Raw genomic sequence first — 144,179 nt, 5'->3', positions numbered from 1 at the left:
GTTCCAGTTGAAAATTATATTGGTTACAGTTGTGAGCAGTTAGACTGGTTTCAGGATCAACTCGTTCCATTTGAGACCAGAGAATTAACTTGTGAAATGTGTTCCTATAAGTGCCACTAACAAGTGAAAATTGCTTTTGTGGTGTGTGCTTTGGTTATGCAGTGAAGCTAAAAATACTCTTGACTGTGCTGTTCATTTCAAATGTTATTGTTATGCAGAAAAACGCAAAACAGTTAAATAGCAAAAGCCAAATTAAACACAGTGCAAAAATCAATAAATAAGTGAACACAGCAGTTAAAGTGCAAAAATGTTAAATTATAACTGTAATCAAAATACAAAAGTTAAACATTAACTACATTTAGACGTTTGATGGTTTGTCGGATTTTGGTCTTCTATTGAGGTCCAGTATTTTCTCAGATGTAATTGTTCATCTTACTGAGCTCTTTCTTGACAGATTCCTCACTCAGTCCCTGGGTTTGGAGATGATGTGTGAAGCATGCTGTAAATAAGAGAAAAAGATAAAGTCGTAGACTTCCAATACAGGTGACTGAGCTCCTGTTGAGAGAGATATGCAATGTTCTGAACTCTAAACAGACCATCCAGGAGCAAGGAAGCAGCAAATGTAGACAGTATGCTACAAAAAGAAATCACTGATAAAGTCATTTCCCATGACAGAAATTGCTACTGAACCTTTCCACACAGCTCAAGATAAAAAAATCTTTATTTCCAACTGTTTAAATGCTAATTTTTATTTACGTTAAAGTTGTTAGAACCTCATTAAAACAAGGTTAATCAAAGTTCACGGATTTAGTACATCACAAATTGATTGCATGAATTAAAATGCCTCATATTTTGGAGTATTGGGAAGGATAATGAAGTAGATTTACACCTATAAGATAAATAAGGGAATAGTTTTATCACAATAACCAAGTGGGGATATTACACCCCACCTTAAGCACATATTTAATAAAAACAGAAAATATTGCTGATTTATTCTAATGAGATCCACATCTTCATATTTAATGCATGTTTTAGGCAATACGAGATATTTTGTTTTGGCTAGGTTTAATGAACAAATATTAACACTAATTACCACATGGAACACATTAGCACGAATGACAAAAGCCCACATTATGTCATCAGTTACCACATATAGTACAGTTCAGACTTTCATTTCAGTGTGAGATTTGTAAGCCTTATTCTTCCCCCTCATACTGAACTATTTACTGCAATTACTTCTTGGAAATGAAACTTCCCCTGATTTATTGGCATACAGAATCATAAGACTCACGTCAGGACTCAGTTAAGTATCCATGCCTCAGGCAGATTTCATACCATTTTGTGCTTGAAATTAAGAAACATGTTGTACATCCGGCTTGTATTAGGAATTTCTTTTTAACAATATAGCTGACAGGAAACCACAAATGTGAACTGTTAAGTCCTACCACTCATGCAGTGCACTCATCAGAGTAAGTGGGTTTAAATTGCACCTCAGAGAGGAGCACTGCCTTCACCTTCAATGTAAAGTGCTGCCATCATTGGCAGAGGCAGCCAAAACATGGACAGGAGCACTTAAACTATCCAACTGCACAGCAGCACTGACCTTCCCTAACCAGGCAAGGGCAATTATTTTATGGTTGATGCAGCTGCTATTGAACCCAAATCAGCTTTCTGATCGTTACTTTATTTTCAAAACCAAACAGCTGCTTACAACATAATACAATAGAAAGGAGCAGTTTGCATGTCAGCCAAACCAGAACAGCAATTTCCGGAAGCAGTTGACCAAGAGCCCATTAGCTTTGTAGTTTATTACATCAATAATTCTAGCATTTTCTGTAAAAGTCATATGGAGTTCAGTTTGAACAATATGATAGGTAAAGGATTATTATTTAACATTTTATGAACCTTCGGGTAAATCTCAGGAGATCCCATCATCCTGATTCAAGCTCGGTTTGATCTCTACCAAACGGTAACCCAGTAAAAATATAGCTTCTTTGGCAACAGCCTTGAATGCTGTAGCTACTATAAATACTAAACTTAACAAGTTATTTGTACCATTTGCATTTTCTAACTGATAGCAGATTTCTTTATCAGACTCTGACATGCTTTTTCTAAGTGATTATTTCATAATCCTGAATGTTTTTATCCTTGGCGATCATTATATGCAGACTTTTAAAATAGGCAAGCATTTTACCACCTGAATTTTCAATGTAGGTGGAAACACTGACAGATTAGATTTCTGAATAGTTTCTGTCTATAGTCATCACTACTATTAATTTTTAACACCACAACCATAACATATTTGTCTGAACATACCGGCCAGAATTTAACCATTAGGGTGGGGTTGTTGAAGCAGGTGGTGAAGGCCCTCCCAGTCCAACCTCCCCTCCCATTGCGATTGCGCACTGGCCGGCCAATTAGCAGCCAGCAAGCAGGGTTGCCGACAAATTCACAACCGGGGGTGGGAAGTAAGGTGACGGCCGCGTCATCCCATGACCCGGAAGAAGGTGCTGGGGCATGTTTAAAGGGCCACCAGTACACAATGCCTGTATGCAGATGTCTCAAGGAGGACGCCTGGGGTCTCACAGAAGCCCTCATCTGCATGGAGCTCTCATCAGTCACTGAAGAACACCTCTTATCTGCCTGCTGCCACCCTTCATCTGCCTGTGACCACCCCCTCATCTGCCTGTGACCACCTCCTCATCTGCCTGGTACCACCCTGCATCTGCCTGTGACCACCCCTCATCTGTCTGTGACCACATCCTGATCTCCCTGTTACCACCCATCATCTGCCTACTGCCACCCTTCATCTGTCTACTGCCACTCTTCATCTGCCTGTGACCACCTCTTCATCTGCCTGGTACCACCCTGCATCTGCCTGTGACCACCCCTCATCTATCTGTGACCACATCCTCATCTGCCTGTTATCACCCATCATCTGCCTGCGGCCACCCTTCATCTGCCTGCGGCTGTCCACTCTTCTGCCTGGTGCCACCTTTCATCTGCCTTGTGACCACCCCCTCATCTGCTTGCTGCCACCCTTCACCTGTCTCACCACAAGGACGGCCCTTGACAGCACCTTCCAAACCGGTGACCTCTTCCACCTAGAAGGATAAGGGCAGCAAACGGATGAGAACACCACCATCTGCAAGCTCCCCTCCAAGCCACACACCATTCTGACTTGTAAATATATTGCCTTTCCTTCACTGTCACTGGGTAAGTTCCTGGAACTCCCTTCCTAATAGAACAGTGCATGTACCTGCATCAGATGGACTGCAGTAGTTCAAGAAGGGAGCTCACCATCACCTTCTCAAGGCCAGTTAGGGATGGGAAAATTATATTGGCCTAGCCAGTGACGCCCACATCCCATGAAACAAATAAAAAAATGCCAGTATGCGCACAGCAAACTCCCACAAACAGCCATCATAAGTTTATGCAAATATATATGTCATTCACAAGAAGAGATGTAATATCACGTGTTTCAGCCATATTGCTCAGTCAGTAGCACATGTAAGCAGAAGCAAGAAGAAGCCTCCCAATAAAGCTCTGTGTTCAATCCCCATGCTAGCCTTTGACTGTGTTTGTATTAGTCTAAAGTCCCAGATAATACAATAGCCAGCTGTTATTCACTGAGATACTGGGATAACTGTATGCTATAATTTCACTTCCAGTAAGTGGTTCTGGGCTTTCAAGAACAACAAACAAAGAACAAAGAACAGTACAGCACAGGAACAGGCCCACAAGAGTGGGCTACAATCTCATAGTATTTGCTTTACGGTCTCAAAGTATTGCTGTCTTTTGCATTTCTGTATTTTTTTTTTTTTTAGTTTAGAGATACAGCACTGAAACAGGCCCTTCGGCCCACCGAGTCTGTGCCGAACATCAACCACCCATTTATACTAATCCTACACTAATCCCATATTCCTACCAAACATCCCCACCTGTCCCTATATTTCCCTACCACCTACCTATACTAGTGACAATTTATAATGGCCAATTTACCTATCAACCTGCAAGTCTTTTGGCTTGTGGGAGGAAACCGGAGCACCCGGAGAAAACCCACGCAGACACAGGGAGAACTTGCAAACTCCACACAGGCAGTACCCGGAATCGAACCCGGGTCCCTGGAGCTGTGAGGCTGCGGTGCTAACCACTGCGCCACTGTACCACTTGTGGCACATTGATTTGCTACAGATTTGTGGGCTTCGTATGAATGCAATTTTTTGCTTCATAACTACATCCTGCAGTGTGGGATTATGCAAATTGTACTGAGATATGAGATTGTGTAACACTTGTGTACTTCAAAAAATGATTATCCTACTGTTATTTTATGCTACGTTATTCTTCTCTCATCCTTTTAGTGAGCAGTGGGTGATAGGCTTTTATTTACTGATTCTGCTGCTCTTAACTTATGGCGCATCGTGTTAGACCACAACTTATTTCAGAATGTGGTGTGGGTTCATTTCCATCTGTTTTCAAATTCAGATATGGCAACAGAAGCTGCAATGCTCTGCAACAGATTTTTAATAATGTGATGGGAACACAAACACATCATTCACACCATTTACACAGAATTAAAATACGCCAGTTTGCTCAATACTGGATTTTAAAGAGAAAACTAAAAAAGTTGCTGAGAATAGTAACAATTCTAATTAGTACATCCAGAAAAAAAGTAAGAACTTCCTGATTCTGTTCTATTTTTGATTATGGTGCAGAAATACTACAAAACAGAATCCTATGCTGTTAAAATTTATATATGGCTCTCATAAGTAAAATCCACTGTGAAATATTCTCAACGATGTGCTGCAACATTGTTTTCACTGTGGAGAAAGCCATTGGTGGCTTCTTCACAAAATGAATTCTGGGAAAGGTGATATCATCAAAACCAGTTTGTGCTCTGTCGCTGGAGTATAGAAGTATTTGCCTTGTTCAAACTGGAAGACACTTAGTTCTTAGATGAATTATATGATAAATGAGTTGGGTTACACTGTGTGTATATATTCATGGATGTTGCAATGCTGCAGCAATACTGTGGCTCAAATGTATTTGGCTTTAAATCAATCTCAAGTGCTAAATAATGAAATCAAGTAAATAAACACTGCACTCTGATTATTTTAGGATTCTACAGCGTACATAATCAGTCTGAATTATGGGGTCCCTAGAGCAGGAATGGCTAAACTATGGTTCTTGACCCACTTGCAACCTGTGAGCCCAGGCAATTTGACCCATGAAACCCACACAAATCTGTTTGATTTGAAGTAACCTTTTTTTTTAATGCTTCCTGTGTGCAGTGCCAAGCCCAACGGAAATATACTCTGCCAGAAGGATAACTATTGTGCTTAATTTCCTGTTGAGGCTTATTAGCATAGTGGGGGCCTGCACTGAGTCTTGGTGCACGATTGGGCCCACACCCAAAAGGTGGAGGAAATTCAGGTACTTCTGGGGCCTTAACAAAAATAGCTCAGTTAATGGGGCAGGTACATTAAGAGCCTCATGAGAGAACTGGTTGCTGACATTGCAGGGTGACAATTTTCTTGGAAGCAGATGGAATATTATTTCAGCCATGTTTGCATGTTAAAGATAGGTTTTCAGAAACATATCCCCATATTTATGGTGTTTCAGTACTTTGTGCTTAATTAAAGCATAGGTAAAATACACCTATCTGCACAAAGAGTACATTGAGTAAGTCCAGTGCCTTTACTTACTTTGGATGTGGGCTCAGCACAGTGATAATCAAACATGTTAATGAATTTTGAATAATCATTAGGGGTGGCGATCCCATGAATTTTAGTTAGTTTTCTGTTGTCTTCTGATAACGTAAAGTCCATGCATCACCATCATGCTAAGTCAAACTGAACCAAGTTTTATGACTGCAGTTGGACCAATTGCAGTGTTGTTAGGCACTCAGAAAATGTCAGTCCCAGTTGGAGGACTGTTCTATCTGGACTGCAACAGGAAGAATGAAAGATAAAAACACCATGAGGATCAGATTAAGAAAACCATATGCTTGTAAAATGCCACATAGGTAAGGCTGAATTATTTGGCTTTGTCAAGAGGTTTAGACTAACTAGAGAAATGCAAGGGATGTGTTGACTTCCTCACATACTCCAACTACTCTCCCTGTTGCTGTGAAAGTAATGGGAGGATGTTTTTTTATTGTTGTTTTGATACTGGAGGCACAAAATTCAATAAGGCCTGAAAATGACAATGCACAATCAGCACGTTCCCGTTGCTTCCAATGCAGGCAATGTCACATTTCAGGCTGAAAGATCACAGTTGGAGTCACAGATTTAACTTTAACAAAGATTTAACAAGCTTTTAATGGACACTCATTCTCACTGCTGCAACCTGTGCTATCTGAGCTTACAACAACACCCCCCCAGGTCAGGTGACTCCCCATAGTACAGAGAGTTTCTTTCAGTTTTTCTTCCAAGTATTGTATAGTCTCTAATACTCAAGCTCACACATACTATCAGCCATAATGACATCCCTCCCTTATCAGACCAAAACATGTCCATGATTTTCCTGCTTGGTGTATGTAGCTTAGACTCCAGCCCTTACCAAACGTACTGTAATAAATTTTGCAAACAAACTTAACAAATCATTATTTTCCTAATTCACCGAATAAATTAATTTCTTGAATTATAAGCGCTTTCAAGGGCAGCATTCAGCATACAACCTTTTTGTTTTGAACATAATCACAACACAAAATCTTCGTATCACTTAGGTGATCTCATCTCATGTCGTGGTCTTCCTGTTGTCTCAGGAACTCTGGTCATCACATCAGGATTAGGAAATGTTGTCGGCCCCTCTGGAACTGATGTTTCTCTCTCTGGATAGCAAGCTGCCTGCCTGCCATCAGCATCACTGGCTTGCACTTCTGGACTGCTGGATGTCAGCTTCACCTTAGCTCCTACATCTGGTTCATCTGCTTTTGTGTCTTTGTCACCTTGATACTTTTTAAAGCATGAAGAATTTCTGTCATACAGTACTCCTGGTGACTGCACAGTCTCACTGTTCCTTCTTGGCAATAACAGTGTACGGTTTGGGGTAATATGGTATATCCATATTACTCGGACTCTCCCGTTTCAGCAATGCTTCATCACCTGGCATCACATCAGACTGTGGTCTTCTGTGGTCTGCATAAACTTTGAAGCATCCTTTTCCTCAGCATCATGATCTTGAACCTCCTGATCAACTCTAATGTCCCTCAGCTCAGGTATCGTGGTGTGTATTTTGCGTCCAAATAACAACTCAGCTGTGCTCTTTCCCGTCGTAGTGTGTTCTGTACTCTAGTTGCTCTATACATGGCCACATATGACAACAATACCTCCTTGCAGCCTTTACCCTCAACCTGAGCAATCCTCTTCCATTTCTCTAAGGATTTGTTTTGTCTTTCCACTTCCCCATTTGCTTGTGGCCATTTGTGTGGTACTCTGTGATGGTGAATGCCTGTGACTTGCATGTAATCTGCAAAGGTCTGTGAAATGAATTGTGGCCCATTGTCTGAATACAAAGTGACTGGTAGACTGTGCCTTGCAAACATTTCTCTGCCATTGTAGACTTCATTACCACATACTCATAATAACAGCTGTAATAGTCAATCACCACTAGTATGGACTCTCCTGATGAAAGTGGGCCGAAGAAGTTAACTGCTACATCCTCCGATGGTCCAGCTGGTAACAGTGTACTGGTTCTGGTAGATTGGCTGATAAGTTGAAGTCCATGACATGTTTTGACAAATTGCTCCACATCTTTCTCCATCCCTGGCCACCAAACTTTGGTTCATAAGATTTGCTTAGTACCAACCACTCCTAAGTGACCCTCATGAGCTACCGTCACCAGTCTAGGCCTAAGTTTTGTGGCACTACAAGTCTGTTGCCTCTGAGAACACACTTCACAATTGTGCACAGTTCACCTTGTATAACACTGTATGCCTTGACTGGGCAGTTCTCCCAATTTTCAGCTTGGATTCTCTGTCTGACGTCATCTAATTCTGGATATTTCTGACTCTCTTTCCTTTACATTGTTTGCCAGGCTTCCCACTCTGTTCAGTTTTGCTTCTGCACTTCTTGGCAAAATGATCTTTGCCCCCACATTTTCCACATATCTTTCCCTTGGCAGAGCAGCAGGAATCTCTTTGATAGTGCCCCAAGTTACCACATCTGAAACACTCTCTCTCAGACTTTTGCTGTTTACATTTACATGTACCTGTATTCCGTTGTGCCGCTCAATTAACCTCAGATTTTGTCATACCAATGGCTGAAGTGGGACCAAGTTTCATGCTATGAACCTCTCCATCCACTGCTTCCAATGCAGCTGCTATTTTCAAAATGTCATCCAACGTTAAGTCACCTCCTCTTTCCAGCAGCCTTTGCCTCAAGTTATCTGATTTGCAACACTGGACCACCTGATCCATTACCTGGTTATTCAGATCTGTCACAACATAATTGCATCCATCTGATGCCTACCTCAAATGAGTCACAAATTGGCTACTTTTTCCCCCTCTTTCTGTCTCATCTCATGGAAAACATGCCTTTGGAATGTGGCATTTGGTGTCACCACATAATGGTCCCTCAAAGCTTTCACTGAATGTTTATAATCAGCCTTTTCTCCAGTATTAGGCAACGTTTCGAAAGTCTCCCTTACCGAAGCACCTGCATTGAACAGCAATAAGGCCCATCGCTGTGCTTTCTGCACCTCGTTCAAAACAAATGGCGGCTATCAGCATACGTTTCAAACTACTCCAACCATGCTTTCTATTTCACACTGACGGTACTGGCATTATCCATTGGATCAAACAGCTCAACTCCCCAGACTGCAGACATATAAGCTCCATCAAATGCCAGAATACAATCCTAAATATCCCCAATATGACCTCTGTATTTTTTTCTTTACCCTCATTGCCAATGCCACATCTCAGGCTGAAAGAATCACACTTGAAGTCACAGATTTAACTTTAACAAATATTGAACAAGCTTTTAATGGAGACTCCTTCTCACTGCTGCTACCTGTGCTATCTGACCTTACAACAACCTCCAGGTCAGGTGACTTCCCATAGTACAGAGAGTTCCTTTCAGTTTCTCTTCCAAGTACCGTACAGTTTCTAATACTCAAGCCCACACATACAATCAGCCAACATGATAGGCAGCATGCAAACTTTGTATTTCCTGCATTTTTACATGATTGAAACATGCATCCAGCATTAAGTGTGTTGTTGAGTGCCTGCACACCTGAGCAAGAGGTTCAAAATCGTGATAGGCCAGCATGGGCTCAAGCCAGCCTGCACCTTTTAAAGGGGAGGTGCATTTTGACTGGAGCAACTGAAATCATTCTAGAACAGAGTTTGACATGGGAAAAACACAGGAATGACACAACATGGCAGAGTTCAGTCTCCAAGGTTCTCTAGCACAGCACTGGAGGCCTTGGTGCAGGAGGTGGAAAGGAGGAGAGATGTTCTCTATCTATAGGGAACCAGGAGGCCCTCCAGGCAGACACTGCAAAGTTAGTGAGAGCAGAAAGCTGTTGCAGACAATGCCAGTAATCTAGCTCCTAGGACCTGGATGCAGCACCGCAAGAAGTTCAATGACCTCACTTGAGGTGTCGAGGTCAGAAAATACATCTTCAAATGTAATATCTCACTAACTGCACCACTAGCCTCACACACTGCTCAATGCAGCAGATCCCTCATCACTCAGCTACCAACAATCTTTATCATTCACAACTCATATCTCACATACATAGCTTCACCTCACCCTCACACTCAGCACTGCTGCAAGCCTCACATCTACATCTCGCATGTGCACATGCTGTCAGCGATTCAAACATGACAGCCAGCCACATCACCCAAACACATTGCACCACACTCACTGACACACTTCCCTCACTCTTGCAGGACAAGGTGGCGCAAAACTGTAGGTAGCAGCGGCTAACTGCCAAGGGACAGGCTTACCTGCATGACCTTATCCCCCAGGAAGAGACAGTACTCGCCATCATTGGAGTTGAAAGAATTGAAGATGATGGTATGCTTGTACCCAATTCTTGTTCTCACATCAAACTTACTCCTCATCCAAAAATCTTTTCCGATTTATATGCTGTAGATGGTGTAATCATGTACCTTTTTCTTTCACCCCTCTCCTCACGAGAATCCTATCCTCACACCTTTCTCCTTTCAGATACCCAAGAACTGGCCAGGCAGTTGTGTGGAAGCAATATGCAGAAGTGGAAGAAGCATAGAAAGTTAGAACATTTGCAGCTCAGAAGAAGCCATTCAGCCCATTGTGTCTGTGCCAACCGAAAAAGAACGAAAGAGAAAAAGATCCAGTATAATCACACTTTCCAGCTCTTGGTCCATAGTCTTTTAGGCTACGGCACTTAAAGTGCGTATCCAAGTATTTTTTAAATGCAATGAGGGTTTCTGCCTCTATCACCCTATCAGACAATGAGTTCCAGGCCCCCACCACAATCTGGTGAAAAAGCCTCTTCTCATCCTAATCCTCTGCAAATTTCTTTAAACCTATGCACCTAGTTATTGATCGTTCTGCTAACGGAAATAGGTCTTTTCTATCTGCACTATCCAGGTCCCTCATAATTTTATACACCTCAATTAAATCTCCCCTCAGCCTCCTCTGCGCCAAAGAAAACAACCCCAGCCTATCCAATCTTTCCTCATAGGTAAAATTCTCTGTTCCTAGCAACATCCTGGTAAATCTCCTCATACCCTAGCTAGTGCAATTATATCCTTCCTGTAATGTGGTGACCAGAACTGTATGCAGCACTCTAGCTGTGTCCTAACTGGTGTTTTATACAGTTCTAGCATATTCTTATATTCTATGCCTTGGCTAATAAAATAAAATGTCCCTTCTTAGCCTTCTTAACTACCTTATCAACCTGTCCTGCTACCTTCAGGGATCTGTGGACATGCACTCCAAGGTCCCTCAGTTCCTCTACACTTCCCTTGCCTGTTTGTCTTCCCCAAATGCATTGCTTCACACTTCTCTGGGTTGAATTCCATTTGTCACTTTTCTGCTCACCTGACCAGTCCTGTGAAACCTTCCTGCAGTCTACAGCTTTCTTCCTTACTATCAACTGCACACCCAATTTTAGTATCATCTGCAAACTTCTTAATCATGACCTCTACATTTATGTCTAAATCATTGATATATATCATGAAATACAGGGGACCTTGTACTGAGCCCTGTGGAACCCCACTGGAAACAGCCTTCCAGTCACAAAAACAACCAGCAACCATTACCCTTTGCTTCCTGCCACTGAGCCAATTTGGATTCAACTTGCCCTTGGATCCCATATGTTTTTAGTTTACTGACCAATTTGCCATGTCAAAAACCTTGCTTAAATCTCACACTCGCGGCCACCAGCTCAGATACTGGCACTGTGCGAACTTTAGAAGCTAGCTTATAGGTGGGATCTGCAGTTGGTGAGATACCAGGCATGAATGGCCTGCGACCAAGTCAGAGGAGAGGATAACGCAGGTGCCAGCTTACCAGAGGATGAGATTACACACAAGTTCTGCTCCAGAGGACTCCGATGAGGATTTTGATGGGATGGTGTACAGAAAAGGGCTGATGCGTACATACATTATCCTCCCAGAACTGCCACTCTTCCAATGCCCTTCCTGGTGCCTCTTAGCCAGTCATCTCAGACTGCTGCGACACTCATGCTGAGGCTGTGCGGTCCAATATTGGGCATTCTAAGGACAGAGCTGCGCGAATTGGTCCTGCAAAGCCATCTGCAATCTCCCCCATTGTACGTTTGCGGCCTTTTACCAGCCATTCTACAGCCACTGAGGTAGCACTGCATAGGAGCACTAGGACAGGAAAAGATACATGGAATACAGGCACCAAGGGAATGCACAAGGGTGATTAGTTGAATTTTATATGGAATGTTGAATGGTTTGATCGATAAAGTTGGTTTGGAAAATTTGTTTTGTGGTGGTCTTTATTTTTGCATTATGGCCACGACGGTGCTGTGATGGTCAGTGACAGAGGGAAGGCAAGGTCTGGGACCATATGACCATATGAATTGGGAACAGAAGTAGGCAATTCAGCCCGACGCGCCTGCTCTGCCATTTAATAAGATCATGGCTGATCTGTTACTGTCTTGAATTCCACACTCCCATCTACCCCCTATAGTCTTTGATTCCCTTGCCTAACAAGAATGTATCTACCTCTGTCTTAAAAATATAAAAATATTCAATGATCCCGCCTCCACCACCCTCTGAGGCAGAGAATTTCAAAGTCTCCCACTCACTCAACCTATCTATATCGGTCTGCAACCTCCTTATGTCCTCTTTACGACATACTTTACAACCTATCTTTGTGTCATCTGCAAATTTAGCTACCATGCCATCACTCCTCTCATCTAAGTCATTGATATAAATTGTAAAAAGTCATTGCTGAATTGGGAATTAGGGTTGCGCTCACTGGTACGACAGTCGGATAAGCTGATCATGAACAGCATAGCTAGAAATGGGATATGTTTGTTGCCTGCTTCCTTTCTCCTCCTCCTGAGCTGCTTGCCGAATCCCTGGTGGCAGGGGATGTTGTCATACAAACATACGAATTGGGAGCAGAAGTAGACCATTCGGCCCCTTGAGTCTGCTCTGCCATTCAATAAATTATGGCTGATCTGTGTGTCTCAAATTCCACACTCCCATCTACCTCCAATAAGCCATACATGGTGAAGTTGATGGCGAGGTTGTATAGTTTACAGTGGACCACGATAAATTGTGATACATGCTGTTGAGAGTACCACAGTGCTCCTCCAGAGTGGTCCAGCCAGTGGAAGCATTGCTTGAGCACCCCAATAGGTATGCTGCCTATATATGTGTGGATTGTGCATGGGAGTCATGAGCCAAGCAGTGGCTAGCCCTTGTCACCCAGGTAGCCACCCTCTGGTTTCTCATGGTGGCTCAGATACTGAGGGAACAGCAGACTGTCACAGAATAAAGGCATCATGAGTACTGCCAGGATAGTGAGCATTAACTTGCATGATGCACTGAGTATGGGTGCACACCAACTAGACATTGAGGGAGCAGAAGCATTTTCGTTTGTGATGCATCTCTGAATTTAAATGCGGTGCCCACAAAACGAGATGTATGGAGTCAATGGCACCCTGCACCATGGGGTTGCCTGCTGTCCTAGCAAATCCCTGTGCTCACTCCGCCTGCTTTTCCCTGGAAACAAAGAATGCAATGTATTCCTCTTTCTTTGCATACAAAAAATCAGTGCCCTCCCTTAACAGTGGCTGGTGAACTGCAGAATGTTCAAGATGTTGCCTGCTCCAGCCTGGAAGTCACCAGACATGAAGTTCAAGACCACAGTTAACAATAAAGCCAATGGCAATGCTTTCCTTGCCCTGTTCTTAGGCTGTAGGCCTGCCTGCAACAGGTGACAGACTTCTCCTTAGTGAAGCTCATTGTCGAGGTTGAGGTAGGACAATTGCACCCTGAACAACTTGGACAGATATGGTGTCCTGCTTACAGCCCTTCTCCCCTTTCTCCTCCTCCCTCTTTGAGCAGTTTATCCTCCTCGGTCTCGCCTCTGCTCATTCTCCCAGCCATGCAGCAGGCCAAAGGGAATGGAAAGTACAGCACCCATAACTGGGCGCAAGTGGTCTGAGCTGAATCCTTGAAGTAAGAACCAAGGCCTTCATCATGTGCCACACTACTCCCTATAGATTTCAGCAACTTTAAATAGCAGTACAAAAACTTCTACGAACCCAGCAACCGCCAGTAGCAATTAATCAGCAACTAACCTTGAAATAGCATAGGTGGAGGATCCTTCCTGCTGCTGAGCACAGGTTCAACTGTGCGAGGTTAAGAGAGGGCGTTAGCTGGAATGTTCAATTTGGAAATGATAACCTTGGTGTCAAATCAGCGTTACACGCTGACTGACTACAATTTGCTGATTCTGCATACTTCCGCCACACACTCCCAGCTAATAACATACCCAAAATGGGGTCTGCGCAGCTTGCACCAGAAGTGTGTGTGTGCAGTGCAGATACCATTTTGGACCCGAAATGATACCCGTAGCATCGAAAATATAGGCGTCACACAACTAATTTTTGCAGCCTGGATCTTTATAAAAGCCAGCAGTAGATTATTGTTATTAGTTAAGATATCATGTCGACCTGCATATAAAAGCTGGCAGACACACCATGCTTGAAAGCTGACAGATTCATTCATTTCTTTAAAGTTAGAGAAATAATTACCACACAACAAACTTTTATACCTTTTTAGACTTTCCTGAATTGCAGGGTGTGAATCACAGATCGCACTGGCAAGCTGATGATGTAAATCTACTGTGAGCAATTCCATTCTTCTCAACAGGTGGCATGCAATACCGAGAAAATAATCCTGTAATGGCTGCAAAATAACCAGGGAATCACGTAGCACAATTTCAGCAACCTCCATTTAAATTCATTCCAGTAGCAGATTTGCCAGCTCCTGCACATCACCTGTATTGGGCCTCCTCCCAGCCAACAATGGTTCATAGTGATCAAACTCCAATTGAGTATGTTTAACTGCTCATCCTTCTGAATTGGTTAAACTATTTACAGAGAATCCATACATATTAACAGTGAAGGAGCAGATTGATCAGACAGTCAACAAATTCTGAGCTCTCTCTCCTAGCAACTAGTCTTCTTTATATTGCTTTTATTCTGAATCCTATTGTGTTTTAACATTACCTGATATTCCTTTTATGTCCCATGTCAATGGCTTTCCTTTTACGCATCCTGATTGATCTGTCAATCAAATCCTTAAACTGAAGACAGTTACAGAAATTCATGAACAATCAAAGACTAGGATTCGGAGTGCCCTTCCTGATAGGGTGGTGGATTCAGATTCAATAGCAGTCTTCAAAGGTGAATCTGACAAATATTTGAAGGAGATCTGCAGGGATATGAAGAAATAGCAGGGGAGTGGGACTAACTAGAATGCTCTTTGAAAGAGATGGTGCAGACTTGATGGGCTGAGTGGCTCCTTCTGTGCTGTACTATTCTATGATTCTATGATCTTAGAATATAGAGAGAAAGCAGAAATGTGCAAGTTATGCTTACCACACTGTAGAAACATTTGTCTCTGAACACTGTTATTACCTTTAGCAATGTGTATGAGGATCAGCAAAGTACCCAGGCAAACAAAGGTGTTTCTAAATGAGGCTGACCTTTGTGGGTTGACCTCTCTCAAGTCTTCAGGCAATGCATTCTTAAGTTCTCAGGATCAAAGACATAGAAGAGAAAATGATCATTGACATTAAGATAGAATTAAAGTAAGTTAAATGGTAATGATGGTTCTTGTCAGACTTATATTTGGAACATTGAATTTGCAAAGTTAATTCACAAATAAAAATGAACTATGATGGGGCATTAATAGTGAATTGTGTGGGCAATTCTTTTGGAAAGAATGATTATGGAGAAAATAGCCTAATTTGTTTGACTTGGGTGGAAGGGAGAAATTTGTTTGTGTAGATTATGTTGATTCCCTGGGGGCTGGCAATGGCATGGGATGCTACTTGCACAGCTTGCGCGGTGTTCTTCAACTATATCAATGGTGAATGACACGTGGGTCATGCAGGTAGTGGCCTGTGGCAGTGCTTGACCCTGGGGAATCACTGTAGTCTGCGTAGCATCACTAGAAGTGGCACCTCATGGAGTCATAGAGTCATAGAGTTATACAGTACAGAAACAATCCATTTGGACCATCGTGTCTGTGCTGGTCATCAAGCACCTAACTATTCTAATCCCATTTTCCAGCACTTGGCCCGCAACCTTGTATGCTATGGTGTTTCAAGTGCTCATCTAAATACTTATTAAATGTCGTGAGGGTTCCTGCGTCAACCACCTCTTCAGGCAGTGCGTGCCAGATTCCAACCACCGTCTGGGTGAAAATTTCTTTCCTCAAATCCCCTCTAAACCTCCTGCCCCTTACCTTAAATCTATGCCCCCTGGTTAAGGGAAAAAGTTTCTTCCTACCTAACCTATCAATACCCCTCATAATCTTGTATACCTCAATCATGTCTCCCCCTCAGCCTTCACTGCTCTAAGGAAAACAACCCTAGCCTTTTCAGTCTCTCTTCATAGCTGAAATGCTCCAGCCCAGGCAACAACCTGGTGAATCTCCTCTGCACCCTCTCTAGTGCAATCACATCCTTCCTATAGTGTGGCAACCAGAACTGTACACAGTACTCCAGCTGTGGCCGAACTAGCGTTTTATACAGCTCCATCATAACCTCCCTGCTCTTGTATTCTATGCCTTGGCTACTAAAGGCAAGTATCCCATATGCCTTCCTAATGACCTTATCTACCTGTGTTGCTGCCTTCAGTGATCTATGGACAAGTACACTGAGGTCGCTCTGACCTTCTGTACTTCCTAGGGTCCTACCATCCTTTGTCTATTCCCTTGCCTTGTTAGTCCTCCCAAAATGCATCACCTCACACTTCTCAGGATTAAATTCCATTTGCCACTGCACCGCCCATCTTACCAACCCATCTATCTCGTCCTGTAATCTTAGGCTTTCCTCCTCACTATTTACGACACCATCAATTTTTGTGTCATCTGCGAACTTACTAATCATACCTCCTATATTCACATCTAAATCATTAATGTACACTACAAACAGCAAGGGTTCCAGCACCGATCCCTGCGGTACACCACTGGTCACAGGCTTCCACTCGCAAAAACAGCCCTCAACCATCACCCTCTGCCTCCTGCCACTAAGCCAATTTTGGATCCAATTTGCCAAATTGCCCTGGATCCCATGGGCTCTTATTTATGTGAACAGATTTTTCCCCAGGGTGTTTTTTAAAAAATTGAGCAGCAAATCGTTATGGTGTACTGGAAAATATCACCAAAGTCTAGAAAAGTATGATAGAAATGTATTTTTCAAAATTTATTGTCTATCAGTTACTATAAAACTGAAAGTAAGATACTATTTGCTTTGACTGTAAAATGTTCAAATACATCATAATGAAACTAAAACCAGCCTATTCTTTCATCTCAACATTTAATGCTCAATTCGTGTCTATGTCCCGGGGTAAATGGACAGAAAAGCAGTATGCTGATATGAGAATAAACGATCTTTCCAAACTCATTAGAATCCTTCACCTCTTTGTATATTATGTATTATGCTCTTTCTTACCAAAACAGTATCTCAATATCATTTTCCACTCCTCAATACAGATTGTTAATAGTATTATTGCAACATTTTATGACCAGTTCCTTAATTGAAGAGAAATTTATATACCACATACAGGCACTATACCAAAATAATATCACAAATGACTACAATGTAGCAATTGAGACAGTAAGTGTCAGGCAACATTATTGGATTTGTATTCAGACTGGTTTGTTTAATCAAATGGGCCTATCCTCTTTTTTTTGTATGAACTAAGTTTTGTAGGTTTGTTGACAAAAATTGACTTTTGTGGGGCTATGACTAAGAGTTCAAACTGTTCAGTGACAGCGATATGCCAGATATCCACAGAGTGCACACAACTGGCACATAATTTCTCTATTTGTGCTGTATTTAATTTATGCTTTTGCAATTTTTTCAGTAATTCAGGAGATCCCCAAGGTCTATCCTCTTAGTAACTCTGTTCCTTCTTTATATCAGTGACCTCCTTCTCTCATCATTCTACCCTACTCACTCTTATGCTTATGATTCCAATCTACATTTATCAACTTCCTTCAGATTGCACACCTTCAATTCTTACTAACTCCACTCCTTTTATATTGCAGCAATTGAATCTCTATATCATGATCTTCTCCATACAATTTACTTGGGAGATAATCATCCTATTTCCTTATCCAAAGACAAGGAATGACATATTTTTTTGCAGAAAATTACTCTGAACTTAAACTCTCTTCAATCAAACTATTTGATAATTTTGTCACACTATGTTCTCACTTGTGTTATTTACATTGCTCAAGTTGAAGTATTGAATGGTTCATTTTCTTAGCACAGAATGACTCAGAAATAGATTGTGTTTGTAAAACTGTGTGAAGATACTAAAATCCCAATTTTGTACAACAGGCAAAACAGTGTAGCTTAAACTGAGACAATGATTGGGGAGGGAAATTGAATCTATGATAAAGGTAAGGAGTTTGTGGTGGGCTGAAAATGATGGCTTTGGTCATTCTGTTCAACTGGATGTCTGACAGAGACATAGGAGGGCCTGAGAGAAGTGGTGGAGATGCAGAGTTGGGTCTCATTAATTCATATGTTGCCAAAGGGCAGGCTGTGACTAGTGGGGTACCTCAGGGATCAGTGCTTGGGCCCCACCTGTTCACAATACAATTCAGTGATTTGGATGTGGCGACCAAATGTAGTACTTCCAAGTTCGCAGATGACACAAAACTAGGTGGGAATGTATGTTGCGAGGAAGATGCAAAGCGGCTTCAAGGGGATTTGGACAGACTTAGTGAATGGGCAAGAACGTGGCAGATGGAATATAATGTGGAAAAATGTGAGGTTATCCACTTTGATAGGAGGAACGGATGTGCAGAGTATTTCTTAAATGGTAAGAAATTAGAAAGTGTAGATGTACAAAGGGACCTGGGTGTACTTGTCAATAAGTCACTGAAAGCTAACATGCAGGTGCAGTAAGCAATTAATAAAGCTAATGGCATGTTAGTCTTTATCACAAGAGAATTTGAGTACAGGAGTAGTGAAGTCTTGCTTCAATTGTCTAGAACCTTGATTAGACTTCACTTTGAGTACTGTGTGCAGTTTTGGTCCCCTTACCTTAAGAAGGATATTATTACCATAGAGGGAGTGCAATGAACTTTCAACAGACTTGTTCCCAGGATGGTGGGACTGTCCTATGAAGAGAGATTGGGGAAACTGGGCTTGTATTCTCTAGAGTTTCGAAGAATGAGAGGTGATCTCATTGAAATCTACAAAATACTTAAAGGCATAGACAGGGTAGATACAGGTAAGATGTTTCCCCTGGTTGGGGAGTCTAGAATCAGGGGACACAATTTCAAAATAAGGGGGAAGCCACTTCGGACAGAGATGAGGAGGAATTTCTTTACTCAGAGGGTTATGAATCTTTGGAATTCTCTACCCCAGAGGGCTGTGGAAGCTCAGTCATTGAGTATGTTTAAAGCAGAGATTGACCGATTTCGAAATACAAATGACGTAAGGGGATATGAGGATAGTGTGGGCAAAAGACATTGAAGTGGAAGATCAGCCATGATCATATTGAATGGCGGGACTGGCTCAATGGGCTGAATGGCTTACTCCTGTTCCTATGTTCCTATGCTAGCATATTGATGAGGAAGAGGACAAGGGCTCTTGGGGATCTCTGGAGGTATCAGTGAAGTGTTGGGAAGAGAAGCCATTGCTGGAAATGGCCTGGCTATGATTGGATAGTTAAGAGTGGAACCAAGCAAAGAGGTTGCATTAAGCTGGGCCACAAAGGAGAGATATTGGAAGAATCAGAGAAACATAGAAAGATACTGCACAGAAAGAGGCTCTTTGGCCCATTCTGCCTATGTCGGCGCTTTTAAACAACTATTCAATTAGTACCATTCCTCTGTTCTTTCCCCTTGGCCATAGAATTTATTTTCTTTCAATTATTTGTCCAATTCCCTTTTGAAAGTTTATATTGAATCTGCTTTTTTTAAATTCATTCATGGGATGTGGGCGTCACTGGCCAGGCCAGCATTTATTGCCCATCCCTAATTGCCCGAACTGAGTGGCTTGCTAGACCATTTCAGAGGGCAGTTAAGAGTCAACCACATTGCTGTGGGTCTGGAGTCACGTGTAGGCCAGACCAGGTAAGGACAGCAGATTTCCTTCCCTAAAGGACATTAGTGAACCAGATGGGTTTTTACAACAATCGACAATGGTTTCATGGCCATCATTAGACTAGCTTTTTAATTCCAGATTTATTAATTGAATTCAAATTCCACCTTCTGCTGTGGTGGGATTTGAACCCATGTCCGCAGAGCAATACCCTGAGTCTCTGGGTTACTAGTCCAGTGACAATACCACTACACCACCGCCTTCCCCTTTCATCACAGTTTCAGCCAGTGCATTCCAGATCATAATAATGTGATGTGTAAATCTTTTCTTCATGTTGTCTCTGGTTGTTTTTACAATTACCTTTAATCTATGTTCTCTGATTACTGACCCTTCTGCCCGTGGAAAGAATTTCTCCTCATTTACTCTAAAAAAATCCTTCAAGTTTTTGTACACTTCTATTAAATCTCTCCTTAAGCTTCTCTGCTCCAAGGAGAAAAAACCCAGTTTCTCTAATATCTCCATGTAACTGAAGTCTCTCATTCCTGATATCATTCTAGTAAACCTCTTCTGCACCCTCTCTAAGGATTTGACATCCTTCTGAAAGTGTGTTGTCCAGAATTGCCCACAATTCTAGTCTTGTATAACTTCCTTGTTTTTGTACTCTATGCCCAAATTTATAAAGTCAAAAGGATCCAACATACCTTTTTAACAGCCTTCTCACTTTATCTTCAAACACATGTGTGCATATACTGCCAGGTGTCTGCACGCACTTGTTATGAAGGTGTTCCCATTTTTTAATATTTCTTGAGGACTTCTGTGTACAAGTTTGTGGAAATCTGAGGTGCTGCTGGACTTTGTTTTTTAAAGGTCTCTAGAAGGAATTTAGGACTTGAGCTTTCTGTTTAAAAACAACCCTTACTGGATGTCACATGTCTTAAGCTAAATAAACCACAAGAGCCTTGGTGACTAGGGGGAGTTATTTACAGAGAAGTGACATGTCAAGATTTATGCTGGTGAAGAGTTGCTTTCATTTTGGATTGTTTTGAGTCAGTTTGAACTGCAGCCTGCTGGGAGAAGCACTAAGCTCATCCTTTCTCCACCTCTCTGAGAAACCCTGAGAATCCAGTGTGTGATAGCTGAAACCCCTGATGCCTCATTTCTCCTGGAAAGCCAGCCAGATTAATCCTTAACATTGCCTGAAGAGCACTGCTCCAAAAAGATCCCTGTGACAGCCATCTACACATAGCTGGGATGCCAGAATAAAGGGTCAACTGATATCATTCCATATCATCTCCTTTTCCTTCAAGAATTAACAAATATTGGATCAAAGCATCTTTTGTCTTTTTTTTGTAAAGAGATCTCTGCAGAGAAAACCTCCTTATTTTTCTTTAACCGATGTGTTTGTGTGTGTGTGTGTTGGGCTAAGTTAGAAGGGAACTTTCATATTTCAATCTGTGTGTTAATGCTTTGCATCTTTACTGAATATGTCTTGTTTTATAATAAATTGATAATTTTGTTGCTTATTAAAGAAAATTGGTTGGTGGATTTTATTCTGAAATGAAAAGAGTATATAATTGGCTGTATCGGTAACTGGATAAACATTTAAATATATGTTGTGACCTGTCTCGAAGTGAAACTAGAAAAAGACAGTGAACTCCTCCCGCCTTGGTCATAACATATAATTGGGGGCTGGTCTGGATAACCCAAAGCCGACGACATTCAGTTGTAAGTAGGGTAATAATAACTGAAAAGGGGAAAAGGAAAACACCAGGTTTCTTGAGCATTAAAGTACAGCTTACACTACTGGAATAGCTTCTTTTGATGCAAGTGGATTTGTGCAGATTATGGTTCTTTAAAGGCATTGTCCATTGACGAGCTGTTAAGTGTGGCAGATAAAAACCTAGGAGACCTGACATTCAGGGACTATTGCCAGACAGTTGAAGATTGAGTGAAAGAGCCAGAGAGATGAGTGGAATCAGAAGAGGACTCAGTAACTGGCACAGATTCAGTTAGACATGAAGAGGTTCGAGCTAGAATTTCAGGAGAGAGAAAGGGAGTGAGAAGAAGAAAGGAAAAAGGGAGAACGGGAGAAAAGGAAAAAGAAAAAGCATTTCGGAAGCTGGAACTAGAATGGCAAAGGGAAAGAAAAAAGGTAAAAGGAGAGAGAAAGGGAATTCCAATTAAAAAAGCCAGAACTGAAAAAAAAAGGTGGCCTTGACCTCGATGAAAATTCTGGTGAGGAAAGATCTGACTTCAACCCTGAATCCGTGGAGAGTTGTTTAAATTTGTGCCAGCCCTCCTGAGGTTTGAGGAAAGGGACATAGAGGCATTTTTCATTTCTTTTGAAAGGTTGCTAAACAGATGAGGTGGCCGAAGAAAGCTGGACACTGCTCATGCAAAGCAGGTTGATGAACAGAGCTCATGAAGTTTATGCCATGCTTTCTGAGGAGGCTGCTGCAGATTATGTGATGAAAAAAAGACTATTCTTGCTGCTTATGAGTTATCCCTGAAGCTTGCAGGCAGAAATTTTGCAAACTCTGGAAACAGCCTGGGCAGACATATAGAATTTGAGAGGGTAAAGCAAATTAATTTTGATCGTTGGATACAGGCACTAAAGGTAGAGGCCATGTGTGAGACCCTTAGGGAAATAATTCTCCTGGAAGAATTTAAAAATTCACTCCCTCCATTAATAAGAACTCATGGAGAGAACCAGAAGTTTTCAACAGCCGGACAGGCAGCTGAGATTGCTGATGATTACGAGCTTGTTTGTAAGCCCAAACCCTTTGTCTGTCACCCCACAAACCTGAGAAGGATGGAAGGTGGGAGGGTGAAAGAAAGGCAAGTAGCTGGGGACAAGAAGGGATAGTTGGGAATGCCCCAGGATCTCCTCCTCAGGCCAGAAAGGAAGATGCTGAGGGTGGAAATGAGGTACGAAAGCCTAAATGTTACCTTTGCCACAAGGTGGGACACCTTACTGCAGAATGCCGGAAGTTGTGGAGGTAAACCCAATGGGACTTATTGGGGTACACAAAGCCAATGCAGAGAAAGGAGCCCTGATCGAGAGTACAACAGAGCAAGCTCTAGCTCTGACTGGAGCTGTAAGGTCAAGTACAAAAACTGTTGTGAGTGCAGGGGACATAAACAAGATACCTGAGAGTTATAGGGAATTCTTGTTAGAAGGAAAAGTAACTCCATATCCCTCAAGTGAGGCAGGTAAACCTATTGTTATACTTAGGAATACAGGAGCCACCCAAACTCCGTGGCTGGGAAAAGGCATCACTTTTCCACCAGAAACTGCACTGAATGCCAAGGTTTTAGTGAATGGTATTGGTGGGGAGTATATACCTGTACCTTTGTAGCGGGTACACCTGGAGTGTGATCTAATGTCTGGAAAGGTAACTGTAGGAGTTGTCCACAGTTTGCCTTTTAATGGAGTTGACCTACTCTGGGCAATGATTTGGCCGGAGTGAAGGTAGTAGCTTCTCCAGTAGTCATGGAAAGACCAAGTGAAGTTAAAGGGACAGAGCAGTTGCAGGAAAAGATTCTATGAATTTTTCGTTCTTGTCTATCGACCTGAGCAATGGCTAAACACGTTCCATTGTTAGAGGTCAAATTGGCATCACAGACAGATAGCCAAATATCTGAAACTTTCTTTGGGGATTTGGGTAATCTGAAGGAAATATTCAACAAGTCTTCTCTGATCAAGACTCAGCAGGCTGATCCAGAGTTAAGTAAAGTGGCACAATCGGCTCTAACTGAAGCAGAGGCAATGGAAGTTCCAGAAGGCTACTATATTAAAAATGGGATCCTGATGAGGAAGTGGAGACCTCCTCACAGACCTGTGGATGAAGAATGGATAGAAGTTCACCAGTGGTGCAGTGGTTAGTACCACAGCCTCACAGCTGCAGTGACCTGGGTTCAGTTCTGGGTACTGCCTGTGTGGAGTTTGCAAGCTCTCCCTGTGATCATGTGCGTTTCTGCTGGGTGCGCTGGTTTCCTCCTAAAGACTTGCAGGTTGATAGGTAAATTGGTCATTGCAAATTGCCCCTAGTGTAGGTAGGTGGTAGGAGAATTGTGGGGATGTGGTAGGGAATATGGGATTAATGTAGGATTAGTATAAATGGGTGGTTGATGGTCGGCACAGACTTGGTGGGCCGAAGGGCCTGTTGCAGTGCTGTATCTCACTATGACTCTATAATGGCACTGCCCAAGTATTGCTGGGAATATTAAGGATAGCCCATGAAATACCTATGATGGGACATGTGAGGATCTGGAAGACTCAATCATGTATATTTTTACTGGCCAGGTCTTTACCAGGACATGGTGCAGTTTTGTAAAACATGCCATACGTGCCAGATTGTGGGTAAACCGCATCCTGCCATAAAACCAGCACCTCTAATTCCCATACCAGTTTTTGGGGAACCATTTAGTAGGGTGTTGTTAGACTGTGTGGGACCTTTACCAAAAAAAAAGTGGGACATCAATATATACTCACTATTATGGATATGGCTACTCAGTTCCCAGAGACTATTCTCTCAAGAACAATTTCTGCTAAGATTGTGATAAGAAAGTTAACTCAGTTTTTCACTCGATAGAGAGTACCGATTGAGTATCAGTTGGATCAAGGTTCCAATTTTATGTCTAAAATTTTTCAGGGAGTTATGAATAATTTGGGTATAACACAGTTAAAGTCTTCGGCATACCACCCACAGACACAAAGGGCTTTAGCACGGTACCATTAAACCCTCAAAATGATGATCAGGGCATACTGACATGAATATCCTCATGATTGGGATAAAGGGCTAGAATTTCTTTTGTTTGCCACTAGGGATTCACTTAGAGTCTACTGGTTTTGTCCTTTTGGATTAGTTTATGGACATGAGATAAGAGGTCCTCTAAAACTAATTAAAATGAAGTTTTCAGAACATAGGGACGAATCTTCCATCTTAGATTATGTACCTGTGTTCCAGGATCGGCTCATGAGGGCCTGCAAAGTGGCTCATTAACACCTGAAAGCTTTCTGAACAACCATGAAGAAATGGGCAGACAAGCATACCAAGACCCGAACATTTCAACCAAGGGATGATGTGTTAGTATTACTGCCTTTACAGGGTGAACCGCTGAAAGCATGGTTCAGTGGACCATACATGGTAGTCAAAAGGATTGGTAAAGTAAATTATTGAATTGACACCCCAAGTCACCGGAAAAAAAATCAGATGTGTCATAGCAATATGTTGAAATAATATCATCACTTCTTCTTTGGCCTCCTTGTCTTGAGAGACAATGGGTAAGCGCCTGGAGGTGGTCAGTGGTTTGTGAAGCAGCGCCTGGAGTGGCTATAAAGGCCAATTCTAGAGTGACAGACTCTTCCACAGGTGCTGCAGATAAAATTGGTTGTCAGGGCTGTTACACGGTTGGCTCTCCCCTTGCACTTCTGTCTTTTTTCCTGCCAACTGCTAAGTCTCTTCGACTTGCCACACTTTAGCCCCATCTTTATGGCTGCCCGCCAGCTCTGGCGATCACTGGCAACTGACTCCCACGACTTGTGATCAATGTCACAGGACTTCATGTCGCGTTTGCAGACATCTTTAAAGCGGAGACATGGACGGCCGGTGGGTCTGATATCAGTGATGAGCTCACTGTACAATGTGTCCTTGGGGATCCTGCCATCTGCCATCACTGGGAGGAGGATAAGCAAGCACAGGTATGTCAGGTAATAGGGACAGTGAAGGATGAGGCAGAAGGAGGCCTGGACAATGCTCAAATTGAACCTCCTTTTATCTGGTTAGCTAATACTGAATTGTTAGGGAGATTAGACACTATGGGCTGGATTTTACCAAGCCCTCGACGTCAGTCTCCGTGGTGGGGTGGGTGGGGAGGAGGCCGAAAGATGGGACTGACAGCAGTTCGCCACGGAGCCCGATGTCGAGAGGGCTCAGCCCAATCCTCCCGGCAGCAGCGAAGCTCCATGGCAGCAACCCCCACCCCCCAACTCCCCCCACCACCTACTGGTAGCGGGACCTGGATTTCAATACTTAAATTAGTTTCATACATAAATTTAAATGGACTTACCTTCAATCTTCCGTGCCCACCATCACCTTCTGCACGACAGCCGGCACTCCCGCGCCTTCAATTCCCTGTCTGGGGAAAACCGGCATAACACTGGTGGGGTGGGGGGAGGAGTTAAGAATTTCAGTAGGGGAAGGGGGGGAACTGGGTCAAATAAACGTAATGGGTGGAGGGGATGGTGGGAAGGGGTGAACTTCAAAACTTTTGCAGTCTATGTGAAGGGATGGTCAGATTTGAAAGGTAAGTGTTTTGTCGGGGCTGGGGAAGGGCAAATAGTTAATGTAAATGTTATTGGGGGTGGGAGAGGGGCGTTAGAAATTTATTTAAAAATTCAAATTGACCGGTAGGGCTGACTGCCCTTTAAAAATGGTGTCAGTGCCTGTGCACAGGTAGCTGTCGTCATTGCTGGGGATGGACAGCCTGCCCCGTCCACGTGATTGTGGGTGGGGGTGAGCCGCCCTGGTTATTTAAATGAGCTGCCATGTGTGAAATCGTGACGGCTCTTGGCCACCATTTTTTGAGCTCCCTGCCGAGATTGACCATGGGCTCTTAAAATCTAGCCCTATGTTTTCATATTTAGATGCAGAACAACGAGAAGACCTAACAAGACTAGGGCTTTAATGAGTCTGTAGGGATAAACCAGGATGTACAATCTTAGCCATATATGATGTGGCTGCAGGAGAATCCTCTCCGATAAATCAGCATCCTTACTGCTTAGGTCCAGAGAAACAGGCCCAGGTGAAAGCAGAAATCCAATACATGTTGGAAAACCATCTAATTGAACCCAGTCAAAGCAGCTGGAGTTCCCCAGTCATATTATTGCCTAAACCCTATGGTGCAACTTGATTTTGCGTAGATGACAGAAAAGTTAATGTAGCAACAAAGGCGGACTCCTATGAAATTCCTCACTTGGAAGACTGTATTGCTAGAGTGGGCAGTGCCACGTTTCTTACCAAAATAGATTTATTAAAGGGCTGGCAGGTTTCTTTAACACCCGAGCAAAAGAAATATCGGCCTTTGTCACACCAGACAGTCTTTTCCAATGCCGAGTGATGCCATTTGGGCGAAAAAAAATTCCCCAGCAACTTTCCAGAGATTAATGAGCCAAATGGTAGCCAGTATTCCTAACTGTGTGATTTACCTTGATGATGTGCTGATAAACAGTGACACTTGGAAGGACCACTTGGAACAACTAGAAGCTTTATTTAGAAAACTCTCTTCTTTTGCCTCCTTATCTCGAGAGACAATGGATACGCGCCTGGAGGTGGTCAGTGGTTTGTGAAGCAGCGCCTGGAGTGGCTATAAAGGCCAATTCGAGAGTGACAGGCTCTTCCACAGGTGCTGCAGAGAAATTTGTTTGTTGGGGCTGTTACACAGTTGGCTCTCCCCTTGCGCTTCTGACTTTTTTCCTGCCAACTGCTAAGTCTCTTCGACTCGCCACGCTTTAGCCCAGCCTTTATGGTTGCCCGCCAGCTCTGGCGATCGCTGGCAACTGACTCCCATGACTTGTGATCAATGTCACAGGATTTCATGTCGCGTTTGCAGACGTCTTTAAAGCGGAGACATGGACAGCCGGTGGGTCTGATACCAGTGGGGAGCTCGCTGTACAATGTGTCTTTGGGGATCCTGCCATCTTCCATGCGGCTCACATGGCCAAGCCATCTCAAGCGCCGCTGACTCAGTAGTGTGTACAAGCTGGGGATGTTGGCCGCCTCGAGGACTTCTGTGTTGGAGATACGGTCCTGCCACCTGATGCCAAGTATTCTCCGGAGGCAGCGAAGATGGAATGAATTGAGACGTCGCTCTTGGCTGACATACGTTGTCCAGGCCTCGCTGCCATAGAGCAAGGTACTGAGGACACAGGCCTGATACACTCGGACTTTTGTGTTCCGTGCCAGTTCGCCATTTTCCCACACTCTCTTGGCCAGTCTGGACATATCAGTGGAAGCCTTTCCCATGCGCTTGTTGATTTCTGCATCTAGAGACAGGTTACTGGTGATAGTTGAGCCTAGGTAGGTGAACTCTTGAACCACTTCAAGAGTGTGGTCGCCAATATTGATGGATGGAGCATTTCTGACGTCCTGCCCCATGATGTTCGTTTTCTTGAGGCTGATGGTTAGGCCAAATTCATTGCAGGCGGCCGCAAACCTGTCGATGAGATTCGGCAGGCACTCTTCAGTGTGAGATGTTAAAGCAGCATCGTCAACAAAGAGAAGTTCCCTGATGAGGACTTTCCGTACTTTGGACTTAGCTCTTAGATGGGCAAGGTTGAACAACCTGCCCCCTGATCTTGTGTGGAGGAAAATTCCTTCTTCAGAGGACTTGAACGCATGTGAAAGCAGCAGGGAGAAGAAAATCCCAAAAAGAGTGGGTGCGAGAACACAGCCCTGTTTCACGCCACTCAGGATAGGAAAGGGCTCTGATGAGGAGCCACCATGTTGAATTGTGCCTTTCATATTGTCATGGAATGAGGTGATGATACTTAGTAGCTTTGGTGGGCATCCAATCTTTTCTAGTAGTCTGAAGAGACCACGACTGCTGACGAGGTCAAAGGCTTTGGTGAGATCAATGAAAGCAATGTAGAGGGGCATCTGTTGTTCACGGCATTTCTCCTGTATCTGATGAAGGGAGAACAGCATGTCAACGGTCAATCTCTCTGCTCGAAAGCCACACTGTGCCTCAGGGTAGATGCGCTCGGCCAGCTTCTGGAGCCTGTTCAGAGCGACTCGAGCAAAGACTTTCCCCACTATGCTGAGCAGGGAGATTCCACGGTAGTTGTTGCAGTCACCGCGGTCACCTTTGTTTTTATAGAGGGTGATGATATTGGCATCGCGCATGTCCTGGGGTACTGCTCCCTCGTCCCAGCACAGGCCTAGCAGTTCACGTAGTGCTGAGAGTAAAGCAGGCTTGGCACTCTTGATTATTTCAGGGGTAATGCTGTCCTTCCCAGGGGCTTTTCCACTGGCTAGAGAATCAATGGCATCACTGAGTTCCGATTTGGTTGGCTGTATGTCCAGCTCATCCATGACTGGTAGAGGCTGGGCTGCATTGAGGGCAGTCTCAGTGACAGCATTCTCCCTGGAGTACAGTTCTAAGTAGTGCTCCACCCAGTGGTCCATTTGTTTGTGTTGGTCAGTGATTATGTCCCCTGATTTAGATTTGAGGGGGGCGATCTTCTTGATGGTTGGCCCAAGAGCTCTCTTCATGCCATCATACATTCCTCTGATGTTTCTGGTGTCTGAGGCCAGCTGAATATGACTGCATAGGTGTTGCCAGTAGTCGTTTGCGCAGCGCCTGGCTGTTCTTTGTGCAGTGCTTCTGGCTGCTTTAAGTGCTGCGGATGTTAAATCGCTGGGGGCTTTCTTGTAGTTCAACAGTGCAATGCGCTTAGCGGCTATGACAGGTTCCAGCTCTTCATTATGAGATTGAAACCAGTCTGCATTTCTCTTCGCACTTTTGCCGTAGGTGGTCAAAGCTGACTCATAGATGGCATCTCTGATGTGGACCCACTTGGTCTCTGCATCCCCTGTGGGAGTGTTTTGAAGGGCTGTTACAAGTGAATTTAGAAATTTTTGTAACAGCTGTGGGTGAGAAATTCTGCTTGTGTTGATGCGCGGGTGGCCCTTCTGCTTGGAATGATGCAACTTCTTTGGTCTGAGTCTAACCTTGCTGCACACCAGGGAGTGGTCGGTGTCGCAGTCCACACTGTGGAAGCTGCGTGTGATTTGAACACTGTTTAAGGCGGCTCGCCTTGTGACGATGAGATCTTGCTGGTGCCAACGACGCGATCTTGGGTGCCTCCATGAAACCTGGTGACAGGGTTTAGTGTGAAAGAACGAGTTGGTGATGCAGAGGTTATGATAGGTACACAACTCAAGCAGTCTTTGCCCGTTCTCATTCATCCTTCCAACGCCATAGCGCCCAAGGCAGGAGGGCCATGAGTCATGGTCGGCCCCAACCCTGGCATTAAAGTCCCCCAGCAGGAATAGGTGTTCGGTGTTGGGGATGCTGCTAATGATGTTATGGAGTTCCTCGTAGAACTGATCTTTAGCTTCAGGTGGGGAGCAGAGTGTTGGAGCATAGATGCTGAGTAGGTGTACTGGACCAGAGGTGGTGAGCAGTCGGATGGACAGTATGCGTTCCGAGCCATTTGAGGGAGGCTCTATCATGCTGAGCAAGGAGGTTCTGATGGTGAAGCCCACTCCATGCTGTCTTGGTTCTTCAGGATCCCTGCCCTGCCAGAAGAAGGTGTAGTCTTGCTCTGCTAGAGATCCACTCGCGGGGACGCAAGTCTCCTGAAGTGCTGCAATGTCTACATTGAGTCTACTGAGCTCGTTGTTAATGATGGCGGTCTTCCGAGAATCGTTGATTTGTGTAAGGTCTTCCGACAGGCCAGGGCACATAGTTCTGACGTTCCAGCATGCAAAGCGAAGGGCTGGTACCTTCTTTCCTTTTTTCGTGTTGTTTGGTGCGGTGTATCAGTCCACCTTTCGGGCAATGACCCTGAGTTCCAAGCACCCATTGAAGCAGGTAGACTGTGGCGGGACAGAACCTTATTGACCGAGGGCTGCCCGGTTTGAGGCGGGCGGTAGCTGTCCAGTGAGGTGCAATGACCTCTCCCACCGAAAAAGGCAACCCGTGGCGCCCAGTTTCTACGCCAATTTATCTGGACTTATAACCCGTAACTGCTGCCTTCCGTGTTGTTTTAGTCGCTGTGAGGCAACTATGGAGTGACCTCTCCATGGCGCATGCCTGGGCAAATTTATGGAGGTTGAGAGTTGCCCAGTCGTCAAAACCCCCCTCTTGGCCTTTCTGGTGGGGTCCAAAGGAGTGCAGGGAACGACGTTTGGCACCAGTATGGCTGCAGGAACTGCCGGAAACATGCCAAAGGTGACACATGACCACCTACGGGGTTCCGCTCCGGATTATCTGTTAGGGTTTACTCCCTTAGCCTTGGTCTCTCCCGAGACGCCCACAAGGCAGTGGGGTTGTTAGGGCCCCTACACAGGTGTAGGATGGTGCCGGTGGGAGGAGGGGATGCGAGGGGGAGGGGTGGAGGGAGGGAGGTGCGAGGGGGAACTGGGAAGGGGTGCAGGGGAAGGGAGTGCGGGGGGAAGATGGTGCCGGGGGGTGGCTGGGATGGGGTTATGAGGGGGTGAGCTGAGAGGGTGGAGCAGGGAAGAGGACGGGGGGCGGGGTGGTGGTGGAAGGGGGGAATGGGGGGGGGAAGCGGGTGCAGGTAATAAGCCATTTCCTCAGTGCCCACCATCGACGTCCGGAAAGCTCATTCATGTCCTTCGGGAGGTGAAGCATCTTTTGGCAGACTTACAGAGGTGATTACATTCGCTATGGGTTTTTTTTGCAGTGGTTTAAATAAAGGCATGGAGCATTGCTGACAGTGCGCTGCAGATGCTCTCCGAGCCATCTCCCGCGGGCGCTTTGAAGTTGCGGCCGGGGGGCCGTTCGTGGATTTTTGGGTGTTCGGGGCACCTTTTCTCAAGACTTCCCTAGGGTCCCGCTGCTCCTTCTTCACCTCAAAGGACTTACCGCACGCCGTGGCCGCAGACACTCTGGGCAGTGAAGACAGCAGGATCGGAGATTAAAGTATCGACAGCTGTGCTCGTCAGTTTCGTCCGGATCAATTTCGTTGAGAAAACAAAGAGCAGGTGTGGCTGGGGGAGGGCAGTGGGCCCAGGTAAAATACACTATACTAACTGTTAGCTTTTAGTTAGGGCTAAAATGAACTGATTTAAAGAGCCAGAGGAGTTTAAACAGTTTAAGAGGGTAGATTGGGGGAGAAAACACTTGGAATGGGAGCAGATGGCCATGGATATCGTTGAACAGCAAGGGAGCTTCCTAGGGAGCTTAAAGCCCAGGAGCTATCTTGCTAGCATCGATGGTTTACTACAGTAGGTTGATTTAGTGGTAAACCTTGCCAAAAGTGAATTTGCAAAAGCACAAGTAACCTACCTAGGGGATATAGTAGGGCAAGGACAAGTGTTGCCAAGAACAGCAAAAGTACAAGCATTGGTGGAGTTCCCTGCCCCTAAGACTAAATGAGAAATCATGAGGTTTTTGAGGATGTATGGTTTCTACCACAAGTTTGTACCAAATTTCAGCACAATAGCTGCTCCACTGACAGATATGCTACCAAAAAAAAAAGCAAAGACAGTGTGGTCAGGAGAATGCCAAGCATCTTTTGAGAGGCTGAAAGCTATTTTGATTAATGAACCAGTGTTGGCTGCTCCAAATTTCACTAAGCCCTTCAAGCAATTGATGCTAATGACCTGGGGGTCGGTGCAGTCATGTTACAAGACGAGGAATCGGGCATAGAAAGGCCAGTGGGATACTTTTCCAAAAAGCTAAAACAACACTAAAAGAGAAACTCAACGATGGAAAAAGAAACCTGGGCTTAATACTAGCTCTTAAACATTTTGAAGCACATGTCCACCACGACTACAGAGAAACACTGTTATATACTGATCATAACCCACTAGCCTTTGTGGAAAAATTCAAAAACCAGAATGCCAGACTATTTCGATGGAGTTTACTACTGCAGCCCTATCACTTAAAGATTATCCACATTGTGGGGTAAAATAATGTCATTGCTGATGCTTTGTCTAGAATTTAACTTTGCTTTGAGTTATCTGAGTACAAAGATGGTACAGAGCAGAACTGTATTAGTTACAGGTAAAGAGTGAATGAGAATGAGTGTGTAAATGTGTTTTAATTTTTTTCCATCTTCTGTTTTTTTCCACTCTTTGTAATGAACTGCATTTACAAATGATGTTTCATTCCTCCAAGGATGAAGGTGTTATGAAGGTTCCATGTTTTAATTTTTCCTGAGGACTTGTGTATAAAGGTCTGTGGAAATGTAAGGAGCTGATGGATTTTGTTTTTTTTTAAATTACTGGAAGGACTTTAGAACTTGAGCTTTCTGTTTAAAAACAACCTTTACTGGATATCACATGTCTTCAGATAAATAGACAACAATACCCTTGGCGACTTGGGGGAGTTGTTTACAGAGAAGTGACATGCCAGATTTATGGTGGTCAAGAGTTGGTTTCATTTTGGATTGTTTTGAGTCAGTTGGGATTGCAGCCTGCTGAGAGAAGCACCCAACTCATCCTTTCTCCACCTCTCTGAGAAACCCTGAGAATCTAGTGTGTGATAGCTGAAACCCCTGATGCCACATTTCTCTTGGAAATCCTGCCAGACTGATCCTTAATGTTGCCTGAAGAGAACTGCTCGAGAAAGATATCCGTGACAGCCGGCTACATGTATTTGGAATGCCAGAATAAAGGAACGACTGATATTCCATATCTTCTCCTTTTCCTTCAAGAATTAACAAGTAATTGGCCAAAGTATTTTTCTGTCTTTTTTTTGTAGAGATCTCTGCAGATAAAAGCTCTATTTTTTCTTTAACTGGTGTGTGTGTGTGTATTTGTGTGTTTGTGTGTGTGTGTGTATGTGTGTGTGTGTATGTGCGTGCATGCGTGCGTGCGTGCTGGGCTAAGTTAGGAGGGAACTTTCATATTTCAATCTGTGTGTTAATGCTTTGCGTCTTTACTGAATATGTCTTGTTTTATAATAAGTTGATAATTTTGTTGTTTATTAAAGAAACCTGGTTGGTGGATTTTATTCTGAAATAGAAATAGAGTATATAATTGGCTGTATCGGTAACTGGGTAAACATTTAAATATATGTTTTGACCTGTTCAGAAGTGAAACTAGAGAAAGACAGTGCACTCCTCCTGCCTCAGTCGTAACACACTTTGAAATAGTCCATTTGCTTTATATTGCCTCACTTCATTCTTCCGACCAAAATGATTCACGTCACACTTCTCTGCATTAAGTTTCATCTGCCACGTGTCTGCCCTTTCACCAGTCTATCTATGTCCTCCTGAAGTATGTTACTATTTCCCTCACTGTTTACTTCATTTCCAAGTTTTGTCTCATCTGCAAACTTTGAGATTATGCCCTAGATACCCAAGTCCACATCATTAATATATATCAAAAAGGGCAGTAGACTTAACATCGGCCCTTGGGCAACACCTCCAGTGTTTAAAAAACAACCAGTTACCATTACTCTTTGCTTGCTGTTCCTTAACCAATTCACAGTGGCGCAGTGGTTAACACTGCAACCTCACAATTCCAGGAACCCGGGTTCAATTCTGGGTACTGCCTGTGTGGAGTTTACAAGTTCTCCCTATGACCGTGTGGGTTTTCGCCGGGTGCTCCGGTTTCCTCCCACTGCCAAAGACTTGCAGGTGATAGGTAAATTGGCCATTATGAATTGCCCCTAGTGTCGGTAGGAAATATGGGATTAATGTAGGGTTAGTATAAATGGTTGATGCTTGGTCGGCACAGACTCGGTGGGCCGAAGGGCCTGTTTCATTGCTGTATTTCTAAATAAATGTCAATGCAACTACCGTCCTTTCATCCCATGGGCTTTAATTTTGTTAACAAACCCATTATGTGATACCTTATGAAATGCCTTTTGAAAGTCCATATACACATCAATCGCACTATCCTCATCCACCCTCTCTGCTACTTCATCAAAAAACTCAATTCAGTTAGTCGAACACGATTTGCCATGCATACATTTGTACCGACATTCATTTATTAACTCATATTTTTCCAAGTGCCAGGGCTCGAAAGTTGCAGCTATGAGGAAAGATTGGATCGGCTAGGGTTGCTTTCCTTGGGACAGAGGAGGCTGAGGGGTGACTTAATAGAAGTGTACCAAATTGTGAGGGGCCTAGATCGAGTAGACAGGAAGGACCTGTTTCCCCTAGCGGAGAGGTCAATTACCGGGGGCACAGATTTTTAAAAATTCATTCATGGGATGTAGGCATCGCTGGCTAGGCCAGCATTTATTGCCCATCCCTAATTGCCCTTGAGAAGGTGGTGGTGAGCTGCCTTCTTGAACCGCTACAGTCATGTGAGGTAGGTACACACACAGTGCTGTTAGGAAGGGAGTTCCAGGATTTTGACCCAGCAACAGTGAAGGAACAGCGATACAGTTCCAAGTCATGATGGTGTGTGACTTGGAGGGGAACTTGCAGGTGGTGGTGTTCCCATGCCTCTGCTGCCCTTGTCCTTCTAGTTGGTAGAGGTCGCGGGGTGATGGGTAGAAGGATGAGAGGGGACATGAGGAAAAACTTTTTCACTCAGAGGGTGGTGGATGTCTGGAATTCACTGCCAGGAATGGTGTTGGAGGCAGAAACCTTCAATTCTTTAAAAAGGTACCTGGACATGTACCTGAAGTGCTGTAACCAGCAAGGCTATGGACCAGGTGCTGGGGGGTGGGATTAGATTGGGCAGCTAGTTGTTTTGGCCAGCACGGACATGACAGGATGAATGGTCTCCTTCTGTGCTGTAATTTTTCTATGGTTCTCTATGGTTCTAATTCACTTTGTCCCAGTTTATTGTCTGTAAAATTTTCCCCACCACTGACTTTAGGCTGAGTGGCCTGCTGTTGCAGGGTTTATCTCCACTCCTTTTTTGAACAAGGATGTAATGTTTGCAATTCTCCAGTCCTCTGGCACCGTTCCCATATATAAGGAGGATTGGAAAATGGTGGCCAGAGCCTCTGCAATTTTCATTCTTACTTCCCTCAGTAATCTGGGATGCATCCCATTTGGGCCGCGTGACTTTTCTACTTTGAGTGCTGCAAACCTTTTTAATAACAACTCCTTACCTATTTTTATCCTATCAAATTTCTCTCTTATCTTCTCTTTTACTGAGACATTGGCAGCATCCCCTTTTTTTTAGTGAAGTCGGATGCAAAGTAGCACTTAATACCTCAGCCATGGCCTCTGCCTCCGCAAGAAGATCTTTCTTGTACCTAATTGGCCTTACCTTATTCTGACCACCCTTTTAATATTTATTTATTCATAAAAGACTTTTGGATTTCCTTTTATGTTGCCCACTTATCTATGCTTATGTACTCTCTTTATTCCTCTTATTTCCGTTTTTGGTTCTCCCCTATACCTTCTGTATTCAACTTGGTTCATTACTGAGTTATGAACCTGATATTTGTTGTAAGCCTGCTTTTTCATTTTAACCTCTATAAATGATAGTTTCCACTTCGGCTAACTGGCTGCAAATTGCACTTGAAATTGCGCTGTTTTTCCAAAGTGAAACTTATTTGCACAATCGCAAACATACTATCTTCCATGAACCAGTGCAATGGGCAGCAAAAATGATTGAATTTTTTTCTTTGCATTAAAAAATATTTATTGATGCATTTAAGAGTGGTATCCTGGTGCATTTTTATTATAACAGCTGAAAATGAGTTTATCACAAAAAAATACGAATTTTTTCGTCAGTGTTTTGCCCGCCACCTGTGAGTAGCCTGATTTTAAATCACTGAAATGACTTTAAAAAACAAACTGAACCATTTACTGGCTTATTTGGTGTATGCTGGCCAGTTTCTACTAAATTAAATATTTTTTAATATTTAAAATCTTTCAAAATGTGCCTCCCATTCCTCTATGCCTAAATAACTGACTGAAGAGCCTTGAGTGGCCGCAAACGCGCAATTGGCGGAAACTAGGCTTCGTCATTATTTTGATCGGGAGCATGGTCAGTTTTCTGGGCACTGCCAGCTTCCAGTATGACGTTTTTAAACCAACATTAAAGATCACGGAAACTGCATTTATGCAGAATGTAAATTGTGTTTAAAATTCCATAATCTTTTGTGCTGGTTTGGCCGATTTCAGCCTATCTGTGCAAACTAGTGGAAACTTCAGACCTATATTTTAGTCCTCCAGTAAGTTCTAGCTTTGGATGACCTTCCTTTCCCCCTTGTGAGAAGGTATTTAGCTTGTACCAAAATGTTTTCCTCTTTAAAGGCCTCCTGTTGAAAATGTACTGTATTATCTGTCAACCTTTGTTTTCAACTCACTGAAATTAGCCCTCCTCCCATTGCATCATTTCTTAATTAAATTTTTCATTTAATTTTTCCATAAGCTTTCCTATTCCTATTCTAAACCTAATGATGTTGTGATTACTACTTCCTTAACATTTTTCCACTTCATTCCCCAGCATTTGATCTAGAACTGCCTCCTTCCTCGTTGGGCTGGAAACATACTAATCAAGAAAGTTCCCTTACACACTTTTCAAAAATTCTTCTTTCACTATGCCCTTTACATTCGTATTTTCTAAGTCTAGTTTAAGATAATTGAAGTGTTCAATTCTCACAACTCTAATGTTTGTGCATCTTCCTGAAATGTTCCTGCAAATTTGTTCCTCGATCCCCCTCTCACTATTTGGTGGTCTATAGTATGCAACCAGCAGCATAATCGTTCCTCGATTGTTCCTTAATTCGAACCAACTGGATTCTGTCTATGAACCCTCAAGTACATCATCACTTTCTAATGCTTGACAATATCTTTGATCAATACTGCCACCCACTTTTTTCTACCATATCTATCCTGAATGCATTGTAGCCAGGAATATTAAGTTCCTTTTCCTCCCCTTGTCTGAACCACAGCTTGGAGACAGAAACAGAAGTGGGGGGGGGGGGGGGGGGGGGTATGCGGTGGTGGGGGGTAAAAAGAAATAGCGAGTTGCCGTTCCCAACATTGCCCAGGCCCCCAGTCATTTTTTTCTGGGATGTGGAAGGCTGAGGACAGCCTTCCTGCCTCAGGCTACTTACGGGCCTCTTCCACCTCCAGTCCAATTTTATGGAGGACGGAGGCGCCTGCTGCCATGTGGAGATGCCGCCAGGTGAGATCTGGTGGCCTCTTAGCAGGGTCGGGGGTCCCTGTTTTGGGGGCAATCCATGGCCCCAGGACGGCCCCGGAAGCAATGGCCGCCTCCCGGGAAGATCCTCCAACCCTCACTAATTGCCCCCTCCCTCCTGCAAACTGTTGGCGGAGCTTGCCTGACTGGTCTGACAACCCTGACCCCATTTACTTGTCCCGGGGTCTCCATTGTCTTTGGTATGGCAGGGCCCACTGAGTGGCTGGTAGCTTTGGAGGTGCGAGCTCATCCCTCAAAGGGATAATGTCTTTAATGTTTGGCCCTTCAAGAAATAGCATTGGGGATCCTACAGAGGTCCGAGGCAGGTTCTATCCCACCTTCCGGCCCACTGCCGAGACCCTCGCTGCCAGAATAAAATCCAACCCAAAGTCTCTGTTGCTGTCACATTATCGTAATCCCATGCAACTAGTTGTGCCTGCAGCTCATCAATCTTATTTACCATGCTCTGTGCATTTACGCACAAGCATTCTAAATTCATATTAGGCTGCCTTGAATTTTCCCCTTTCTGATCCCTCCTATTTCTGAAATGTTTTTTACTCTAGTGTTATTTGCCCCTCCTGGACCTCTGTGTACTTTATGAGCTGGATTTTGTGGGTCCCCTGAGGTGAGTTTGGAGGCAGGGGGCCCCATAAAATTTTGACATGTGGTGGGGGTGGGGGGAACGGAGGGGCCCCCATTAATGGCCACTTAGGGGCTTCTTCCCGCTGCCGCTGGGATCCAACCACTGGCATGGGGTGCCTCTGCCAAACAAGGCACCCTTCCTGCAGGGGGGTCCATTCTCCATGGGCAATCTGTAGTCAAACAATTCACCTCCCAAGACCCCCCTCCCTTTGGGCTTTACGACCACTGCCCCCCACCAAACCCCCTCGATGGGGTCTTCCGGACTGACCCTGGCGGCCCCGCCTCTCTTATCTGAGGTGCAGGGTTCCAGCGCTGGTTCTGGGGCCTTTGCAATACCGGTAGTGGCCACTGTTTTCAGTGGCGCTGCTAATACCGCTGAGCTGCTGGCCCTGTGACTGGGGATCCAGATTTGATTTTTGATTTAGAGATACAGCACTGAAACAGGCCCTTCGGCCCACCGAGTCTGTGCCGACCATCAACCACCCATTTTATACTAATCCTACACTAATCCCATATTCCTACCACATCCTCACCTGTCCCTATATTCCCCTACCACCTACCTATACTAGGGGCAATTTACAATGGGCAATTTACCTATCAACCTGCAAGTTTTTTGGCTGTGGGAGGAAACCGGAGCACCCGGAGGAAATCCACGCAGACACAGGGAGAACTTACAAACTCCACACAGGCAGTACCCAGAATTGAACCCGGGTCTCTGGAGCTGTGAGGCTGCAGTGCTAACCACTGCGCCACTGTGATGTGAGATACTTAGATGCAAAACACTGGAAGATCGCTCTGGGAGGCACGAAAAAGCCGAGGCAGGGCTCCCCCCACTGTTTTGGCCTGGCGCCAGGAGCCCTGTCTCCTGCACAAAATCCAGCCTTATATCTCCTCTCTAATGCTTCATCTTGATGCCTCCCAAGTTAGTTTAAACCTTTCCCAAAGCAGTAGTTAACCTCCCTGCACAGTTGAGGCACACTCCATCCATCTTGTCCTAGAACTGGTTCCAATGCTCCAGGAATCTGGACCCCTTCCTCCTGCACCATTTCTCTAGCCATGCATGAACTTACATTATCTTAAGGCTTCTATTTTTACAAGCACGCGGCAAGTAATCCAGAGATTACCACGTTTGGATGGTGTGGTCAATCATGTCAAAGTCTGCAGAGAGTTTGAGAAGGACAAGGTGACGTATGCACCACAGTCACATTCAGGTGGGGGTGGGTGGTGGTGGTGAGGGTATATAAGACAAATATACATATTGCAGTGATTGGGTAGGGTAAGGCTATGGATCAATTTATAAGTGAGGACAAGGACTTTAAGTTATCATGCATCGGGGATTGGGAAGCAATTTATGAAAACATGCTGAGCAATATATAGTAGGGTAAGACAAATGTATAAAAAGTGGCAGTCTGTATGAAGGATTTGAATTTGTAGGATGTGATCAACCTGACAATAAACTCAGAACTGTAGTACGTTTGAATCCCCAACCATCCGCTTTGGTTATATTTATTATATTTTAAGTAGATACTCAAGTACTATTGTATTTACTGCATGCTTCATAAAACTACATTTGAAGAACCTTATTGAATTTGAGTAAAGGGCATTTTATCATAAATTAAAACATCCTCCAACAGGGTGGATATGAACAGGTAAGTTATAATTGTTTTTAACATTTTGTGGAGCCAGGAGAAGCAGGAATGCTTCTCTCGACTTCACAGAATTTCTGTCAGCTGCGATCTGCCCCGCTCCCATTGTTTCCACACCTGGAACTTAACTGAGGCCTGCTGCCTGAACTTTGAATCGTCAGTTGGTGAGCTGCCTGTGGAAGGGGGTCAAGGTCCAGTAGCATTGCCCATATTATTTAGATGATTATTTTGGCCTCCCAGATCAACATTGTCATGTGGTCAAATCATCATACTTATGCCCAAAACTGGGCATCCTTGATGTGGAGCTGACCTTTGAGGTCGATAGCTGTCACTTCCTGTTCTTCCTCTCTGCAGGAATTACCTGTGGGCCACTGCCGGTGATGAGTATGGGGTGAAATTAATCATTAGGCAATGAGTGAGCTGTCTCTGGAAGCAGCTCATTCAAATTATTGAAATAACATTCGAGGCCCAATTTCAGGTGAGCCTTGGGCCTCCAACTTATGTGCTATTTATTGACATTTTGCGATGACACCCAAGTGAATTTCACGACTTCATCTTTTACCTAGCTTGTACTATCATGTTGCCATGTTCTTTTTCAAAAAATGTTCCTATCCTTCTTAATGAAACTGATGGATTTTCCTTCGGTCATTTGTTGCAAGAAAAGGAAGTTTGGCATGTTCTGTTAGAACAATGCAATCCTCCTTAGCAACTGTTCCTTTCTGCACTCTGCTCATATGATGCTTGACACCTAAGTGTTAAAAGATGAAAATCTACCACACTGGCCATCATATTTTGTTGTATGTTTGGGTAGTATAGCTGGGAGAGATTACTGAGTCTTCGATAAGTCTTAACAAGTATCAGTTTATTACATATTAAAGAACTATATAAAGCTTTACAGAAGTATGTCTAACTCCACTGATGCCATGCTCCTTCTTCTCTTCAAGTCTCTCTCTCATGTGATCTCTTACATCATCATAGTGGGAGGTGTTACTCACACTGCCCCAGCCATTAATCCTTTCAAATCCTTATATTACATCTCCCCCCAAGTCTTTGCCCATATTTTTTTATACATTCATTTTGACATTTACAGATCACCCCAACTCCCTCTATGTTTCTGACATCACAGATTCAATCTGTCAGGAGGCTTCACAACTCTCCCGAATCGTCTTGTTGTCAGACTTGGAAGATCAGTAGTGTTTCTCTGAACTCTTGTTTGTTGACTTGTACAGTTTTCATTGAAGTTTGTAGGATCTGGTGCTTTCTGAATTTCAGATTCAACATCTGATTCATCCAAGTGTATAACTGATTGATGTCTTTGATGAATAGAAATAAGATTTCTCCTGTTCCTTCTTATAGTACCTTCTGAAGTATGTACTAAATAAGATCTCTGTTGATTCTCATCTCTCTGGGTGATTACTCCTTCTCTGCCTTGGTCTTGTAGCCATACCTTTTGCCCTTCCATCAACTTGGGTAGGTTATAGTTATAAGCTTCTTGCTTTTGGTGAGGCTTTTCTCTGTCTTGAACTTTCTGATAATCCTGGACTTTTAGCCCTGGAAGTAATTTTTGGGTAGGATGAGAAGTTGTGTTTTGAGCTTCCTCCCCATCAACAGTTCTGATGCTGCTAATCCACAAAAAGGCAAATGGTATGTTGGCCTTCATAGCTAGAGGATTTGAGTACAGGAGCAAGGATGTCTTGCTACAATTATACAGGGCCTTGGTGAGGCCACACCTGGAATATTGTGTGCTGTTTTGGTCTCCTTATCTGAGGAAGGATGTTATTGCTATAGAGGGAGTGCAGCGAAGGTTTACCAGACTGATTCCTGGGATGGTGGGACTGATGTATGAGGAGAGATTGAGTCTGTTAGGATTATATTCGCTGGAGTTCAGAAGAGTGAGGGGGGATCTCATAGAAACCTATAAAATTCTAACAGGACTTGACAGGGTAGATGCAGGAAGGATGTTCCCGATGGTGGGGGAGTCCAGAACCAGGGGTCATAGTCTAAGGATATGGGGTAAACCTTTCAGGACTGAGATGAGGAGAAATTTCTTCACCCAGAGAGTAGTGATGGAATTTGCCACCACAGAAAGCAGTTGAGGCCAAAACATTGTATGTTTTCAAGAAGGAGTTAGATATAGCTCTTGGGTCTAAAGGGATCAAAGGATATGGGGCGAAAGCAGGAACAGGCTTCTGAGTTGGATGATCAGCCATGATCATAATGAATGGCGGAGCAGGCTCGAAAGGCCGAATGGTCTACTCCTGCTCTTATTTTCTATGTTTCTATGTTTCCATAGCAATGGATTAGATCTGTAGTTTAGGAGTGCTGTTTGAAAATCTTCATTCTTCTTTAACAGTGCTTTCATAGTTCTGACTCTTCTTTCAGCTTCACCATTTGATTGAGGATATCGAGGGGAACGTAACATGTACAAATCCACAGTTTTTCGCAAAGTGTGTGGAGTAATCATTTGCAAATTGTGGACCATTATCGGAATCAACCTGGTCAGATGTACCATGTGTTGCAAAGATCTCGGTTAAAGCTTGAATGACTATCTCAGTTGTTGTTGTGTACAAATGTTTGACTTCGATCCATCTGGAAAAATAATCAATGTCAATCAGGTAGGATTTTGCATTACACATGAATAGATTGCAGAGCTCTGAGAATCAGAGGGATCTGGGTGTCCTAGTGCATGAATCGCAAAAAGTTAGCATGCAGGTACAGCAAGTAATTAGGAAAGCTAATAGAATGTTATCATTTATTGCAAGGGGAATTGAATACAAAAGTAGGAAGGTTATGCTTTAGTTATACAGGACATTGCTGAGACCACACTGGAGTATTGTGTACAGTATTGGTCTCCTTATTTAAGGAAGGATGTAAATGCATTGGAAGCAGTTCAGAGAAGGTTTACTAGACTAATACCTGGAATGGGCAGGTTGTCTTATAAGGAAAGGTTGGACAGACTAGGTTTGTATCTGCTGGAGTTTAGAAGGGTAAGAGGCGACTTGATTGAAACATATAAGATCCTGAGGGGTCTTGACAGGGTCTCTTGTGGAAGAATCTAGAACTAGGGGTCACTGTTTAAAAATAAGGGGTCGCCCATTTAAGACAGAGATGAGGAGAAATGTTTTCTCTCAGAGGGTCGTGACTCTTCAGATGTCTCTTCCTCAAAAGGCAGTGGAAGCAGAGTCTTTGAATATTTTTAAGGCAGAGGTAGACAGATTCTTGATGAGCAAGGGGGTGAAAGGTTATTGGGGGTAGGTGGGAATGTGGAGTTGAGGTTACAATCAGATCAACCATGATCTTATTGAATGGCGGAGCAGGCTCGAGGAGCGAGGTGGCCTACTCCTGTTCCTAAGTCGTATGTTCATATGTTCTTTTGCAGTGAAAGCATTTTTCTTTATTTGCAGGACACTGTTCGCACCTGTGGGTCTTTTTGGTGCCACAGCGCTAGCAGAGTGTCATGGCAACTTTCACTTTGCCTCCCAAGTATACCTTCTTTTCTAGTGCTTCTTTTACAATCCTGTGCTTAAGGGACTGCATGGTCATTGAGGTTTCCTGATCCAAGGTTTTTCTTCACCTCTCAGGGTTGCTGTGTTCTGCTTAAGGACATCTGCTTGTCTCACCAGCTGTGTAGTTTTTTCTAGGGTGAGGTCTGCAATAAATCTGATAGTGATTCATCAGTAATACTTACTACAATGCGGTCTTGTATGAAATCTGCTTTTAGCTCTCCATATTCACATCCTTCAACTAGCCTGTAAAGGTCATTAATAAAAGCATCTACCGGTTTACCTGGTTTCTGGAGTCTTCTGTTGAATGTTTCCCTTGCTAGAATCTTTTTGCTTCTCAGGTTGAAATAATTATTAAAGGTTTTTAAGACTTCTTCAAGTTTATCTGAAGTCTCATTAATGCTTTTTTTTTGCAATGACATCGTCTCCTATTGCTCTTGTGGAATAAAGTAATGTGTTGACTTGTTCTGCTTCAGACTTACTGTCTAATTTTGAAACAATTCTGTACTGAAAAATGTTTTTCTCCAAAATGACCAGTTTTGAGTTTGACTTGGTCCTTCCATGTGTCCAAATCTCTCTGGTAGTATAAATTTAAGATCCATGGCTTTTCTAAACTTTCTAGGTAATTTACTTACTGTTTTAAATTTGCCTTCCAGTATTGGAGGTTTTCCTGCACTGCTCAGCCTCGCACTGACTCGTGCTGTGGTCACTGTCTTTCCTTGGGAAATGTCTCTGCTCAACTAGGTATTTGTTTCTTGAATGCAGATTTACAGTGTTATTTACAGTGCCATCAAGCACCTAACTACTCTAACCCCAGTTTCCAGCACTTGGCCCGTAGCCTTGTATGCTGTGGCATTTCAAGTGCTCATCTAAATACTTCTTAAATGTTGTGAGCATTCCTGCCTCTACCACCTCTTCAGGCAGTGTGTTCCAGATTCCAACCACCCTCTGAGTGAAAAATGTTTTCCTCAAATCCCCTCTAAACCTCCTGCCCTTATCTTTATTCTATGCCCTCGGTTATTGACACCTCTGCTAAGGGAAAAAGTTTCTTCCTATCTAACCTATTAATGCCCCTCATAATTTTGTATACCTCAACCATGTTCCCCCTCAGCCTTCTCTGCTCTAAGGAAAACAACACTAGCCTATCCAGTCTCTCTTCATAGCTGAAATGCTCCAGCCCAGACAACATCCTGGTGAATCTCCTCTGCACCCTCTCCTGTACAATAACATCCTTCCTATAGTGTGACCAGAACTGTACACAGTACTCAGCTGTGGCCTAACTAGTGTTTTATACAGCTCCATCATAACCTCCCTGTTCTTATATTCTATGCCTCGGCTAATAAAGGCAAGTATCCCATATGCCTTCCTAACCACCTTATCTACCTGTGCTGCTGCCTTCAGCGATCTATGGTCAAGTACACCAAGGTCCCTCTGACCCTCAGTATTCCCTAGGGTCCTACCATCCATTGTATATTCCCTTGCCTTGTTAGTCCTCCCAAAATGCATTACCTCACACTTCTTTCTCATGTGATCTCATACTTCATCACAGGGAAGGTATTACTCACACTGTCCCAGACATTAACCCTTTCAAACCTTTGTACTGCATATTTGCGATGAGAGGGGTTCGATATGAATTGGTAGAGCATGTTCTATTGGAACTAAATCTTTTTAGTGCCTTCCTGTATTTGGATCTCACACAGAGACTACACAATGGTGATTTAAATATTTAATCATTTATATCACTTTACCTACTGCTGGTATAAAGGTGACCATGATGTAATCTTATGCATTATTGAGGTTAGAAAGTATGAGGATCTGTGCTAACTTGTTGTCCGTCACACTGTTATGTTTTGCTATATATATGAAACATCTACCTACATCATAGAGAAGTCTATTTATAGATTTTGAACAGGCTGCCAGAGGAGTTTTGTTGGAAAGACAATGTGAAGTTTACTCTTCAATGGAAAAAGCTGGATTCGTTGGCAAAATGAAGACAGAAGGAGAGCGGCAGAAGAAAAAAGTCAGGTTTCGAGTATCTTCTGCAAATAGTGGAAGAGTGCTGAAAGAAGTGTACACTGATGGAGACCCGGTGGACTCACAAGTGCCAGAATGTGCCAGCAATTCTGAGACTGAGCAGTGCAGTAGTGACATTGAAGTGAACGGCCATAATGAGCAGCATTTCATCTTGGAAACTGTTGGCAGTGAAAGTGAATGGGATGACATGCTTCTGTTAGCGAGCGCCACAAAAGACAGAGGCATCTTTAGAAAGAGAATTAATATCTTGAGTAAAAATGGCACAGTAAGAGGTGTCAAACACAAAGTCAGTGCTGGGCAAGCACTTTTCAGTAACTTGTCAAATGGTGCTGTTCAGGTACGTTGTTAAGAATATAAAGATTGTCCGAATAAGTTTTCTACCTCCTGTAATGATAATTAACACTACTGTTAGCTTCTGATTTGTGCTTAAATTTGTAGTATTAAACTATTCACTATCATACAACCTTATAGACGTATTTCAAGAGTCTGAAAACCATCATGAAAGGTGAGGTGATACTAACATCTCATACAGTCCAGAAATTAGATTGAAGTGCAATTACCCTGTAATGTTACTATTGTAAATAAGTCAATTGGCTTCGTTTGCAATTTTCTTCTCCTGAGAATACTATATCCCGTAGTATCAGGAATACAACTTTATCCACAGCAGAATGCAATAAGAGATTACTCTCACCACAGCTGGGATGCCTTTGTGTTTTCTGTTGCAGCAAATGCATGATGCAACAATGTCAAAGGTCATCTACTGCCAGAACACGGTATTGACAATTTAGATATTAGGGAAATTAATGTTGGCAACTGATGCACTTGTGGATTTCCAGTTAATAAATTATGGAAAGGTTGACATTTATATCCCTTTCTTTGTAAGGAGAGTGTATGCTTTCAGTTGCAAAAGCTTCTTTTAGTATGGTGTGAAAGGACTCATTATACTAAAATGGCAATTGTCCAGTTCTGCCTATGATTGTGACTGATCACATTGGTAATATCTCATTCACGTGGATAAGCTTTTGTAAATTGTTGAATTTATTTAAGTCAGGTCAGTTTAAGATGAAACGTACTTCCCAATGTTAAATTTAATTAGTGGCTTTTTTTTACATATTTCTAGATACAGCACTAAAACAGGCCCTTCAGCCCACCGAGTCTGAGCCAACCATCAACCACCCATTCATACTAATCCTACATTAATCCCATTACCCTCTCACATCCCCACCTTCCCTCAATTCCCCTACCACCTATCTATACTAGTGGCAATTTATAATGGCCAATTTACCTATCAACCTGCAAGTCTTTGGCTGTGGGAGGAAACCAGAGCACCCGGAGGAAACCCACGCAGACACAGGGAGAACTTGCAAACTCCACACAGGCAGTACCCAGAATTGAACCCAGGTCGCTGGAGCTGTGAGGCTGCAGTTCTAACCACTGCGCCACTGTGCCACCCATGCCAAAAACATAATCTGATTCTCCTGTCCTGAATTTGCATGAATAACTCTGTAAACCTACCTGATAAACCTGGATCATGTCTCCCGTAATTATTTTTCAGTTTGTTTAGCTTTCTGATTCATTTGTCAAAATTCAATCATCCAAAACCTGTTGTCCTCTTTTGAATCATTTCCAGTATCTATAACCTTGTTATATTAGCATAATATATTCACTTTGTTTCATTGTTTGCTATTTTAATCTAAGTATTAACTTTGTTAATTTAAAAAGTTAACGCTTCTGTTAAAATAGCAGACCAGGGATATTATATGAAAGTGTTAAATATTTATAAAGCTGCAAAGAGTCATTTCCATGTTTATAACTCTTGTAAATATAGCATGGAGACACTCAGGCACTGTAAAATGTGCCATGGGAGTGGATTTTACCAGCCCTCTGGAGACAGGCTGGGAGCTGGAAGGCCTGGTAAAATGGCAGCGGAAGGTGTTGGGAAGGGAGCCTGATGTCTTCCCGCCACCTTGGGTTATTACCAGTGGCGCGAACCTCAGCAGCCCATCTGGGGGCCAATTAAGTCAGTGTCCAATTAAGGGCCAATTCCCACCCCAGCTCCCATTTAACTGGCATCAGGCAGTGCCACCGCCACATGAGGAGACTCTGGCAGCCTCCCAGTAGGTTCTTGGGATGGTGGGGAGCTCCTTTGTGGCCATGTCTTGGTTCATGAAGGGGCACCCTGGTGGCAATGGCTGCCTCCGTGGCTATAGTACTGCTGATGGAGCTCACCCTGATCGCTGGGACCTGCTTCCCTGGCCCCTAAACAGTACAGGAAAAAACTTACCAGGCCTTTGAGGGTGCCTCAGCATGAAGCCACCCTCTCCTTTTTCATGCAGCCTCAATAGCAGCCCCGCTATCTGTGGCACAGCCAAAGCTTCTGAGCTGCCAACCCTCTGATTGGGTCTGCAGCTCTGGGAGGCAGCCACTGTCCTTAATTGGGCAGAGCCTCCTGCAGCAGCCTCTCAATTGTCTGTCGCCTGTAAAATGCCGCCCAGGGCTCATCACCTGCTGGCGGAGGGTTGGATCCCTCTTTTGGTTTTGGCGACAGGACTATTTTCCTGGTGAGAAAATACCAGCCATAGAATTGCAGGGTTTACAGCACAGAAACAGGCCGTTCAACCTAATTGGTCCATGCCAGTGTTTATGCTCCACACGAGTCTTATCCTATCCCTCTTCATCACATTCTATCAGCAAATCCTTCCATTCCTTTCTCCCTTATATATTCATCTAAGGGGGAATTTTATGCTCTCCCCCACGGTGGGTTTGGAAGTGGGGAGAGCAGATAATCAGGTGGGATGGTGGCTTCTTTTACTTATAACCTTGTCCTCTGATTCGCCTGTCCTGACTTTATAAACCTATAAATAGCAAACAATGAAACAAAGTGAATATATTATGCTAATATAACAAGGTTATAGATAATGGAAAGGATTGAAAAGAGGACAACAGGTTTTGGATGATTGAATTTTGACAGATGAGTCAGGAAACTAAACAAACTGGAAAATAATTACGGGGGACCTTCTCGCCTCCACCAAAATAAAGTCTGGGGCAGGTACCCCACTGCCAATTGAGGCCCTTAACTGGGCATTTAATGCCCAATTAAGAGCATCATCCCACTGCCTCCCGTTGGAATTCTATGAGCCCTCCTGCCTCCGAGCCATCTCGGGGTGGTGGGGGTGGTGGTGGTGGTGGGGAGCCTATAAAATTCATTCCATGATTTCAAACAAAATATTTGGTAAAAACATAATTAAACTTTCCCATTGAATTGTCTTTTGTGTGTTTTTTAGTACTTTTGTTAACGTTTTTACTTCGACGTCTCAAGTTCAAAGCTTGGGCTTTAGCTGAACATATATAGCTCACAGCACTGGGATAGAGCTTTCAACCACATGTGCATTTTGAATGTGTGCAGCCTGGGGACTGAATGGAGGTGTTCTATAAAGTGGTCACCCTGTCTGTGTTTAGTCTTCCCAGAGACCACATTGCGAGCAGCGAATACTGTATACTAAATTGAAAGAAGTACAAGTAGATTGCTACTTTGCTTGGAAGGAGTTTTTGGGACACTGGATGGTTAGAAGGGAGGAGGTAATAGGACAGGTGCTGCATCTCCTGTGCTTGCTTGGAAAGGTGCCATAGAAAAGTGGGAAGGGGTTGGGGTGACTGAGGAGTGGACCAAGGTGTTGCAGAGGGAATGGTCCCTGCGGAATGCTGAAAGGGGAGGAGAGTATGTGTTTGATGATGGCATCACATTAGAGGTGGCAGAAATGGCGAAGGATGATCACTTGAATATGAAGGCTGGTGGGGTGGAAGGTGAGGACAAGGGGAAGCCTATCATGGTTCTGAGAGGGAGGGGAAGGGGTGTGAGTAGAAGACCGTGAAATAGATCGGACACGGTCAAGGGCCCTGTCAACCATGGTGGTGGGGTGGAGGGGACTCCTTGGTGAGGAAAAAGGAAGACATATTGGAAGCGCAAGGATGGAAGGTTGTGTTGTCTGAAGAGATATGATGGAGACAGAGAAACTGGGAGAAAGGAATCGAGTCCTTGCAGCAAGTGGGCTGTGAGGAAGTGTAGTCCAGGTAGCTGTTGGAGTCTGTGGGCTTATAGTGAATATTGGTTGCTAGCCTCTCCCCAGAAATGGAGACCGAAAAGTCTAAGAAGGGAAGGGAAGTATTGGAGATGGACCATGTGAAGGTGAGAAAAGGGTGGAAATTTGAAGAAAAGTGAATGAAATCTTCCATTCAGGGTGCGAGCCGGAAAGAGCACTGATACAGTCATCAATGTACCGGAAGAAGAGGCGGGGTAGGGGGCCTGAATATGACTGGAACAAGGAATGTTCCACAGATCCCACTAAAAGGTAGGGCCAATGTGGGTACCACAGCAACACCTTTTATTTGAATTGGCTGATGCTAGGGAAAGTGAAGCAGATGGTGGGTGGTAGCTGAGAGGGTACGGGGGCTGTGAATGGGATGGGGATGAAAGTGCAAGTGGAAATCTGGTCAGAATTGGGACTTGATTTGAAAGAAGGCAATAGCACTTATGGTTGCATTCTCCTTTCCCATAAGGCTGTTAGACCTGGCTCTTTGATCTCGCCGTACTGCCAGATATGAGGTAGTGAACCACCAACTCAGGAATTGTGAGTTCAAATCCCAACAACTGAATTCAATAAATCTGGTAATTTGTGGGTTAGCACCAGAAAATTAATGATGGAATATTTTTGTAGAAACCCAACTGGAACACTAATTTCCTTCAGGGAAGGGAGCCTGCCACCCACTATCTGATCTCGCCTATATGTGACTCCAGTCCTCCAGTATGTGGTTGACCGTTAATGCCCTCTGGAGTAGCCTAATATGCCACCCAGTTGTACGAAAAATCACCACAAAGGTAAAAAAAATCAGATGGGCCTATTGGCAATGACCCAGGTGCCACCCCAGGCAATCTCAGTCCAGACAAACCGGCAAAGTCCTTCTCATTGGTATCTAAGCTGTTCCACTTGCGAGTTAAGCAACAGCCTAAGACAGCTGTACTCACAGAATCACAAGTATCAGTCAACATCATGGATTCCAACATCACCATCCTTTGATATGTCCTGTGCCACTCACAGGGCAGTATCTCCAGAGATAAGAGTACAGTAGTATACAGTCAGGTGGGGGTGACCCTGGGCATCCTCAACATCAACTCCAGACCCCATGATGTCTCATGGCTTCAGGTCAAAAGGGCCAAGGAAACTTCCTGCTGATCATTACCTACGACCCTACAACAACTGCTGAATTACTGCTCCTCTATATTGAACACCACTTGGAAGCAACACTGAGTGAACCAAGGGAATAGAATATTTTTTTGGGTAGGAGACTTAAGTTTCCACCAGCAGCAGTGACTTGGTAAAACCACCACTGACCAAGTTGCATTAGTCCTGAAGGCCATAGCTGTAACCCTGGTTCAATGTGAAATGTAGAAAGGCACTAGTGAAACTACAACACAGTACAACATAGAATAGAATCATAGAAAGTAGAAGGCACAGAAAGAGGCCACTTGGCCTCTGCCGAAAAACTATCCACCTATTCTAATCCAACTTTCCAGCATTTGGTCCATAGCCCTGCAGATTACGGCACTTGAGATGCATATCCAGACTCCTTTTAAATGAGTTGAGGGTTTCTGCCTCAACTACCCTTTCAGGCAGTGAGTTTCCAGGCACCCACTACCGTCTCGGTGAAAAAGTCTTTCCTCATCTCCTCTCTAATTTTTCTACCAATCACTTTAAATCTATGCCCTCTCATCACTGATCTCTCTGCTATTTGCCCACTATTGAGGTTAGACTGACCGGTCTGTAATTATTCGGTCTATCCCTCGCTCCCTTTTTAAACAGAGGTACAACATTAGCAGTTCTCCAATTCTCTGGCATCACACCTGTGAGGACTGGATAATGATGGTCACACCTTCTGCTATTTCCTCTCTTGCTTCTTTTAACAGCATAGGGTACATTTCATCTGGCCCTGGTGATTTATCAACTTTCAAGGATGCTAATCCCATTAATACTTCCTCTCTCCCTATGTTTATCACATCCAATACTTCACACTGCTCCTCCTTAACTACAAGATCTGCATCATCCCTCTCTTTTGTGAAGACAGACGCAAAGTATTCATTAAGAACCATACCAACATCTTCCGCCCCTACACATAGGTTACCTTTTTGGTCTTTTATGGGCCCTACTCTCTCCTTAGTTATCCTCTTGCTCTTAATGTATTGATAAAACATATTTGGGTTCACCTTGATTTTGCTTGCTAATATTCTTTTATGCCCTCCTCTTCGCTTTCTGCAGTATTGAGTTCTCGGTGTCGGACATAAGCTTTCCTTATCTTACCCTATAGGCTCCTTGACATCCATGGGACTCTGTTTGACCATCTCACCCTTTTTCTTTGTGGAAACATGTTTACTTTGAACCCCTTGAATCTCCCATTTGAATGCCTCCCATTGCTCTGACACTGATTTACCTTCAATTAGCTGTTTTCAGTCCACTCCACTTTTGGTAAATCACTCCTCAGTTTAGTAATATTGACCTTGCACCAATTGGGAACTCACACTCCTGTTCTATCTCTGTCCTTTTCCATAATTATGTTAAAACTGACTGAATTATGATCACTACCACCAAAATGCTCTCCCACTGCTACTCCTTCCACCTGTCCATATTCATTTCCTAAAACTAAGTCTAAAACTGCACCTTCTCTTGTTGGACTTGCTACATACTGGGCAAAAAAGTTCTCCTGAATACACCTCAAGAATTCTGCTCCCTCAATTCCTTTCATGGCGGCACAGTGGCGCAGTGGTTAGCACCGCAGCCTCACAGCTCCAGCGACCCGGGTTCAATTCTGGGTACTGCCTGTGTGGAGTTTGTAAGTTCTCCCTGTGACCACGTGGGTTTTCGTCGCATGCTCCGGTTTCCTCCCACAGCCAAAGACTTGCAGGTTGATAGGTAAATTGGCCATTATAAATTGCCCCTAGTATAGGTAGGTAGTGTGGGGATGTGGTAGAAATATAGGATTGATGTAGGATTAGTATAAATGGGTGGTTGATGGTCAGCACAGACTTGGTGGGCCGAAGGGCCTGTTTCAGTGCTGTATCTCTAAATAAATAAACCCAGTTAATATTGGGGTAATTAAAATCCCCTACTATTACTGTCCTATTGTTCTTGCACTTCTCAGAGATTTGCAAACATATCTGCTCTTTTATCTCCCTCTGACTGTTTGGGGGTCTATAGTGCACTCCCAGCAGTGTGATTGCCCCTTTTTTGTTCCTTAGCTCAATCCATATGGCCTCATTTGATGAACCTTCCAACATACCCTCCATCCTCACAGCTGTAATAGTTTCCTTGACAAAAATTGCCACTCCCCCTCCTTTCTTACTTCCCTTCCTATCGTGTCTGAAAACCCTGTAACCAGGAACATTGAGCTGCCATTCCTGTCCCTCCTTAAGTCTTGTTTCTGTAATAGCTATGATATCATGCTGTTACATGTCTATCTGTGCCTTCAGCTCATGTGCTTTATTTGCTCTACTCCTTGCATTGAAACAGATACCCTTGAGCACTACCAAACTCTTTAAAAAAAATTTCTAACCTTTGTTTCCTCTGTCTTCCAGACTCATCCGTTAACTTTCTGCCTTCCATTTTCATTTCTGATTTTGTCCCAACTGAGTCTACCCTCAAGTCCCCATCCCCCTGCCAAACTAGTTTAAACCGTCCCCAACAGCACTAGCAAAATATCCCGCAAGGAACACAGTCCTGGCTCCGTTCAGGTGCAACCCATCTGGCCTGTACAGGTCCCATCTCCCCCAGAGCCAGTCCCAATATCCCAGGAATCTAAAACCCTTCCTCCTGCACCATCTTTCCAGCCATGTATTTTTCTGTCTTATCCTTCTATTTCTACAATCACTTGCGCGTGGCACTGGGAGTAATCCAGAGATTAATACTTTTGAGGTCCTATTTGCTAATTTCTTACCTGGCTCCCTAAATTCTGACTGCAGGACCACATCCGTCTGCATACCTATGTCATTGGTTATGGACCACGACTGCTGATTGTTCACCCTCCCCCTTCAGGATGCTCTGCAGCCGCTCAGTGACATCCTTGACCCCGGCACTAGGGAGGCAACATACCATCTTGAATTCATGTCTGTGGCCACAGAAACACCTGTCTGTTCCCCTGACTAGTGAATCACCAATCACTATGGCTCTTCCAGTCTTCTCTGTACCCCACCTGTGCAGCTGAGCCACCCGTGGTGCCATGGACTTGGCTTTGGCTGCACTCCCCAGGTGAAGCATCACTTTCCTCAGTATTCAGAACTGAATACCTGTTTGAGCGTGAGATGCACTCAGGGGTCTCCTGCACTACCTGCCTGATTCTGTTTGACTGCCTGGTGGTCACCCATTTCCTCTCTCCCTGCATACTCTTAAGCTGTGGGGTGACCACATCTATTAGCGTGTTATCAACATAGATATCATCCTCATGAATGCATCGTAGTGTCGCCAGCTGCCACTCACGTTCCAAAATCTGGAGCTCAAGCTGCTGCAATTGATGACGCTTCTTGCACAAATGGTTCTCCAGGAAACGGGAAGTATCCTGGAGCTCCCACATAGCATAAGAGGTGCACTCTCGAGGTTGAAGCACCCCTGCCATTCCTTTATTTATTAGTTGACCCTTTGTTACTGTTAAAATAAACCTTACCAATATCACAACACCTTAGAATTATTAATAAAAGCTTACTCATACTGATAAATCCTACTAAAAATCAATACAGCTCACTAGTTAAAATAAACCTTACTCAAAAAAATACTCACCAGCTAATCACATGTTCCTTATTATTAATTCTTAATTTTTACTCTTTTTTAGTCTGCCAGTTGTTTGGCAGCTATTAACACATGCACGCTAATAGTAGTGTACTAACCCAGCTATTTACTGATACTTCCAGACAGCAGCTACTCACCAATCAATCACCTTACAGCTTTCCTATGATGTCACTGTTCACTTTTTTTTCAAACTCAGTCATGCCTGGACTCATCTCCGCTGCTTTCCTGGAAGGTAAGTGCTGTAGGCCGCGATCCTTGGGCTGTATTTATCAGCTCCCTGCTCCATGCTCTTCCTGCAGGTCCGCTACTCTCCCGGAAGGTAAGTGCTCAATGCTAAACCCCAGTGTGGCAGGCTAAGGACAGAGTTAAGTGGCCTCACAAAAAAGGATGGCAGCAATGTTCTGTAGCCCACCACATCCAGTTGAGAATAGTGGTGAACATCCAGGCAACAGGAACAAGAGGTTCCATGAATTTCCACATCCTCAATTATGGCGCAGCTTGCACATGAGTGCAAGAGACAAGGCTGAAGTGTTTACCAGTGTCTTCATGCAAAAGTGCCAAATTGAAGATCTGATTCAGCTTTCTCCCAAAGTCTCTATCATTGTACATACCAGTATCCAGCCAATCTGGTTCACTTCATATGATATTAAGAAGTGGTTGATTGCACTGGATGCAGCAAATACTATGGACTATTACAACATCACAGCTGTAGGGATGAAGACTTGTGCATCAAAGATAGCCATTCCCCTCATCAAGCTGTTCTGGTACAGCTATGTGTCATGTGTATAACAAGTGCAACAATGAAAAAAAAGACTCAAACTAAAGAGTTATAAAATTGATTTTACCTTTAAAAAAATGGGTAATGCTGCAAAAGATGGCTGCATGTGTTCAAACATGGCCACACCATCTGTTTAGAACAAAGGGATGCCTAATTAGGTTGAGAGGTGTCAATTGAACTCATCAATAGATACTTTTGAAATGAATGGGTTCTTGTGAAACAAAGAAGGTGTGAAGTAGCCATATCCTAGGCCATTATTGGTGACCACAGGGAGGGAGATCCATGTCTCCCATCAGAGACAAAGGTGTGAAACCATTTTGACTTTAAAGGTAGCAACCCTCGAAGAGAGAGACAGAGAGAGACACCCAGAAAAAAGAATCACCAAACAGTTTTTCCAGCCAAGGGGCTGGGAAAATCCAGAAAGCCAGAAAGCCAGAAGGGAAGTGCCCTGCTGTAGAATTCTACATCCAGTGAAATAGAAGTGATCCACTGTCTTCAACTGAACTTTCAACCAAGAGAGAAACCTCCAAGCACCTCAAGACTGCAACGAACAAGAACTTGACTTTCGAGAGAATTCAATAAGTTTACTGTGACCCCCAAAACCTACCCCCACTTACAACCATTTACCCCTTTCCCTCTCTAGCTATCTGTTGTGTGTGTGTGTGTGTATGTGTGTGCGCCCGTGTGTGTGTGCGCGCGTGTGTGTGAGCAACAGCTTGAGTAGATGCAGTTGCAATAATTTCCGGTTAAGGCGTAGTGATCAATAAATAATTAATTTCCTATTTTAAACTTACAAGAAAACCTGTTGCTGTCTGTTTATTTGACAAATAAAACACAAAGGGGTAAACCCTAATAACAAAAAACACCTGCTGTGGTCAGGTGGGAGTTGAACAGTGGGAACCACCCACACCCCTCACCACATCGCTGTAACATATGGAACTGACCTCTAGCTGATAATGTGGAACATTGCTTAGCTATATCTATCCACAAAGTTTGGACAAATCTCACCCCGCCAATAATTGCCCAAACAACCTCCTTCCAATTGTCAGTAAGGTGATGGACAAAGTCATCAATAGTGACATCAAGCAACAGCCACTCACCAATAACCTGCTCAACAATGCTCAGCTCAATTCAGCTCCTAACTCCATTTCGGTCTGGATCCAGGCATGGATGCAAGAGCTGAATGCAATAACAAGGCAGTATTTGACCAAGTAAGGCCTGGTTTCCACAACCGAGGAAACCTCCCACTGTAGTTGACAGTGCATTTACCGTGTCTGACCCATTTCCCACACTTCTGCCCTCACCCCTTCCCCTCCCTCCCAGAACTGCGACAGGGTTCCCCTTGTCCTCACTTTCCACCCACCAGCCTTCACATCCAAAGGATCATCCTCCGCCATTTCTGCCACCTCCAGCATGATGCCTCCACTAACCACCTCTTCCTCTCCCCTCCCCTGCCGGCATTCCGAAGGGATCGTTCCCTCCGCGACACCCTGGTCTACTCCTCCATTACACCCAACATCTTGTTCCCCCTCTCACGGCACCTTGCCATGCGATACCTGCCCTTTTTCCTCGTCTCTCCTCACCCCAAACACTTCTTCCAGGTGAAGTAGCCATTTACTTGTACTTCTTTCAATTTAGTATACTGTATTCGTTGCTCACAATGTGGACGCCTCCACACTGGGGAGATCAAACACAGACTGGGTGACTGCTTTGCAGAACACGTCCGCTCAGTCCGAGAGAATGACCCTAGGCTTCCAGTTGCTTGTCATTTCAATTCACCACCCTGCTCTCATGCCCACATTTATGTCCTTGGCATGCTGCAATGTTCCAGTGAACATCAACGCAAACTTGAGGAATAGCACCTCATCTTCTGATTAGGCACTCTGCAGCCTTGTGGACTCAACATTGAGTTCAACAATTTCAGAGCATGACTGACCTTTTTTATTATTATTTTATTTTATTGTATTTTATTTTCTTATTTTTTAGCCATGTTCTGCCTTAAACTTGGTTTTTCATGTTCGTGCTTTTGGACAGAGGAGTTCATTATTTTTTTTAATTCATTCATGGGATGTGGGCGACACTGGCTAGGCCAGCATTTATTGCCCATCCCTAATTATCCTTGAGAAGGTGGTGGTGAGCTGCCTTCTTGAACCGCTGCAGTCCATGTGAGGTAGGTACACCCACAGTGCTGTTAGGAAGGGAGTTCCAGGATTTTGACCGGACAGTGAAGGAATGGTGATATAGTTCCAAGAGAGGATGGTGTGTGACTTGGACGGGAACTTGCAGGTGATGGTGTTCCCATGCAAGTATTTGCTGCCCTTGTACTTCTAGTTGGTAGAGGTCGTGGGTTTGGAAGGTACTATCGAAGGAGCCTTGGTGCATTGCTGCAGTGCATCTTGCAGATGGTACACACTGCTGCCACTGTGCATCAGTGGTGGAGGGAGTGAATGTTTTTGGATGGGGTGCCAATCAAGCGGGCTGCTTTGTCCTGGATAGTGTTGAGCTTCTTGAGTGTTGTTGGAGCTGCACCCATTCAGGCAAGTGGAGAGTATTCCATCACACTCCTGACTTGTGCCTTGTAGATGATGGACAGGCTTTGGGGACTCAGGAGGTGAGTTACTCGCTGCAGGATTCCTCGCCTCTGACCTGCTCTTGTAGCCATGGTAAATATATGGCTACTCCAGTTCAGTTTCTGGTCAATGGTCACCCCTCGAGTCACAGAGTTGTACAGCATAGAAACAGGCCCTTCGGCCTACCGCATCCATGCCGACCATAATGCCTATCTATATTAATCCCACCTGTCTGCATTAATTCCATATCCCTCTATGCCTTGCTCATTCAAGTGCCTGTCCAGATGCCTCTTAAATGTCGCTACTGTTCCTGCCTCCACCACCTCCTCAGGCAGCTCATTCCAGATACCCACTATTCTTTGTGTGCAAACTTTACCCCTTTGATCTCCTTTAAACCTCCTCCCTCTCACCTTAAATCTATGCCCTCTAGTTTTAGTCACCCCTACCATGGGAAACAGACTCTGGCTATCTACCCTATCTATGCCTCTTATAATTTTATATACCTCTATCATGTCCCCTCTCAGCCTCCTTCGCTCCAGGGTAAAAAGACCCAGCCAATCCAATCTCTCTTTATAACTCAAGCCCTCCAAACCAGGCAACATCCTTGTGAATCTTTTCTGCACCCTCTCTAGCTTAATCACATCTTTCCTGGAGTGCGGCAACCAGAACTGCACACAGTACTCCAAATGCAGCCTAACCAACGTTATGTACAACTGTGACATGACGTCCCAACTCTTGTACTCAATGCCTCTGCCGATGAAGGCAAGCACGCCATACGCTTTCTTCACCACCCTGTCTACCTGTGTTGCCACTTTCAGGGAACTATGTACTTGCACCCCAAGGTCTCTCTGCTCATCAACACAATCCCCAAGGCCCTGCCATTCACTGTATATGTCTGCCCTGGTTTAACTTCCCAAAATGCATCACTTCACCCTTGTCTGCGTTAAATTCCATTTGCCACTCCCTTGCCCACTTTCCCAGTTGATCTATATCCTGTTGTAACCTTAGACAACCTTCTTCACTGTCCACTATACCACCAATTTTGGTGTCATCTGCAAACTTACTAATCATGCCCCTTACATTCACATCCAAGTCATTAATATGTATGACAAACAACAGAGGGCCCAGCACTGATCCCTGTGGCACACCACTCATCACTGGCCTCCAATCTGAAAAACAACCCTCCACTTCCACCCTCTGCCTCCTATCACCAAGCCAATTTTGTATCCAATTTGCAAGCTCACCCTGGATCCCATGTGTTCAAACCTTCTGGACCAGCCTACCATGTGGGACCTTGTCAAAGGCCTTGCTAAAGTCCATGTAGATAACGTCCATCGCCCTGCCCTCGTCAATCCTCTTGGTCACCTCCTCGAAAAACTCAATCAAATTCGTGAGACATGATTTCCCACGCACAAAGCCATGCTGACTATCCCTAATCTGATCATGCCTTTCCAGATGCATATAAATCCTGTCTCTAAGAATCCCTTCCAATAACTTTCCCACCACTGATGTAAGGCTCACCAGCCTGTAGTTCCCTGGCTTATCCCTGCTGCCCTTCTTAAATAAAGGCACAGCATTAGCTGTCCTCAAGTCTTCCGGTACCTCATCCCTAGATGTTGATAGTGGGGGATTCAGCGATGGTAATGCCATTGAATGTCAAGGGGAGATGGTTAGATTCTCCATTGTTGGAGATGGTCGTTGCCTGGCATTTGTGTGGTGTGAATATTACTTGCCACTTATCAGCCCAAGCCTGGATATTGTCCAGGTCTTGCTGCATTTCTACACGGACTGCTTCAGTATCTGAGGAGTCACGAATGGTGCTGAACATTGTGCAATTATCAACGAATATCCCCACTCCTGCCCTTATGATTGAAGGAAGGTCATTGATGAAGCAGCTGAAGATGGTTGGGCCCAGGACACTACCCTGAGGTAGTGTTCATTATTCTGCCATTAACACTGTCTCTGGACTAATGCTTTGTCTTTCACCACACCATTAGCACTCCCTTTGCCTTAGTCCCATGACATCTTTGTCATTTAATCTCTCCTGCCCTCTGCTCTATCACACACCTTCCCTTTTGTTCTATTCAACCCCCATCTTCACTTGCTTAAAATCCATTACATTTCTAACCTTTGCCAGTTCTGATGAAAGGTCACAGACCTGAAAAGTTAACTCTGCTTCTCTCTCCACAGATGCTGCCTGACTTGCTGACTATTTCCAGCACTTTCTGTTTTTGTTTCATATTTCCAGCACCTGCAGTATTTTGATTTTATATTACTGGAGGAAATCAGATTCAGCACGCTGGAGATACAAGCTCCAACTGGGGCAGTGCACTAGTGAGAACTGGTTAACTGGAAACCATGAATTGAGGCAACCTGGGTTGTGCAGCCACAGACGTAGGTCCACTCACCTGCATTTTAAATCAACTCACCATGCTCAGTTTTGAGGGTGCTCACACAGTTTCCCTTGCACCACAAAACCCTGGAAAAACTGAGGTCAATAGGGATCAAATAGAAAATGCTCCAGGGGCTGGAAACATTACTGACAGAAATGAGGATGGTCACAGCTGCAGGACATCTTTGCAGGAGTTTCTCAGGAAGTGCCCTTGGCCCAACCATCTTCAGCTGCTTCATTAAAGACACTCCCTTGATCATAAGCTTAGGAGTGGGCTTTTCATTGATGATTCCATGAGGTTCTGCTCTATTCACAATTCCTTTAATAACGAATCAGCCAATTTCAGCTTACAACAGGACCTGAATAACAACCAGACTTTTGCTGGGCGACATTTGTACCATATAGCTGCCAGGTTATGATCATCTCAAACTGTAAAAAGCTCAGTTACCTCCCCTTGACCTTTAATGTTACCACCATCACCAAGTATCCTACCATCAACATTTATTGACTATAGGTTTAACTGGACCAACTATATGAACACTGTAGCTACATGAGTAGGACAAAGACTGGGTAGTTTGCAATGAATGGCTAACCTCCTAGCTCCTCAAAAAGCCTACAAGGACAAAGCAGTTTTCTTGATCGGCGTCCCAGTCAATGAACTCAATAGCCACCCTTTCCACCCTTCATCAAGGTTATCTCAACTGCACCTGTATCCTTTATGGTTTCCACCACTAAGAAGAACAAGAGCAGCAATGTTGTGAGAACACCATCATCTCCAAGTTTCCCTTCTAATCACACACCATCCTGACCTGGACATATATCACTGTTTATCCATAGTCATCGGTCAGAATCCTGGAAATTCTAAACTAATATTATTGTAGGAACACCTTCACTACATGGACTGCAGTATTTCAAGAAGAACGACCACCACCATCTTCTCAGGGCAACTAAGGGTCGGCAGCAAATAGGAACATAGGAAGTAGGACTGGGAGTAGGCCATTCGGCCCCTTGAGGTCTTCTCCGCCATTCAACTAGATCATGGCTGAACTTTTACCTCAACACCATTTTCCTGCACTATCCCCATATCTCTTGATATCTTTAATATCTAGAAAGCTATTGATCTTTGTTTTGAACATACTCAAAGAAATGTGGCCTTTCCTGTGTCATCCACATTCTAAAAAACAAATTAAAAAAATCATACTGCCAGATTCTGACTCCCCATTTCCCTATTCTCCATTATACATTCTCCTGTCTCCACCCACATTTGTCCTTGCTAATCTTTCCCTTTTCACATATCTAAAGAAGCTTTTACACTCCGCCTTTATGTTTCTCGCTAGCTTGCATTCATATTCTCATTTCCTTTTCTTTATCAGTTTCTTGTTCATCCTTTGCTGGATTCTAAATTGCTCCCAATCCTCAGACTTACCACTTTTTCTGGCAACCTTATAAGTCACTTCCTTTGATCTAATGCAATCTTTAATTGCTTTTGTTAGCCGTGGTTGATTCATCTTTGCGCTTTTTTTTTAGAGATACAGCACTGAAACAGGCCCTTCGGCCCACCGAGTCTGTGCCGACCATCAACCACCCATTTATACTAATCCTACACTAATCCCCTATTCCTATCACATCCCCACCTGCCCCTATATATTTCCCTACCACCTACCTATACTAGGGGCAATTTATAATGGCCAATTAACCTATCAACCTGCAAGTCTTTGGCTTGTGGGAGGAAACCGGAGCACCCGGAGGAAACCCACGCAGACACAGGGAGAACTTGCAAACTCCGCACAGGCAGTACCCAGAATCGAACCCGGGTCCCTGGAGCTGTGAGGCTGCGGTGCTAACCACTGCGCCACTGTGCCGCCCCACTGTTGGGTTTTTGTTTCTTAGAGGAATGTATATTTGTTGTAGACCATGTAATACTTCTTTAAATATTAACCATTGCCTGTCTACTGTCAAATCTTCTCCCTCAGTCCTACCCCAACATCTGTGGCCTTGTTTGGGGTGGATGGAGGTTCCAGGCAGAGTCTTCTAAACTCTGCTTGGTCGAATGACAGCAATCGACCAGAATGACTGAGTAAATTCTAGGCCTATGCTTATAAGTAAAGATCATTAACCTAGCATTGCATGTGAACCTCACCAGAAAGTGACATTAGTCCAACTTGTTAAAAATGATTAAATATGAATTTATATTTTTCATGTTATAAGTATTATAAAAAAAACTCATTTGATTAGCACATTTTCCATAGCTCATGCCCCCTGAGCTTTAAAGTATCTGGTAAAAACATCATGAAAATGATACATTAACTGGATTTGAGACAAAGAAAGTATCCTCTACAAGGATGGGCACAAGCGACTCTGGATGAACCACAACACATTCATGTTATTTTTTTTCAGTTTGCACCATTAATGTTGGAACCACGCAATTAATTAATTTTCACAACCATTTCTCATTTGCGTAGGTCATTCCCTGCTGTTGAATATGATTAATTCTCACCTCCACTCAGTCCACAGAATACTCTTGTCATGTTCTGAATATAAGACATATTGTAATATATGCTGCAGCAATAAGCTAAATTTCTATCTTCATGTCTCATTGGCTCTTTAAAGTTAAAAGGATTTTAAAAGAGGCAGACAGAAAAGCACTGAAGAAGGGATTGTGTCAGAAAGGCCAGTTAATGGTAAGGCTACGTGCCAGCAACATAATATTTATTTATATTCTTGTATATACTTAGACTGCGAAAAAGTTCGGGAACTATAAATAGCTACAAGTTTCACTCAAAGTTGTTAATATGCCTGATTAAAATAAAAAAATCTGCCCATTGAGATCCCCTTTCCTGAATTTCTAATCCAAGTGCTCAGTAATGGGAGTTACAAGACGGTGAACACGCAAGCTTGAATGACTCAAAGGTGATTTCACAGAAAGACACAGATGCTCTGAAAACTCATTGGGGGAAGAGAGCTGGTGGGATCTACCTGCCTGTGACCTCCACTGCTGATTCTACCAAGCTTTGTAGGGTTGTGGAGGTCCTTGCTTCGTATGACAATAATGGCTGTCTGCACCACTGAAGTGCACTAAGTGTACCTGCCATGATATGGAGTCTGGAAAGTGTAACCAAGAAATGCCACTTCCGACAGTGCAGGGGTAGTAGAGGGATCCTGGTCCCCCAGAAGAACATCCAAAAGCTGCTCTAACTATCTTCTTGTGAAGGGTAGCTGGAGGATCTATTTTTTTACAAGGCCAAATGCAAATTCCCCTGCTCAAGACCTGGCCTAGGTCCCAGTTCTTCTGGTGTACCTTTCTATTGAGTTTGTTGGGACTGCCTCAGAAAGGCTTCAAGTATTCCCTGAAATTAGCTTAGTTTAGAATAAAATAAACCTGACTTAGAAAAGAAAAAGTAAAATGAAGCTTCTTTTGTTTAATTGATATTACACTTGGGTATAAAGAAAGTATATATAAAGATCAGAAGAGAGTCAGCCCATTTTATTTAATCTTTCCAGAATATTAACTCCACGGTCATCCCATTAAAACATCTAATTAATTCTTATATAAATTCATTGTCCTGCCCACGACCTTTCTAATCTACCACCTGTGAGTCACCTGATTTTCAATAGCTGAAAATGACTTGAAAAAAAAACTTTACAGAACCATTTGCTAGTTATATTCGTATACAGTGTCCCATTTCTTAGTAAATTAAAAAAAGATTGTATTCCAAAGCTTTCAGAATATGCCTATTCATGTCCTTGTGTCTACAGAAAACCTCAATTTTTAGAGGGTCCTCGAAGGCCTGCAACAAGTGCGATTAGCAGAAACTCACAATGGTAATTAATTTGATATGGGGGCTTGGCCAGTTTGTGGATGGGGCTGGATTCTCGCACAATCTTTTGAAAATAGCAGAAAATATCATGGAAACTCAATTTGTGCAACATCTGCTTAAAATTTAGCGATAGTCAGGTGTGTTGTCTCCCTGGTGCCAGGGTAAAGGACACCACGGAAAGGGTGCGTAATATTCTCGAGGGGAGAAGGGAGTGAGCCAGAAGTTGTGGTACATGTTGGTATCAACAACATGCAGAGGGCAGGTATTGAGGTCATATGGTCAGACATTCAGAGAGGAAGTTAAAAAGTAGGATCTTGAAGGTGGTAATCTCTGGATTACTCCCAGTGTCATGACAGTAGAAATAGGAAGATAATGAGGATCAATACATGGCTTGATGCATGAAGCAGGAGGGAGGGTTTCAGGTTCTTGGGACCAGTTCTGGGGCAGGAGGCACTTATTCTCAAGGGACATGTTGCACCTCAGACTAGGAAGGACTTGGAGGAATACAATGACAGGTTTAGAATGCATGTATGTAAACACACAAAGTGTGGTGAATAAGGTTGATGAGCGACAAGCACAATTGGCCATGTGGGAATATGATGTAGTGGCAATAACAGAAACATAGCTTAAAAAAGGCGAGGACTGGATGTTTAATATTCAAGGATACAAAGTGTTCAAAAACATAGGGAAGGAGAAAAGGGAGGTGGTGTGGAGGTACTGATTAGGGAAGACATTGTAGTGTTGGAAAGAGAAGATGTCCTTGAGGGGGCAAGGACAGAATCCATTTGGTTGGAGTTGAGAAACAAAAAGGGTATGATCACATTACTAGGGTATTCTATCAGCCTCCAAATAGTGAGAGAGAGACAGGGATAGATGAACAAATCTGAGGGGAAATCACAGAGATATGCAAGAACTATAGAGTGGTGATATTGGGGGAATATAATTACCCAAATATTGATAGGTATAATGTTAGAGTAAAGGAAATGTGTTTAGGAAAACTTCCTTGACCAGTATGTTTTCAGTCCAACTAGAAAAGACGCATTGCTGGATCTGGCTCTGCGGAATGAAATGGGCCAAATGGACCAAGTACCTGTGGGGGAGCACTTGGGTAAGAGTGATCATCATATCATAAGGTTTAGGTTAGTATTGGAGAAGAGCAAGCAACAATCTGAAGTGGAACTTTTAAATTGGAAGAGGATTAACTTCAATGGGATGAGAGGAGATCTGGCCAGGGTAAAATGAAACCAAAGACTGACAGGAAAATCTGTAACAGAACAATGGGTGATCTTTAAAGAGGAGATGTTTTAAGCACAGGCTAGGTACATCCCAACAAGGGCAAAAGTTAAGGGAACCAAAACCAAGGCTCCTCAAATGACAAGGGATGAAACCAAAAAAGGTGTACGATGCATGTCAGGTGAATTCTTCAAGTGAGAACCAGGTCATGTACAAGAAGTTGAGAGGGGAGGTGTAGAGGAAAATAAGACTGACAAAGAGAGAACATGAGAATAGAATAGCAGTTAACATAAAAGGAAATTCAAAAATCTTCTACCGGCATGTATATAGTAAGCAGGTAGTAAGAGGTGAAGTGGGTCCTATTAGAGACAAAGAAGGTGATGTATGCTTAGAGGCACAGGGTAAGGCTAGAATACTTAATGTGTACTTTGTATCAGCGTTTACTAAGGAAGAGGATGCTGACAAAATCTCGGTAGAAGCAGAGATGGTAGAGGTAATGGATGGGGTAAAAATTGATAGGAAGGATGTACTGGGAAGGATGACTACGCTTAGAGTGGATAAGTCACATGATCTGGATGGCTTGCATCCCAGGTTGCTAAAGGAAGTGGGAGTGGAGATAGCGTAAGGGCTTTCCATAACCTTCCAATCTTCTCTAGATAAGGGGGAGGTGCCAGAGGATTGGAGAGTGGCAAATATGACACCCTTATTCAAGAAAGGGTGTAAAGACATTTCTAGTATCCACAGGCCAGTTAGTTTAACATCAGTGGTGGATAAAGTTTTAGAAACAGTAATCAGGGAAAAAAATCAACAGGCACTTAGAGATGGTTGAAGTAATTAAGGATAGCCAGCATGAATTTGTAAAAGGCATATCGTACTTGACTAATTGAACTTTTCGATGAAGTAACAAGAGAAGGTTGTGAAAGGAAAGTGAAGGATGTTGTCTCTCTGAATTTTAAGAAAACGTTTGACAAAGTGCCGTAAAAAAGGTTGGCTAAGAAAATTGAGGTTCATAGAATAGGACGGTTAGTGTCTGCTTGGATAAAATATTCTCTTAATGACAGAAAACAGGGAGTTGTGGTAAATAATTGTTTTCCAGACAGGAGGAGGGAAGACAGTGGTTCCCCAAAGTTCAGTGCTAGGACCACTACTTTTTTTTGCTATATATAAATAACTTAGATATTGGAATACAGAGTAAAATGTCAAAATTTGCTGATGATACCAAACCTGGAGGTATTGCAGACAGTGAGAATGATACAAATCGACTGCAACAAGATATAAATAGGTTAGCAGAATGGGCAGACAAGTGGCAGATGGAATTTAATACAAAGAAGTGTGAGGTGATGTATTTTGGCAGAAGTGATAGGGTCAGGCAATATAGACATAATGTCACAGTTCTAAAGAGTTTACAGGGACAGAGGGATCCAAGGGTTCATGTGCATAGATCTTTGAAGGTGGCAGGAGAGATTGAGAAAGTAGTGAGCAAAGCATATGGGATCTTGAGCTTTATAAATGGAGGTATGGAATACAAAAGCAGGGAAGTTATGCTGAACCTTTATAAAGCTCTGGTTAGGCCCCAACTGGAGTATTGTGTCCGGATCTGGTCATCACACTTCAGGAAGGATGTGAGGGTCCTTGAGATGATGCAGAGGAGATTTACCAGAATGGTTCCAGGGATGGGGGATTTTAGTGACAAGGTTAGGTTGGAGAAGATGGGTTATCCTCCTTAGAGCAAAGGAGATTGAGGGGAGATTTGATTGAAGTGTACAAGATTATGACAGGTTTAGATAAGGTCGACAAAGAAAAGCTGTTTCCATTAGCTGATGGTACAAGGGCTAGGGGATGCTTTGGGCAAGAGATACGGGGGAACGCGAGGAAGAACTTCTTTACGCAGTGAGTGGTAATGACTGAGACTAAAGGGCTGCAAAGGAAATCCAGCCCGAGCCCAACTGCTGGACCCGGAAGCCCGACCCGACTCGAACCCGACACGTCGTCAGGTCCCGTCGAGTCGGGTCGGGTAGCAGGCCTTTACATCAGTACATGGGTAAAGGCCGGCTACCCGACAAGACCCGATGAGATGTGTCGGGTTCGGGTCAGGTCGTGTCGGGCTTCCAGGTCCAGCATTCGGGCTCGGGCTGGGTTTCCCTTGCAGACCTTTAACTGGGACCTTACTGCCTACGAGGGTGATGGAAGCAGAGATGCTCAATAATTTCAAAAGGAAATTGGATGGGCACGTGAGAGAAATAAATTTGCAGGGCTACGGTGATAGAGCTGAGGAATGGGACTGATTTGATTGCTCTGCAGAGAGCTGGCATGAAGTTGATGTACAGAATGGCCTCCCTCTGTGCTGTAATAACTCAATGACTTTGATTTGTGTTAGCTTTGCTGATTTTGGGCAAATTTTAATGAATAGGCTAGTGCAACCTAGTGGAATTTCCAGGTCATAATTTTAACTTCAGAGCTGTATCGTGGTAGTGGTTGGAAGGGGGTTCTTTTAGTTGAGATATTAAACTGCCTCCTCAGATCCCATGACACTATTTGAAGTATAACATGGGAGTGCTGATGCTGTCCTGGCCAATCAATCAATACCTAGAACTGTTTGCCTGGGCTTTTATCTTTTTGCTGTTTGTGGGACCTGTGCTCAAGTTGGCTGTCACATTTCCTTACTTTACAATACTTACTACTCTACAAAGAAATATAATATTAATTTAAATTCACATATGTATTTAGACTGCTGAAAAATCAGGGAATTATAAATATGTACAAATTCCATCTAAAGTTATTAAGACATTTGATTAAATGAAAATCTGCCCATGAGACATCCTAAAGATGTGAAAAGTGCTCTAATTCTTTCTTTTAAATTTTCCTTTCATAATCCTAAAGCTGTGCCCTGTTGTCCTCTTGCCAAGTTGTATGTGAAGTTATTCAGTTCCTTCACTTTCACTGGGTCAATATCCTGGAACTCCCTTCCAAACAGTACTGTGCATGTACCTGCACCAGATGGACTGCAGCAGTTCAAGAAAGCTGGCCTAGTTAACGACGCCCACATCCTGTGAAAGAATGAAAAAAATATTTTGTGTTTGCTTTCACTGTTCTGTTAAATATTTCAGAGACTTACCAGCCACTCAGAGGCAACTTCTGAGACAGGAGGGTGGGGAATTTAGGAAAATCTGAGTGATCTTGGTAGAGGCAAGGTCTGAACAGCACCGGTTGCCTGCCCAGCAGTGGGGAGTAGCCAATTAGTGCCAATTAAGTGGTCACTTGGGATAAATTGGTGACACCGCCGGGATCTTCCCGACTGCGGATGAGCCCCCTCCCCCACTGAGGTTGAAGACTGGCAGGTGTCTGGAGGCATCCTCCCGGCGGCAGACCAGGGAACCATGGAGGCCTCCTTTAGTTCCCCCCAAGACCCCCAGAGCTGCAAGTGCCAGAGGGCCACAGCTGTGGCCTCAACTATCTTCTAGAGGGTCTCCCCCTCCACAGTGATGGCCTGGCATTTCTGGCCACAGTTTATTTTTAAGCATTCAAAGTCCTCATGGTCCCCCGATGGGGCTGCTGGCCACCCGCAGCCTCCCATTAGACCTCCCACTTTGCAGACACCAGCTGTTCTTAATTGGTCGGGTCTCCTGGAGGCAGCCGAAATAGTGCATGTCTCTGGGAAGATTGTGCAGGTGGGTGGGACTTGGACACCATTGTGGTCAGGACCTGGAAATGTTCCCGACCAGTGTTTAAATCTAAAGCGCTAAGATTCCGCCCTATGTGTGGGCTGATTAGGGGACAGTGCAGCTTCAGCAGGACCTCTGGGGCTTAATCGCAATTGATTTGCCAATTTAACCTCACATCCTATTTGCTTGGTTTATTGTTGTCCCACAATGTCCCGATCTGATGAATGACGAGTCAACTAACACCACAGGCCACTTTCAACTTCTGTCCTATCCATGAAATAAACATAACTCTTTTTTTACTTCCAATATACAATACCTTGCGTTTGTCCAAATAGAACATCATTTGCTACTGATTAGCTCAGATGTAAACCCTGCTGAGCTCTTCTTGTAAGATCTAGGCTGGTTGTTTTGAGTCCACTGTTCACTTTAACTTGATGTCCTCTCTAACTCTGGTTACTGCCTATGATTCTATGCCAGTTTGAATATTGGGCCCAGTACGGGGCCCTGGAGCACTCCACTTAGCATCTCCCTCATTGAGAGATGACACAATCATAAGCCTTTGCACATAAAATTCATCACAGTCGAGAGTAAATCCAAAATAATTCACTTCCACCTATGGTTAACCTGAATTATTTACTCCCATTCTTTGTGGAATTAATTACTCACCAGGTGCTATAAAATGAGCTTTTTATATATTTATGTCAACTCTTCAGCTAAAAATCTAAGGAACAGATATATGGGCTGGATTTTATGCAGGAGGCAGGGCTCCTGGTGCCATTCAGAGGGCCAGCAGCTCAGCAGTATTGGCAGCACCCCGGGGAGCAGTGGCCACTGCCGGTAGCGCAGAGGCCTCGGACTCAGGCCCAGCACTGAAACACCGGACCTCATGTAAGTGAGGTGGGGCCGCCGGGGCCTGTTTGGAAAGCCCTGGTGAGGGGGGTGGGTGCTTGAGGGGTGGACGTTCAGTCCAGGGGGAAGGGGTTTGGAGGGGGTCCATTTGTTCCTGGTGGAGGTCCTCCATGGGCCACAAATTGCCCATGAAGGAGGGCCCACATCCCCAAGCCTGCAGGGAGGGTCCCTCATTTTCCAAGGCATTCTCCCTGCATGGCAGAGGACCCCCTCCCGCTGCTGGTAAGATCACAGCGGCAGCGGGAAGAGGCCCTTATTTGTCCTCTGGGCAGAAGGCCATCGTCGGCCTATCCTGCCCCCGGGAGAATCGGAACTGGCAATATAGGTGTCGGGTTCTGTGGCAGCCGCTGCCACTCGGAATTTCTGCCCACCCTCATCCCCCTTCGCCATGAAATCCACATTCGGGAGGAGAACAAGATAGAGTGCAAAGTTAGTTTTGTTTCCCTGTGATGTCACCAGTTGACTCTGGCAAAAGCTATGAGCTGGTGAACTAAAGGCCCAAAGTGGTGGAGTGGCTGCAACATTTTCTGTTCTCACACTGTGAGAAATGGTTTTTAAATGGACACTGACTGTCTATAATTTAAATTGTTTTAAATTGCTGAAAATAGTTGGCAGACATTTGTTCATCTGTCTCAGCTGTTTTGGGTGCAGATCACTGTTTTTCATGCATGTAATGGCTGGTCAACTTTTAAGAAGCTTAATGACATACTGGATGGGGGACTTAAATGTCCATCACCAAGAGTGGCTTGGTAGCATCAACACTGACTGAGCTGGCCGAGTCTTAAAACACATAGCTGCTAAATTGGGTCTGCGGCAAGTGGTGAGGGAACTAAAAGAGGAAAAAACATATTTGACCTGTCTTCACTAATCTGCCTCCCGCAGATGCATTTGTCCATGACAGCATTGGTAGGAGTGACCACCGCACAGTCCTGTAGAGACGAGGTCCCGCTTTCAGATTGAGGACACCCTCCATCGTGTAGTGCGGCTCTACCACCGTGCTAAATGGGATGGATTTCGAACAGATCTAGCAATGCAAAACTGGGCGTCCATGAGGCGCTGTAGGCCATCAGCAGCAGCAGAATTGTACTCAACCACAATCTATAACTTCATGGCCCGGCATGTTCCCCACACGACCATTACCATCGATCTGGGAGGGCATGCCAGGAGCAGCACCAGGCATACCTCAAAATGAGGTGTCAACCTGGTGAAGTTACAACACAGGAATATTTGCATGCGATAGACAGAGCTAAGCGATCCCATAACCAATGGATCAGATCTAACCTCTGCAGTTCTGCCACATCCAGCCATGAATGGTGGTGGACAATTAAGCAACTAACTGGAGGAGGTGGCTCTACAAATATTCCCATCCTGTATGATAGCACACTGGTGCGAAAGATAAGGCTGAAGCATTTGCAACAATCTTCAGTTAGAAGTGCAGAGTTGATGATCCGTCTTGGCCTCCTCCTGAAGTCCCCAGCATCACAGATGCCAGACGGCAGACAATTCGATTCACTCCACGTGATATCAAGAAACGACTGAAGGCACTGCATATTGCAAAGGCTATGGGCCCTGACAATATTCGGGCAATAGTACTGAAGACCTGTGCTCCAGAACTTGCCGCGCCCCGAGCCAAGCTGTTCCAGTACAGTTACAACACTGGCATCTACCTGGCAATTGCCCAGGTATGTCCTGTACACAAAATGCAGGACAAGTCCAACCTGGCCAATTACCACCCCATCAGTCTACTCTCAATCATCAGTAAAGTGATGAAAGGTGTCATCAACAGTACTATCAGGCGGCACTTGCTTAGCAATAACCTGCTCAGTGACGCTCAGTTTGGGTTCCACCAGTGCCACTCAGCTCCTGACCTCATTGCAGCCTTGGTTCAAAAGAGTTGAACTCAAGAGGTGAGGTGAGAGTGACTGCCCTTGACATCAAGGCAGCATTTGACTGCGTATGGCATCAAGGAGCCCAACAAAAACTGAAGTCAATGAGAATCAGGGGAAAACTCTCTGCTGGTTGGAATCAAACCTAGTGCAAAGGAAGATGGTTGTGGTTGTTGGAGGTCAATCATCTGAGCTGCAGGACATCACTGCAGGAGTTCCTCAGGGTAGTGTCTTAGGCTCAACCATCTTCAGCTACTTCATCAATGACCTTCCTTCAATCATAAGGTCAGAAGTGGGGATGTTCGCTGATGATTGCATAATGTTCAGCATCATTCGCGACTCCTCAGATACTGAAGCAGATGTGTAGAAATGCAGCAAGACCTGGACAATATCCAGGCTTGGGCTGATAAGTGGCAAGTAACATTCATGCCACACAAGTGCCAGGCAATGACCATCTCCAACAAGAACATACGAACATATGAATTGATAGTAGGAGTAGGCCACTCGGCCCTTCGAGCCTGTTCCACCATTCAATAAGTTCCTGGCCGAACTGATTACTCCACATTTCCACCTACCCCCGATAACCTTCCACCCCCTTGCTTGACAGAAACTAACCATCTCTCCTTGACATTCAATGGCATTACCATCGCTGAATGCCCCACTATCAACATCCTAGGGGTTACCATTGACCAGAAACTGAACTGGAGTAGCCATATAAATACCGTGGCTACAAGAGCAGGTCAGAGGCTAGGAATCCTGTGGCAAGCAGCTCACCTCCTGACTCCCCAAAGCCTGTCCACCATATACAAGGCACAAGTCAGGAATGTGATGGAATACTGTCCACTTGCCTGGACGGGTGCAGCTCCAACAACACTCAAGAAGCTCGACACCATCCAGGACAAAACAGCCCACTTGATTGGCACTGCATCTACAAACATTCACTCCCTCCACCATCGATGCACAGTGGCAGCAGTGTGAACCATCTTCAAGATGCACTGCAGCAATGCACCAAGGCTCCTTAGACAGCACCTTCCAAACCCGCGACCTCTACCAACTAGAAGGACAAGGGCAGCAAATGCATGGGAACATCACCACCTGCAAGTTCCCCTCCAAGTCACACACCATCCTGACTTGGAATTATATTGCTGTTCCTTCACTGTTGCTGGGTCAAAATCCTGGAACTCCCTTCCTAACAGCACTGTGGGTATACCTACCTCACATGGCCTGCAGCAGTTCAAGAAGGCAGCTCACCACCACCTTCTCAATGGCAATCATGGATGGGCAATAAATGCTGGCCTGGCCAGCAACGCCCACATGCCATGAATTAATAAAAAAAAGTACTGGCAGTATTCTTTTTCTGAAAATGGGAATTCCATTCCGACTGGAAGAGAAGCAGCAGCAACAGATGGAAGGACCAGAGGGAACTGCAGTTACAGGGAGACCATAAAGGAAGGGAGAGCTCTCAGACATCTTTAACCACATATGGAAGCATAGGCCTAGAGTTACAAACCTGCCTTTCTCAGAAGAGCAGTGCAGAAGGAAACTGTGCTGCTCCAGGTAGGCTGTCGCCGTCCTATCTTGTCTCTTGCAATGTGGCTGCATTTCCCTGGTTCTTCCACATTTACTTTTGTTGTATGCAAGCTTGTCCTGCAAGAAGAGTGGGTTGGTGTGTGCCTTTGAAGGGTTGTGGAGGTGTTTTAGGCAGTTTAGCATAGTGTGCACACTGAGCAGAGGAAACAAGAAGAAACAGAGGAAGAAGGGTCACTGACCCGAAACGTTAACTCTACTTCTCTTTCCACAGATGCTGCCAGACCTGCTGAGTGAATCCAGCATTTCTTGTTTTTGTTGGAGCAGAGGAAACAAGTTTGCTTAAGACGTATAAGTTGTTGGCTAGAAGTGTATATAGCGTGGAGTATGAAAGAAATGCACAAGTTGATGCAAAACAAAAGCAGAATGCTGTTTGCACTGGTTTTGTGGCAGTAGTAGGTGTGTGAGTGTAAGCAAAGGGAGGTGTAGTGAAGTGTCCTGTTATGGTTGGAAGAATGACTTGTGCAGTGTGGGGGGAAAGGATTGGTAGTGTTGTGGGAGGTGGTTGGGGAGGGGGTGTTGCAAGTTGTTCTTTATAAGGGAGATGTAAAGAGGAGCTAAAATTCCCAATTCTGGCAAGGTCATTGAACCATTTATGACACCGCTGCCAGATCCTGAGAATGATGCTGCTACCACTCACCTGCTCTATCATCTCCTCCATGCTGACCTATTTGACAGGCCACTCATCTATAGTTTTAAGGAAACAGGACTTCCTTCCTGGCTCTCATATCTTCAATATGCACTTCCATTGCACTATTAAAAAATTGGGATGGTCTAGCCTGCGACATCATTTCTGCTGCTTTGCTATAATTTAAACGCTCCTTTAAGAGGTGGAGGCTAGCTTTAAGAAGTGGAAGGTCCCCAACAGTTAAGATATAAAGAAATGAGATGCTATACTAGACAAACAAGTCAAATTTAATGCAGACTAAATCTCAGGTCCAGATGAATTGCACCCACCAATACTTAAAGAAACTTAAGGAGATAGCAGAGGCCAGTATCTGTTAGTATCCATGTATAAAACATTGTTAGGAAAAGGAATAGTGCCAGAGGACTGGTGAACAGCAAATATAATTCTTGTCTTCTAAAAGAGAGATAGAACTAACCCAGGGAACTATAGATCAGTTAGTTTAACATCAATGGTAGGGACAATACTAGAATATTTGCTAAAAGATCAGATAACAAAGCATCTAGAAACAGGGAATATTAAAAAAAGCATACGTTTCTAAAAGGAAGATCATATTTTACCAACCTTATTGAACGATTTGAAGAAGTAACAGAAAGTAGACAATGGCAATGTTGTGGATGTAGTATATATGGACTTTCAAGAGACCTTTATAAAAGTGCAACATAAGAGACTCATGACAAAGGTAGGAGTCTGGGGCCAGGTAGCAGATTCGATTGTAAGATGGCTACAAAAGAGACAACAGAGAATAGGAGTTAAGGGAAATTTCTCAGACTGACTTAAAGTGGAAGTGGTGTCCTTCAGGGATCCATGTTAGGACCACTGCTGTTTACCAGATATATAAACTATTTGGACTCAGAAATTGGAGGTATGGGTCTAAAAATTCATTCATTAATACCACTTCAAAGCGGTGCTACCATTCCCCAGGGGCAGACAACACCACTGGCAATTACCTGCGTGGGTTTCCTCATTGATATAATTGAAGAAACTCGTGCGGGCTGCCCAAGTAATGTTTGGTGGTGGAGTCTGCCTCTAGAGAATCGGTATAGTCTTTGTAGTACCACTTTGAAACGGCACTAAGTGAACAAGTATTTAGCCCATGGTGTCAAAATTTGAGATAATATTAAATTGACGGATAGAGCTAATAATGTGAAATCCTGCCCCAAAATGCAGGAAGACATAAACAGACTTGTGGAGTAGGCCAATAAATGGCAAATAACATTCAATATAGAGAAGTGTGAGTGGTTCATTTTGATAGGCGGGATTAGGAGGCCACTTATTACTTGGAAGATAAGAAGGAAAATGGGGTAATGGAGCAAAGAGATCTTGGAATAAAAGTACTAAATTACTAAAAGTCATAATATAAGTTGATGAGACCATATAGACTACCAAGAAAGTACTTGGTTTATTTCTGAAAGAATCATTTATAAAAGCAAGGCGGTAATGTTAAATTTATGCAGAACCTTGGTAAGCCACACTTGGAGTACAGTATGCAGTTCTGCTCTCGATACCACAAAGAGGTTCTTGAAGCACTGGGGAAAGTACATTCAAGGTTTGCCAAGGTTGTTACCAGAATTGAGAGGTTACAACTATCAGGAAAGACTGAGCATGCTCAGGGACTTTTCTCTTGAAAAGTGGAAAGTAAGAGGCAATCTGAAAAAGGACTTTGTAATTATGAAGTATTTTGATAGAGGGATGTACAAAAACTGTTTCCACTTATGCGAGAGTCCAGAACAAAAGAGCATAAGTACAAGTAAGGTACTAACAAATCAATAAATAATTTAGAAGGAATTTTTTTGTACAGAATAGTTGTTATTGTTGTTTTGTATCTTCACACTCTCCCCTAGGAAATTTGTGTGGAGTAGTAGAAGGATTCACAGACTGATTAACAGTCTGGCAGGTGTTAAGCCCCCAATCAAAATATATGATTCTGATTGTGGTGGGCCCAACGCACTGTTAATTCAATCTCATCACTCCACAGATCGCCTAACATATCATTTAAAACTTTCCAAATTAAAGAAAGACCCAACCATATTGTACCATCTAGTAACCCCTGAATGAGGCTAACCAAACCACGTGCCTTTAAACCAATAAATTAACTCTTTAATTAGAAGAACTAAATTCTTAAACACTATGAAGATACAAACAAAATTTAAAATAGAAAAAATTAGAGTCCTTGCAAATTTACAGTCCAATGTTGCTTGAAGTCCTCACAGGACGATGCTCAAAGTCCTCACAGGATGGTGCGTTCCTTCTCCAACGAATTTCAACAGTTAACGACTTATAAACACTTTCAACAGAATCAATCTGACTTTAGAGTTTTTGAGGGACAATAGATTGTCACAGTCTAACTTCCCTTCCTTCAATTTAAATTACCAGAGATCTCTGTTTTGGCTTGACTTTTTTTTTAGAATTTTGAGAGATAATAGTTAAACAGACTAAATTCCTACTCCTTCAGTTTAAATGGTTGAGAGCTCTTTTTCCAGGTGCTGTTATCACAGCTGTGTCTTCTGTCTGTGAGTTCGAACAAACTGTCGTCCACTAAAACCCAGTTCAAAACTAAATTGTAACAAATGTATCGCAAGAAACTCACTCCCAGTGGCTATATCTATGATAATGAGAATACACCCTTAGAATCGCAGTCTCCAAATGGCTGTTTCTAAGGCAACGAAAATGCACCTTCTTATAAGTCCTGAGGCTTGCTGATTCTTAAAGCAATACTGATCCCTTGCAAGCCTTAAAGGCAAACCGCATATTCCAAAAAAACTACAGGACCATGACACAGGCCATGGCGTGAATGCTCCTTCAATGGCCGTAACCATCATCATACCAGAAAATAGCCTGCTTAGTCCAATGTGGTGAGCTTTATGGGCGTCCACAACCGATCCAATGAGGAGGTGGGATGATGGGGGTCACCCACAACCACAGGACATGAGTATCCCACTGGATGTCAAGCCAGAATTCAAAGTCAGGGCTCTGGTCTCCTCTTGCCCAGGATGACTGGAGAGCGGTTTTAACCCTGCACCTTCTGCCACAGGGGCGGCTCCTCCATAGAAAGTGGTGAGAATATGGAACTTACTGCCACATGGAGAAGTTGAAGATAGATGGAAGCTTGATGCATGCATAAGGAAGAAGGGGATAGAGGGGTATGGGCGCAGGGTGGCCAGAGGTAGTTAGAGTGAGAGGTGGCTTGAGTGGTTAGGCCAGTTAGAACAGTTCCTGTGCTGCAGATTCTATGTGATGTAAATCTATTGTTACGACCCAGGCGGGAGTAATGCACTGTCAATTCAGTCCCACTACTCCACAGGTCACAGCATATTATTAAAGTTTCCCACCTACCGGCAATTAACCAAATTAAACACTTTATTAACCCCCAGAATCAAACACATCAAACCAGATTTATTTAAACAACAAAAAATTAACTATTTATTAATAAACTAAATCTTAAACAATATTGAGACAAATCTATGTCTGAAAAGACTTTATAACTTCTTATTCCTCCTAACCCTCATGCATACCCACATACATTCAAAAACCAATGGTTAACTGGTTTTAAAAATGATGTTTTAAATTAGAGCTGTTTCTTGGGAATAAATAAATAGCTGGGTTATCAGTCCTGGTGTATTACGTTCCTGGTTCGGTGGGGTGTTTCAGAGTCGAATATTCAGACGCCACGCAAAGTCTCCAGGCGAATTTGATGAACAGTCTGTAATGGATAGGCGTTCAAGGCACTTTGGCTGCAACAGATCTTTCAACAAAGAGTACAACAACAGGTCTATTTGGATTTTGAATTAGCAGTCTAACAGTGGAAACTTTACTGAGAATTCCAGAACTCCCAGAAACACAAAAGGCAACAGAAGTTTACTCCTGAGGCAGAGACTTCTTAGAGACTGGAAGTAAAAAGGAATTTGCTACCTCCAACAATGCAAAGATTCCTTTCCAGGGGTCTTTACCTCTTTAGGCGAAACACAGCCTGTAGGCCACTGTAGATTTTCTGCTGAGAGAGACAAATCGTTCCTTCAGGGAGAGCAGGCTTCTCTGGTCTGCCAGATCAAACTGGTTCTAGCCAGTTCTTACACACTGTCAAACGGATACAATAGGGCATATGACCTCTTCTCTCTTTCTGTTGCCTAGGAACAGGCTTACAGCTCGCACACTCTGTTCCCAGAGAAAATAAAAACTTCACTCAGCCTTAAAGGCACAGAAACACCCCATCTTAGTTTTTAAGAACAAAGGGGGAAAAAAATCATTCCCATGACACTATGCAATGAAGAATAGCCACATGACAATCTGCTAGTGTCTTTTGGGACCGTAGCTGAACAAAAATCAACACCATCAGAAGAGTGGAGAAGAAAAATGGAATAAAAGGAATGAACTTCTTTAATTATGAAAATAATACTAAAGAAGGGTGTTTTAATGATTAATTTTATTTACAAAACTGAAGAAAACAAGAGAAATGTCACGCATGTGATGCTGGTCATCAGTGACATTGCAAGAGTGGCTCTTAATTCTCAAAGTATCAATCCATAGGCTTCTTTACATTCTCTCAGACGAATGTGATGAGAGGCTCCTGTCTCTCTTCAAGTTGTACGGGACGTAGAACATTAAGGCGCGGCGCAGTGGTTAGCACCGCAGCCTCACAGCTCCAGGGACCCAGGTTCAATTCTGGGTACCGCCTGTGCGGAGTTTGCAAGTTCTCCCTGTGACGGTGTGGGTTTTCGCTGGGTGCTCTGGTTTCCCCCCACCGCCAGAAGACTTGCAGGTTGATAGGTAAATTGGCCATTGTAAATTGCCCCTAGTGTAGGTAGGTGGTAGGGAATATGGGATTACTGTAGGGTTAGTATAAATGGGTGGTTCTTGGTTGGCACAGACTCGAAGGGCCTGTTTCAATGCTGTATCTCTAAATAAAAATAAGTAAAAAAAAATGTGCCTAGTCCCTAGTTGAGAGATGATAGGGATGCTTCCCCCTTTTTCACCTCTCGACTGACCGAAGACAGTGTTTTGTTTTGAAAAAGGTTTTATTTTAACTCCTGAGCACTTTAATTGTCAAGAACAGACAAATGACTTATTTTGTAAGTTTAAAAGAAATATAAATGTTTATTATACAACACCTGAAATATACGCAACATCCACTCTTACACTCATGCAGATACACAGGCACTGAAGAAAAGATAGAGATTATAAAGATAACATGCGTTGGTCTGATGATTTTTAAAGAGTTCTCTTTTAAACTTGTTTTTTACTGGGGTGCAGGCCTGTGATCTTTACCCTTGTCCATTGAAGAAAGACTTGGGAGGTGCAGAAAGATGGATGCACTGTTGCAGACTGCTCTTGTTATATTCTAGCCAATGGTCAATGGCGAAATCCTGGCACAATTTCTCAGGTAGGGAGTTCAAAGCCAAACTTCAGTCACTGCCTACATGTTTGGGGCAGCACAGTGGCGCAGTGGTTAGCACCGCAGCCTCACAGCTCCAGCGACCTGGGTTCGATTCTGGGTTTGCAAGTTCTCCCTGTGACTGTGTGGGTTTTCACCGGGCATTCCGGTTTCCTCCCACAGCCAAAGACTTGCAGGTTGATAGGTAAATTGGCCATTATAAATTGCCCCTAGTATAGGTAGGAATGTGGGATTAATGTAGATTAGTATAAATGGGTGGTTGATGGCCGGCACAGACTCGGTGGGCCGAAGGGCCTGTTTCAGTGCTGTATCTCTAAATAAATGTAGTTCAAAGCTGGTAGTTGTAGGCAGGGTCATGTCTTTTTGATGGCGTAGATGGATCTCCTTTGTTTGCCCAGAATATACCTTTATTAAAGCTCTTATCAGAAACCTAGTTTCTGCCATGTGATCATATTGTCCTCTTTTCATTGTCCTCATAAATGGCTTCCGATGGTGAGACAATTGTTAGACAATGGAGTCTGGGTGTCATTCATCCTCATCTCACCTTTTCACACCCATTCTTTAGAATTTGAGTTTGGAATCAAAATGTTTGCAACAGTCTTGTTAACCCAATTGCATTTTGATGATTTCTCAGGGATGTGTCCAGAAAGGTCATTTGTATCTGTATTTGTATGTTGGCCTTCATAGCAGGAGGATTTGAGTACAGGAGCAGGGATGTCTTGCTGCAATTATACAGGGCCTTGGTGAGGCCACACCTGGAATATTTGGTCTCCTTATCTGAGGAAGGATGTTCTTGCTATAGAGGGAGTGCAGCGAAGGTTTACCAGACTGATTCCTGGGATGGCAGGACTGACGTATGAGGAGAGATTTAGTCGGTTAGGTTTATATTCGCTGGAGTTCAGAAGAGTGAGGGGGGATCTGATAGAAACCGAGAAAATTCTAACAGGGCTTTACAGGGTAGATGCAGGAAGGACGTTCCCGATGGTGGGGGAGTCCAGAACCAGGGGTCATAGTCTAAGGATATGGGGTAAACCTTTCGGGACTGAGATGAGGAGAGATCTCTTCACCCAGAGAGTGGTGAGCCTGTGGAATTTGCTACCACAGAAAGCAGTTGAGGCCAAAACATTGTATGTTTTCAAGAAGGAGTTAGATATAGCTCTTGGGTCTAAAGGGATCAAAGGATATGGGGCGAAAGCAGGAACAGGTTACTGAGTTGGATGATCAGCCATAATCATAGTGAATGGCGGAGCAGGCTTGAAGGGCCGAATGGCCTACTCCTGCTCCTATTTTCTATGTTTCTATGTTTCTAGGACTTCTCCAAGACTTGTCCAGACATGGAAATTAGCTCAAGGTTCTTGTATTGGCAGGAAAGGAAGGGTCACCTGACCTCTTACTCCATTTTGTTTACAAGTGAATTGTCCATTTCGGGTTTACTTCGCAAGTTAATTTTATAGTTCAATAGTTTGAATTACATGGGCGTGACACAACCCACAATTTAGGAAGGAGCATTTACAGCACAAAACTAGCCAGGATTGTAATTCAGATTAAATTGGTGATCTCATTCAGCATGCCCATAAAGACAGCTCATGCAGGAAATGGATAAATTCTGGTAAAGCAGAGCTGTTCTTCTGAACCTGGGCATGTAGGTAGAGTTGTATAGAGCTGCAGGCCTAGAAAATAATTTAGGCCTGTTATCAGGCTGTTGGCACCTGTCATTTCTCCAGAGGCAGCTCACATGTGTACTAGCCTCCAAAAAGTCCTCTTTGGCAACGGTATAGGAGAACAAGAGGGGAATGGGGAGCTAGTGCTGATTGGCAATAACCCACAGTGGTGCTGCAGATCTAGGAGGAGCACTCCGTGCGAAGGTGGGTATATTTAAAAAAAACACCATTTTGTTAGTGGTAAGGAAACGTGTACCTTAAATGGTAAGATTCTTAGCAATGTAGTGAAAAGGAGAGATCTAGAGGTAAAGATAGATCGATTGTAAAAGGTGAGAGTGCAGTTAGAAAGAACATAATCAAAGCAAATCAGATCTGTGTTTCATACTTGGGAGAATTGAAGGAAAGAAGCAATACTGAATTTGTACAAGACTATCATTAGGCCGTATGCTCTGGGTACCTCATTGTAGGAAGGATAGTAGAGCCATGGAAAGGGTACGAAAATGATACTATAATAGTAATGGCAAAAAGGCTAGAAAAATTGAATAACTTTTCCACTGGAACAGAGAAGGTTAAGGGAATTGTCTCTCCTGTCAGAATTGTGAAAGGTTTTGGGGAAGTGAATAGTGATAGGTTGTTTTCACCTGTTGATAACTCAGTAACAACTAGATTTACATTCAGAATTATCAGCAGAGAATTAAGTGGGAGGTTTCTGGAATTTGTTCACATGCAGGATTATGAGAACATGGGTGCTTTACTACAAGCAGCTATTGAAGTAGAAACAATAATGAAATGTAAAAGGGAAATTGATAAGTATTTGAAAAAGAAGCTTAAAAAAGTACAGGGTAGGTGCAGGAAAATGGGATTATAGTAGACAGCTTCAGTGGAAAAGCTTGCATTAACACGGCACATTGAACCAAATGGTCTCCCTTTGTTCTGTAATTTCTATGCTTCTGTAAGTGTTCAATATCTACATAACCCTCAGAGCCTAGTCCAAGATACCATTGTAACCAACCCTGATATGACATCCCTTAAAATGGTCTAATAAATTTAAACTGTGAAGGAAAAAAAATCTAAAGTTAATCAGAATGTACCACTTTTAATATAAAGATATCCAAAATTGTCTGGCACATACCAGTGAATCACCCTAGAAATGTAGGAGAACGACAGCATTTGGAATAAATTTGCTGTCTGTATACATTTATTTATCTTTCACTTAAATTCTAACTCAAGTGAAGGAGATAATTACAGGCATATTTGTGTCGACAGGCAACTGGGGGGAAGAACTAGTCTCCTGACAGATTGATCCATTGAGTTTTAAATGTTGAGGAAAAGGTCACCTGATTGAAAGCAAACAGAAATATCCTTCGGGCATAGACATGTAACATGTAGGCCCCAATATTTACTCAGGGCTGGTGAAGAAAACAGGTGTGGGGTGGGTGTACAATTTCTGGATGGTAAACCTGGAAGTCAGGGTTTCCCGGACGTCCTGCTGAAAGTAACCACAGGATGCCTTTTAAATTTTTTTAGCAGGTTGCCTGTCCAGAAACCAGGCTGATTGGCAATCTGTTGGGCAGGAAAACAGCCGGGGAGCAGGGTGGGGTAAGTAGGAGATTGTGGGTGTGGGGTTGGGGGCAGTCAGAGATTGGGGCGTGAGTGCAAATTTGGGGTGGGGGGGGTATGTGGAGGGTTGGAGATCATGAGGTGTGTAAAGAGGTTAGCTTGTTGGACCCAAAGGAAACACTGCTGTCCCCCGTGGTCTATAAGCAATGCTGTTAAGGCACTTGCCTCATGAATCTGGCACTTCTCACTCCGTTTTACCCATTGAGATTCCGTCGCCTTGGGAAACACAGCTCCCATGGGTTAAAAAATAAAAATCCTGTCAAAATGGAGGCACTCAGCCTCCTTAAAGGTTTTAACTGACTGACCTGCCCCCTAAACTGGAAGTGGGTGCAGTTAATTAGAGAGTTAACATAATAAAGGAAAGGATAACACTGTGTTTGAGACCTCTCTTTATTTGTTACAGCCACCACTAACACTAGAATTTGGAAGAATAGTAATCTACACCACTAGCCTTCGTGTTGTGAGGACAACATTTGACCGCTGTGAGATAGTAAGGAAAATTTTCCAAAATCACAGAATAAAATTGGAAGAGAAAAATATTGCTTTGAACAGTGATTATGGAAAGGAGCTAGAAGAGCGGTGCAAGAGAGCTAATGAATCTCCTTCCTTACCTGTGGTGTTCATCGATGGTCATTATCTGGGGGTAAGTTGAGAAGTTCTGGCCAATTGCCAAACCATATATTTATCATTTTATTTAAGGTAATTTATGGGGAAATAGCAACTAAAACAATACATTCTTCAGCATTTCATTGAATCCAATTGTTACCTTTAGTCCTTAATATGTTAAAGTTGCAGTTACATGATAAAACTTGAGTGATGAGAGACCAGTGAATGGCCAGAAAGGTATGGAGCTTAGATTCAGTGGGAGTGATTGTGGAAAAAAGAGTTTTTTCAGTGTATCTTGACTTTATTTTCGATTCACTGTATGAAGATCTGTTCAGATATCTGTGGATTGATTTGAACATGTGTTGCTAATTCATTGGTTACATAATTGGTGGGATGAGTAGTTCTTTGATTGGCTGTCTTTTCCTGTGACAGTTGGGCTACTTATTCAAAGAACTCTATCCTTTGATGCATGCCCTCATTTTGTCTTATATCTATTTTGTACTCCATTCATCCTATAAAGATTCTACACTGCTGGTCCAGAAAGTCAGCCCATAATAGCATGAAACTGTTGGCATGGCCTGGGACTTAGTGTTTCCAGGGCCCACCCAATTTTGTGCTCTGTACTCTCTCTCCTGGCTAATTTGTGCCAGGAATATGCCTAAGGGTCTGTTTTTAGCCAGCTAGCCCCTTTCTCCAGTAGTTCCATCAGTCTTCCACGAGAAGACTTCCACCAAATTTCCAGACAGGCATGTTTAGAACAAATACTTTAACATTAGTCATTGACAGACTCTTAGGGGGAAGCTCTCACTGGGTGGTAGTGCCCTGAAAATAGCTCCTGTTATGCCTCACGCCATCCTTAATGCAGTCTACTGTTTTAGGCAACAGTCACTTTTAATAAGCAAATTCGGGTCCTATGATACACATAAGACTGATCGCCATCTTGGGAGACAGCGCAGTGGAGCTAGGCCCAGTTGTACAGCTAAAGAAAACCAAAAATGGGAGTGAAAATTTACTTTTTAGGTCCCAAGAGGTACAGTGGCTTGTCCACAAAACTGCTGTGGGCTGCTGCCACCACAGGCTGCTATCTCCCCCATCCTCCCACATGATTGCCCATCTCTCCTACCTACCTTGTTGCCAGCCAGAGTGGCCTCCAACCTGGCTAATGTTGCGTGGCCTGGATCAGGGCAGCAGCAGGGAGCCCACTTTGTACCCGCAGCCATCTGGTGGTGCGACCCAGCCCTCAAAATGGACTGTGCTCTGCTGGGAAGCTGCCCTACAGTTAACAATCTACACCCTTGAGTGCAAATTTCAATTTAAGATTAGTGAGCATTTAGGGATCCATGGGATAATTGTGAATTACGAACATGCACTTGCTGAAGGAATGTTGTGTTTGACAAATTTAGCAGAATATGTTGAAGAAGTGGTCAATTGTATAAATAAGAGGAATGCAGCAGATGGAGGATATATGGATTTTCAGCAAAAGACCTAGAAATTCCAGGGGAGGCCTGCCCATGGATGTCCTAAGACCTCATCCCATGTACTGGGGTCATGGGTCTTTACATATCATGGGTGACTGTCACTGCCATTTACAGTGCCAATGTGAAAACATAGCTGGTTCATATTACTGACTTGATATTACTTCACAAATTCAAAATGTTGCTGCTTTAATTCTTGGAAGATTTCCAGGGAAAATAGTCTTTTAAATCCTTAACAAGACCCTTAACTACACTGGATTCTAAGGCTGCACAAATGACCCATCACCCAGTGTTTCTGGAAGGCAGAAAATCGTTCAAAAGGGTGGCATGTTTTCATACCTGGGCACACATTCACTGGAATTCCTGCTGGACAGAAAAAGAGGTTTAGCATAAGCCTTGAGTTTCTCCCTGCCCCCAACACAGATAGTGTTCCTTTTGCAATCCCAGCACCATGAAATTTTGGGACAAAGAGGTTTTGCATAAGCTTGATAAAATCATTCAGATGTGTGATATTAAAGGGAAGGGCGCAGCATGGACAGAAGGCTGGTTATTGGACAAGAAATGGTTGCTGTATGTTGGTTGGATTGGGCAAGGGATGGAATTGGTGTATCTTGGAATCAGTGCTAGGCTCATTTATAAATATAAATATAACATTTTATATTGTATTTATGCACGGTTTGCCCATTCATGCACTGTACCAATTTAAAATTAGCACTAGGAGGGAGGTTGGGAGAAATTTATTTATGCAAAGTTTTGTTGGATGCTTTGCCACTAGGAGTGATTGAGACATAGACTATTGTATCTTATAAAGGAGAAGTGGATAAATATTTGAAGCATATGCAAGGCTCTGGGGAGAAAAAGGGCTGGTGTAATTAGTGTTGGAATGTTCCAGCAAAGAGCCAGCACAGCAATAATGGACTGAATGCTTGTAAATTTACATGGTACTAAAATCTGAGTAATGAGAATTAGAATATTAGGGAAGGTTTCCTTTGTCTGCTATTTGTAGCAAAACTCTAAATACGTCCTTGATAACAGCAATTACATTTTGTTACACAAAAGGAGATCTTTCATCGTTAGCAAAATATTTTTGGTTTTACCTTTTGCACCGCCTCCCATATCTTCACCCTTTCATGTTTCCCACTACAGCATCACAGCCTATTTTCTTCTTCAACTGGTCCAGATTTCTCCAGTCATTCTGGTGCTGTTACTATAGCTTTTGTTTGGATTCTGCTTTCTGCTAAACATTGTAATTTAATTGCACTTATCATATTACGCTTTGGACTTTTAAAACTAGATACTTTCCTTGGGTTCTGTGTCACTGGCCAATGCCTCCATTCCCTATGAACAAGAGTTTGCCCTTACCTTCCCAATATCAAGGTAAGTATAGGAAGAGCTAATTTTAATCCCCAAAAATGGGTGGGTTCAGGTTGGGTGGGAAGTCAAAATGTAGAAAATCTGAAACAGGAACCCAACCCATCTTGAACTCGCTTGTTTCTGGTTTTAATGGAGGAGGGATGAGGGGGTGGCAGTGGGCACAGGCAACCAATCCATTCCCAGGGGGTGGTCACTCATTTAAATATTTTATAGGCTGTGTACCTCAGATTTTGTCTCTGTTCCAGCTTTAACACTGGCTGATGGGTTTCCTGGGCCTTGCAAAACCCAACAACTAAAGGGAGACGAGGACTAACTGTAAGGACCAGGAAAGCACTTCTCCAGCACTGTTAGTGGGTCAGGTGGAGCAAACATGTTTTCCACTCCATGCGAATGGAACCCCATCCCGATCACTGACTCCCCCCGTGATCACCTACTCACCCCTGCGATTGACAACTTCCCTGATCACCGACTTTTCCAATCACTAACCTGCCCCTCCCAACCCACCATCTCTGTGCCTGATTTCTCCCTGATCCCCTGAGATCATCCTGCGACCCTCCAAACCTCGTTGTACCTAGACTCCCACACACCCCTGTCTGTGATTTCTACTCTGAGCTGCAGGACACCTACCCATTCCTGTGCTGCAGCCTCTTCTGAAGTAGGCCTCCCAACAAGGGGCCAAGCCTGGCTTCCGGGTGGAGAACCTGTTAAAAAAAAAACATGCAATGGGTGAGTTAAAACCAGAATTCCCACCTCCTGAATGGAAATCCCGACCCAGTAAATATCAAGCCTCAGTGGTTAAACAGAGAATCCATGTTGCTGTACAGAACAGGAATATATCACATCCTACCGCGTGAACCCCTTGCCTTCATTAACCAGAAGAATATACGCATGATCAGACTGTGGCTCCAATAATAAACCACTTGACAAACTTATTGATCATTGGATAGTTAAATGAATAGACTCAGCACAAACAGTAGTAATTGCAAACTTTGTTAAACTTCTCAGGGTCAGAAATAACAAAGGTACTTTTCCCACACTAAGGCTTTTATCATCCCCAGTAAAGACATATCATTTTCCTACTTTTAAGATACAAACTTTATTCAATGCGGAATCTTTGAAATTGACTTTTCCTTTAAAAAGTGTGCTGCAAGATGGCTGCCAAAGGTCAGCTGGCTTGGCCTGTATATTTAAACTGTCTCACTGTCTCGAAAGGACAAAAGGATACATTTCAGACTAAGAGGTGTCAATTACACCCATCCTGAAACCATCAAGCAACATTCATGAATTGAATGGGTTCTTCTGAAACAAAGAAGGAGTGAAGTAGCCACATCATAACAGGATTTTACTCATCCAGAAATTAATGGATGGTCATGGATTCCACATCCTGGTCCATTGTGTAGCCACACCAGGGGAGAGGGGAGAGGGCCATGTGTCAACTAACAAAGACGCTAGTTTGATGGATTTTGACCTTAAAAGGTAACCTTCTGGAGAGAGATTGGGAGATTACAAGAATATCACAGAAAAGCAGTCTAGGGAGGTAAGGAAGGAGCCCTGCTGCTAATTCTACACTTCAACTTGCTGCAGCAGGGAACTGAATGTGACCCACCACATCCAATCTGAAATCTTAACCAACAGAAATCTTCAATGCCTCAACAAGTCAAGACTACAAACAACCCAGGCCTGCATCTTTAAAGACACTGTTCAACAGGTTTACTGTAAACCACAAACGCCTACCACACCTTGAATCCTTATCCATTGCTTTCTATCTATCTTCTCTTGAGAGTGCATGTGAGAGTGAATGCGTGTGTGAGTGGTTTATGAACATTTCAGGGAATGAATATTGCTCAATAAATAGTTCTGTTTTAAACCTACAAGAAAACCTGTCACTGTCTGTTTATTTGATGATAAAGACACTCAGGGGCGAAAGCATCATTTTTACAAAACACAATTGTGATCAGTTGTAAGGTGAACAGTGGGACCCACCCACTTCCCTTACTACCTTTCCATAACACAGTATATAAAACTGCTACTTGAAATATGGTTTCTTTCCCTATGTGGCTGTACACTATCATAGAGTTTCTGACCTGCCTATATCTCCGTTGGCTTCAGGCTAACTACTGCCTTTGTGCAATCTGCACAAGAGATAGCTCTAAGCTCCTTTGAAGATATTCCAGAACAAAGGACATTGAAAACTGTATTTCTCATTGATCAACCAATCACAGGATCCTTGCATTTGAACAAAGTGTTTTTACTCCTTACTGGGGAGCTCATTGATTTATCCTAATCACTCGGAATAGCTTGTGATTGCCATGAATTAGCATTTATCCAGAAGCTGTCAGGACAGTGCTGAGCAGAATAGTGCTAAGACTCTGCAGTTAGCAGATATTAAAATATTAAAACACCTTTTATTATACAGGGACAACTTGTAGACAAATATTAAATCCCATAAAATGGGACATTGCCCATCAGGTGGACTTGTGTATTCTTTTCGGCAGAAATATCTTGTAGTATTTTGACTTTGTGCAACAGTTTAAAACAAGTGATTGTGAATTAGCAGCCCAATTCCATCCCTCCCGATATTTATTTCAATAGTTAACGTGGCTTTCAAAAGGGAATTGAATAAGCACCTGAAGAGAAAATATTTGCAGGGCTATGGGGAAAGGGAAGGGGAGAGGGACTAGCTGAGTTGTTTTTGCAGAGAGTCGGCATGAACACAATGGGCTGAATGACCTCCTTCTGTGCTGTAAACATTCAATAATTTTATGATTCTATGAACTCAACCTAGCATAAAAATGAATAGGATGTTAGCTAGGGCATGCCAACATCCACCACTGAATTCCCAGTTTGTATTCCTATTGCATCAAGTATTGTGATGGGAGAACTGCTTTGTAAAATCTATTGTATGGTGAGGTCGGAATCCATTGGTGCTGCAGCAGGTCCAGTTACTTGGCTTGATCTATGGAATTCTTGAAACTCCACTGCAAAAGGAGGCCATTCAGCTCATGGAACCCGTGCTGGTGCAAACTCATCAACTCGCGCCCTGTCCTTGTTTTTTTAATATTCTTTCTTAACAAATAATGTTTGAATTTCCTTTTAAACTATGTATAGTTTGCTCTCCCTTCCTGCATCTGCATAGACTGTACTCTGGAGAAAACTATTCAGAAATTCCACCTCCTTTATGTTTCAGAGTCTCTGTAACTCACACTCCAGCTCGTGAACTCTGAGCTAGAGTAACTCAAGGCAGAGACAGTTCCTGCAGATGTGGTAATCTGGGACAGTCTCTCTATTCACAAACCTCCATATATCACAGTCCCAACAGACAGCCTGCACTGCCATCGCTGGCTTTATTTATTTATTTAAGCATGTGTTGGTAGTAATTTATTTTCTGATATAATAGAATTACTTAAGATTTAGATTATGTTTAGTGGATGCATTTAGCTTGATTTCAGATTAGTCTTGTTTTTGTTTATTAACTTCTTTACTGTTGTATCACCTTACCTCCTATTTATTACTTATGCATACCAGATTTTAATTTAATGCATTTTAGATCCCTTTAACATTGCTATCCTTGATTTGCTTAATTTTAATTTTATCCCGAGATCTAATTAATTACTCTGATTATTTATTTATCGATTGTATTTACTTATTTACTGTTGACCCTTGGTTTAAATTACTTAACACCCTCTCCCCCTTCTGCACTGAATTCCCACTCTCACCAAATTCCTGTTGCCACTCTGTTTAGCAGATTCTCCCAACTCTGTGGTCACAGCTCTTCAGGCCAAATAAATATCTTGCAGTATTTAGAAATAAAAGTTTATAATGGGGCAATAACAATCAAATTAAATCTCACACAATTAATCCTATACACAGTGTGTATGTTGTGTTAAAGATGTTAGGATGATAGTGGCAATAGTAGGATGTGCAGAATATGTGAGTGGGAGGAGAAGCAGCTGGAGTGAAGTGCGGTATAGTGATTGTAGAAGGGAAGCTGGTGAGGGAAATATAAAAAATACTTGCATTGCACTGCTACAGGATATCCCAAAGCGCTTTACAGCTAATGAAGTTCTTGTAAAGTGTATTTACTGTTGTACTGGGATCTTTTATGTCCATCTGAGAGGGCAGACAGGGTCTCAACTGAAAGACAGCACAGCACTCCCCCAGTTCTGTACTGGATAGTCAGTCTTGATTTTTTAGTTTAGTTTAGTTTAGAGATACAGCACTGAAACAGGCCCTTCGGCCCACCGAGTCTGTGCCGACCATCAACCACCCATTTATACTAATCCTACACTAATTCCATATCCCTACCACATCCCCACCTGTCCCTATACTTCCCTACCACCTACCTATACTAGGGGCAATTGCTAATGGCCAATTTATCTATCAACCTGCAAGTCTTTGGCATTTGGGAGGAAACCAGAGCATCCGGAGGAAACCCACGCAGACACAGGGAGAACTTGCAAACTCCACACAGGCAGTACCCAGGATTGAACCCGGGTCGCTGGAGCTGTGAGGCTGCGGTGCTAACCACTGCGCCACTGTGCCGCCCAGTTTCTGAAGTGAGACTTGAACCCACAAGCTTCTAACTCAGATGCATAAGTGCTACAACTGAGCCATGGATGACTTTTGAATAATGAAGCTGGAGGTGATGGAGGTGTGAGTAGAGAGTAATTGAGAAGCGAGGTAGGATTTTTCTCTTAGCAACTTTGCCAATGTCATTGAAGTTTTTCCTACATTGTAGTTAAGCTGCTGGTATTAACCTCCCCTAAAACCTCTTCCCAATGGTAGCGGAGATATTGCCTGTATGGCTTTCTGCTTACCCCAGCCCTACCCCCTGCCAGGAGAACAGGATCTCCCTCAACCAGTTAACTGTCTGAGTGGCCTCAGTGTATCTCTTCCTACATTACACTTCAAAAGTACTTCATCAATTGTAAAATGCTTTAGGACATCCTGAGGACATGAAAGGAGCTATAGAAATGCTAGTGTTCCTTCACCAGGATGTTGCCTGGTATGAAGGGCTCTAGCTATGAAGAGAGGTTGAGTAGATTAGGATTAGAAAGACGGAGGTTGAGGGGGGACCTGATTGAGGTGTAAAAAATCATGAGAGGTATAGACAGGGTGGATAGCAAGAAGCTTTTTCCCAGAGTGGGGGATTCAATTACTAGGGGTCACGAGTTCAAAGTGAGAGGGGAAAAGTTTAGGGGGGACTCGACAGCTTTTGTCAGCTCGTCCAGAGTTAGCGGCTTGTCCATTCTCTCCCTCCTGCTGTCATCTAAGACCTCTGTGATAGATGACAGGAAGGACTGGGAGGCTCTGCTGTCTGTGGGCTTCGTGTCATACAGCCCAGCATTAAAGGATTTGCTGATCCTTAGTATGTCGGACTGCGAAGACGTTACCGAGCCATCCTCTTCCTTCAGGCTGCTGATAACAGAGCTCTCTCTGTGTACCTTTTGGAAGAAGTAACGCGAGCACGTCTCATCCTGCTCGATGGAGCGGACTCTGGACCGGAAGATGATCTTGGAGGCCTCCGTGGCAAAGAGCGAGGCCTGCTGGCTCTTCACCTCTTGGAGGTCCTCCTTGACCTCGACCTCCATTGACTGCAACCGGAGCAGATTTTGCATACTTTTCTGGAGTCAGGACATTTCCCTCTGTCTCTCTCTCACCCTCTGAACACCTTTGTGGATGAAGAACCTCTTGATGTTCTCCTTGATCGCTTCCCACCAGTGAACTGGAGACTCAAAGAGGGGTTTCACGGTCCTCCAACCTTTGTAATCCCTTTTGAGTTCTCTGGGGTCAGCAGTGTGGCATTGAGCTTCCACGTCCCTCTGCCAACCTGCTGGTCATCCTGTAAGTGACAGTCGGCCAGTAAGAGGCAGTGGTCGGAGAAGAACACCGGCTTGACGTCGGTGGATCCAACCGTGACCGCACGGGACACAAGCAGGAAGTCAATCCTGGAACGGGCAGACCCGTCCGATCTTGACCATGTGTATCTGCGCTGCGCTCCGTCCGCAGGTTTGCTGAAGACATCGTGCAGTTTGGCATCTTTAACTGTTTCTATTAGGAATCTGGACATAGCGTCCAGTTTGCTGTCGTCACTGCCGGATCGTCCAGCCGCATCGATGATGCAATTTAAGTCACCGCCTAGGATGACCGGCCTTGACGTCGCAAGCAGCAGTGGGAGCTGCTGGAAGACGGTCAGCCGCTCGCTGCATTGTACCGGGGTGTACACGTTGATCAACCGGAGCGGAACGTTGTTGTACATTACGTCTGCTTCGAGGAGGCGACCGCTCACCACCTCCTTAACTTCGGAGATGGTGAAGTTACCTCCCCGCAGCAGAATACCCAGGCCAGAGGAACGGCAATCATTACCCCCCGACCAGATCGATGGCCCGTGGGACCCCCATCGCGACCACTGCCTGTAGGTGCTGAGGTGTGGTATTCCACACTCCTGCAGAAACAGTAGGTCGGCTTTGACCTTGACGAGGTAATCCAAGGTTGAAACACATCGCGTAGTAGATTTAATGCTACGCACATTAATGGAAGCAATCCTTACACCCATTTTTTAAAAGTTAGTTGTTGCTTCCCATACCATTTGTCCTTGCTAGTCCCAGTCCTTCGGAATGTTCCTGCATACCCATCGTGTGCGCAAGCTGTTTCACATTAGTTGGGCTCAGAAACCCCTCCTGGTTTTTCATGCAGGGTTTGTTCCGCTGGGGTGACATCGGGGGGGTCTTGTAGGCAGAGAGGATTGGGTTGTCCTCTGCTGCTTCCCTCTGTTCCTCCTCGAAAACATCACTGCCCCCGGCTTCTCGGAGCTGAGGTGCGCCAGACGTGTCTTTGCTCTCGGTGTCCCGGAGCTGGGATGCGTTGGCCACGTCGTTACGTGTGGCGCTTTGGGGTTGGGGCACGCCGGGTCCATCACAGCTTCCCGTGCACGGGGGCTGGGGGGCTTTATCTTCCATCTCCTTGGAGTTCTGCCGCCTCTTTTGAAGGGGCTGTCGTTCCAGCATTCCCCCATCCAGTGAAGAGGAGCTGTTGTAGTCTGTCTCAGAAGGTAGCCTCCTCTTGCCACTGGTTTGGGTGGTGGCCTGTTACGCTTTTGGATGTTTTTTCTTTGTGGTTTTCCTTTGTACCACTTGCCACTGACCTGTTTGTCCATCTGCTGCCTCCTCCTCCATTGATTCTGTCTGTGGAGGAGGGGTTTCTGGGTGCAGGGTAGGTGCAGGGTCGCTGGTTTCAGCTGCCTCCCCTTTCTTCTCCTTCTCAGGTTGAAGGTTGCTCGTCTCCTTTCGAACACCGGACGCCTTCGTCGAACCTTCTCCCGGCCTTTCCTTGGACCTTGCCGCCTGAGCATAACTAAGGCAGCATTTGGGGCAGGTTTTGTAGAGATGGCCTGCCGCACCGCACAAGTTGCAACACTTCATCTGCTTACAGTCCTTGGTCTGATGGCCTTCCTCCTTGCAGTTCTTGCAAACAACCGTGCTGCAGTTTGCCTCCACATGACCAGATTTGCCACAGGTGCGGCAAACTCTGGGCTGCCCTGCATAGACCAAGAAGCCTCGACTTCCCCCAGTAGCAAAGCTGGAGGGAGGGTGGATGATGGCTCCACTGGCATCGACCTTCAAGGTCACCTTGACCTGCCGCTTGCTGGTCCAAATCCCAAAGGGGTCCTTGACATCAGTGCTGCTGCCGGCCACCTCGACGTACCTGGCGAGAAAGGTGAGTACATCCACCACCGGAACATGGGGGTTGGTAGAGGTGAATCGTCACCACCCGGTCCCGTTGTGACAGAAGAGTGAAGAGCGGCTCCGCTGTGAGGATTGACAGTGGCGCCCGGTCCCCTTTCTCCTTGAACGCCTTCAGGAACTTGATGCATCCCGCCACATTCTGGAACGTCACGTCGAAGTATCGACTGCTGGGGAAATCCTGCAGGCAGAAGACGTCCGTCGCTTGAAATCCACAGCAATCGAAGAGAATTTTCTTGATGAAGAAAGTGCGATCGATTGGTGCATCTCCTTCCTTGTCCTTCACGACCACCCGAACGGTGTTGCGCACTCCCTGGCCTGAAGCTCGAAGATTGGTTAAAGCCTACCCAGGATCAAAAGGCAATGATCATGGTCCCTTCTCTGCCAAGTTAGTATTGATAAGAACAGATACTGCACTTATTCTTAGCCAAAAGGCCGAGAAGCGATCTTTTTTGAATGCCTCTCACTGTTCATCTGCAATTTTACCTGATGACAGTTTCAACCAGTTTGCTGTCATCAGTTTCTGTCTCATCCCATTAAAGTTAGCCTTACCAAAATCTAAAATAATTTTGTTAAAATAACATGCATAGGGATTTTACATGATGATCTTAACCAATGTGCTACAAATTGTCACTGTTTTTCTGGTTGTATTCAGAGAATTTATGATGCAGGTTGGGCAATGTTGGAGGAAAAGGAAAATGAAAAGAAACTTGCGAGGAATATCAAGATTAACAAAAAGTTTTGTAATTATAGTAGAACAGAAAAGTTAGTCAAAGTTAATGTGGGTTCTTTAGAAACAGATGCAATTAATACTCCAAATTAAAATAAGGAAATTAGAGGTTCAATGTGCTGTGCTATGGAATGTAGGATGTGGACCAGCCTTCTGATAGCTCCCTTCACCCAGAAAGTTTCCAAGCCATTTTGGGCTTTGTGAGGAGGTGCTAAACAGCAGCCAGGCACTCTCATACAGGGAGGGAAATTCAGAGGAAAATAATTCAGGACCATTTGCACTTAATTTGCAAAAGCTATTTACAGCATAGTTAGCAGCCAGCTATAATACTGCAAGGTAGCAGGAAATAGCGAACTCGAATACTGATCGAGTAGATTCTATGATGGGGAAAATTGTGGAGGGAATGGGCTTGACCTGTGTAAATAGCACAATTTTGTGCTTTCATTTGTTCTTAAAATGTTCTTACAAAAATTGCAAGTAAAATAATTGCCCAATTTAAAATTCTCAAGCAAATAAAATGGCCTTTTGCAGTATTGATAACTACAGCTTGTAGTATTGATAGATAATGCTTAACTGTAAAATATAATTGGCACAGAAATATTTGCACCCAGTATATCTGAAGATAACTCTATGTAACCAGCTGTATTAATAATTCATTTGAGGTATTGCTATTTATGAGACTGCATGACTCTGTGGCCAGGATTTCATGAGTCCCGCAGCATTCCCGATGGCGGAACTGGAAGTCACTGTAACTTCCACCAGGTTTCCCATTTCCCACGGGATTTCATATGTAAATGAAGCATGCGGCGATGTTCACGGGGGACAAGTGGGATTCGGCAGTGAGGACGGCCTTTCACTGGTGGAACCCACTGTTACTGGGCCAAGCGTCATGATCGCCACAGCGATAAAGCATCCTGTGCTTGCAGCCTCAAGCATCAGAGGCATTCCTGTCATGTAAGTCTCTGAATAGAAGCCTGTAAGCAAACTTGAAATCAAACCAAAATGTTTTTGCCTCCTTTAAATTTTGTAAACCAGCAGCAACTTCATAGCATAGACTTCATCTCTGCAGCCCCACTGAAGAAGATGTCAGCCAGCAGACAGTGTCCCACCCCATGGTTCAGTGATGTCTCCCAGCCGGCTCTCTTCCAGGCCGTCAGAGAAAGGCAATAGGTCTGTTTCCCTGCAGATGAAGTGTGAAGACCCCCCTGCCTCACTAAGGTGGCCTGGATGGAGGTCGCAGAGGAGGTTTCAAACAGTGGGGTGACGCGCAGAACCTGGGTACATCGTCGCAAATGCATCAATGATTTGCACAGATCGGCAAGGGTAACTGGTCTTGGCAAAGCTGCTCCACTGTTTGTCACGCTGGCTCTGTCTCTTTAAGAAAGAGGGCGAACAAGGCTTGCACTGGATTGCATGAGCAGCCTTGGTACCATGCACCAAATGATTTTGCGCAAAGTTCTTGATTGGCATTGTTGTTGCGCTTGGATGTGTCATGCGAAACCCAGTCCTGAATGAATGATGGCGATGCATGTTTACAATGGTTGTGATTCTTAACAAAAGAATTCTCATCCCATCTGTACTGTCTCCTGCAGGACAATCACACACAAATCATCGTGAGCGAGTCAGGACAGGAGGAGGTGTACCAGACATAAGAGTGTTGACACCGGCTGAAGAGAAGGCTGCCCAAATAGTGAGAGAGGAGGGAGACAGGGCAATATCAAATGACGAGGCAGCAGCCTCAAGGCGTAAGGATGAAGTTTTATCTTCAGTCTTGCGGACATGTGTGCACATCCACTGAAAGTGTCTGAACTCATGTTCAGCTGATGCTTAATGTGCCTCTGTTTGTGTCTCCATTGCAGGAGCCCGCACTCAAGTCCTGGAATGCTGCGAGGCCCAAGACGACTCCTCTGGGCAGGAAGAGGAAGCCAATGCCCCAGAGAGTGCACCGTCACCTGCCTCTTCTTCCACTTCCGCCAGCACAGATACATCCACATGGTCCACGGAGGATTAGGATTAGAATCTGGGCCACAATCTGGTGTGCACAACACAGACAAGTCCCAGCAGCTGAGGGAGCATGTGCCAGTTGGGTCCTCTGACAATTGGATGACAGCTGGGCACCAGGCCCCTGCTCAGCCCATGCTCATGATGATCCTCTGTTTGTTGCTACGAGAAGTCTGCTGGATGTGCAGCAAAGCCATGCCGAACATATGTCAGAGATGTCTGAGGTCATGCGTGGCTTTGCACATGCCGTGGAGGAGTCCATGCAAGCCATGATGTCAGCCCTGTCCCAGGCATTTGAGCATAGGACTTCCTCAGTTGGGAGTTTGTCGAGCTCCGTGGCGAGTCTGGTTTAGCACTCGAGCCATATGTGATCTGACCTGCACTCCATCACTGTTGCCCTGGGCTCTATGCAGCAGAGTCAAAGTGAGAGGGGGACGAGGATGCTGGATCTCCCTACAGGTGTTCCTTCCCCTCAAGGAGACAGGCAGGTTCCATCATGCACCCAGATGAAGGAGGAGCATGTGCCAGCTTCCCCGCGGCCCTCCTCCCAGGACATCCCCAGGGTAAGCAGCGTCTCATCCTCCCCCGCCCGACATTGACTCCCTTACCTCTAGCAGTCGAGCACGCGGGGGAATCTCAAGCAGCATTGCTACAGACCCACAGTAGGATGGAGCCATCAAGGCCTCATTCCTCCAGAGGATGCCCGCCATGGTCATCCACAGCAATGGGACAATGCACTGAGCAGATTGTCTCCACCTCAGCTGCTAATGTCAGGGTAGCACCTAGACGTAGTGGCAGAAAGAGAAAAATGAAACATTTTTGAGCACAAAAGTGGCACAGGTGATGTCCATATTATTTATTTTATTTAGAGATACAGCACTGAAACAGGCCCTTCGGCCCACCGAGTCTGTGCCGACCAACAACCACCCATTTATACCAACCCTACAGTAATCCCATATTCCCTATCACCTACCTACACTAGGGGCAATTTACAACAGCCAATTTACCTATCACCTGCAAGTCTTTTGGATGTGGGAGGAAACCGGAGCACCCGGCGAAAACCCACACAGACACAGGGAGAACTTGCAAACTCCACACAGGCAGTACCCAGAATCGAACCCGGGTCCCTGGAGCTGTGAGGCTGCGGTGCTAACCACTGCACCACTGTGCCGCCCATTGTGCAACTACTAAATAATTTTCAATACATCTTTATTTAATTTAACATTTGATCCGCTCGAAAATATTTTGCTTGGTTTCAGCTGAAAACAAAGATGTTCATTGGATGCTTATGGCAGAAACACATTGATGCTTGCAAAGCCTCTCAGAAAATGTCCAGTTTCGGTTTCTCATTGATCTCTGCGCCTTCAATCTTCAATGATGGCTGTTTTTCTATTGATGATTACTCACTTTTTCCACTACTGTCATGCTTTACTTTTGTGTTTCTGTGGTCATAACTTAACGCTGCTTGCAGTATAGTTATAGTGTATAGTGGTGTATATGGTGTATAGTTGCATCCATCATAACCAATAGAAGATTTCAACTGCCAATCACATGAAAGTACAGCAATGCTTCGTTAAGATTGCAGCAATGAATAAGACCTGAGGCGTATGTGAATTTCTGTGGGGAATTGTTATATTTCTCCTCCGAACTTTCCTTGATGATGTGGCTTATTGTTGGCTGAAACGTGCAAATACGTGGTTCTCCCTGATGTTCCTTGCACGTCTCTCCATGGTCCTCATACTGATGATGGCATCATTGTCATTGTTGTCCTCCTCCTCACCCTCTTCATAGTCATTCTCATCTGAGGAGGACTGGTGTTCCTCCTGTTCTTCCACCTGCAGAATGTTGCCGTGTTTAAGTACAAGGTTGTACAAAGCACAGCAGACAATGATTTTTTGTGACACCCTCTGTGGTGCGTACTGAAGAGCCTCTCCAGACCGGTCAAGGCATTGGAAGGGCATTTTCACCATGCCAATGGTGTTTTCAATGATGGCTCTGGTGGATGCATGAGCGACAATGCACCTCTCTTCAGCAACATTTTGGGGGTGACGCACTAGTATCATCAACCATGTACAATAGGGGTAATGCTTGCCACCCAGGATCCATCCGTCCACTTCGGCTGGTTCCTTAAAAACTGCTGGCAGCTGGGAGTTCCTCAAAATGTATGAGTCATGACAGCTCCCTGGGAAACATGCGTAGACATGCATGATTCCTCTCCTGTGGTTGCAAACCTGTTGTATGTTTAAAGAGTGGAAGCCTTTGCAATTCACGAAGACAGCAGGCTGGTCCCTGAGAACTTTAACGGCCACATGAGTAGAGTTGATCACCCTTTGCACTCTAGGGAACCCAACGATGGTGCGGAAGCAAGGGGGTGAAAGGTTATCGGGGGTAGGCAGGAATGTGGAGTTGAGGTTGCAATTAGTTCAGCCTGTCATGTGTTCTTTGTGTTATCATAGGCAACACAATGAGGTGCGTGGATTGCAGTTTCTTAAAGATCTCTAACAGGTTTATAAACAGCTGAATTAGTATATACAATAGAGAGCAAACTATACACAGAACCTTTGTCTAGGGTGTTACAGTTGCAGAGTGACTATGGCTCCTAGTCACATGACTATGTGCTGGTACTTACCTCATTCACATACTGAGTTCTTAAAGGGACATCACTCTTGAAGCGATCATACAACATAGCCATGATCTTGTTGAATGGCGGAATAGGCTCATGGGGCCGAGTGGCCTATTCCTGCTCCTAATTCATATGTTCATATGTTCATAAGCTCATATGTTCATAAGGCTGCAGACCTTGCTGCCTGGCTGTCCTCATCTACAGGTAAGTAGATTAAATCATTGGCACATCGAAAAAGGGTATTGGTTACCTCTTTGATGCACCTGTGGGTTGCAGACTGTGATATGCCACATCTGTCACCCATTGATCCCTGGAAGGACGTGCTAGCAAAAAAATTGAGTGCAGCAGTCACCTTGAGGACAAATGGCATGGGATTCCCACCGAAGCCAAGCAGCTGCAGGTCATGCCGCAGGATCCTACAAATTTCTCTGACCATTTCATGTGACATCCTTAGGCATCTCTGGCATTGCCTCTCTGGCATTTGTAGGTAATTTTCCCTTGACCTGAGGATGCGATGACGTGCCAGTGCCCGTCTTCGATAAGGCTGTTCCCAGTTGTTATCATTTGGAGCATCCTCACCTTCCTGTTTTGCCTGTTGCTGGCGCTCAGGCATCATGAGTTGAGGGAAAAAAGCTAGTCTCTTTCTTTTTCTTCTTCCCATGATACTAGACAAATTGGGTGTATGAGACCCCTGTCCCTGTGCCTGTTCTGAACAATAAATAAGCAGAGCATGGCAATTCCGCCCTCTGTTGCCAATGAGCTGAAACATCGAGGCAATGAGCAGTTCCCTTATATCTGCCTTCAAATTTCAGCCAGGTAGAAGACACATCCACGTCATTTGTCTCCTCCCACTCTCCTTGCAATCATTGGAGAATATGGTGCCCCTGGAAATCAGAGTAAGTCTCCCCACCTTCCAGTGTCCTCCTGCAACATTGCAGCTTGAGCCCATGACCCTTGACCCACCCAATGATACTGTTACCCTTCCCTCCATAACCATTGAGTCTCCCCCCATCACTGTGCACAATGTAATCATCAATGTATTCATGCCATCCCTCCCCTGCTCCTACTCCCATTTTTATCGTCATGCCGATTCTTACCCTTGATCCTTCTCACATTGACCTGACCGTTGTTGCTGAGTCTCGTTCCCCTCCATATGAAGCTGTCGAATACCCATCCATTAGTCTTGACATTCCACCCTACAGAATCCATTTGCCTGACTGTGACCGTTCCCTCTGCTAGACACTACCCTCAATTTAACCCACAGTTCACCAATGTTGACAGCACTGATCCCTTACTTTAGGCCCATGCCCAATATTTTCACACTGTAATGCTATAATCCACCCGCCACCCCTCGCAGCCGACAACAGGCAGCTTCACCATCAACAGCAACCATTCCATACCCTGGATGCTCCACTCCACCCTGCCCAATTCCTCCATGCCCCGATCAACCCCTCCCTTCCCTTTGCCAAATACCCTCCCCTGCTCCTCCATGTAGACCCACACCACCATCCCCCTCTCATGCCATTGCCACCAATCCCCTGAGAAGATTCATCCTTTCTGGTGCTGATCCTGGAGGCAAACATCCATTCCAATGCTGGCATTAGTTTTGCGGATGAGTTCAAGAGAGAACAGCACAGACCTGAGACTCAATTGCACAACTCCGACTTCTGCACGCCACAGTGAAACAATTGTGAACCGGGTGGCACAAGAATATCGCTCGCTGTTCACTTAATCAAATATCCCGCCGTCAGGAATCCAAAAAAATATCTTCTGCCTAATTAAATCACCCTGCCCGCCACCAAATCTGCTCTTGCACAGCCCATAAAATTCCACACAGCGTGCCAAATGTGCACATAATGCCTGGACTGCTGTCCTGCAATGCAACTGTCATCAGCGTAAAGGAGGTACCTCATAAACCTAACAAACTGAAGAAGCCTCACAGAACCTAGCAAGATATCTGAATAAATATAATACAGGAATTCTGAGTATTATGATCTTCATCTTGATCCCTGACCCTTGCTGCATTCGTTGAGCGCAGGTAGGACAGCGGTTGGAATGTGACACTAATATAGAAAATGCTGGACTCAGTAGGTTAGGCAGCATCTGTGGAGTATTTTGTTTTTGTATTCGAGTTGGAATGTGACAACTGGCCTCAACATCCCAGAGTTAGAAAGGGAACAAAATGTTGGATTCACAATCCACTGACTGCTGCTATAAACTGCCAAGCAAAGACAACAGCAGGCTTGACTGTGATATCCTCAAAGTCAAGCAATGTGCTGACAATTTCTGCCTTGGCTTGTACCAATAGAGTGAGGTAAAGTACAGCAAAATTATATCTCAGCAAGAATCATTGCCTTCAAGGGAGGAAGGGAAGAATTTTGGTGGAAAATGTACACTAAGAATATTTTAATTGTCTTGCCAATAATCTAAAACACTAATTTACCATAACTATTAGTGACTTGATGTATACCATAAAAAAAACTATGCTAGTTTAATTTTAAAATAAATGTTCAATGCTCCTTAATTTGGGGATTTGATGTGAAGCTTCTCTTAGTGCTATTGTGCGTTTATTTGCTAACAGGGTGCAGAGAAAATTTTGTCAATGAATGAATCAGGGGAGCTGCAAGATCTCTTAACAAAGATTGAGGTAAATATATATTTAAAACAAAAGTGGCATGCTTTAGGTTCAAAAGAAAGTTCAGATTTGTTTAAGTTAGTACATTGCTTCCTATAGTAACAGGTCCAGTGAGTTATTTGCCTCAGATAATTTATTACTGATTTTCTGTAGATTGCTGTTCCTTGAGTTTGGATGATCATAAAACTCACTCTAACATCAGTTGAACTTTTAGATTTTTTTGGGCCACATTTATGATATAGAAATTGTTATTTAACCCTTTCAGAATTGAGTGCTTACTATCTATTTTGTAGTTGCTATAGATTTCTTCAGCTTCTAGAACAAATCACTATAAAATATCTGTTACTCATTTGTTTTTCCTTTAACTATTACACAATTTCAAATATGTTGCAAGCTATAAAAATATTTAAAGGTTTAATTTATGTGTTATTATACGTGGGTATAATTATCCACTAATTTTAGGAAATATAGGCCCTGATATTTACAGGGGGGTGCGAGGGTACAGAGGAGGGTGAAAACAGCCGGGCAATGCGTTGATGCTGGGGATGTGGAGGTCCTATCAAATTTAATGGCAGTATCTCATGATTAATTTCTTCCATTTCCCACCTGGTAACAAGCCCAAATTGAAAGGCTGTCAGATAGAAAAACTAGCAGCAGAAGGCTACAGTTGGGGACGACCCAGGCAGTTGGGTTGTGTGTGGGGGGGGGGGGGGGTGGTGAGGGGGCGGTGGTGGAAAAGCTGGAGATCAGAGATAGGGGGTGAGAGAGAGAGGCCATTAAGGGAGGTGGAAGGCCAGACACTGGGGCTTTTGGGGGGGATTGTGGGAAGAGAGAGGCCATTGTGGGAGGGGGACAGCCAGATCGGGGCTTAGTGGGGAGAGAAGCCATTCCGAGAGGGATAAGGCTCTAGGTCATGGCAGGGGGGAGCCGAGAGATGTCATCACGGGACGGTTGGAGACTGGAGCTGGATGGGGAGAGAGAGGCTGTCATGGGGGTGGCAGGGTAAGGCTGGATATCAGGCCTTGGGGGGAGTCCTGCAATTGTGACTGGGGAGAACATTGATGCTTGGGGGTGAGGGGAAGGCTAGCCGCCATCATGGTAGGAGGGATAGGGAGGCTGTCATCAACAGACGGGAGGCCGAGTGTTTCTTGAGGAACAGGGTGAAGCATGCTTGCTCCTCCTGCAGAAAGAATGCTATAAAAGGCCTTGTGGAGCTGACAACTCACCTCCCTTTCACTGCAGAATTTCCTGAGCTCTGGGAAACCTGGCAACTGTTAAATTGTGCTGTGGGATCTTGATTTTAATAGATTAATGTATTGTCCTGCTTCCTCACAGGATATGTGCTTGCCATGAAGCCTGCAATGGCAGCAGGTGTGTATTTGGGTTGGGTTGCATTCTCCGCTTTTTTATTTTTTACTTCCCCCTAACCCTATCCCATCCCTCATGGCGGGGAGGGAGGGCAGGGGTTAATATTAAGGCTATAGTGTTTTGTGCAGAGTTAATATGTACATATCACTGAGATTTTATGAAATGAGCAAAAATAATGCTTTCATTATTGCACAGCAAATCTTATAATATGCCCTAATCTCAGAACTATTTCGCAAAAAAAAAACACATTTTGTTTTGCCAGTTTGAGGAAGTTAAGACTGAAGAACAATGCATTTTTTGCCAAACAAAAGGACTTCAATAATACACACAGGAGCACAGAAAGACTGTGCTTTAGTGGTGACTATGCCTTCTGCATAATCCTGGTACATACTTCAGAGAGAAGGGATATTGTTATGCATTTAATGCCATGCTACTAAAAGGACATAACATGGGGGGTCCGGTGTTGCCCAAATTGATGCATTCTCCCTCAGACTAGCAGGTTATGGGCCGATATTCATGATTCTAAATGTAACAGACTTCCAATATTGCCTGGAAAAGAACCAAGGAAAAGCTATGTACTGTCATAAAAGGAGAAAAGAAAAAGGTGACAGGAGGTCATCTCTATCCACCATCTTATTGGGAAGGATCCAATTAGACAGGGAAAGTATTGGGTTATTCTGTGGCCAGATTTACCAGAAACATGCTTGGTTTGATCTTGAATCTGTGCTGAATTGACTGATCTCAGCTGGGGCAGAAGTGGGGGTACTACCATTAACCTCAGTGTCCTCAAGATTGTGCGGGGGTGAAATTAGCATTCCTACCCTTGATCACTGTCCATTAAATCCTGCCAGAAGATGTACTTGCATAGATCTTGGAGGATCAACCCTGCAGGCTTAGTTGAATAGCCTGCTGGTGCTCACTGACTAAGCTCACACCTGTAGACAGACCACATTGGAGGTGTATGTGGGAGACTGCTGGTACCTTTTAGAAGTACCTTTGGGAGAGAAGGTGAGAAAACTGAAAAGGTATTAAAGAATAAAATTAAATGTTATGATTATAACATTCTATCCAATGCTTTCTAGAGTGGCTCAGTTGTTAACATGCTGATCTCTAAATCAGAAAGCAGTGGTTTCACATCCTACTTCTGAATTTAAACACTTGAGGCTCAAGTGTAGTAAGAGGGAGTAGTGAACTGTTGGAAGTGCTGACTTTTGGATAAAACATCAAACTGAGGTCTTGTCTGCCCTCTCAGGTGGATGTAAAAGACCCTGGGCTGAATTTAGTCAAGTTGGCAGGGGTCCTAATACTGGACTGAAAAGTGAAGGGAAACCACTTTGGCCCTTTGCATAAAATTGCGGTGGAGGGGGGAGATGGTCGGGAAATGCCCCCCGAGCCTCCCACTCCATTTTACGCACACCCCCCCACCCCCACCACAGCCCGCTCTGTGTTTTGGTGGGAGGGGGGAGAGGGGAGGTGTAAAATTCCAGCCTACATTTCAAAAGAAATTAATTGGCTGTAAAGTGCTTTGGGATGTCTGGTGGTTGTGACAGCTGCTATATAAATGCAAGGTTTCCTTTTTTTCCTATCTAGGTTTCTGCTGAATTTAAGAAACATCAAGGTTTAGCTTTGGTGGATAATGAAATCAAAAATGCAACAGCATTTTCTTAACTGATTCACAAGAACACAAGAAATAGGAGCAGAAGTGGACCATCTGGCCCATCGAGTCTGCTCCACCATTCAATACGATCACGGCTGATCTTGGGCTTCAATTCCACTTTCCTGCCTGCTCCCCATATCCCTTGATTCCCTGCGAGACCAAAAATCTATCTATCCCAACCTTAAATGTATTCAACGATGGAACATCCACAACCCTCTGGGGTAGAGAATTCCAAAGATTCACAACCTTTTCAGTGAAGTAATTTCTTCTCACCTCAGTCCTGAATGATTGACCCCTTATCCTGAGACTGTGCCCCTGTGTTCTAGATTCCCCGATCAGTGGGAACAAACTCTCAGCTTCTACCCTATCAAGCCCTTTCAGAATCTTGTATGTCTCAATTAGATTGCCTGTCATTCTTCTAAACTCCAGAGAATATAGGCCCAATTTACTCAGCCTCTCATCATAGGACTACCCTCTCATCCCAGGGACCAATTTAATAAATCTTCGCTGCACTGCCTCCAGTGCAAGTATATCCTTTCTTAAATGTGGAGACCAAAACTTCACACAGTATTCCAGATGGGGTCTCACCAAAGCCCTGTACAATTTCAGTAAGACTTCTTTATTCCTGTACTACAATCCCCTTGCAATAAAGGCCAAAATGCCATTTGCTTTCTTAATAGCCTGCTGCACCTGCATGTTAAGTTTGTGCGTTCCTTGTACGAGTACCCCCAAATCTCTCTGAACATATGTACATATGAACATACGAATTAGGAACAGGAGTAGGTCACTCGGCCCTTCAAGCCTGCTCCGCCATACAAAAGTTCATGGCTGAACTGATTACTCCACATTTCCCCCTACCCCTGATAACCTTCCACCCCATTTCTTATCAAGAATCTATCGACCTCTGCCTTAAAAATATTCAAAGACTCTGCTTTCGCTGCCTTTTGAGGAAGAGAATTCCAAAGACTCATGACCCTCCGAGAGAAAAAATTTCTCCTCATCTCTGTCTTAAATGGGCGACCCCTTATTTTTAAGCAGTGACCCTCTAGTTCAAGATTCTCCCACAAGGGGAAACATCCTTTCCACATCCACCCTGTCAAGACCCCTCAGGATCTTATATGTTTCAATCAAGTTGTCTCTTACTCTTCTAAATTCCAACGGATACAAGCCTAGCCTGTCCAATCTTTCCTCGTAAGACAGTGCGCCCATTCCAGGTATTAGTCTAGTAAACCTTCTCTGTACTGCCTCCAACGCATTTACATCTTCCCTTAAATAAGGCGACCAGTACTGTATACAATACTCCAGATGTGAATATCAACACTTACCAGTTTCACACCTTTTAAGAAATATTTTGCTCTTCTATTTTTATGACCAAATTGAAAAACGACACACTTCCTGACATTATATTCCATTTGCCATCTTGTTGCCCACTCACTTAACCTGTCTATATCACTTTGCAGCCTCTCTACATCCTCCTTGTAGCTTACCTTTGCACCGAGCTTTGTATCAACAGCAAACATAGATACATTACTCTCTGTCTCTTCATCCAAGTCATTAATATAGATTGTAAATAGCTGAGGCTCCATCACTGATCCTTGCGGCACCCCACTATTCACTGCCTGCCAACTTGAAAATGCCCATTTATGCCCACTCTCTGCTTCCTGTCTGTTAACCAATCCCCTTTCCATGTTAATATATTAAACCCAACACCATGAGCTCTTATCTTGCTTATTAATCTTTTATGTGGCACCTTATCGAATACCTTTTGAAAATCCTGGTATACTACATCTACTGGTTCCCCTTTATCTACCCTACTAGTTACATCCTCAAAAAACTCTAATAAGTTTGTCAAACAGGATTTCCTTTTTATAAAACCATGCTGACTTGTTCTAATCGTACTCTGCTTTTCCAAGTGCAATGTTAAGACTTCTTTAATAATAGTTTCCAGCATCTTCCCAATGCCAGATGTTAGGCTAACTGGCCTGTAGTTCCCTGTTTTCTCTCTACCTCCTTTCTTGAAAAGCGGCATAATATTTGCCAACTTCCAATCTGACGGGACCAATCCTGAATCTAAGGAATTCTGGAAAATCACAGCCAGCGCATCCACTATCTCTGCAGCTATCTCTTTTAGAACCCTAGGATGTAGGCCATCCGGTCCTGGGGCCTTGTTAGATTTTAGTCCCTCAAGTTTCTCCAATACTTTTTCTTGGCTGATATCAATATCCTTAATTTCCTCACTCTTTTTAGCCCCGTGGTTACTGCCTATTTCTGGAATGATACTTGTGTCTTCTACTGTGAAGACAGACACAAAATATTTGTTCAATGACTCTGCCATTTCCTCATTCCCCATGATGATTTCTCCTGTCTCTGCCTCTAAGGGACCAATGTCTACTTTAGCTAATCTCTTCCTTTTTATGTACTTATAAAAGCTTTTACAATCTGTTTTTATATTGCTGGCTAGTTTACTCTCATATTCAATTTTTTCCCTTTTTGTCAACTTTTTGATTTAGATTTAGATTTAGAGATACAGCACTGAAACAGGCCCTTTGGCCCACCGAGTCTGTGCTGGCCATTAACCACCCATTTATACTAATCCTACACTAATCCCATATTCCTACCACATCCTTACCTGTCCCTATATTCCCCTACCACCTACCTATACTAGGGGAAATTTATAATGGCCAATTTATCTATCAACCTGCAAATCTTTTTGGCTGTGGGAGGAAACCGGAGCACCCGGAGGAAACCCACGCAGACACAGGGAGAACTTGCAAACTCCACACAGGCAGTACCCAGAATTGAACCCGGGTCGCTGGAGCTGTGAGGCTGCGGTGCTAACCACTGCGCCACTGTGCCGCCCTTTGGTGGCCCTTTGTTGGTTTCTAAAATGCTCCCAGTCCTCAGACTTGCTACTATTTTTTGCAACATTGTAAGCCTCTTCTTTTAGTCTATCAACCAGTCTAATACTCTCCTTAACACCCTGAGTGAGCCACGGATTGGTCTTTCTTGACGAGTTTTTGTTTTTGAATGGAATGTACCGTTGTTGAACCCTTTGAATTGTTTCTTTAAATGTTTCCCACTGTTCATTTACCGCCATACCTTTTAGTTTATTTACCCAAATAACCTTAGCCAGTTCTCTCCTCAGACCTTCGTAATTGGCTTTGTTTAAGTTTAAGATTCTTTGTGATTGAAATATGCCACTTTCAAACTTAACATGAAATTCATGGTATCATGATCACTATTTCCCAGTGGATATTTTACTATGACATTGCTTATTAACAATTACATTGTTAATTGTAACAATTCATTACACAATACGAGATCTAAGATAGCTTTATCCCTCATTGGTTCTACAATGTATTGCTCCAAGAAACTGTTACAAAAGCACTCTACAAATTCATCTTCTAGACCGCTGTTGCCAATTTGTTTGTTCCAGTCTATATGCAGATTAAAGCCGCCAACAATTACTACATTAGCTTTTTTACATGCTCCAATAATTTTCCATTTAATGTTCTGTCCAATAATATAACTACTGTTAGGGGGCCTGTAAACTACTCCCACCAGTGTTTTCTGACTCCTGCTATTCCTAATTTCCACCCAAACTGATTCATGATCGTCTGAGGCCAATCCCTTCCTTATGCCATCCATTATTATCAGGGCTACCCCTCCTCCTTTGCCATTCTGTCTGTCTCTCCGAAATATTGTGTACCCTGGAATATTCATTTCCCAACCTTGATCTCCTTGTAACCATGTCTCGGTAATGGCAATTAGTTCTAGAACATTTACCTCTATTTGTGCCACTAGTTCATTTATCTTATTACAGATGCTTCATGCATTCAGATAAAGGAAATTTAATTTCATTTTTTTACCTCTATTTCCTGCAATGACCTTATTTGCCAATGTATAATATTTGTTAAACTTTCTGTCCCTTCCTGTCCCATTCTGTTGGGAGTTACCCACATCACTATCCTGCTCCGATGCCCTGACCTCTCTTTGGATTTCTAAATTTCCCTTTACCAAAATCCAACCCCCCGCCATCTCTGCTAGTTTAAAGCCCTGTCCACAGCCCTAGTTATGCAATTGGCCAGGACACTGGTTCCAGCCCAGTTCAAGTGAAGTCCATCCCAACAGAATAGCTCCCTCTTCCCTAAGTACTGATGCCAGTGCCTCAAGAATTGAAACCCCTTCTTCCCACACCACTCTTTGAGCCACATGTTTAGTTCTCGAATCTGCTTGGCCTGTGCCAATTTCCTTTTGGCTCAGGTAACAATCTGGAGGTGATTATCTTTGATGTTCTGTGTTTTAGGTTGGACCCTAAGTCCTCAGATTATCTAAGCAGAACATCGTTCCAGTCGTCTTTTTCACTTTATACCCATATGACCTTGGTGACATTGTGACAAGATGTCCTCTCAGAGAGCTTTAGGCACAATCACTTGTCTTCCCTTGAAGGTGATGTCTATGAGCTACCGAGTTCATCCCTATAAGGCCAGAAGCATCAGAGGGTTTCTGGGACCTCTTTTACCTTTTCAGGCCAGCTTTCTACAATGGCTTTCCACAGGGCCTTCAGTTGTGGATCATTGGCTGTTTCTGATTGCAGTTGGTCACATTTGTGCTGACCAAAATGCAATAAATCGATTTTGAGCACATCTTCCACCTCAATGTCCATGCTGTCTACTTGTAGATCCAGTGGAACTTCTTCATTCTTGCTTGGGTTTGGAAATCTGTTCAGTGTATTTGAGGTGACCATTTTGGTACCCAGTTTGTAGTAGACGTCGAAGTCGTACCCCCGTACCTTCACTAAGAGCCGCTGTAGTCGAGGTGGTGTGCTTGTCAATGGTTTGCGCCAGATCATCTCCAGTGGTTTGTGGTCGGTTTCCACAGTGAACTGCTTACTGAACAGGTAGGTGTGGAACCTTGTGATCCCAAATACCAGAGCAAATGTTTCACGCTCTATGCTTGAGTAATTGGATTGTGCAGGGGATAAACACTTGGACGCGAATGCTATTGGTTTGCCATCCTGCAGAATGCAATCTCCTAGCCCTTTTTGTGAGGCGTTGACTTCCAGGGTTGTCTTCTTCCTTGGATCAGAGTACTGCAAGGTACAGGTTTCTGCTGACACTGCTTGTTTGAGAGACTCAAACATATGTGATGGTCCTCCTACCATACATATGGTATGTCTTTCTTTAAGAGTTCTCTCAGTGATGATGCTTTGCCAGAGGAATGTATGGTACCAAGAAGTTGAAATATCCAAGAAACAGATCTTGACTGACAGATAAGCTGAAGGATAGTCTCTGGAAGCAGTATCTTCCAAATGGTATTCTGAAGGCGGTGACTTTTTGAGACTCCTTAGCTAGCCGTACCAACCAATGTCCATGTTTAGCACCAACTTGGAGAAGAATTTGACTCCTGTGAACTTGGGATTCAATTCTTCTAATATCGGAATCTTATGGGTGCATCTCTTTAGGGAGAAGTTTAGATGCTTCGGATTTAGATCTTGATTGCGTCATCCTTCTTCAGTACGCATGTAATTGAGTTGCACCAGTCGGTGTGATGATGCATACGATGGATGATGCCATTGTGTTCCATGTTCCATGTTCCACGTCATCTAACTTAAGCTTCTCTTGTATGTTCAGGCTGCAGTTTCTGGGCGGGGGAGGTTGATTGACAGAATTACATCCTCTCCGAGGTGCAGTACGGCATCGCCTTTGAAATTTCCTATTGAACTTGTTGTAGGTCATGGACTGACTCAATGTGGGTACCCTTGGTCTCTTCTGCTGTAATGGGTATCTTGGTGACCTCATAGATGGTCACAATGTTGAGGTCCTGACACGCTGGTAGTCCTGCCACTACTAGGTAGGATATTTGTGATTTCCATGCTGACTTGCCATGGCTGCATTGCATTGTTAGTGTGGCACTGCAAGGAATGGGTAACCTGCTGCATGCAGATAACTTGGCACTTGTCAGTTGTATCATTGATTTCCAATGACGTCAGTACTGGTGGGTGTCATTCTTAACCCTGAGTATGTGTTTGCCAAGACAGCTTTCTTTGGGCACATGATGTTAATAGTGGCGAAAGCTTCCAGTTGTTGGACTTCATCAACATGGTGTGTCAGATTCACAGTGTGAATCACCTGTTCGTCCTTTGGCTGAGAATTGCTTTTCGTTGAGCCTTGTCTCAGGTCTGTTAGGCTGTGGACTTCGTGTATCATTTTGCATTTATGCTGGTCTCTGGAGCTCTCCTTGCTACTATTGCCTTATTTCTGCACCTGTCATCTATTTCTCTGTGCCCTGCTGTGACCTCTGGCTGCGTCTTCGGAGCCACATTTCTTGCATAGGCGCAACAGTGTACTTTTACACCGCATGTCCTGCACAGGTCTTGAAATGCAGGACAATGTCGCGGTGAATGGGACCAACCACACTTACCACACAGCTTGCTTGCTCTTTTCAACCTGGTTATGGTGCCAATACTGTTGGCTGCAGCTAGTGCTTGCAGATGCTGTTGTCCAGTTACAATGGCCTTATATTTCCTGCCATTTTCTAGCAGTGTATCAATGCTGTGACCTTTCTTTTACCCCCAAGAGGTCTTTCTGAAAAGCTTCAATTGGTGTTGATACAATCACCAGCTCTATTATTCACTCCAACAGCTCAGTTTCTGAAAAATCACATTCGTTGCCCTGACTATAGCATCTACTGATGAACTGGTCTATTGATTCCTGTAGCTGTTGCCTATAGGACCGCAATTCCAGGAGGTGAATTCTAGAATTTACTCTTAATCTGAGCTTATATTCTAGCACTTTCCATATTTTTTGGGATCTTTCTGGTTCTCATCAGATAAGCCTGAGGTATTGATTCTGTGTACTCCCTCATTTCCAACTCTTATTGGTATTTTTACAGCTTGTTTCTCTGTTTCTCTAATTACTTGGTCTGTAAAGCATAACTGCATTCTTTGTTTGAAAAGTTGTAACTGGGATAGCCTATCCATGGCCTTCCAGTTCATGCTGGGGAATTTGGTATCCATTTTCCTGCTGTTCTTTTGCTATAAAACTACTTTTAGACTTGCTCTACGACTCTTTACTGTTTTCCTTTTAAAAAAAACTCTCTTGGCTGCTTTGATTGTCAGGGCCAGGTATTTAGCAGTGCTTGTCTGTTTATCTAGCTTCTAACACTCTAGTCTGTCTGTTTACACAGCTGTGCAATAGGCATTTCAAGTGTTTTTTCTGTGTTAGTGTTTGTTTATACAGCCTTTCAATAGGCAATTCCTCACACTTGAGTGGTTTTAATGTTTTTTTGAAAACTCTGTTTGAGTGAGCGAAGGCTCTTTACGCTAGAGAGATTGAATGAGTTTTTTTATAGCTCAATGGTATGTTAATCTTTATCACAAGAGGATTTGAGCACAGGAGTAGCAAAGTCTTGCTTCAATTGTATAGAACCTTAGACTGCACCTGCAGTACTGTGTGCAGTTTTGGCCTTGTTACCTTAGGAAGGATATTATTGCCACAGAGGTAGAACAATGAAGGTTCACCAGACTTGTTCTCGGGATGTCGGGACTGTCCTATGAAGAGACATTGGGAAAACTGTGCCTGTATTTTCCAGCATTTCGAAGAATGAGAGGTGATCTTATTGAAACCTCAAAAATACTTAAAGGAATAGACAGGGTAGATACAGGTAAGATGTTTCCCCTGGTTGGGGAGTCTAGAACCAGGGGATACAATTTCAAAATGAGGGGGAAGCCAATTAGGACAGAGATGAGGAGAAATTTCTTTATTCAGAGGGTTGTGAATATTTGGAATTCTCTACCCCAGAGGGCTGTGGAAGCTCGGTCATTGAGTGTGTTTAAAGCAGAGATTGGCAGATTTCTAAATACCAATGACATAAAGGGATATGAGGATAGTGTAGGGAAAAGGTATTGAAGTGGATGATCAGCCATCATTGTACTGAATGGCAGAGCAGGCTCAATGGGCTAAATGGCCTACTCCTGCTCCTATTTTCCTCTGTTCCTAACTGTGAGCTGCATGAATAGAGGATTCCCATGCTTTTTGCTGTTGGATGCCTCCTGTAATGGTGCCGACTTTGATCAGCCTGGGGGAGCCTTTGAAAACAATCGATCAGCCTGAGATAGGGATGGGTTTTTATTTTTTTTTATTTTAATGAGCCTTTACAAAAATCAACTTTTCAAGCACCTTAAAGCTTTTTTCAATGGGGATTCCTCTACCGTTGGGACAATGACTCATCCGATTGCAGTGATTGATTTGCAACATGTCGTTCAACACTCTGTCTTCTACAGCTTGAGAAAAATATTTTCTTCTTTCCCTGTTTGAGCCAGTTTTTTTAAACTTTCACTCTTTTAGCTATAGGAAGGTGGTTTTTAAAGCTGTTTTCCTGTGATCTTCAATCTTGGATTCTATCTTCACACAACTGCCACCATGTAATGAGGAGCTCGCCACCATATAATGAGTTCTTCTTATGTTGTCTGATGCAACATAAATGAGATGCGTGGAGACCAGTTACGTTGAACATCTCAAACAGGTTTATTAGAGCGGAACTATTATACAGTATAGAGCTAACTATTTACAGAACTTGTTTCTAGGTGTTACAGTTGCAGAGTGACTCAGGCTTCGCATCACATGACTACATACTGGCACTTAGCTCATTAGCATACTAAGATTTTGAAGGGACATCACTCTTATAGGCAATCATACAAACACATAAGGGAGTTATAGGATTTTGACCCAGTGTCGAGGAAGGAACGGTAATATATCCAAGTCAGAATGGTGTGTGACTTGGAGGGGAACTTGCAGGTTTTCCCATGCATTTCCTGCCCTTGTTCTTCTTGATACTAATGATCATGTGTTTGGAAAGTGCTGTCAAAGAAGGCTTGCCGAGGTGTTGCCGTGCAATTTGTATATGGTGCACACTGCTGCCAGTGTGCCAGTGGTGGAGGGAATAAATGTTTAAGGTGCTGGATGGGTGCCAATCAAGTGGGCTGCTTTGTCTTGGATGGTGTCGAGCACTTTGAGCATTGTTGGAGCTGCAGTCATCCAGGCAAGTGGAGAGTATTTCATCATACTCCTGACTTGTGCTTGTAGATGATGGATAGGCTTTGGGGAGTCTGGAGCTGGGTCACTCACTGCAGAATACTCAGCCTCTGATCTGCTCTTGACACCACAGTGATGACATGACTGGTCCAGCTAAGTTTCAGGATGTTGATGGTGGGGGTTTCATGAATGGTAATGCCTCTAAAGTTAAGGGGAGGTGGTTAGATTTTCTCTTGTTGGAGATGAACATTGCCTGGCACTTGTGTGGTATAAATGTTACTTGCCACTTATCAGCCCAATCCTGATAGTTGTCCAGGTGTTGCATGCAGACACGGAATACTTCATTATGTGAGGAGTTGCAAATGGAATGGAACACTTCTAACCTTATGGAGGCAAGCTCATTGATGAAGATGGTTGGGCCGACTGCACTGCCCTGAGGAACACCTGCAACAATATCCTGGGCTGAGATGATTGGCCTCCAATAACAACAACCATCTTCCTTTGTGCTAGGTATGACTCTCGCCAGTATAGATCTTCCTGCAATTCTCATTGAGTTCCATTTTACTAGGGTTCCTTGATTGCTGCCTTGATGTCAAGGATAGTCACTCTTACCTCACCTTTGGAATTCAGCTCTTTCACCCATGTTTGGGCAAAGGCTGTAATAAGGCCTGGAGTGAAACCCAAACTGATTATTCATGAGCAGGTTATTGCTGAGTAAGTACCGCTTGATAGCACTGTTGATGATGCCTTCTATCACTTTGCTGACGATTGAGAGTAGACTTATGGGGTGATAATTGGCTGGATTGGATTTATCCTGGTAATAGAAGATACCTGGGCAATTTTCCACATTGTGGGGTGGATGCCAGTGTTGTAGCCGTATTGGAACAGCTTGGCCAGAAGTGTGGCTAGTTCCAAAGCACATGTCTTCAGCACTACAGCCAAGATGTTGCCAGGGCCCATAGCCTTTGCTGCATCCAACATGCTGAGCCATTTCTTCTTCTTTCTGTGATCATGGGGACCTGAGAAGGAGATGAAATAGATTATCCATCTGGCACTTCTGGCTGAAGATGGTTGTAAATGCTTCAGCCTTGTCTCTTTCACTCATGTGCTGGGATCCTCCATCATTGAGGATAGAGGTGTTAATGAAGTGTCCTTTTTCCATTATTTGTTAAATAGTCCACCAGCGTTCATGACTGAATGTGGCAGGACTGCAGAGCTTTGATCTGACCCATTGGTTGTGCGATCGCTTAGCTCTATCTATGGCATGCTGCTTCCTTTGTTCAGCATTCATGTAGTTCTGTGTTGCAGCTTCACTAGTTTGCCACTTCATTTTTAGGTATGCCTGGTGCTGCTACTGGCATGTGGTCCTGCACTCCTCATTGAACCAGGGTTGGTCTCTTGGCTTGATGGTAATTGTAGAGTGAGGGACATGCCAGTCAATGAGGTTACAGATTGCGGTGGAATATTCTTCTGCTGCCGATGATCCACAGCGCCTCATGGGTGCCCAGGTTTGAGCTAATAGATCTATTCTGAATCTATTGCATTTAGCATGGTGGTCATACAGTCATAGAGTTATACAGCACAGAAACAGGCCCTTCGGCCCATCATGTCAGTGCCGCCATCAAGCATCTAACTATTCTAATCCCATTTTCCAGCACTTGACCCGTAGCCTTGTATGCTATGGCGTTTCAAGTGCTCATCTACATACTTCTTAAATGTTGTGAGAGTTCCTGCCTCTACCACCCCTCCAGGCAGTGCGCTCCAGATTCCAACCACCCTCTGGGTGAATTTTTTTTTCCTCAATCCCCTCTAAACCTCCTGCCCCTTACTTTAAATCTATGCCCCGTGGTTATTGACCCCTCCACTAAGGGAAAAAGTTTCTTCCTATCTAATCTATCAATGCCCCTCATAATTTTGTATACCTCAATCATGTTCCCCCTCAGCCTTCTCTGCTCTAAAGAAAACAACCCTAGCCTATCCAGTCTCTCTTCATAGCTGAAAAGCTTCAGCCCAGGCAACATCCTGGTGAATCTCCTCTGTACCCTCTCCAGTGCAATCACATCCTTCCTATAGTGTGGTGCCCAGAACTGTACACAGTACTCCAGCTGTGGCCAAACTAGCATTTTATACAGCTCCATCATAACCTCTATGCTCTTATATTCTATGCCTCAGCTAATAAAGGCAAGTATCCCATATGCCTTCCTAATCACCTTTGCTGCTGCCTTCAGTGATCGATGGACAAATACACCAAGGTCCCTCTGACCTTCTGTACTTCCTAGGGTCCTACCATCCATTGTATATTCCCTTGCCTTCATTAGTCCTCCCAAAATGCACCACCTCACACTTCTCAGGATTAAATTCCATTTGCCACTGTTCCGCCCATCTTATCAGCCCGTCTATGTCATCCTGTAATCTCAGATAGTGCCACATAACATGATGGAGGGTGTCCTCTGTGCGAAGATAGGATTTCATCTCCACAAAGATAGTGTGATGGTGACTCCTACCACTACTGTCATGGACAAATTCATTTATGAGAGTTAGATTGGTGAGGATGAGGCCAAACAGGTAATTTCCTTGTGTTGGTTCTGTCACCACCTTCTGCAGGCCCAGATTGGCAGGTATGTCGTTCAGGACTTGGCCAGCTCGGTCAGTAGTGCTACTACCAAGCCATTCTTGGTGATGAACATTGAAGTCCCCCACCCAGAGTACATTCTGTGCCCTTGCTACCCTCAGTGTTTTTCCCAAGTAGTGTGCATTATGGAGTAGTACTGATTCATCAGCCGAGGAAGGGTGGTAGGTGCTAATTAGCAGGTAGTTTTCTTGCCCACATTTGATCTGATGTCATGAGACTTCATGGGGTCTGGAGTCAATGTTGAAGACTCCCAGGGTCACTGTCTCCCAACTGTGCACCACTGTTCCATCACCTTTGGTGGGTCAGTCCTGCCAATGTGACTGGGCATACCCAGGAATGGCGATGGAGGAGTCTGGAATGTTAGCTGTAAGGAATGATTGTGTGTGTCAGGCTGTTTCTTGACTAGTCTGTGGGTCAGCTCTCCCAATTTTGGCACAAGTGCCCAGACGTCAGTGAGGAGGAAGTTACAGGGTGTACTTTTGTCGTGTCCAGATCCGGTGCCTCGGTTGATGCTCGCTCGTCCATCTGATTTTATTCTTATTATGGCTCACAACACAGCCCAGTCCTAGTCATAATGATAACGTTCATCTGAGTAAGTTCATGTTTTGGTATTTAGGGACAGTGAAGTGTTTTGTTACAGTCTGTTTTTAAACTGCTTCTGTCATAGTATGAAATTAAATATGTAAACTGATAACTCAAAATACTGCACTGGGACATGCTTCATATAGAAGACTTTTAAACTCAATGATACTGCATTTGTCAGGTGGTCAGTACTGATCAATATTTAATTGAATTATGGAATGTGTAACATGATGCAACTTGATTTTAGAAGACTGTAAACTGAGGTGGCAACAGCTAGTTCTACAGGCAGGTTTGGAAAGAAGACATAAATCCTGATATGAAATTAAGGAAGTGTGTTTACTGAACATAACACAGCTATATATAGATGTTACTAAGAAGCAGAAGGCACATTCAACAGCTATATCAGAGTCAGGAAGTCTAACTGTGAATTATGCTGATAAAGACTTAATATGGCACAGAACCTGAGATTTCCCATATCAAATGATGCTGAGCAAATATCAAACTGTCTCAAACAATGCTAATATAACTGGTTCAAATTGTAAAAGTCTTTAAAATTCACAAGGCATAATCGTGACCTCCTGCAAGGTCTTCTCTCAGCTGTGATCGGCTTCATTTGTTCTGAGTGTGTTTTTGAATTTGTAGAGAGAAGGAGGGTGCCATTAAGTGAGAATGTGAAAACACAATCTAACACATGGAGAACAGAGAAAGCTTCCAATCTGTCTAACTAAAACACATTGAGCAGTAGGTGGGGTATAATATACGGAGTGATATTGCTGTTCAATGAAATTCATTTGCTCTGATTTCTTTTGTGTTTTTTTTTCTGGCAGCTCAAGATGTATCACCATGTTTGGGGCACAGGTTCTTTTTTTAATTCATTCATGGGATGTGGGCATCACTGGCAAGGCCAGCATTTATTGCCCATCCCTAATTGCCCTTGAGGACCACCTTCTTGACAACTGAGTGGCTCTCCAGACCATTCCAGTATGCAGTTAAGAGACAACTACATTGCTGTGGCTCTGGAGTCACATATGGACTGGACTGGGTTCAGTATGGCAGCTTTCCTTCCCTAAAAGCATATTAATGAACCAGATGGGTTTTTACAACAATCTAGCAGTTTCACGGTCACCATTACTGATACTTGCTTTTTATTCTAGATTTATTTAATTAACAGAATTTAAATTCCCCAGTTGATATGGTGGAACTTGAGCTCATGTCTCCAGGACTCTGTATTACTAGCCCAATAATGTAAACACTATGCTAGCATACCCTATATCCTGTTGTCTCCTGGATGGTAAGTCCTCAACTTGCCCCTTCACCCGGGTCTAATTTTGGCATAATGACATTTGTGTCTGCTGTATGCCTGTGCCTTTAAACCCTGCTTCTTTGCCATGTTTCGGTTGTTCAGATCATTCTTAGTGGGCTCCCAGGCAGATTTCCCCATCTGTCAGGGACCCTGCATTGTGGTGGGTTGGGGGGTGGTGGTGGGTGTGGGTGGTGGCGGGGTGCAGGTGGTGGGGGAAAGTACATGGAAGAAGATTGCTGTGGTAAGCAAACCCCAGGGCAAGCCAAGGAGAGGAGTGGATTTCTCCGAGAAATGGAGAAATCACAGGGATGGTGAGTTGAATTGATCAGCCCTCTATCTCCCAGCAGTCCTGGATGCCAGGAACATACTAGTGTTTCTCGCAGCCAGAACTATTAGGGTGCAAATGCTGGAAGATCCATCATTTGCTCTTTGTTTTAATATAAATCAGCCCATATAATATTATGAACATACGAATTAGGAGCAGGAGAAGGCCACTCGGCCCTCCGAGCCTGCTCCGCCATTCAATAAGTTCATGGCTGAACTGATTACTCCACATTTCCACTTACCCCCAATAACCTTCCACCCCCTTGCTTATCAAGAATCTATCTACCTCTGCCTTAAAAATATTCAAAGACTCTGCTTCCAGTGTCTTTTGATGAAGAGAATTCCAAAGACTCATGACCATCTGAGAGAAAAAAATTTCTCCTCGTCTCTGTCTTAAATGGGCGACCCCTTATTTTTAAGCAGTGACCCCTAGTTCTAGATTCTCCCACAAGGAGAAACATCCTTTCCACATCCACCCTGTCAAGACCCCTCAGGATCTTATATGCCTTATCTTATAATATCCATTACTGGATCTGCTCCTAGGAAATGAGGTGAGACTTGTGGATCAAGCATCAGTCGGGGAACATTTGGTGGACAGTGATCCTAGTATCATAAGGGCAAAATACTGCAGATCATGGAAATCTGAAATAAAAACAAAAAGTGCTGGAAATATTCAGCAGGTCTGGCAGCATCTGTGGAGAGAGAAGCAGAGTTAATGTTTCAGGTTTGTGAGCTTTCATCAGAACTGGCAAAGGTTAGAAAATAATTAGATTTTAAGCAAGTGAAGGGGAGGGGGAGGGGGGTGGGGAGAAAACAAACGGGAAGGTGTTTGATAGGGCAGAGGGTGATTAAATAACAGTGTTTCACCACAAACATTAACAAACGCTTTGCCTTTGTCCCAGGACAGCTTTGTTATTTAATTGTTCTCTCCCCACCCCCCCTCCCCTTTACTTGCTTAAAACCTTATTCTTTTCTAACCATTGCCAGTTTTGATGAAAGGTTAACCTAAAATGTTAACTTTGCTTCTCTCTCCACAGATGCTGCCAGACCTGCTGAGTATTTCCAGCACTTTTTGTTTTTATATTATATATAGTATCATAAGGTTTAGGTTAGCTATGGAAAATGACAGAGCAATCCAGAGTAAAATAATTAATTGGGGGAGGGCCTATTTGAATGGGGTGAGGATGGATCTGGCCCAGGTAAATTGGAATCAAAGGTTGGCAGTCAGAACTGTAATTGAACAATGGGCTGCCTTTAAAGAGGAGATAGTTTGGGTACAGTCGAGGTACATTCCTATGAGGAAAAAGGTAGAGCTCCCTGGATGACAAAAGAGTTAGAGAGTAAGATCAGTTGAAAAAGGGTGCATATGACAGACAGGTTGATAATACAAGTGAGAACCAGGCTGAATACAGGATGTTCAGAAGGGAATAAAGTTTAGGCTGACTATGGAAAAGGACAAAGAGCAATCTAGAGTAAGAATAATTAACCAGGGGAAAGCCACCTTCAATGGGGTTAGAACGGATCTGGGCTGAATAAATTGGAAGCAAAGGTTGGCAGGAAAAACAGTAGTTGAACAATGGGCTACCTTCAAGGAGATAGTTCAGACACAGTCAAGGTATATTCCCATGAAGGGAAAGGTAGGGTAAATCAATCCAGAGCTCCGTGAATGACAAAAGAGATATAGATGAAGTTGAAGAAAAAGTGTGCAAATGACAGATGCCAGGTAAATAATACAATGGAAAATCAGGCTGAATGTAGAAGGTTCAGGAGGGAGTGAAAAAGCAAATAAGAGAAGGAAAGAGAGCTAACACAAAAGGGAATCCCGAAGTCTTCTATAGGCATATAAATAATAAAAGGTGGTAAAAGGTGGAGTAGGGCCAATTAAGCACCAAAAGGGGGATTTACACATGGAGGCAGGTGGAATAGCTGAGGTATTAAATGAATGCTTTGCATCTGTTTTTACCAAGGAAGAGTATTGTACCCAGGCCAAAGTGAATGAAGAGGTAATTAATAGACAAGAAGGATTTAAAATTGATAAGGAGGCAGTATTAGATAGGCTGTCTATACTTAAAGTTGATAAAACACCAGGGCTGGATGAGATGCATCCAAGGAAATGGAGGGAAATGAGAATGGAAATCGTGGAGGCACTGGTCATAAATTTCTTGTCTTTTTTAGACTCAGGGGTGGTGCCAGGAGACTGAAGAATTACAAATGTTACACCTTGTTCAAAAAAGGATGTAAAGATAAGTGCAGCAACTACAGGCCAGTCAGTTTAACTTCGATGGTGGGGAAACTTCTGGAAACAATAATTCAGAAACAATAGTCACATGGACAAATGTGGGTTATTTAAGGAAAGCCACCACGGATTCATTCAGGGAAAATCATGTTCAACTAATTTGCTGGAGTTTTTTGAAGAGGTAACAGAAAGGGCTGATGAGGGCAATGCTGTTGATGTGGTGTGCATGGATTTCCAAAAGGGATTCGATGCGGTGCCATACAACAGACTTGAGCAAAGTTATAGCTCATGGAATAAAAGTGACGGTAGCAACATGGATACAAAATTGGCTGAGTGACAGGAAACAGAAAGTAGTGGTTAATGGATGTTTTTCAGGCTGGAGGAAGGTTTGTAGTGGAGTCCCCCAGGAGTCAGTATTGGAACCCTTGTTCTTCCTGATATATGTTAATGACCTGGACCTTGGTGTACAGGGCACAATTTCAAAATTTGCAGATGATACAAAACTTGCAACAATTGTGAACTGTGAGGAAGATAGTGTAGAACTTCAAAAGTTGGTGGAATGGGCAGACAGGTGGCAGATGAAGTTCAATGCAGAGAAATGCAATACATTTTGGTCGGAAGAACATGGAGACTCAATATAAGAAAGAGAATACAACTCTAAAGGATTTGCAGGAGCAGAGGGACCTGGGGATATATGTGCATAAGTCATTGAAGGTGGCAAGACAGGTTGAGAGAGCGGTCAATAAAACATACAATATTTTGGGCTTTATTAATAGGGGCATAGAGTACAAGAGCAAGGAAGTTATGTTAAACTTGTATAAGACCCTAGTTTGGCCTCAGTTGGAGCATTGTGTCCAGTTCTGGGCGCCGCACTTTAGGAAAGATGTGACGACATTGGAGAGAGTACAGAAAAGATTCACGAGAATGGTTCCAGGGATGAGAAACTTCAGTTATGAAGATAGATTAGAGAAGTTAGGACTGTTTTCCTTGGAGAAGGCTGTGAGGTGATTTGACAGAGGTATTCAAAATCATGAGGGGTCTGGACATAATGGATAGGGAAAAACTTTTCCCACTCGTTAAAGGATCAGAATGCGAGGGCTCAGAGTTAAAGTGATGGCAAAAGAAGCAAAAGCGACATGAGGAAAAACTTCTTCGCACAGCGAGTAGTTAGGATCTGGAATGCACTGCCTGAGAGTGTGGTGGAGGCAGATTCAATCATGGCTTTCACCTCAAGATCTCAGGACATCTCAAAGTGAAAACACAACAGTGAAGTATCTGTTGAAATGTAGACACCATTATAATATGGGAACCACTGTGCATATGAAGGCACGTAAATGCTGTGTCATGTGTTGCGTACAAGCTTGTCTATGTGGAGGAACATAAAAGCATAAGGACTAGGAGCAGGAGTAGGCAATTCAGCCCCTAGAGCCTGCTCCGCCATTCAATACGATTATGGCTGATCTCATCTTGGCCTCAACTCCACTTTCCTGCCCGTTCTCCATAACCCTTCAACCCATTTCTAATTAAAAACCTGTCTATCTCCCCCTTAAATTTACCCAGTGTCCCGGCATCCACCGCACCCTGGGGTAGTGGATTCCACAGATTCATGACCCTTTGAGAGAAGTAATTTCTCCTCATCTGTTTTAAATCTGCTACCCATTATTCTAAAACTATGACCTCTCATTCTAGATTGCCCCACAAGATGAAACATTCTCTCTATGTCTACTTTGTCAATCCCCTCAATCAGATCTCCTCTTATTCTTCTAAACTCTAGAGAGTAAAGGCCTAAACTGCTCAATCTCTCTTCATAAGACAGGCCCCCCATCCCTGGAATCAATCTAGTGAACCTCCTCTGAACTACCTCCAATGCAACTACATCCTTTCTCAAGTAAGGGGACCAAAACTGTACGCAATACTCCAGGTACAGTCTCACCAATGCCTTGTACAGTTGCAGCAACACTTCCCTACTTTTATACGCTCTTCCTTTAGCAATAAATGCCAAAATTCCATTTGCCTTCCTTATCACCTGCTGTACCTGCAAACTAGTTTTCTGCGATTCATGCACGAGGACACCCAGATCCCTCTACATCGAAGCACTCTGAAGTTTCTCTCCATTTAGATAATAATTTGTCTTTCTATTCTTCTGACCAAAATGGATAACCTCACACTTATCCATGTTAAACTCCATCTGCCAAATTTTGGCCCATTTATCTAATCTATCCATATCCATTTGTAGATTTCTTATTTCTTTATTGCAACTTATTGTCCCACCTATTTTAGTATCATCTGCAACTTTGGCTATAGTACCTTCTATCCCTGCATCCAAATCATTTATATAGATTGTAAATAGTTGGGGCCCGAGGACCGAACCCTGTGGCACCCTACTAGTTACATCTTGCCAACCAGAAAAAGACCCATTTATCCCGACTGTTTTCTGTTGGTTAGTTAATCCTTTATCCAAGCTAATAAATTGCCCCTAACCCCATGTGAACTTACCTTGTGTATTAACCTTTTTTGCGGCACCTTATCAAATGCCTTCTGTAAGTCCAAATAAACTACATCTACAGGATCCCCATTATCCACTTTGCTTGTTACAGCTTCAAAGAACTCTAGCAAATTAGTCAAACACGATTTACCCTTCATAAAACCATGCTGACTGATGGTGTTTTGACTTTCTAAATGTCATGTTATTACTTCCTTAATAATGGATTCTAACAATTTCCCAATGACAGATGTTAAACTAACTGGTCCATAGTTTCCTACTTTCTGCCTCCCTCCCTTTTTGAATAAGGGCGTTACATTAGCTTTTTTCCAATCCACTGGAACCTTTCCCATATCCAGAGAATTTTGGAATATTATAACCAATGGATCCACTATCTTCACTGCCACTTCCTTTAAGACCCTAGGATGTAGGCCATCGGGCCCTGGGACTTGTCTGCCTTCAACCCCAATAGTTTGCTCAGTACTTTTTCCCTAGTGATGATGATTGTTCCAAACTTCTCCCTTTCTATAACCTCTGCATTACCTGGTACTATTGGGATGGTACTAGTGTCCTCCACTGTGAAAACTGAAGCAAAATACTGATCTGGTGTCTCTGCCATTTCTGTGTTCCCTTCTATTAACTCCCCAGTCTCATCCTCCAAAGGACCAACATTCACTTTAGTTACTCTCTTCCCTTTTATATACTCATAGAAGCTTTTGCCAACTGTTTTTATATTTTGCGCTAGTTTTCTTTCATAATTTACCTTTGCTCTTTTTATAACTTTTTTAGTGACCCTTTGTTGATCTTTAAAAATTTCCCAATCTTCCAGCCTGCCACTGGCCTTTGCAATATAGTATGCCTTAGTTTTTGTCTTTATGTTATCCTTCCTTGCTTAGCCATGGATGTTTTTTCCCCCTCCTAGAATCTTTCTTCCTCTCTGGAATATATTTTAGTTTGGATAAATTGAATATCTCCTTAAACATCTGCCACTGCTCATCAACTGTCCTACCTTGTAGTCTTCCTTCCCAGTCCACTAGAGCCAAATCTGTCCTCATGCCTATGTAATTACCTTTGTTTAACTCCAGAACACTCGTGTGGGACTCCAGCTTCTCACCCTCAAAGTGAATTTGAAATTCTAGCATGCAATGATCACTTTTCCCTAGAGGATCCTTAACAATGAGATCATTTATTAATCCCACCTCATTAAACAACACCAAATCTAGAATAGCCTGCTCCCTGGTAGGTTCACAACATATTGCTCCAAAAAACAATCTCTAATACATTCAATGAACTCTCCCTCGAGGCTACCCTTGCCAATTTGACTAATCCTCTCTATATGCATATTAAAATCGCCCATGATTATTGCCGTACCTTTCTTACAAGTCCCCAGTATTTCCTGGTTTATACTGTGCCCCACTGTGGAACTACTGTTTGGGACCTATAGATTACTCCCACCAGTGACTTCTTTCCCTTGCTATTTCTTATTTCTACCCAGACTGATTCTACGCCTTGATCTCCAGTGCCCATATCGTTTCTCACTACAGCACTGATCTCTTCCGTCACTAACAAAGCTACACCACCCCCTTTTCCTTCCCGTCTATCCTTCCAAATTACTGAGTACCCTTGGATATTCAATTCCCAAACCTGATTTTCCTGCAACCATGTTTCAGTAATCACCACTAAAATCATACCCATTTGTCTCTATTTGTGCTGTTAATTCATTTATTTTATTCCAAATGCTTCATGCATTCAGATGCAAAGCCTTGAAGTTTGTTCTATTATCAAATTTCCCTACTCTTGCACAATTCCTTGGTGCAATATGATGTTCACACGTTCTGTCCCTTCCTTTTATTTTCTGGTAACAATCAGCCTCACCACTAATCTCAACTTCTACCTTCTTTAACTTTGTTTTTCCATGCAACTGAACCCTCCCCCCCACTATTTAGTTTAAAGCCCTATCTACAGCCCTAGTGATGTGATTCGCCAGGACTCTGGTCCCAGCATGATTCAGGTGGAGCCCATCACATCGGAACAGCTCCCTCCTTCCCCAGTACTGGTGACAATGTCCCATGAATTCGAACCCATTTCTCCCACACCAATCTTTGAGCCACGCATTTACCTCTTTAATCTGATTGATCCTGTGTCAATTAGCTCATGGCTCAGGTAGTAATCCAGAGATTATTACCTTTTCGGTTCTGCTTTTTAATTTAGCCCCTAGCTGCTCATATTCCCTCAGCAGAACCTCTATCCTCAGTCTACCTATATTGTTGGTACCTATGTGGACCACGACAACTGGATCTTTCCCCTCCCACTCCAAGTTCCTCTTTAGCCCAGATGAGATATCCCGAACCCTGGCACCAGGTAGGCAACAGAGCCTTCGGGACTCTCGATCCTGGTCACAGAGAACAGTGTCTATGCCCCTAACTATACTATCCCTGATTACGACTACATTTCTCTTTTCTCCCCCCACTTGAATGGCTCCCTGTACCACGGTGCTGTGGTCAGTTTGCTCATCCTCCCTACAGTCCCTGCTCTCGTCCACACAGGGAGCAAGAATCTTGTACCTGTTGGACAAGGACAATGGCTGAGGCTCCTGCAGCACTACCTCCTGGATCCCTCTACCTGTTTCACTCAGTCACACCCTCCTGTCCCTGACCACTGGCCAAAGTTAATCTAAGGGGTGTGACTGCCTCCTGAAACAGTGTTCAGGTAACTCTCCCCCTCCCTGACGTGTCGCAGTGTCCGAAGTTCAGACTCCAGCTCATCAACTCTGAGCTGGAGGTCCTTGAGCAACCAACACTTGCTACAGATGTGTTCACCAGGAACCACAATGGGGTCCACCAGCTCCTACATCATGCAGGTACAACACATCGCCTGGCCCTGCATCTCATTTATTTAATTAGATTTTAATTTGTTTTTTAAATTTCCGACTGATCTTTAGTTTTGTAATTTGCTTTAGTTTTTAGTTTATATACTTATAAATCAATCAAGTCTTACTCTATGTTGATTCAATTAAAAACTTACCTGAATACTCACCTCAGCTGCTCTGTTTCCCTGCTCCCACTGTTCAATGTGACATCACTCTAATGTCACTTTTTGCTTTTTTCCTCGCTTCTTGGGCTCCGCTCCTCTGTCTCCCTCCCACACAGGCTTTTGGCGTGCTTTTTTAAACCTCCGGTCCTGCTGCTCCTCGGGCTCTGCTCCTCTCTGTCTCTCTCCCACACGGGTGGAAGCAGGACAACACATTGTTTAAGGGCCTTATAAACTCAGCTGGACAAAGAAAAAAGCAAAAATACTGCAGATGCATGGAAATCTGAAATAAAAACAGAGGCTGTGCTGGAAGTTTCATGGTGCAAAGATTGTGATGTCAAACAGCCTCTCAGGCTGATTTGACACATGTTCTGCAAACTTAGACTGTGAGTGAGCATTGTGTCCTAATGACTCTCAGCTGAACATGTGTTCAACTGCACAAGGGACACCCCACCTAGCGTTATTTAAAGGGCCAGTCATCCAATTTGCAGGTGAGGTGCTTTTGACTTACCTTTGTCCTTGCAAGGCCCATCAAAATATGTAGTATGCTCTTGGAGGTGTTTTAGTGGCTTTCCGGATTTTGGAGGGAGTGTTGCTGCATCCTGACAGGGAGGGAAGAAGTGTTTTCTGCCCTGTACACAGAAAGGCTGCTAGATTTATGGGGGCTGTAGTTGCAGTCCCTGTTAGGTTGCAACAGGTCAGGGACATGGAGCACAGACTGCAGAGGGGGAATCTGTGCCCAGAGCAAGAAGGAGGTGGGAGCTCCACAGAAGGCCATACCCACCAAGGGTTTTCAGGGAGCACGTCTCCTACCTCCACCTTGGCCAGCAGCAATGTGTGAGGCTCCTATAATTGAACTGTGCCACCTCCAACAAGAGCTAGAGCTGCACAGAAGGGAAAGGATGGCGCTGCCAGTAGCTGTCAAGGTCACTATCACCATCAACTTCTGTGCAAATAGATCCTTCCAGGCAGGAGCAGGCGACATAGCCAACGTTTCCCAGTTTGCCATCCACCATTGCATCAGGAAAGTCACAGAAGTCCTGTACGTCAGGTAGAGCAGACACATAGCATTGCCATGGTAGCAGGATTCATGATGGTGCAGGGAGCCAATGACTGCACACATGTGGCTCTGCAGGCCCCACATAGAACAGGGAAAGGTATAGAAACCGCAAGAGCTACCACTCCAACAATGTGCAGTTGGTGGGTGATCATGCACATAACATTATTAACATAAGAACTAGAAGCTGGAGTAGACATTTTGACCATAGTGGTCTGCTGTGTCCTCCACAACCTCGCTGTCATGAAGGCACAGCCTTTGCCATCAGGCGTCCTGAGTCCACCTCAGGAGTAAGGAAGCATGAGGAGGTATCTGGGACATCTTTGCTCAGGATGGGCTCTCTGAGTGGCTAATAAGAATCTGGTTCCCCAAAACCTTATTCCAGCATCACCATTGCTCCACAATTCCCGACCTTCCAATCCATCTGCTACGTCCCATCACAGCGTTCTCTTGACCAAGATCCTGAAATAAAAGCCACCAACAAGGAACCTTTCTATTAGAACTTTATCCAACATCATATCCAATAAGACACACAAAGCTGAACTATTCACCCGTGTACCTGTCTTGCGGGTGCCTTTGCCTGTCCTAGTGCTGCTATGAAGTGCTACGCCAGTGGCTGCTGCAAGGCTAATGGAAGACTGCTGACTTTCAGTGGCGGATACTGCAGATGGCCTTACAGGATGACCTCGAACAGCTCTGGGCTGGCTGGTTGGCAGGCACCAGAAAAGCCACTGGCTGAGTGGCAGTAATGGGAGCATGAATGCTGTCGCCCTGAGAGAGGACAGTTGGTTTGTGCTCCACGGAGCCACTAACACTCCCCCGGGGGGTGTCTAAGCAATCCTAGTAATCTGTTGGAAGACAGACTACTGTGAGAGATTTGAACATGAAGATCTGCAGTCATGATGGCAGCTTTCAGAGCTTGCATGACAGCAAGCATGGATATCATGCCCTCCATCTGAGCTTCCACTGGAGCACCAAGACATTGGGTGGCTTCTGCCTGCGCTGCTTTAGAAGCTGAGTCAGTGGCCACCTGATACTGCATCATTTGTGGGTTCGCAAATGCTGTTGTGGAGTTGGCCATGCCTTCCATGCTGGAAAGAATGGGTTCCAAGGTCTACAGAATACCTGGTACCACATTGGAGCCAGATTCTTCCATGCTCCATATCAGGAGGCTGTCTGGCAGGCCTGCACCAAGCATCTTCGCATGCTTGCTCAGCACTATTCATCAGTGTCAGTTGGTAGCACTCTCACCCCAAAGTTAGGGTTGTGGGTTCAAGTCCCATTCCAGGAATGGAGCACAAAAGTCAAGGCTGATAGTCCAGTGCAGTATTGAGGGAGTGCTGCACTGTTGGAAGTGCTAACTTTCAGTTGAGATGTTAAACTGAGGCCCTGTCTGCCCATGGCACTATTTCAAAGAAGAACAGTGGAGTTATCCTTGGTTTCCTAGCCAATATTTATCCCTCAATCAACATCACAAAAAACAGATTACAGGAACATTATCACATTGCTGTTTGTGGGAGATTGCTGTGTACACATTGGCTGTTACATTAAAGTGATTTATGACTTTAACCCCTTATAGTGACTAAAGCAAATCAAGAATACATCCCTACAGGTCCCCCTTAATTAAGTTCGGACCAGATAGATTCCTACAGACACTTGTTTGGTTCTGAAGAACTGAGCTAGTCTTCCCTCAAAGATAGAAAACCAACAGAGAATATTACTATCTTTTGGACAGCCTATTTTTCAAAATAAATATAGCTAAGTCATAAATATCCCAGATATTATAAGGATCTGGGAAACTCTCTTCAATAAGTATCTCCCGACTTAAGGAGACACAGAGGGGGTACTTGCAGTTGTATACAGAATGCTACATGAGATGATTTATTAACTTTTATATATTTATTAAAGAGTTGAACATGCAATACACTTTAAGTGGCTAAGTATACTACAATATCAAAGATTATTAAGAGATATAAAACAATCTTGTTTCTAAAATAGAATCCAAAAGTTTAACCTTGATAATGTTACAGCAAAATATCTTAAAATATCCATCAAAATTTAAAGTAAACTTTTATCTTAAATTCCCCGAGTACCATAGGTTGAGAATCATTGATGAGGAATTCAATATTTCTGTTTTTTGATTCAAAACTCTCATGTTTATACTGTTTCTAATCTATCATCTCATCTTTTAAAATGTAGGTGTTACCTTTCTGTGTGTGCTTTTCCCGCTTTTGAGATCCATATATGGTAATATCATTAGCTACCATTTCCACTTAATGTATTTGCTGGAAATCCCCTTCTCTTGAAGTTGTGAGCTTTTATCTGGTCAAATTGTTTTAATTGGGTTTACTTGGCATCTGTTTTTGTAAGTATTTACCATCTGTAGTTGTCTTTTTATGGTACCTTGTACCATTCTCTTGTGTCAGTCTGTCTATATCAATAAAACTATTAACTAATTAAGTTTATAGCCATCAGTACTGACTTCACACAGAATGTTTCAATGTGTGTCATGTTCTAATTCTGTTGTAGCAAAGACCTTGGGATGGATTTTTTAAACTCTACCCTTAAGGGGGAATTTTAGAGAGTCTTGAAAACTGACCATTTATTCAATCTTTAATTTTAAAAGGTATAATGTATTAATTATATCTAAATTCTACCTAATTAAGCCTATTATACCTATGTTTCATCACAACATTATACCAGTGATTACACATCAAAAGTACTTCATTGTCTGTAAAGTGCTTTGGGGAGTCCTGTGGTTGTGAAAGGTGTGATATAAATGCAAGTCTTTCTCTTTCTTTTCTCCTTTATGCTGCCCCATTGACATCTTCATCTTTGACCGGTATAGCAGAACTTGTCTGTGACTTCACCCTCCAGGGAGCTGGCAAATGGCCTGTCCTTTCTCTCTGGCCTGGCTGCAGCCCACTCATGTCCGGTGACTCACCACATGCAGATCCCTACTCTATACTACCACCTAAGGTACTCAGTGCCAGTATATGAGCTGATGGCTGCATGTATCAGATCAAGTGACAGTGCTTCTTAATCAAAAGTGGAGTTCAGCTCTTGCCCTTCCTCCTGAGGTTACAGTGGCTGCCCAGGTGGCAGTTCTTGGATAACTAAAATCAGAAAATCAGAAGTGGAGGTTTGGAGTGAGGGAAGGGGAGTGGAATGGAAAGCCAGAGCTCCAGGGTCACACTATCTGCAGCTTGCACTTTATGGAAGATAGTAGGATGAGAGTGCAGTGGGATTCTGGAAGGGCCATACGTCAGGAACATACCATCATCCTGAATGTTCTCGGCAGTAACAGATGCAAAGACCTCTGTCACAGCTGTCCCCATGATGTTATGAGCAAAGACTCCAGTAGATTTAGGTAATTCAGGCGTGCCTGGCTAGTACCATTTCTGCTCTACTCCCTGCGGTGATGTGCCACCATGTCCTGCAAGAGAGGGAAGAATGTCAGTGAGTGTGTTGCAATGTTTTTGGGTGATGTGTCCATCACACCTGAATAGCTGGAGTTATGCGGGGGCTGCAAGAGGTGGGTGTGAGGCTGGCAGCATGATGGGTGTGTGAAGGTGAGGTGGAGTATTTGAATGTTTGGCTGAGTCCCGACTGCTAGGGATTGCTGATGGGTGAGTGATAGGGATGTGGTGCATTGAGCAGTTTGAGATATTGCCTGTGTGGTGAATAGGAAATGTCATTTGAAGATGCATTCATTGATCTTGACATCCACGTGAAGTCAATGACCTTCATCTGGCACTGCTGCTGGGTCCTTGGGACCAGTATCACACCCAAGAACCTGGGAACCTTCTCTCTTGCCTTTTGCAATTTCCTGTGAGACCAATACAATGCTGAAGTAACCACGTTAAGTGAAGCTGGCAGTGAATTAAGGATAGATTACTTCATCCATAATCTCATTAGGCAGAATGTCATAGTGTGATTGAATAAGAAATTCTGCACAAAGTATCTGTTGCCAGGCAGCCACTAACCAGCAGGTCCAAAAAATAAAACAGCACCTGCTATGTGCTGCAAGATCTCCAGACAGGCACAACTATTTGCCTTTATTATATATAGGAGTCACAGCCAATTCAATAAAATGTACTTTCCTTTAAAAGCTAAGGAATGGGAAAGTATAGATTTTATTTTCTTAGCCAATTTTCTACCTTTAATTATAATAAGCAGAAAATTGTGGAGAGCACAGATATTCCTGACATGCTCTGTTGGTCCGCACTGGAGCCAAATATTTCAAGTATTCTTACCATGTAGAACATGATGATTTCAGTGCTACTGGAAGAATGGAAATTATACACACAGAATACAATTTGAGTTGTATTATGGGCAGAGCAGTGGCAAATGGAATTTAATCCTGAGAAGTGGGAGGTTATGCATTTTGGGAGGACTAACAAGGCAAGGGAATATACAATGGATGGTAGGACCCTAGAAAGTACAGGAAGGGCAGAGGGATCTTGAGGTAATTGTCCATAGACCACTGAAGGCAGCAGCACAGGTAAATAAGGTGGTTAGGAAGGCATATGGGATGCTTGCCTTTATCAGCTAAGACATAAACTATAAGACCAGGGAGGTTATGATGAAGCTGTATAAAATGCTAGTTAGGCCACAGCTGGAGTACTGTGTACAGTTCTGGGAACCACACTATAGGAAGGATGTGATTGCACTGGAGAGGGTGCAGAGGAGATTCTCCAGGATGTTGCCTGGGCTAGAGCATTTCAGCTATGAAGAGAGACTGGATAGGCAGGGATTGTTTTCTTTAAAGCAGAGAAGGCTGAGAGGGGACATGATTGAGGTATACAAGATTATGAGGAGCATTGATAGGTTAGATAGGAAGAAACTTTTTCCCTTAGCAGAGGGGCCAATAACCAGTGGGCATAGATTTAAGGTAAGGGGTAGGAGGTTTAGAGGGGATTTGAGGAAAAAAATTTTCACCCGGAGGGTGGTTGGAATCTGGAACACACTGCCTGAAGAGGTGGTAGAGGCAGGAACTCTGACAACATTTAAGTAGTATTTAGATGAGCACTTGAAACGCCAAAGCACACAAGTCTATGGGCCAAGTGCTGGAAAATGGGATTAGAATAGATAGGTGCTTGATGGTCGGCGTGGACATGATGGGCCGAAGGGCCTGTTTCTGTGCTGCATAATTCTATGACTCTGACTCTATGTAATATGAGACTGATATTTTATAGTTTTTGATCGGAGGAGGATAAAGAGAGATTTCACAATTTTATCTTTGAATTTTTCCCTATGATTCATCATTCCTCAAGAGAATTGGTAAATTAGGTAGCCTTGCCCGTCCCTATCTCTGTAACTTCCTCTAGTCCTACAATCCTCAGACCTTTGTTCTTCCACTTCTGCCCTCTTCTGCATCCTTAACTAACTTTCGCCCTTCATTGGTGGCTGTTTAGGCACTAATCTCTGGAATTTCCTCCCTAAACCTCTCCACCTCTCTGCTCTCCTTTAAGAGGCTCCTTAAAACCTACTTCTTTGACCTATCTCCTCATCTCGGTTCTAAGTGGCATCCCCCTTATTTTGTGTCCCCTGGTTCTAGACTCCCCAACCAGGGGAAACATCTTCGCTGCATCTACCCTGTCTATCCCTTTAAGTATTTTGGAGGTTTCAATGAGATCACCTCTCATTCTTCGAAACTCTAGAGAATAACAGGCCCAGCTTCCCCAATCTCTCTTCATAGGACAGTCCCGCCATCCCAGGAACAAGTCTGGTGAACCTTCGTTGCAGCCCTCCATGGCAATAATATCCTTCCTAAGGTAAGGGGACCAAAACTCCACACAGTACTCCAGGTGCGGTCTAACCAAGGTTCTGTATAATGGAAGCAAAACTTATTTACTCCTGTACTCAAATCCTCTTGCGATAAAGGCCAACACACCATTAGCCTTCCTAATTGCTTGCTGCTCCTGCATGGTAGGTTTCACTGACTTATTGATGAGGACACCCAGGTCCCTTTGTACATCTACACTTTCTAATCTCTTACCATTTAAGAAATACTTTGCACATCTGTTCCTCCTACCAAAGTGGATAACCTCACACTGTTCCACATTATATTCCATCTGCCACATTCTTGCCCACTCACTAAGTCTGTCCAAATCTCCTTGAAGCCGCTTTGCATCTTCCTCACAACATACATTCCCACCTGGTTTTGTGTCATCCACGAACTCGGAAATATTAGATATGGTCCCACATCCAAATCATTGATATATATTGTGAGCAGCTGGGGCCCAAGCATTGATCCTTGCTGTACCCCACTAGTCATAGCCTACCAATGTGAGAATGACCTGTTTATTCCTACTCTATTTTCTACCTGTTAATCAATCGTTAATCCATGCCAGTCTATTTATTACCTCTTATCCCACGTGCTTTAAATTTTGCTAACTAACCTCCTGTGGGATACTTTATCAAAGGCCTTCTGAAAATCCAAGTATACTATGTCCACCAACTCCCCTTTATCAATTCTGTTAGGAACATTCTCAAAAAACTCCAACAGGTTTGTCAAACATGATTTCACATTCATAAATTCATGTTGACTATGCCCAATCAGATCATTATTATCCAAGTGTCCATTTATTACATCCTTTAGAATAGATGCTAGCATTTTCCCTACTACTAATGTAAGGCTAACAGGTCTGTAGTTCCCTGTATTCTCTCTCCCTCCCTTCTTAAATAGTGGGGTGACATTTGCTACCTTCCAATCTGCAGGAACCATTGCAGAATCTATAGAATTTTGGAAGATGATCACCAATGCATCCATTATCTCCATAGCTACCTCTTTCAACACTCGGGGATGTAGAATATCAGGTCTCAGGGACTTATCAACCTTCAGCCCCATTAATGTCTCCAATACAACCTTCTTACGAATACTAAGTTCCTTCTATTCCTCATTCTCCATAGTTCCTTGGATCTCTAATTCTGAGATATTTCTTGTATCTTCCTCAGTGAAAGGCACAAAATAATCATTTAGCTTCTCTGCCATTTCTCTATTTCCATTATAAATTCTCCTGATTCTGCCTGTAATGGACCCACTTTTGTCTTAGCCAAATGTTTCCTTTTTACGTACCTATAGAAGCTTTTAGTCAGTTTTTATGGTTTTTGCTAGTTTACATTCATATTCTATTCTTTCAACATACTGCTCTAGAAAACCATCCCTAACACACTCCAAAAACTCATCCTCCACAGCATTAATGCTCATTAGGTTTACCCAGTCTATAGGCAGACTGAAGGGACCCATGATTATTTTATTACCCATGCTACATGCTTCTCTAATCTCCTGGTTAATACCATGCCCCACACGACCACCACTGTTTGGTGGCCTATAAACAACTCCTACCAATGTTTGCTGCCCTTGCTGTTTCTTAGCTCCACCCAAACAGATTCCACATTTTGTACTTCCAATCTGAGATCCTTCCTTTCTAATGTACTGATCCCATCCCTTATTATCAGTGCCACACCCCCTCCTTTTCCTTTTTGCCTGTTCTTCCTAAATAGCAAATATCCTTGAATATTCAATTCCCAGTCTTGGTCACCCTGTAGCCACATTTCCTTAATAGCAATTAGATCATACCCATTCACCTCTATTTGTGCCTTGAAATCATCTACCTTGTGAATGCTGCATGTATTCAGATAGAGTGCCCTTAACCTTGTCTTTTGATATTATTCTGCATTCTAAGCCTAGTTGATGCTCAACTTTGTTTTGCCTGCCTTCTAATTTTGCTTGCTACTTTTCTAGTTCCTGTTACCATCTTTACCTCCTTCCAATTTGAGCTACCCCTCAGGTTCTCATCCCCCTGACAAGCTAGTTTAAACCCTCCCCAACAGCACTTGCAAATCTCTTTGCGAAGATATTAGTTCTGGTCCTGTTAAGGTGTAGCTCATGCATTTTGTACAGGTCCCACCTACCGGTCCCAATGCCTCAGAAATCTGATGCCCTCCCTCTTACACCAATTCTCAAGCCATGTGCTCAATCGATCAATTCTCCTATTCCTATGCTCACTCGCATTTGGCACTAGGAGTAGTCCTGAGATTACTGCTCTTGAGATCCTACTTTTTAATTTCCTTTCTAACTCGCTAAAATCTGTTTTCAGGAACTCATCGCTCTTCCTACCCATGTTATTGGTACCAATGTGCACCATGACCTCTGGCTGTTCACCCTCCCCCAGAAGCATATCCTGCAGCCACTCCGTGATATCCTTGATCCTGGCACCAGGGAGGCAACACACCATCCTGGAGTCACGTTTACTGCCGCAGATACACCTGTCTGATCCCCTGACTATCGAATCCCCTATCACTATTGCTCTTCCACTCTTCTTCCTCCCCTCCTGTGCAGCTGAGCCACCCGTGGTGCCACGGACTTTACTCTAGCTGCACTCCCCTGAGGGAGCATCGCCGTCACCAGTATCCAAAATGGAAAGCCGATTAGCAAGCAAGATAGACTCAGGGGACTCCTGCACTACCTGCCTGGTTCTCTTAGACTGCCTGGCAGTCACCCATTCCCTCTCTGCCTGCATGCTCCTAACCTGCAGTGTGACCACCTCCCTAAATGTACTATTCACCTAGTCCTCAGCCTCATTGATGCAGAACGGACTTCAGCCGCCACTTGAGTTCCAAACCGCGGAGCTCCAGCTTCTGCAGCCAGTGTCACATCCTGCAGATGTGTTTATTTAGGACACATGGTGCATCCATGACTTCCCACATATGCAGGATATACATTCCAGTTGGCCAAGTTGGTCTGCCACACCATAACTTTACAAACTATTTATTACAATTAGAAATGTCTTCTTCCAGCAGGCTGCAAATGTCTGCCATCACTTGACGTGACATCCTGAGTCTCCTGAAACACTGGTATTCTGGCAGGTCCAAGAGGTTGATCCTCTGCCTGTACACACTTGGGTGTGTTGTGGGTATCTCTTCCTATGAGCTGCACCCGTCTGTTCATTCCCTCTCCCATGCAGCGGTGAGTCTGTGAGGAGAAGGCTGCTGCTGCTGTTCCTGCTGCTGATCCTGCTGGAGCTGCTGGCAGTGCACCTTCTGCTTGACTTCCTACTGCTGATGCTCTTCCTGCTGCTGGCCCTCATCCAAATGCCAAGCTAATACAACATAAGCAGCACCCATGCTGATCTGATATACCACAGGTGCAAAGTGGAGCTCAGATGCACAAACCTCCAAAGTAGTGAAATTAACCTATAAGGTAGTGATTGTAACCTCTCAGAAGAAATAATAGGAGCAAAAGCCTTTCAATTTCAAAATCAGATGTGAGGTTTTAATATTTATGGGAATTCTTGCCTGTCATTTCTTCATCCCCCTCAATTGCCACTGTGTTCCTGCCTTGCTTTCAGTGGCAAGTTCCAGAAAATCTGTAAATCCCCAAACCCATGTTAAAATTGCTCTTAATGAGTTACTAACATATTGAAATTCATAGTCCCCTCTCCTGAGGGGGTTGTTTGCATGCAGCCTAACACACTGCAGTTAACTTCGGAAGTTGGCAGGTTGGAGTCGACTTCCCGACAATTTCAGTGCTTTTAATCCCCCTTCATCTGCTCCCAAACCCCACTTGCGCAAGAAAGATAAAATTCCTTCCTTGGATTTGACTAATAACATGTTGTCCCTGTAGATCTATCACAGAATGACATCAAATTTCAGAGAAACTGGTGTAAGGCTGTAATATGAACCTTCAGTTTTAATTTAGCACATCTCCATGCTGTGAATACACTTCCGAAATAACATTCACTGAGCCAAAACACACCGTCTTCCCATGTATTCCTATTATAAGAGCTACTGTATATCCAAATAATGGCCAAATTTACATACCATGTAACTTCAAACAATCCTCTTTCAAATAACTGAATAATTTTCTTGGGATTATGCAGAGTTGAATATGTACTCTGACAATGATAATACTTGTTTCTTTGTGTGAAGTTGTATCTCTAGATTTTATTTTTGAGAAATGTTCAAATAGAAAGGAAAATACTGAATAATGTATTTTTCTCTTTCTCTTTTAGAAAGTCCAACACCCACAAGAGTGTTCAGCCTGTGGCGGATTTGCATTTGTTCCGTGCTCAGTGTGCTATGGGAGCAAGATGTCAGTATTTCGAAACTGCTTCACCGATTCCTTTAAATCCCTCAAATGTACTTCTTGCAATGAGAATGGATTACAGCACTGCAAACTCTGTGCAAAGTGAACCCCATATCATCATTCAAATGACACTGTAGAAACATTCTTCGTAGCTCAACAATAAATATATTTATAAGTGTGTTTTCTGATCTTAATTCTAGTACACTAATTAAGTACATCAGCTATTAAAGTCCCAATTACCATGCTGCACTAGTTAGAAGGGCAAAATGAATAAAAGTAAGCAGGAGCTGATCTGTCGAGCTGTCCATTCCTGAAATTAAATTCTGTCCGATTCCTGGGTAAAATGGGTCAAACACCAGCTCCACCTGTGACACCCTCATTCCAACATTAGGAGTTACCATCATCATTTATAGGTTCGAATGAATGATGCCAGCAGGACAGTGGTGATTTATATACAGCTAAAAATGTGTAGAAACTATGGGCTGAATTTTACTGGCCCCTCACGCTGCGGATCGTGGTACAGGGGCAGGTAGAATTCTGCGGGGAGAGGCCAGCCTCGACCCAGGACGTCGAGAAGGGCCTGCCGCAAGTTACCAGCGGCGGGGGGACTTTGGTGCGGCCCCCTGCTGCATGGCGGCGGCACCCCAATTACAATGTGTGAAACAGTACTTACCTCTGCAGATTATGCAACCCATTACCGCTCCGTGGACATCTCCGGGGTTTTCGCTGAATGGGCAGCCGTCACATGCCGTCCATTCACGATTTGAAAAGCCAGCGGGTCCTCAGAGGCAGAAGGTTTCGTGGCAGAAGGTACATTCCTTTTCAGGGGTCTCACTCCGCATTCTTAAAGGGAGGAGGGGATTACAGGGGTTCCACTCTGCATTCTTAAAGGGAGGAGGGGATTACAGGGGTTCCACTCTGCATACCGGAAGGGAGGAGGGAGCAGGGGATACACAGAGGTCCCACTCTGCATTCTTAAAGGGGGAGGGGATATTCAGGGGTCTAACTCTGCATACTGGAAGGGAGGGGGGAGGGGGTCTTGGATTACTGGAAGGAAAGCTCTGCAGGCATGAAGGGCGATACTGTGTACCTTCTCTCCGTAAACAGTGTACGCTCTGCGTTTATTTGTGTTTGTGAAGGAGCAATGGCACTCTAGTCACCCTGTGTGTAGAGAGGGTACCAGAAAGGGTAGGAGCATTAAGGTTATATGGATGGTGGGGGCAATTGATTCAGCTGGTAGGATCTTGATGTGGTCATGCTGAGCCACTCAGTGTTGGTCAAGATGGGCAATGCCATGGCACGCCACATAGTTGATCCAGGAAAGCAGCTGATGTACTCGTCAACACCAATCCCTGCCCTGTTAGGAATCTTCGAATACATGAAGGGGTCAGCTTTATTTATCACATGGAAATAGGTATGGCTCATCCTACATTGTGTGATCCTCTACACGTGAGGATCTGTATGCGCCAGAGACAATATCAACAGGCAGGTGTGATCCACGTAGAGGTCCCCGGTCGTGAGCAGCATCCCCCAAGGGGAGCTCGCCATTACGAATTGCCGTACATCTACAGGCCCCACATGACATGACATCAGATGTCAAAGCACCAGTGTCAGAGGCAATTGCATATGTAGAGAGGGTGCTAACACATCTCTGTGCCCTGCACATAGATGACCTGCAGCCCATGGGCTCCAATAGACACCCTATGCCTTTGGTTCTCATTGTGGCAGCGGTTCTCAAGCCTGATGCCTCTACAGCTTTTCAGGGGCCCACCAGAGACCTTTGTGGGGTCACACAGTCAGCAGTGCACCACTGCATCAGGGAGGTCACCAATGCCCTGCACCGGAGGGCCAGTGAGTATGTCCAGTTCAGGACGAACTCTCACAGCCAGGTCCAGAGGGCATCGGTTTTGGCACCATTGCCAGAGAACCATAGGTTGTAATGTTCATAGACTGCACTCATGTGGCCATCAGGCCTACTGACAGGCTACCACTTGCAGACATCACCAGTAAAGCAATCCTCCCAATTTAGGTGAAGCTGGTATGTGATCACCGCAGATGCTTCATGTAAATCTGTGACCGCTTCTCAGGCAGCTGCCATGACACCTGGGTCTTACACCAGTCCTGGCTGCCACAGCTGCTCACTGAACTGGCTCAGATGGAGGGGTGGCTTCTTGGAGATAAGGACTATCCCTTGCAGACATGGCTGCTGACACCAGTGAGAGACTCCACCACTGCTGAAGAGGAGAAATACGACGCCAGTCACTGAGCTACATGAGCCACCAATGAGCAGGAGATCGGCATGCTGAAAGAGTGCTTCCAATGTCTGTATGGATAGGGTGATGCCCTGTACTATGGGCCGAAAAGGCCAGCTCCTTTCTTTGCTGCTCTGTACTACTGCACACACGATAGGGGCCAGGTCTGCCATGATGAGGAGAGACGTAAACAGGATTCCTTCTCAGGCTATGAGGATGCTGAGGATCTACAACATGAAAGACGAATGGGAGGGCAGATGGCACCCAGGATTTGCACACAGGGCTATAAGAGGGCTAGGGATGTATGGCATTGGCTTATCAGACAAAGGCTGTCTGCTCCATAGAAACTGACACGAGCTCTACAAGCTACGCATCACCCTCGTTCACCTGCAACAGTCCACATCTGCAGCATCCCTGTGTAAACCATTAGAGGCTGACTGAGCCAATGTCCATGTCACTGCATCCGTGGAGACGCTCATGAGTAATGGTGACATGGCAATGATGTTATTGCATACGTCGGCTCTCCTGAAGGGCCAACAGTGCAAAGGGTTGTTACATTGGCGCTACATGCTGGCTCACATCATTCCCACAGAGACAAGGACACACATGTTGGTGAGGAACATTTAATGAAAGACATATTTACATTGCTGTGACACCCATGCATTCCCATTTGTGTCAGTGTGTTCGTGTCAGTGTGTTCTCTGTAAACCTCTGTAATACCTTTTATGCTATATTTAGGTCTCACGTCCTGGAATGTGCAAAATTAAGATTATTCACCCAGGTGCAGCACGGCTACAAAGAAAATTACAGCACAGGAACAGGCCCTTCGGCCCTCCAAGCCTGCGCCGATCCAGATCCTCTATCTAAACATGACGCCTATTTTCTAAGTGTCTGTATCTCTTTACTTCCTGCCCATTCATGTATCTGTCTATATACATCTTAAAAGACGCTATCGTGCCCGCGTCTACCACCTCCGCTGGCAATGTGTTCGAGGCACCCACCACCCTCTGCGTAAAGAACTTTCCACGCATATCCCCCCCAAAACTTTTCCCCTCTCACTTTGAACTCGTGACCCCTAGTAATTGAATCCCCCACTCTGGGAAAAAGCTTCTTGCTATCCAACCTGTCTACACCTCTCATGATTTTGTACACCTCAATCAGGTCCCCCCTCAACCTCCGTCTTTCTAATGAAAATAATCCTAATCTACTCAAACTCTCTTCATAGCTCGCGCCCTCCAAACCAGGCAACATCCTGGTGAACCTCCTCTGCACCCTCTCCAAAGCATCCACATCCTTTTGGTAATGTGGCGACCAGAACTGCACGCAGTATTCCAAATGTGGCCGAACCAAAGTCCTATACAACTGTAACATGACCTGCCAACTCTTGTACTCAATACCCCATCCGATGAAGGAAAGCATGCCGTATGCCTTCTTGACCACTCTATTGACCTGCGTTGCCACCTTCAGGGAACAATGGACCTGAACACCCAAATCTCTCTGTACATCAATTTTCCCCAGGACTTTTCCATTTACTCTGTAGTTCACTCTTGAATTGGATCTTCCAAAATGCATCACCTCGCATTTGCCCTGATTGAACTCCATCTGCCATTTCTCTGTCCAACTCTCCAGTCTATCTATATTCTGCTGTATTCTCTGACAGTGCCCTTCACTATCTGCTACTCCACCAATCTTAGTGTCGTCTGCAAACTTGCTAATCAGACCACCTATACTTTCCTCCAAATCATTTATGTATATCACAAACAACAGTGGTCCCAGCACGGATCCCTGTGGAACACCACTGGTCACACGCCTCCATTTTGAGAAACTCCCTTCCACTGCTACTCTCTGTCTCCTGTTGCCCAGCCAGTTCTTTATCCATCTAGCTAGTACACCTTGGACCCCATGCGACTTCACTTTCTCCATCAGCCTACCATGGGGAACCTTATCAAACGCCTTACTGAAGTCCATGTATATGACATCTACAGCCCTTCCCTCATCAATCAACTTTGTCACTTCCTCAAAGAATTCTATTAAGTTGGTAAGACATGACCTGCACAAAACGATGTTGCCTATCACTGATAAGCCCATTTTCTTCCAAATGGGAATAGATCCTATCCCTCAGTAACTTCTCCAGCAGCTTCCCTACCACTGACGTCAGGCTCACCGGTCTATAATTACCTGGATTATCCCTGCTACCCTTCTTAAACAAGGGGACAACATTAGCAATTCTCCAGTCCTCCGGGACCTCACCCGTGTTTAAGGATGCTGCAAAGATATCTGTTAAGGCCCCAGCTATTTCCTCTCTCACTTCCCACAGTAACTTGGGATAGATCCCATCCGGACCTGGGGACTTGTCCACCTTAATGCCTTTTAGAATACCCAACACTTCCTCCCTCCTTATGCCGACTTGACTTAGAGTAATCAAACATCTGTTCCTAACCTCAACATCCTTCATGTCCCTCTCCTCGGTGAATACCGATGCACCTTTCAGTGCAGCAGCTTTTTCGGGAGCAGCGTGTGAGCGAGTGAGCAGCTGGGAAAGTCAGTTTGAAAGTAAATTTAATTTCCTTTTGTTTTTCGGCGGAGGCCAGGGGGCTGCTGGGCCAGGGGGCTGCTGGGTAAGTAAAACACTATATATTTGGGCGGTTTAAAATAACTTTCCTTTCAGTGTAGCAGCTTTTTCGGGAGCAGCGTGTGAGCGAGTGAGCAGCTGGGAAAGTCAGTTTGAAAGTAAATTTAATTTCCTTTTGTTTTTCGGCGGAGGCCAGGGGGCTGCTGGGTAAGTAAAACACTATATATTTGGGCGGTTTCTGAACCCGAGACACCACACTTGTAGTGTCTCCCACCCGCCCTCCTCCTCTAACCAAAAAAAAAAGGACTCGGTGGGGTGTTTATAAGGTAAGGCTTTTTCGATTTCTCTGGTTTTATTGTGATTGGTAAAAACTTTTCGTTCCTTTTTCATTTAACTGAGTTTAAACTTAAGATTAAAAATGGCAGGAGATCTCAGACCCGTATCATGCTCCTCTTGCTCAATGTGGGAGCTCAGGGACATGGCTGATGGCCCTGGCTCCTTCATGTGCAGGAAGTGTGTCCAGCTGCAGCTCTTGTTAGACCGCATGACGGCTCTCGAGCTGCGGATGGACTCACTTTGGAGCATGCGCGATGCTGAGGAGGTCGTGGATAGCACGTTTAGTGAATTGGTCACACCGCAGATTAGGATTGCTGAGGGAGAAAGGGAATGGGTGACCAAAAGGCAGAGAAAGAGCAGGAAGGCAGCGCAGGAGTCCCCTGCGGTCATCTCCCTCCAAAACAAGTATACCGTTTTGGATACTGTTGAGGGAGATGGCTCACCAGGGGAAGGCAGCAGTAGCCAGGTCCATGGCACCGTGGCTGGCTCTGCTGCTCAGAAGGGCGGGAAAAAGAGTGGAAGGGCTATAGTCGTAGGGGATTCGATTGTAAGGGGAGTAGACAGGCGGTTCTGTGGTCGAAAACGAGGCTCCCGAATGGTATGTTGCCTCCCAGGTGCACGGGTCAGGGACGTCTCAGATCGGCTGCAGAACATTCTGAAGGGGGAGGGTGAACAGCCAGTTGTCATTGTGCACATAGGCACTAATGATATAGGTAAAAAACGGGATGAGGTCCTACAAGCAGAGTTTAGGGAGTTAGGAGCCAAGTTAAAAAGTAGGACCTCAGAGGTAGTAATCTCAGGATTACTACCAGTGCCACGTGATAGTCAGAGTAAAATTGAAAGAATAGTCAGGATGAATGCGTGGCTTGAGAGATGGTGCAGGAAGGAGGGGTTCAGATTTTTGGGACATTGGGACCGGTTCTGGGGGAGGTGGGACTATTACAAATTGGACGGTCTACACCTGGGCCGGACTGGAACCAATGTCCTTGGAGGTGCTTTTGCTAACGCAGTTGGGGAGGGTTTAAACTAATGTGGCAGGGGGATGGGAACAAATTGAGGTCAGTTGACAGTGAGGAGGTAGTAACAAAAGCCTGTAAGAAACTAGATAATGAAGTCAGTGTGACTAAGGGGAAGAGCAGGCAGGGAGCAGATGATGAATATAAAGGGACTGGTGGTCTGAGGTGCATTTGTTTTAATGCAAGAAGTGTAGTTGGTAAGGCAGATGAACTTAGGGCTTGGATTAGTACCTGGGAGTATGATGTTATTGCTATTACTGAGACTTGGTTGAGGGAAGGGCATGATTGGCAACTAAATATCCCAGGATATCGATGCTTCAGGCGGGATAGAGAGGGAGGTAAAAGGGGTGGAGGAGTTGCATTACTGGTCAAAGAGGATATCACAGCTGTGCTGAAGGAGGGCACTATGGAGGACTCGAGCAGTGAGGCAATATGGACAGAACTCAGAAATAGGAAGGGTGCGGTAACAATGTTGGGGCTGTACTACAGGCCTCCCAACAGCGAGCGTGAGATAGAGGTACAAATATGTAAACAGATTATGGAAAGATGTAGGAGCAACAGGGTGGTGGTGATAGGAGATT

At 44.0% G+C, this 144,179-nt stretch overlaps 1 protein-coding gene and 1 pseudogene across 1 annotated transcript; one reads left to right on the top strand and one right to left on the bottom strand.

The window, feature by feature from the left end:
- The first annotated feature begins 45,342 nt into the window (after positions 1-45,342).
- On the top strand, positions 45,343-137,574 carry grxcr1a (glutaredoxin and cysteine rich domain containing 1 a). Its single transcript, XM_068028728.1, has 4 exons — positions 45,343-45,753; positions 82,841-83,080; positions 101,570-101,635; positions 137,349-137,574. Exons 1-4 carry the CDS (start codon positions 45,343-45,345, stop codon positions 137,526-137,528), a joined length of 897 nt encoding a protein of 298 aa, XP_067884829.1. The 3' UTR covers positions 137,529-137,574.
- Positions 93,954-94,081, bottom strand: LOC137377832 (U2 spliceosomal RNA; annotated as a pseudogene).
- Positions 137,575-144,179: the final 6,605 nt, after the last annotated feature.

This window comes from Heterodontus francisci, chromosome 1 (assembly GCF_036365525.1).
Source record: "Heterodontus francisci isolate sHetFra1 chromosome 1, sHetFra1.hap1, whole genome shotgun sequence".
Lineage (NCBI taxonomy): Eukaryota > Metazoa > Chordata > Chondrichthyes > Heterodontiformes > Heterodontidae > Heterodontus > Heterodontus francisci.
This window is presented reverse-complemented; position numbering and strand designations above follow the sequence as displayed.

Bases quoted from the DNA above. Each gene is read 5' to 3' on its own strand.
- grxcr1a (XM_068028728.1), top strand. From the start codon at position 45,343: ATGGAAAAAGCTGGATTCGTTGGCAAAATGAAGACAGAAGGAGAGCGG. The intron at 45,754-82,840 runs GTACGTTGTTAA...TATTTGTTACAG, and splicing joins TGTCAAATGGTGCTGTTCAG to CCACCACTAACACTAGAATT. The intron at 83,081-101,569 runs GTAAGTTGAGAA...ATTTGCTAACAG, and splicing joins TCGATGGTCATTATCTGGGG to GGTGCAGAGAAAATTTTGTC.